We start from the raw sequence: 140412 nt of genomic DNA, 5'->3' as shown, positions 1-140412 counted from the left end.
CTCGGGGACAGAAAGCAAAGCTGCATCAGATGAGAATCTGCTGACTCTTTTGAAGGAGCAGGAGGAAAGGAAGAAGTGCGTGATATGTCAGGACTTCACCAAGACGGTGGTGCTGCTGCCATGCAGACACCTGTGTCTGTGTCGAGAGTGCACCAACATCCTCCTGAGGCAGCCGATCTACCAACAGAACTGCCCACTCTGTCGCCACATGATCCTCAACACCATGGATGTTTATCTATGAGAGACGGAGAGAAGCGGTTCGATACGCGTCTGACTATCAGTATCTCAGCTCTTCAGATCAGTTGCCACTGAAATAAAGCATGAATGACTGTATTTAATGTGATGCCTTGGTGGGGGGAGGGAGGGGGGGGGGGGTGTTGATGTTTTCAGCATAAGGCCAGAATGAGACCAAAAATAGCAAACTCTTCTCAGCACTGACTTATGCAACAAGCCTGAAATCCGCTCACTACCCTAAAATAACTGTGATCTAAAGCGTGGAACAAAAGTTGCAGTAAAACAAACAAAAAAAAATGGTGTGCACAGTGGGAAATCTTGGTAATTAATAATAATAATTATTCCAGTTCTGACTGTTTTGAGGTTTATTGAACTAGATTTAGACAATAAAGTAGATATTGCTGTTAAAACATAAGCTGAAATATGTGGCCTGTGCTCTTTAAAAAGCACCATCAGTGTCCATACTATACAAAAACTGTTTACCTTCAGTAAGTTTTCAACACTATTTTTGCAGCTAACATGCAAGAAATCCATTAGCTGCCTCAATAATTTTACCATCATGTAGAAATTATTCAGTTAGGCAGGCTGATGGGTTTAAAATTGGTACTAAATTATTTTACCACTGGCCATATTGAGTGTTTTTTTCCTCACAAGTTTGCCACTCTTTGCCTTATCATTTTTTGTGGTTTTTTTCTGTTTAGTCTGTACAGTTAGTGTGGCGTCAGCAAAAGACTGCGGTCTGCTTCGGATATGAGATGTCCGTGTTTATTACAGTGTTGCCACGTTGATGCTGAAATGTTTACTGCCGCTGATGTCTTAAAAGATTGTGCTTCTAGTGGGCCAAACTGTGAAAGAGAAAAGGAGGAAACATTACATTCTGCTTTACCATAGATTATTCTTCACATGCTGTATGTACGAATGCTCTTCAACTATGTTTAAACCTCCTCCTGTGAACAATGACCACTTTTGATTTCTGCTGCATTTCAGTTTTTTTTTTTGTGAGGTTTTTCTTTCTTTCTTTTTTTTTCGTTTTTTTTTTTTTTGGTATTGGGGGATGATTTGGGGATTTTCCAGTCAGGCTGCATTCCTCTTAGTTCTATTGATAGGGCTTTTTCCAGTCTTCCAGTAGAGGTGTGTTACAGTCACCACTGATAGATAATCTATAAATGGTTTTCCCTTTCTTTTGACATTGTAATAAAAACAGATCTCTGCCATTTAAAAGGACCATAAACTAATAAGGTTTTATTCTATAGATTGTATTTCTTTCTCTGTTTGCTGTTTAAGCTGGGGTGTTGGTATTGATCGGTGTTTGAAGTTCACAGGGCACCACTGATTGAATTATTATTGACGAGTCAGATTAGTGAGAAGGTTAAAGTGCCACCTGTCATTTGGGTCCACTTGGTTTTCAAAAAGCTTTTTTTAATTCCTTCAAATAATTTAATGATTTCATGAAAGATGACTTTTATGCATAGTTGGTGCGTCTGCAGTTATGCAAAGCTGATGTTCTTCTGTTCCCGGCAGAGGTATCAGGAACGAACGTGGCCTGAATGTCAGCGGTTGCTTTGAGTGATTTCTAGAGAATGTAGTTTTTGTACACTGTTCCTCTCAGGTACCATACTACCCCCCCCCCCCCCCCCCATAAAGAAACTGATGGCATTACTTCATAAAGATGATGATGATGGACTCAAAAGTTACTCACAGAGCCATGACCTGTAGCTCCCTGCAGGATGTTTGACCTATGTGACCAATCTGAGGGTGTGAATGTATTTTTGTTTTCTTTTTTTAAAGATGTAATTGTGTTTGGAATAAAACAACAATCCGACTTTCCTGGAATCTTCTCTATCATCCCACTACTCATTTATATACAGCATATGAAGTAGAAAGTCTTTAAGAAAAAGAAGACACAAAACAAAACTATATTTTCAGAAGAAAACACTCATTTTTTACAGTTTTTTGTAGATCCAAGAAAAAAAAGGCTAGCAACCTGCAATCCAGTCTCACCAAATGGAAAAAAAAGTATGATTATATCTTGCTGTGTTATTCATTGTACATGGCCTGTATCACGACCATGACAAACACAGGGAAGGAGATACTGTGTGCAATGTTGTACTGCTAGTCTAAATTTAGAAAAAGGGAGTGTGTACACTGGCAAGCAGAACACTAAGTGTAAACAGGAAACTCACTTTAAATATCCTACAGAGTCCGGGGGCCTCAAACCACCTGATGTTGGCATGTAGTAAAGGTGCAAAACTGTGATGGAAACTGATCAGAAAACCCCAAATTTTTTTAAATTAAAATAAAAAAAAAATCCACAGAGGCAGCTTTTCCCTTTTTCATTATACATGAGTTTCACACCTCCAGCGGAGATCTCACACTGATCAGGAAAATGGACAAAACGTGCCAAATACTTGACAGATGCAGCAAAACGCCACAAAGCTGAGAATAAATAAAGAGCTGCAGTTAAACTTTCATTAAAATTCATTAAAGTAAAACAGAACCACTGAAAATATTGTCCAGAGGAGTGGAGGCCGCTCTGAGAGAAACAACAAGAGAGTGCAAGAGATGGAAGATCCTGTGGGGATCAAAACTCTATATGCTTTTTAGAAGGTTTTTTTTTTTTTTTTTCCTGAGTAAAATTTCTACCGAACCAAATATAAAAGATACTGAAGGCTACTGCAGGAAAGATTCAGGCTTACATTTGTGAAGAATGTTAATCAAAATGGGATTCAGGCAGAAAAACCCTGAAATTGTTGTTGCAGTGTAAACAAACATCACAGCAAACTGACCTGCAAACAGAGCAGAGCTCGACATGCCTGCTTCAATCAACATCAGAACCTCTCAAGAGCAATTTTATGACAGTCCACCAATGACATATTGAGGGGAATGGCTGAATGTGGAGGTCCAGACTCCTTCCTCGTCCCCCTAGTGGGATTTTCAGCCTTTGGTAGGATGCTGACTGACTGTGGTGTCATCCAGCTTAGCCCTGAGAAAACACAATAAAAGCAGGAAGAGCCTCAGATGACTGCTTTTTTTCTCCCGTAACCACATTTTGACGTGTCGCAGTGGAAGAAGCACAGGTGTGATTAATGCAATTACTGGTGACTGAATCCATTTAGCTCTCAGGGTGCTGGTGTTGTTCACCGAGGCTCTTTATCGCCACTGTGTTCCTCAGATCTCTACAGGAAGAGTCGCAGTGGTGTTAAAATGGCTTCGTGAGAAGAAACACACTGGAATCACGCTTTGTAGTCTCTGATCTCTGTCACCTGGAAGATCAGAGGTTTCTTTAACTCAGCACCAGAGTCCAGAGATACGTCGCTCCGTTTACATCTCCTGCCTGCGTGTCAGATAAAGTGAAGGGTTCGAGGAGGCGTGACCCCCCTCGGTGGTCAACTGGGACCTCTTCCATAAACGAAGGGCTATTTATCAGAGCGCTGTGGCTTTCAGCTTCAGAGGCTTCATCCTCGTTCCCAATGTTCAGGCTAAAAATATCCCCTGATGCATAACAGACATCTGCTCAGATAAAAAACCAACGCACTCAGAGATATCAATAGAAACACATCCAGTCTGAATGTGTTTGTTTTTCATTAGGTAGCAGAGATATTTGTTTTGTTTTTATCTCAGTGACATTTGCTTCTGACTGGCCAGGAGTGAAAAACGTAGATACGAGCGAGCGAGCGTGTAACCTCGTCTCTCAGTCAGAGATCAGAAACAAGCTGCTTTTTGCCTCCTGACCTGCGAGTGCCGCCCCGCTGCTGTTTACGTGTCGGTTACAAAATTAGGCCGGCGTTAAGAGAGGAGAGGAAGTCTGGTGTCAGAAGAGAAGCAGGATGGAATAAACTAAAGAGAGGGTTTTTTTTTTTCTTTTTACTCCGGGGATCTGACTTCTTGGTTTTGACCCTTGTTGGTCGTGACGGGGAGCAGTGTGGGAAAATGTCAGCCTCGGGTGTGCTCAGGCACTCAGGCGCTCATTTTTCCTCTTCATGACCAATGTTTTCATCTTCAGTCTGACCCTTTCAATTCTCTATTGCATGCTGTGATTTTAGAGTTTCAACCAAAAGCGATCTGGTCTGAAAAACTGCCAACGATGGTGAAATTACACCGCAAACTGTGTGGAGTCAAACTTGACCTCTTCTTGACCTCTTTTTGCTATTGCTTTGCAATACTTCTGCTGAGATGGACGAACAACACTTGTAGTAACATTGGTCAGTCTGAAAAAAAAAAACCCCATCACAATACATCTATAATGATCATACCCGAACCCTTATGTCTATTGTTTGAGTTTTTTCTTCTGTCATACGTTCATTTTTTCCAAAAGCAATGTGTGCTGATACTGAGGTTGTTTCTGTGCTTTTCAATGCATTTCTATGTGTATTTTGATCATTGCACTTTGGATTTTCATGCATCGATCTACAGTATATTTATGCAACCCTTTCCGGGCAGGTAGTCGTGTAAGTTAAACTTCAGTTCAAACAACTTCACTCCTCCTGGGTAACTTCCTGCATGCTCCAGTTTATACACACAAACCAGCACCAATTACTGCTGTTCAAATGTCAAAGAGAATCAATACTACAAATCAATTTGGGAGATATTTTTAAAATGTTACAGCTATGAAAGTGGATAATACATTAAAGGTGAATGAGAAATGCACCATAAAAATCATGCATAACAAAGAAGTGCACAGAGAAATCCGACTAATAAAATAAAATGTGAAGATGCCCGATCTATTGGCTCTCAACCTTATAACTGATAATGATAGAAAAAACCGGCAACTGTTTTGTTATTCTGTTCATTTTTTTGTCAGTGATTCAAAAAAGGCCAACAAACTTCAACAAGTTTCCTTTTGAAACTGTGAAAAAGGTCAAGTCAAAAAAAAAAAAAATGTAAATCTGAATTTTCAGTTCATGAACACCAGAGATATTTTCTTAGTCAGAGAGAAAAAGAAAAGACTGGCAGCTCATTAACACTGACCTCAGTCCAACATCGACCAAATGTAGGAGATTTGCTTTCATTGATCTCGATAATCCTGACCGTAGTGAACGATGGCGGTGTGGAGGGATTAAAGCTGCTGACTCCTGAAGCAGGAAGCTGGGTGCCGGCCGTCAGGTCAGAGGCCTCCGCCACGCTTAAACCTTCACCCTCACACTGAGAGACATGAGAAGCAGTTTAACGTGCCATTGTTTCAAGACAACAAAAGAAGAGTTGGGGTTAAAAGAGCAGTGAAAACAGACGGATGCACTGTTGTTGATTTGATGACTCAAAGTAAAAAAAAAAAAACAAAAAAACAAATAACGAGTTGAGAGAAAAGTCACAATAACGATGACACAGACACAAAGAAATCCGCGGTCCAAACCTGCTGCTAAATACTTGCAGTGAATCCTGATGGAGTGAATTTAAGCTGCCAATTTCAGTCTTAACCACAGCAGACACTTTCTACCAAGAGCCTGCTTTTCTTTTCAGGTTTGTTATTTTGATTATTTGTACTTCAGACATCACTCCCTCTTATCGGTTCTTTGCCTTGAATGAGCAGCACCTACAGGTATCCTCTGGGCAAACTTATGCATTGTGCTAAAAAGCTGAAAACACTAAATAAAACTTGCAAGCGCTGGATTTTAGCGCATTGTCATCGATCGCTTTTATGCATCCAAACAGCACGCCCATTGTCTGTGTTTCAATAGTGTCGTTTTATTGCTTTCTTTGTATTTCTCCAGCTACCTTCAGAATGGAGCTCTGAAATTGATTTTCTTTTTCTACTCAGACTGGTTGAGCAGAAAGATGTCAGAACACAGTAATCCTCCAATAAGAAGCAGATTTATTCCTCAAAGAAATGGCTGCTGAGAGCAGCATCGTATTTCTCTCAGATTTGTTGTACTGACTGATGGAAATGACGGTTTTCCACAAAGCACACTAGATAAAACATATAAAAGTCAGCACAAATATCTGCCTCTTTTAACCCCTTTATCATATAACTGAATATATTTGTCTGCCACCTGCAGCTCTGGAGCCACATGTGGCTCTTTAGTTCCCCTGTAGTGGCTCCATGAAGCTTTCACATCGTGAAACGTGAAGAAACATTTAAGTTGTTTGTAGTATAGCTACAATCCATTGTACTATTCAAAATGATTATCTAAAAAAAATAAATAAATAGAAATAGTTAAAACCACAAGAAATGGGGAAAAAATGAGAGAATTGCTTCAAAAACCGGACCTTTCTAGAATTTGTAAAAGAACAAAATTAAATCTAATCACTGATTCACACATCCTTGGTGAATGAAGTTTGCATGTTTTTTCTTCCAGCTGCTGAATCAAGTTCCTACCTGCTGACATGTAACTTAATTTAGAATTCACTGGTTTGCAAAGAGGAGTCTTAATGATGCACTGTGTTTTCATGCATTTATAATGAAGAGAGGAGGGTGCAGAGTGGATCACTGAAGTCCTCTTATCGATCAGTCTGATGTTCGTCTCTGAGCTCCTTCACGGGCACGGTTTTATTTCATGAGAGCAAAATTGCTAATATGGATCTAACTGTTTGATTTCTGTCCATTAAAACATGTAGCGACCAGTAGATTATCATCGTTTTTCCATTTTACTTCTGTTAATGATTTGCTAAAAGCAACTTTTCAGCGTAAAATTTGGAAACAAACGCATAATTCATGTTTTAATCTTGAAAAATGCAAATTCTGTTTGAAAAAAATAAATGTGACTGCATGGAAAGTATCTGCTGGAAGAATCTGCAAACTAATAAAATACTCAATAATGTCCTGCTTAACGTCCACATGCACTGTTCACCAGTGTCAGAGAAACAGGATGCTGAAGTGAAGCTGCTCAGAGGCTCAGAGGTTCTTCTCTGGATCATCAGCTGGACTGTGATCCAACACTGACCCCTGCTGGAGGAAAACACGCACTTCATCTGGAGTGAAGCCCACAGCTCAGCAAGGAACTGAGGACTGATCGAATCAAATAAACTGCTGTGTTCATGATGCACTGACATTCAACTCCTCCTGCTTTTCTCTGATTTGGAAACCTAAATCTGAAGGTATAACAAAGAGTCCGGACAGATGAACTCTAGACGAGGATTAAATAGAGAGGATCGTATTTAATGAGACTGGAGATGAGGGCGTTTAACTGAGCTAAACAGGCAGAGTGCTTGTTTACACACACACACACAGTCTTGTATTTCTATCCTTGTGGGGACCGTCCATTGACTCCCATTCATGTCTAGCCCCTAACCCTGACCCTTACCCTAACCCTAACCCACACCACAACAAAGCCTAACCCTAAAGAAATGTTTTTGCACTTTTACTTTTTTCAGTAACAACAACATGGTCAAGAAAACACTGTTTCTCCTACTTAGGACCGGAAAAAGGTCCCCACAAGGCATGTCGTTCCACATTTTGCTATCCTTGTGGGGACATTTGGCCCCGACAAGGATAGAAATACAAGAACACACACACACACACACACACACACACACGCACACACACACAGCTGGGTATTCCTATCCTTGTGGGGACCTACCATTGACTCCCATTCATATCTAACCTCTAACTCTAATCCTATGCTGCAAAGTGGGTTATAAAGCATTGTGATCATTTATGTGTGTTTATAGCTACTTATGATGTGTTATACCGGGTACATAATTAAAATGTAATTTAGCTTGATTGTTACATTTACTTTCACATACCTAACAATTATTTACATATTTACATCATGAATATCCTGCTGTGTGTGTGTGTGTGTGTGCGTATAGCCAGCCTTTTCAGTTTTTATATTCATATTCTTGTGTCACCTTTAGACATTTTGCTTGTTTGCATCTCTTCCTATGAATAATTTATGCTGCGAAAGCGACAAATGGTTTTCAAGTGTAGCCTAAAACTAAATGAAAAAGAAATGAGTGTGTATCGGAGGAGCTGGTGTGGATCTGAGCTATTCGTCTCTCTGTCTCCATCTGGAAAAGTTTTCTTCTGTTTGTAAATCCTATCCTCGCTGGGTTGCTTTTGTTTGTGTATTTGTGACATATGAAAGAACTGTGGGATTGTCTGTTGTATTATTTCTAGAAACTTGGAAAGCTTGATGTTCTATGATTACATTTCATTACTGCTCTTATTTATTTTGTGATCTAATGTTTGTCTTTCTAAATAATTATGTTAAATCACACCGACATGGGATTTATTTGTTTCTTTTTTTTTTTTTTTTTTGGTAATGTTTGACCCTGAAAGTGACGCCTTCATAGGAATAACTTGACATTTGTGCCACTGTGTATCTTCGTCCTTCACTGAGGTTTTGGAAAGAAACGATTAATCAAATGAAAATGACAGCAAATGAAGAATGATCTGCAACCACTTTACGCTGATGTTGAAAGTGTATTTATATTTAGTTTACTGTATGAAGTTTGTGCTTTTGGGTATTTTGTTTAACATGACTAAGAATTTTGAGATTAATTCACCAAAGTTCATTAAAACCAAGCATAAAGGTATTTTATTTTTAAAGGCGTATTTATATTGAGCAGAATTGAGGTTCATGTTTGGCTCAGCCCTCTGTAGCTTTAAACCTGTCAAAATATATGGAGTCTGCCCTCCTTCACCAAAATAACTAGCATGGTCAGTCCCAAAATGTGGGTTTTCACAAATATTTTCCTTCCACATGTGACAAAAGACCAGCTTCTGAAGTAAAACTGGCAGCTTGCAGGATGACTGGATGGGAAACTTTGAGTCAAACGTTCAAAACAGACAAATTTTCGTTCAATAAACATCCTTAAAGGCTATGAAATTCACTGAACGTAATTATCACGACACAGTTATTCATAAGGTATAATAAGGAAATACAGTAGCAGGATGTTCATTGGCTTTTCACAGTGATCTTGTCTCACACCCTGTTTGCATCTGCAGTTTAATCCAGATGTCAGAGTCTCTCTTTAAACCTCTCTCTCTCCATGCAGACCCTCAGTATTTCAGGGAGTGAAGTCACCGTCTGCTCGGCCATCAGCTGGCAGCCTTAAACAGAGATTTACAGGCCGTGAACTAATGGAAATACGTGATCGCTGCCAGTGGGGGATTGATTAACTCCTTACATCTCTCATCCCACCCTGAAGGGAATAGTTATGGGGATATATTTGGAAGCTAATGATGTGTTGGAATCTCAGTGAAAGCGGGGAAAATAACATTTTCTTATGTCTGAAGTGGTTTGCTTGACAGTCAGAGCTCTGCTCGTGTCAGAATTCAAATGTCTGCCTCAAGCAAATAAGGCAAAAGACAACGTCCCACTAAATCCAGAGGAATATCTTCGACCCTTCAGCACCGACGGGAAAAAGAAGGGGAGAGATTCACATCGGCCGGCTTGGGAGAGCAGCTGTCAGGGTACTGCAGCGTTTGGTGAAGTCGTTAGGCAGAAATAAACACAGTGAATCCAGTGGAAAAGAATATTTTCCAGGTATTTACATTCAGAGTTTCCAGCTTTCAGGAAATAAAAACAGAATGCTTTCATTAAAGTGAAAGAAAGTCAGACAATCAGGCAGAGATGGAGAGTGACTGAAAACTCTAGGTCATAAGGTCATCTATGTATTTTACGATATGATATTGTTTTTACAATATTGCATTTATGTTACGGGAATGGGGTAGGGGTTAAATAAGACACTGTTCTTCAACCTACTCCTGTTCTTTACTTCATGGTATGTACTTGCTTTTTCTTTTTTTTCTTTCATAATCTGTATAAGACAAATGTATTTACTTTTAATGCTTACCATGAAAAATAAGAACAAAATAAACGAAACGAAACGAAAACCTTTCCCGAGGTGTTGATCTTAATCAGAGTGTCTTTGTTTCCATGCTGCTGTGTGCAAACAGGAATTCATATTTTAGTCTCCTCAGGTTTGAGGTGTTTAGTCTCAACAAGCAAATAAGCCATTTCTAAACCTCATCTCCCAGCTTCAGCCTTCAAAATGAACTCATAAACTATAGTTTTTCTATATTTACCAATATAATTCATTTCAATTCATGTAATTAAAAAACAATAATTAAAAAAAAACTGACATTTTGTTTATTCTGTTTTTTAAAAAATCTGTTCCAACATGAAGATTTTGGTCGTTTGCTGATTTCTCCTTTACATGTGAAATAAACAACTAAGAAAGCATTTTTGGTGATAACATAAGGTAATAAACTCTATATTTTCTAAGTGTTTTGAGGATTCACTGAGGGCTGTAGTCAGAAACTGAACTGCAGTAACAGGCTCTGTGCACGTGACACAGTAAGATGTGATTATTCTATCATGAAACATTCTTGTACCAAAGTCTCACATGTATTTCATTGACGTGAAAGATAAGAATCCTTCTGAATTTCTGTTTATTCAGTTTTGTGACAGATATGAAGAGGTCCTACAGAGAGGCTGCAGACTTGGTTTATGGCCATTTCGTCTACTCCCAGTTCGTCTACTCTGAAATTCCCATTTCGTCTACTACCTTTTTGGCAAACATTCCCATTTTGTCTACTTTTGTCTACTTCAACATTGGACCATCAAAATAACATTAATTATGAGAGTTATTTAAGAAACAGCGCATTTATTATGAAAAATGCTACAACACCTATTTATTTCCCTAACCCTAACGCTAACCCTTGAAGTTTAGTATTTAAAAGGGTAAGAATGTAAGTATTACAGCAAAACCTGTGGAAAAGTAGTGAAACGTGTGAAAAATACACAAAGGACGAAAGTAGACGAAATGGGAATATATGTCAAACACAGAGTAGACGAAATAGGAAGTAGACGAAATGGGATGTTACCACAGACTTCTGGCTTTGGTGGAATTTTCAGGACAGTTGGGAAGATCTGGACAAGTTTCCAGTGAATTTGTATATAAATGTCAATATTTGAAGAACCACAGGACTATAATCCCTAAATCCACAAATCATTGACACTGAGTTTTTCACTGATTCTTCAGCATTAATGCTGTGTTAGTAAAATAAATTCTATTTGTTTTGTTGACCATATTCAGGTGCTGCATTGATTTTTTCCTCTGTAGCAAAGTCGACAATTGTCAGTTGTTGTTTTCTAAGTTTGTTTGTCCAACAAATTTAACTAAAATCATAGCAACGACTGGCACCGTTGAAGATCATATGACTTCAAGCCTGCAGCGTGGAATTTCTATATCGTCTTCATGTTCTTCCTGTGTTTGGGGGGCATATTCAAATCTAATACCCCTTTCCCACTGGTCAAAAAACCCGTTTAAACCCGCTAACAATCGGCTCCTCATGGCAGTGGGAAAGGGTTTAATCGGCATTTCGGCCGGAGTCGTTCGACCCTGCAATCGACCCGGGAATTTTACCGGGTCAGTTTGTGTCGGCTTTTAGTGGGAGGGACACATCCGGGAACTTACGTGATGACGTCGAGGCAGCGCGGCTACGTTAGCGCGCTAGTTGTTGTTTCTGGACACAGCGGGAGATATCCTTCATCAAGATGACCCAGCATTGGCAAGATAGCGAGACGAGAGAGCTTCTCTTGATCCGTGGGGAAGGGAAGAGTCGTCTACAGGTAATGGGGACTGTGTTTACTTTAGTTTTGCGCCGTCGCACAGATGATGTCATCAACGTGGGACACCATCAGCGCGGGAAAACGCAGCGACACAGCTTGCCAGCAGGCGGCAAGACCCGGGTCTGCAGGCAGTGGGAAAGGAGTCTAACAGAAGCATTTTAAGGAAATAAGTGACTTTAAAATATCAGTGATAGCAGATCATCTGAAATAGATTTACATTCTTGATACCCCAGTCTTAAAAAAAGTGTGAAAGAACTTTATGTAGTTACTCTGCAATATAAACACTCAGTATGGTTCCTTTTGGGAATTACAGAAAGCAAGGCATGCTGGGAAAGCCTTTATCTGCCCGTGACCCCGTCCTATTGGAAACATCTGCCCCCCTGGTTTTCAACCCCAGTCCAACAGAGAAAAAGGTTGTAAACGTTGAGGAGTTCTACAGATTTATTCATGTTTGCTGTTCGCTGAAACGCTGCACAGTGAGAATATCGAAGCGGTCTGGGTTTGCGGCCCGGAGCAAACGACCCGGCCAATGTCACGACATCTGCTACAGGAACTAAATGTCACAGAAGGCTAAAGGCTGCTAGTTAGGAACAGGCGTTCGGCGTTAATCCCTCACACCTCGACCGCGACGCTACGCGCTGTTCAAGCCCGCCGCATTTCCTCTTCGCCACGCAGAACCTCTCCATCCAGGAAACTAAACAGGCTACAGAAATAGCTCTGTCCTCCTCAGGGGGGATCAGACTTTCTTTTCTCCATGAGCGCACGTCATGCAAACACGGCAGAGTTTTTCCAGTCCGAGTACACCAGGAAGCCGCTGAAGGTGCTGTCCGTCTTGGTGCTGGCGTAGAAGCCGTTGTACTCGGACAGCGCCATCTGGACCCACACCTGGTCTCCAGGCACCAGGTGGAGCATGGAGCCGCCCGACAGCGACGCCGGTTTGGGCCAGTTCCCGTAGAACTGGAAGTACGAGGCCACGGCGTGGCCGTTCTTCATCAGGTCGAACTGCAGGCTGGCCCGGTACACCGTGGCGTGCACGGCGAAGTAGTAGACCCCCGGGACCTTGCAGGTGAAGCGGCCCGTCTCGGTGTTGTAGTCCGCCTGCTCGTTGATCACGGCGGTGTCGAAGCGGACGGCGTCGCCCACGGACAGCGGCAGAGTGAGGCCCTGCTGGGACAGCTTGACGCTGAAGGCCGACTTCGGAGCCACGGCGCACTCCCCCGACGGGCCCCGCTCCCCCTTCTCCCCCCGGTCCCCCCGGTCTCCGGTGAAGCCTCGCGCTCCGGTCTCACCTGGAGGGGGGTGAGACACAAACATGAGTGTCAACCGTCCTTCCAGGGACCGCTCTAATGATCGGTGTAACTGGAGTACCTGCTTCTCCTCGCTCGCCCTTCTCTCCTTTCTCCCCGGGGGCGGCGTCCCTCCCGTCCCGGCCGTCCCTCCCCGGCTGACCGGGACTGCCGTGACCTCCGGGAGCGCCGGGGATCCCTGGGTGGCCCGTGCACAGACTGGGGGGGATCTTATTGTCTTCCAGCTGGGTGGAGACTTGGATGAGGAGGAAGAGGAGGAAGAGGAGGAGGGAGGGCAGCAGAGGTGGAAGTCTGGGCGAGGCCATTGCAGTGTCAGGGCTGAAGGGGGGTCCAACACACAAAAAACCATGAAGAGTGTGTGTAGGCGTTCCAGCGACGCCATCGGGCCAGCAGCCGATGGGAACATATTGAAACATATAAACAGAAGAGCAACAGAAATCCCTCTGTGGATAAAACATCATGAGAACGAGGAGGAGGAGAAGGATGACATCGTCTTAAAATTTTTTCTAACCTCCGCTCATGTAAACACTGAAGAGTGTTTTTACAAGATTCGAGATCTTACATAATAATTCTCTTAATAAACACACAGTCGGACAAAAGTTACCTTTTAGTTTTCAGAGAAAGGAATCTATCAAGTGCTTTTTCTTTCAAGGTTTCTCTTGACGCTCCTCGAGTTAATGTGAGAGAAGTGAACCTGTTAGATTATATAATGCTGAAATGTGCTGGCATCTGCCAGGAGCACACTTCATTACATGTTCCTCATTCAAGTTAGACAGAGTCTTTGCTGTTTTTTAGTTTATACAGTAAAATGGAAAGTGCTGTAAGGAAACACAGAATGTAGAAATGCATCAAATATAAAGTTGAAGATCACTGAAACTTAAGAAATAGGAAAACTAAAGACCTTTCCCATGAATCTCATTGGGGCTGAAGTGAGGCACTGACAGAAAAACAGAATAAAACATTAATGAATCTAACAAGCATGTGTTTTGACTGTAAAAGGAAGCAAGAGTGCACAGGGAGAACATGCAAACCTCACACCAGAAGGTCCTCTTGCAACCCCCCCACCCCCCAAAAGACACTTTAAAATGAAGATGAAAAAAAAAGATTTAGTAAAAATGTTTTAGCTGCTCTATAAAACTACTGACAGATATTGCCTGGAAAATATTGACACTAAGAAGAATTCAACATTTTCAGCCAATAAAAATCTTTTAATGTTCCACTGCAGGTTCATTTAATGTGTTTTTTGGAATTATTTGCAGGCACAATAAATTGGTAATGAAGTTACTCAGAGACATGTATAATATCCAAGACATGTTAAAATCATTTGTAAATAAATCAGTCAGCCTCTACAAGTATTGAAAAACAGATGTTGATTCTGTGAGTCTGAATTCCAGCTGCAGGATTCAGAGCCGGCTGTATTCGATCATCTGTGCTTCATCATGAAGCACAGTAACAGTCCAGTCATGAGAAAACAACAGCAGGTGAGACTGAACAGTGTTTATCGCAGCATCTATCCAGCTGACGAGCTTTAATATATATCAAGTGGACTACTGGGAAAACTATTTACTATCATCAATCATTTATTATCACCTCTCCTTGATCTGTTTCCTTCATAAATTCTTTGCTTGGAATGAAGGAGAGGAAAACTAATGAACTCAGGATAAAATCACTTAAATTGAAAGCTGCTCAGAATCCCAAAAATGTTTGCAAAATATTCTTCAGAGGATATTTTGTGTGTGTGTGTGTGTGTGTTTGAGAGTTGCTTCAGGGACAGCAGGTCAAAGGTCAAACAGTTAGTAGAAGATCTTCAGCTCATACAGGACAGAGGTTTTAGTGCTTCAGTGGTTTTGCGGTTCGTCCTTCTGCCTCATAGCGATAAAATCTGGCTCTGGTTTACTCCCACAGTGCAGAAGCATGCAATCAAGGCAAACTGATGGTTTTAAATTGGCCGTAGCAGTGAATATGAGTGTGTGAGCTTGTCCTTCTCTGTGTTTATGTTCCCTGCTTTCTCCCATATTCAGCTGAGATTAACTCCAGCTCCATTTGACACTGAGAGTAATCAAGCATGTAAAAGTCATTGAAATTATCTGATCATCTGATTTGCTGAAGTTCTGTGAGACAATATTTCCCCTGCGTTGATTACTCACATCTGCTCATCAAAATATGAATGCTTTTGCTGTCTGGACATGTGTTTTTTATAAAAAAGGAGAGATACCAGTCAGTCGACTCAGAAAAGGCTCATCCTCAGCTGACCCACCCGGCCAGCGCTGCAGTCATCACTGTATTAAACCTTCTGCCATCAGTCCTCAGGAAAACGTCGAGACTCTGACTGTATGTGTGTTACATCTTCTCATGGGGTTACTCTTTATATGTTTTCCAGTGGGTTTCTGGGCCTGTTAAGAAGAGATATGAGCTTGTCTCGCTGTCGTCCTGCTGGGAATCCAGTCTGGGAGCGGGACAGCAGGCGTCGCGGCACCATAAACTGATCTGATGGATTCAGCAGGACATGCATGTCTAACGGCAGCCCCCTTAATGAAAACCCACTGTTTGTCCTGTGTGATAAGGATGGGAAATGTTAGTCTTTGTCATCTGTTAACTGGAATTGAGTTTATAAACCACAACAGCTGCAGGAAGAAAAGAGAAAAAAGCCTGAGGAAAAATGAGGAAAACAAAAAGGAGGGAGGGTTGAAGAAGTGCATGTCAGCATTCCTGGCAGGATCGGAGAGCAGACAGGAGGACAAACGCTGAGAGTCCGAGCAGCTGTCTGCCACCGATCCTCAGTAGCGCCGGCGTGATTGGAAACATGAGCGTTTTCAAAACCTGCACAAAAGAGCAATCCTGAAGTTTATAGGAGACTAATGTGAGCACAAAACACTTCCAGCTTCTATTAATAGATATTTTGTGCATTTTGGGTGTGTATTTCACAAAAACTTGTTACTCTGTCATACGGCGAAGGCCAAAACTTCACATTTTAACAACAAAACACAACGTGATGAAAGACTGGAAACTCATTTGATTTAGTCAAGTGATTGAAACTCAGTTTTCCCTCCTGGGAGGTGGTGATTGTTTGGAAGCAGTCGGAGAGCTTTGGCATGCCGCCTGAAGACCAGCTGGAGTGAAGCAGATCCACGTCTACTGTAACTCAACATCAGACCTGCCCGTTTATGTAACCTCTCACTTCTCCACGGGGCTTATTCTGGGACTGGAAAACTAACGGTACAAACTCAGCTCAGTTTTTCATATCGCCAGAGAGAAGCTTTGTTTATGTAAATGTTGTCTTGTTTTCTTTATACATGCAGATTCAATGTCTGATTTCTCAAAAACATTTCATATGATGCATTTAGTTACTGTGTGCCGAACTTTTAACACTGGTAAAGAATAAGTTATACTGCTCTACATTGTATCAGTGATCCTGAACAATAACACATTATAACATATTATCTACTTTCTATTAATACTTTTAGTCTTATATCCATAGTAATGAAGCACCTTTGGGTGTATTTGTCATTACTGGATGTTGGAGTTTCCAAACACATCTCCTCTTCTTCACCTGTGTGCAGAGCAGCTGCTGAATCTCCTCTTTGAAAGTTTAAACCAACAAAAAGAAACCAAGCCTTACCAGTTGATGTGAGGTCTCCGAGAGCTGCCTCTGATGTTTGTGCGTGTCGAAAAAAAAAGGGGGAAGAAAATCCCTGAGAGCTGTCCGACCCGACGACAAAGTCCAGCAGGGAAAAACTGAAAGGAACCAGTAATGAAATCCAATTAGAGAGCGGGGTGGGTGTGAGCGAGAGGAGGAACTAGGAGGGTGGGGGAGACAGAGGAAAGTATGTGATGCAAATCCAAGAAAAATACAGCAGAAATACAACAACAAGGGGGGAAAAAAGGCATGACAAGATCAGTGTGCAGAGAGCGGGAAGAAAGGAGAAGGGAGGGAGAAGGATGGAGGAATGTGTGAGACATTGCATAAGAGAGGAAAGTCATCAAACTGCAAAGTTCGCAGGGCTGCGGTTTAACAAGGCAATGAGCCGTGCTCCAGCTTTATTAGAAACCACTGCTAATGAAGACATACGCTCCTCACAAAGAGCAGAAACACACACACTTTCATCTCTCCGTTCTGTGATTTTCCTTATCAGCCTCCACGATTAAGTAATTTTCTCCCTCCAGATATCATCTCCCCGCTGATATCAACCTTCAACTCAAGCAAGACTCTGACTGTAATCCTCTCTCCCTCTGTAATCCCTCAGTGGTGGCGTTAAGTTGATAAGGCAAGAGGTCTTAATATCTATTTGGCAAGCAGTCCAGGACTTGAGCTGGTTGCGTTTTGCTGCTCTTCTTGAGTTCAGGCCAAAGAAAACCGTTTTCAGTGTTGTCAGAGGAGCAGCTGCCAAAACTGGAGATGGCAGAGGTTGAAATCACACTAAACAAGAGCTCGTTTGTGTGGGAAACAAAGAAAATGAGCGGCGGTGTTTTACCAGCTGCGAGACATCTCAAGCCTGTTTATATTTTGTCATCATTTACTTATTTTTTGAGCACACCCGGTGGTGCCGAAGAGGCTCGGGAAGTCAGGAAGCTCACTGGTTCAGATCACAGGACTCCACTGTGAAGTCCACAGAAGGAGCTGCAGGAGGCCCGTGCTGTCAGTCAGGAGAAAAAAGCAGACTGGACTGAGGTGCAGTGATGGAGGTGAGGCTGCAGGTTGACACCTTTCAGCAGGAGCACTGAAAACATTGTGGGCTCACGCTGAGCGGAGAGCAAAGGACCTGCAGCTCACCGGCAGGCTGAGAGCTGAAAGTCACACATACCAGGAGGAGATGGAAGAGGAGATGGCTGTCCTTCTACAAACCGCAGCACAGACAGACTAAAGTCATGGAGACAGCGGAGGTGGCTGCATGAGGAAACTCTGTCAGGGTGGAAAAGACTCTGTCACTATTGAGGAGAAGAAAAGCTGATCCACCCGAGGCACCACTTTATTCCATAATTGTTCCATATTGATTTTTTTATTCAGTCTCTTGTTTGTTTTATTGTTATATTGTTCTTTTTTGTTTATATTTACATTAAATATTTATTAAATAAAGCATTAATGCATTTTACTGGGTTTTGTAAAAAAAGAAAGATATGTTGCTTTAAAACTGATACATTGTTGCCAACTCTTCACTCAGGCAAGTTCTATGATGTCATCATCTAGATTGCATAAATATTCATTTGCATGTGTAGGATAAATTGGATGATGACATCATTTAAACTGATACACTGTTGCCAACTCCTCAGTCAGGAATGTTTAAGACGGCGTTATAAAGAAAGAAGGAACCTTATTGGTGCAAAGTGCATCACATGACATGACAGAGATACAGCCGTAGCGCCCCGATCATTCAAAGCCAGCTTCTAAATGGCAGTACAGACATCTATTGACATGCAACTGTTGTGTCTGTTACAACGTAGAAATCTACAGTTAAATCAAATCTCATGGCGTCTTGTCTCATATAATCACACAGCAACATTTGAATATGTCATGAAGCAGGTGAACCCAAAAGCAGACTGGAGCTGATGAGGGCAAAAACAGCTCTTTATTCAGGCTAACAGATCAGACAGGGATAATCCAAGGGCACTGGAGTTCAGAAGAGAGTTCGAAAAACCAGAAACAGGTAGCAGGCAAGCACAGAAGGCGCTATACTCCAAGGAACAGGTAACAGAGCTCACCAAAACTGTGCAGACAAACTGGGGAAATCAACCTAAATACACAGGGCAGGGCAAACGAGAAGGGACATGATTGGTTAACAGGGCAGGAACATGAGGCGAGGCAGAAGGCAACAGGTGAAGGACATCAGACTAACGACACAGGGAACCAGGGAGGGTCAGGGACAGCAGGAGGATGGGAGATGCAGACAGGGTGTCAAATTAAGCACACTCTTTCACTTGAGGTTTCATTTCCTTAAGATTTTATCATCTCCTAGCAGATGCTCTGAAACAGAACAGCTGGATTCACTCTGCAGACAGGTGAACTCTGTTCACTTATCAGGAAACGTCTGAACGCTCTCGGTCTCACTAGACTTGATTTAGAGGCATCAGAGTAAAGAGGACTGGATATTTTTGCATGCCACACTTTCCAGTCTTCTTATCTGTTAAAAAAAGAAAGAAAAGAAATCCATGCATCATTTTCTTTCCACTTCAATGCAACACTGGAGTCAAAAGAGTCACAAGTAACTGTCACACAATTATTCAACAGATCTTCACGTCATGGTTTCTTCCTTAAATGGATTGATTAAAAGACTTAAAAAATAAATAAAGTAGGGAGCCTCCACTCACTGAGGTGCAGTATTTCCGATGGAGGACAATTTTAAAATTTTTATTGACTCACTTCCTACATCTGGTTTGCAGATGGGGTTTTACTCTGATTTTTCAAAACCTGTAAAGCTTTTTGTGATGCTTTTTATTCTATAAAACCTGCTATATAATTAAAGTTTGACTTGATTTGAATTAAATTGTAAACCTTTTACTTGAAACCTACTGAAATCATTGAACTTTCATAACTCGGGTCAGAAATCGACCGTCTGTGGCTCATAGGTACGAAGTTTGAGAACAAAGAGCGAGACGGCTGTGAGGGAACACATGGGTCTGCTTAGCGTTTTAACGCCGTAATGTTTTATTGGGATGCGGTGGAGAAGAAGGGTCAGCAGCTTTCAAACATCAGCACAAACTCCTGTATGGAGGGAGATTTCCAGCAGGCTCCTGTGGAGACTGTGAAGTTAAGCCATGTATTTAATTAGCAGCGCTAGAATCAGCACTTTCTGGGTCTGCTGCTCTGGTTTCCTGTAAAACCTCGTAAACATGACTTACTGTTAATTCAAACCACAACTCCACCATCTGATTTCATTTCCAGGGGGAGAAAATAAAACGGCTAATGGGGAATCAACTAATCTCATTAGCTATTTTATTACGGGGTGAAATCTGGGTTTTCTAAACAATCCTGCATTTTACATGAGATCTAAATCCAGGTTAAAGCTGAGTAAACCGTGACTACGTTGCGGTTAACGGGAGGCTGCGCGGCGGTGAAGTGGTTAACCTGTCTGGGCTGACTTGTGGAATTTCCAAATAACTCAGCATGAGGAAGAGAAGAAGACACAGCAAAGAGTAAAGGAGACATGTTTATTATTTAAACTATCACTTAAATAAAAAAGTGCATAGAAAATAAACATGATTAGAAACTTTTCTTTTTACACTTATGTACAACTTTGTTTCCTAATTATACATTCAACCAAGTAGTTTGTGGTTTGTTTTCACGGTGGTGGTTTTCCTTCATTTTGTCGAAGCGTACTGAAAGAACACTGTTGAATGGGAGTAAAATGACTGTTGTGAATACCATTATTACAGAGAGCGGGAGAAGATATCGATAAGACAAAGGTATATTCAAGGCAAAAAGAAAACGAGCCTGTTCATGATCGTCCTGTCTCCGTGACACCACATTCCGTCCAAGGCTGATAACGTCTATACACAAGAAACAATTAGAAAGTTACAAATACATGTTAAGTACTTGTCCCACCTCTCCAGAACCTCTGACTTGTAAAAAGAACAATTCAGGGTGGATGTTGCACAAAATAAATAAATTAAATGTTTTCAACATCAGCATTATCTCAGCATTTTTGACTTTCTATAAAAACAGTACATGATACCAAAAGCTTCGGAGGAGAGAGAGAGGTGGTCAGGGAGACGCCAGAGCTTTTCCAAAATGAAAGCAAAGAAGAAAAAAAAAAAGAAAAGAATAAAACGTCATTTTGGTGAGATCTTTAAACTCCTGATCCATCTCCACAAACCCATCTCTTAACATTACCACATCAAGTAAGCTGTCTAAAAAGTCCCTGGTATTAAAACATACAAAACAAAAACAAAAAGAAAAAAAAAAATCACAACAACCAGAAAAAGAAAAAAAAAATTTAACAAACAAAAAAGAAAAAAACAGACAAACAGATATAAACTATATGGCTGACCTCAAGAAGTTCACAACCACATGAATACAGTTACATTTCTCATCACATAAAAACCGCTCCTTTCTAGAAAGAAAAACCGAAGTGGAGCTGCAGTGCTCCTCGCTGGAGGAGAAACACTCACAGGCACAGCAAAACTGGTACTGGATATCAATATACAAAAGAATGATGCACGTTAGTTTTATCTTGATAGTACTGTAACACAAAACCATTATAGAGTACATTGAAACATTGCTATTAACCATTATAAATCTGCTGTTTTGCTACTGTAACTAAGTTTGACTGTCCATTCCATATATTGTATAGATACTAAAGTACAAGAAATTACTATGCATGTTTCCGTATATTATTGGTATTTATACTATAATTACAGATAATGACGGAGAGAGGCCACTGGTGTGGCGTGGGAGAAATGAAGTCCGAAGTAACGACGGAGACGATTTCCTTATTGTGTATATACGCTGCTGAGAACAGTGACGAAAGTGAGTTATTGTTCATCGAACCCTCCGGTCAACCCTGAAAACACAGAAGTGGATCTGGCGAAGCGAGAGTCGTGGACAGAGCCCTTTGGCGTCGGCGAGCGTCTCGCCACCGGCGCTAACGTGAGAAACCGCTGTCCTGTCCCGCCCTGCCGAAAACGAAGCTGCTGCCGCCGCTGCTCGGTATCTACACGGCTTCCACGTCCACCGGGGTTCAGTCTGACGCGAGAACGACGGACGCGTCGGCGTCGCCGCAGGTCTGGCGACGGTGGAGGAAGAGGATACATTCATAGTTGACCTTTAGCAGCAGAACTCAGGCGCACCGCCGGGAAGGGGAGGGCCGCAGGTGTGGGCCCTGCCTTCACTTCGAAACAAAACAAAACAAAACAAAAAAGGAGTCAAGTGCACTTTTACCAGAGCCTCAAACGCCACTGTCAGGAGTCTGAGGGCCGATCCGTGCTGACCGGTTCATGTATCAGACGCACAATCGCAAGAAAAAACAAAAACAACAAAACGACGACGACCTCGGAGACTTTCTGTGCTTGTGGTTTCAGCATTGGAGTTGCATTGTCTGTCTGGAGAAAGAGCGGAGTTTTTCCTATGTCTGTTCAGTGCCTGCGTCACAGCTAAAGTGCAAACCGTCGTTTTGTGGGTCACGTTTCAGTTTTGGGTGCGGGAGGAACGGCTAACCGCCTTCAGGTGTTGGCGTGACCCGGAGGCCACGTTGAAATAAATTAAAAAAGAGACAGAGCGGGGAGACTCGGGTGGCGTCGTCTGAACAGTCTGCTTCAACGGGCTCATTCACAACTAAGGCAAAATACCAGGAGACTGAACCAAAGAGAGGATTTCCAAATGCTGGCGAGCGTCGGTCTGCTTTCACCAGGACGGGCTCCGCGGAGATATGACGTTGGCAGAAATAACAAAAAGGCACCTCTTTGTCGACCAAGTCTACAGAGGGACACGAAACGTCGGACTGACGGCACTCCTGTTGGGCTTCGAACGCGCTCAGCGGGCGGGCCCGTCGGCCAGCGGCCGCTCGGTAACCGGAATCGAACTCGCGCCGCTCGACTCGACCGCGGTGTGTGATGTGTTGTGGAGACGATAAGGCTGGAGAGAGGAGATATCTGTTCCGGGTCAACAATCTGAACTCTCTCAAGTGCATAAGAATAATAATAATAGTTCACATGACCGCCGGACTGCCAGTTCACAACTGCAACAACGAAAACAAACAAACAAAACAAACAATTAAACAAACCGACTCCGGCCAGCTCTGCCCAAACGGCCCGGGGATTAGATAAAGAGCTACTGGTGGACTGAAATGAAAGGGGACCAAGCCACAGACCAGCGTCAGTCTTTGGAATCAAAGAAAACATTCAGGCTACAAATAAAAACAAAACAAGAACAAAAAAAAAAAAAAAAAAAACTTTGAAAAGGCAGCGGAATACAAAACATAGAGACCGAGCATTAGTGTTTGTAAACCTCTATTTTCTACAAAAATGACAATAAAATAAATACGATTTTTTTTAAAAATATAAATACCATCATTAAGTGCTATTCACTAGTGAGTGCTTTGAACGTTTTTTTTTGTAGAAAAATATACATTATTTACATTTGTTATTTTTTGTTTTTTTTTAAAGCGAGCATCATAATTCCCTGTCCATGATAAAAAGACAGATAACAGACAAGACTTTAGAAGACTTGATACAAATAAAAAAAAACAAAACTCTTTTCCATCAGGCCAAGAAGAAAACAAGCTGTGAGAAGAATTTGCTTCACAGGAAAGAAGTTTGGTTGTCTTTTTTTTTTCTCTGCTGTAATTTGGAACACGATTTAAAAAAAAAAAAATCCAAGCTTATACGATTACCAAAAACAAGTTTGATAAGAACAACAACAGCATGCACGAGCGTGCAAACATGTCTGTCTGTAAAACTCATGTCTGTGTGAACACAGCTGTAAGAAAAAAGAGAGAAAGAAAAAAAAAAAAAAAAGAATTATAAATACGTCTACTCAAGCACATCAGTAGGATTCTGTGGTCCCTGGGCTGTCAGTCCACCAGAACCTCTAGCTGCCTCGCTCTCTCAGGCCAGAGGCGTCACCCCATCCACGACGCGCAGCTTCAGTACATCGAATGGCCTCGGCTTCGGATACCGGCCGGTTTCCACTAACTGTCTCTCTCCCCCCTCGCCTGTTTTCCCCTGTGGCCGCTGCGCCCCCTGCTGGTTCCACCCCTCACCTCCTATTTACAGGGTCCGATGTACGCCCGGCGCCCGGTTCGGGTGGGGGGGGGGGGGGGGGGGGGGGGGGGGGAGTTCCTGTAAATCACAACAGCTCTGAAGGCATCGGGGCACATTCGAACAGGGAAATGTGCATTAATTAATAGCTGACATTGAGATTTTTAAAAAACAGAAGAAGAAAGAAACCCTAACAAGTTTTTCTAATTTTTTTTTTTTGTTCTAGTAAAATTACAGTTAAAAATCCCTTCAACAAATTGCACTTTGGTGTAAAATGGAACCGAGTTCTTTGTTTTATATGTTCACATCTCAACAATAGTGGAACACAACACATTTCTAAAAAAATTAAGGATAATGGGCCCATGTTATAAAAAAAAAAAAAAAAAAAAAATGAGGGGGGTATTTAGAATCTGAATAAATAAAAGGTAATATTGCGATGCCTTGATTTCTTTACTCACCCCGGAAGGTGAAACTTTCCATGCCAAATGTAAATGAGACAAAAGGAGGCACAATACGTTGGAAACTCTATAAATGGCCCGTCCTCCAAACACGGCCGTTCCTGCATATACGACGTGTCTTTCATGGGCTGACCGCGTGGGACTGCCCGCTGCCTCTGGACGCCCCGCCGTCCTCCTCGGGCGGTCAGTTGAGGAACTTGCGGCACTTCTTGGCGCCGCAGTTGCAGGGCAGCTTGTTGCTGGCGTCCTCGATGGGGAACTTGTAGTCGTAGGTGAGCTCCTCGCCGCAGTAGATGCGCCGCGACGCGAAGATGACGATGTGCTTCTGGCCGTCCACGGTGATGACGCGCGAGTAGCAGTTGGGCTCACAGGAGTGGTTGATGAAGCGGGCGGCGTTGCCGTGCACCGTGGCGTCCACCACCTCGTAGTCGTCGATGCGAAACATGTAGCAGCCGATCCCCTTTGAGGGCAACGGAGGAGTTTCAGTTTCATTCCCACAGCGCGGCTTAGCTAATCGGACGGGACGCAGTTTGAAACCTCACCTTTCCGTCGTAGTATTTCTCCCGTTTGTCCGTGAGAACAGACCGGATGACGTTTCCAGAGTATTCGATCACCATCTCCCCGGCCTCGATGGTTTTCTTGCAGAACAGACCTCGACCATGGATCGGAGATCTGCAGAGGGACACAGGGACGGTTTTGAGTAAATGTGAGTTAGTCTAATAACGGAAAGCTGTAACAGTCCACGGGCAGAGCTGATCAGACCTGTAGACTCCAACCGTCTCTTTGGAAGAAGCCTTGAGCTGCTTGAATCTCACAGCGAGCGGCAGCTCCATGGACGCACGCCTGCGATGGCAGCACGGAAAACAGACATTGAGGACTTTTCTTCAAGTTTATTCTCAAATCCAGTTCCTGGAGATGAAAGATTTGAAAGAGCAGCAGCGCACCTCGCTGTCCGGAGCTGGCCCTCCTCGTCCTCATCTTCCTGCGGTCTGTACTCGGGGGGTTGGCGATGTTTCGAGGCCAAGAAATTAAACACGTCAAACACAGACCTCCTGGTCAAGCAACAGAACAGACAGAAGATTAAATCATTAAAGTCTGATCGGTTACTCTGTTCAAGCTGAACACGATACGGTTATTTTATGACCACATGAGCGTCGCTTCACTTCCCACCTGTGGTGGATTTCTGCCCGGGCCGAGCCGTGGGGGTTGATGGGAGGCTCGTCTGTTTCCTCCGGCTTGTGGAAGCGGAAGCGGTAGCTCCGGCAGTGTCTGGAGCCGTAGAGCTGCTCCAGCAGGAAGACCACCGCCTCGTGCACGACTCCCAGCATCCTCAGTCCGTTCACACCTGAGAAAAACAGACGCAGACATCCACAAAATGTCAATACTCTCACACCCCAGTATGATATGCATTACGGTACAGCAATACAGCAAGTTAAGCTCTTGCTATAAAAAATTTAGTGATAGTTGGATAACGCCGTACCTTCAAAGGAGAGCTCCTTCAGTCGTGCGTTGGATCGAGCTTCCTGCACCTTATCAGTCAGAGACTTCCAGGCCTCTGCAGAGAGAGAGTCAGTATTTAAACACAGTTTTAAATGCTAGTTTCGAATATTTATGTTCATGTTAAAAGTTTAATAATCTGAAATACATGTGGGATGTCCTCTACGTAAGTGTGTGACATAAGTATTAAAAACTATTTTGAAGCTTATAGTTTAAAAGATAATCAATCACATTCTGTTAAAAGAAAATTAAATCCGATTTGTTTGTAACATGAGGATGTCAGGCTGTGAGGCTTCCCTCTCACCTTCGATACTCTCACAGCGGATGTGGAAGCCGTCTTCACTGCAGATTTCAAAGATGATGCCCTTTTTGGGCTTGCTATCCAGAGCCGAGTCCCTGCTGTTCCCATCCTGGTCAGGTGCTGATGCCACAGGAAGAGATCCTGTTCCTCCGGTGGCAGATGTTCTGTCTTTTCCCACTAATTTACCTGGTAAAACCGACCCTTCAGAGGTCTTCTTTTTACCAAGCACGCTAGAAAAGATGTAAAAACAAGCATTAGAAAGTGATCTTATGATTAGTCTGAAAAAAGGTGACTATCGCTGTCACTTCATACCTTTTGTTGGAGGCCTTTTCTTGAGGTTTGCCCATGTCCATTGGTTCAGGGGAGCTCAGCTCTTTCAAACTGATTGGAAAAAAAAAACAATTGTGAGGTTTATAATGAGAAAGCTACTTAGTAACAAAAGGTTTCTGAATTACTTGAACTGAGATATTTAGTTTTATATAGCGAGAGGACAACTCTAAACTGGACTAATCTGGAAGTGCACCTTTCAATAGGCGTTTAAAGTTTAAACAGCTTCTTGGCTAAAAAGGAAACGATGTCCCACCTTGGGTTTGAGGACGGGTGCAGCCCTGCAGGGTTGCTGTGATGCTCGTCTACTTGAGAGGGCTTCAGCTTCTTCCCATTGCTCACATCTGAACTCTGCCTGCTCCTCTTCGCTTTGTGTTTGCCTTTCTCTGTTCCTGGCGCAGATGTGGCGGAGCTCGGTGGTCTGTGCTCCGACGAACGGGAAACGGGATTTGTTCTGCTGCTCTGGGAGTGTGCAGAGGTTGGTGTTTGGGTGAACACTCCAACAACACGTCCTTTGGCAGGGTTCAGAGGGGTAGACGGGCTGGGAGCTAAAGCGACTGTGTTAGTTGGACCGGAGTCCACCGTCTGGACTCTGTTAACAGAATGAGACTGCTGCTGCAAGTGGACGTTGCCGCCGTCCGTCTCCGCTTGCTGGTTCACGGCCATGCTGATGGTCTGCTGGGACGGCAGCACGCAGATGCTGCTGGCGATGGAAGTCTGAACGGGCGAGCTGAGCTGTGACATCAGGGGAGCCGCCCCCGCCGGCTGGAGGACGACGGGCTGGTCGGACAGGCCCAGGCCATGCGGGCTCGCTTTAAAAAGGAGGTTGCTAATCGGCCCCGTGATCTCAGTGGAGCTGAGGACGGGAGTGGAGAGAGAGACTGATCCCGGTGCAAGTAGGCCAGCAGCACCACTAGGGGGCACAGACACAACATTCAACACAGACTGACTGGGGTTGAGGCCAGACACTGTGCAAGGCAGCAGATGGGTCGAAGAATCATGACCTATGAGGCCAGGCTGGGCCGGACCGGGAATCCTCTGCTGAAGGAGAGTCGTGGGATCCAGGTACATTACCCCTCCCGGCTTCCTCTTTATGATATTCGGAACTTTGCGTTGGGAGGAGGAGATGGTGCTTAACTCAACCAGACTGCCGGGTTGGCCGGGGATGCTTGCAGTGATCTGAGGTGAAGACAGGTTGATGAGGGTCATGTTGGGAGGGGCCACTTCAGATGGGGCCAGAGTGGGCTGGCTCCGGGAGCGGGCCAGCCTTTTGTTTTTTCTCGGCAGCAGCCGAGAGATGGGCCTCTTCTTGCCGTGGGCGGAAGCAAGGACGGTCGGGGAGGAAGTGAGGGAGGAAGGAGTAGAAACGATGGCGACACTGGGACCCAGCTCGTGCGGCCGCCCGGCCTCGGAAACAAGAATCTGTGGCTGGTCGTGGGACTGAGTGGGCAGACCAATAAGAAGCCCTGAAGTGGTGCTGGGGATTCCTGTCTGGAAGCCTGCTTGGGCGGGCCCGGTGAAAGTGTGAATCTGAGTGGGGTGAGGCATGGTGCCCAGGACTTTACCTCCGGCAGGAAATATGGACTGGGCTGATGATATACCGGTATTCAGCCCGGTGGTGAGCGTCATGGAGCTGAGCACCGCAGGAGAGCTGGTGTCCATGACTCCTGCCGCATTGATTTTTTGAGTGACGCCATTAGGGACAGTTTGAAGAACGTACAGCGGCTGGAACTGCTGGTTGACAACGATGAGCTTGTCCGGACCTGGTTTGATGACCGCTGGGCTGGAAACTTGAGTCTGGGACGTTCCGGAGACCGGTACCGGACTGGGGCAGCCCGAAGCGGCGGCCGATGCCGGGATGAACTTCTGACCTTGCAGAGGCAGAGAGGGAGAACTCGGCAAACCAGGAGTACCAGAACTCCTGGGAACGTCTTGGCTGGCTGCAGGTTCGACCACCTGGCCGATAGCGGGGCTGGGAATAAACTGCTCTGGAGTCATGTGACCTTCTGTGACCTGCGAGTCTCTGTTTCCCAGAGCTGGCGCCTCGTGCTGGTTCTCTGACGGCGACACGCCGGGACCCGCTTGTTTCTTCTCCCCACTCTTCTCTCCACTGATGGTCTCCGGGTCCGAGTTCATTCCCAGCATGCTTCGGTCGGAGGTATTTGAGATGAGACTGCCGGCATTGTGGTTTTGATTTGTGTTGACGGTCGGGCTGCGGGTGGTGAGGACCGAGAGGTCGGAGGGCAGCTCCAGAGGAAGATACGGCTCCTCCACAGAGATGGAGCTGTTCACGCTGCTCTCCACGACCCCTCCGCTTTCAGCACTGGGCAGCGGTTGGGAGAAGTCATCAAACAGAATGTCTTTACGCCTGTTGACGTCCACCCCAACGTAGCCCTCGTCCAGCAGCAGCTCCGAGGAGGACGGCTCAGACTGCTGGCCCAGAGCCGGCAGCGACATGGAAGGTGTGTTCAGGACGAACTCCATGATGTCCGACGGCAAAATATTCCCACAGTCGTCACTGTTGTTGTTGTCAGAGTCCGATTTGAGCAGGTCTGTGCTGAGGGACAGCTGGGCCTCCAGAGGATCCTGACCTTGACTCTGCTGCTGCGATTTGACTCCGCCTCCAACTGTAAGGCAGTTTTCCTTTTGGTTCTTCCGGCTTTCTCGCGTGTTTCCGCTCACTGCTCCACTGTTGCCGTCGGTCTCCTTACTCACTTCATGGGAGTCCGATTTCTCAGTGTGCCTTTCTCTGCCCCTCCTTTTGGGGGTGCTCTTGTGTGGAGTCGATGAGGAGGTGGCCGTGGTGGTCGTGGTGCTGGTGGTGCAGATACTGGTGTCGCTCTCTGAGCCGTCGTCCACGCCGTCCAGCTGACCGATATGTTGCTTGCTTATGGTCCTGTTGAAGACAGCAGAGTCAGAGGTAAATATTTCAAATATTTGAAAAGGACTAAAACATGTGGAAACTCAGGTACGTGATCAGCAACACTTTTAAGTTGTTCATGCTTTATTTTCTATTTACATTTACTCCTCTTATACAGTACATATTTCTTCATGGCCTATAGATTTGTTATACTTGAAATAAGGCAATAAAACAAAAATGAAATCAACAAAGAGTGTTTTTAACTACTAGCAGCTGTAAATGTGACTGATCCCTTTAGCGATAACTCTTTTCCCTCATCCCACTGACAGGCACCATCTTTCTTTATACTTTCTCCAGATCTTTTGAAAAAATGTGAATAAGACCACAGCCAGCAGTAGAATTTTTCACCATATTGCCACCTCCCCATGCCAAAGCATTAATGCTCCTGTCAAGGGCACAGCTGCGAACTACAGTTGATGTGGACTGAATGCATCATGATCTGACGATTGAAAATGGTTTCATGATAATTAAATTATAGAACCGAATATAATGTGTTTTTAAAAGGAGCAATTAATTTCCCCCGGGCTATTAAAAATAAAGACACTAAATATATTTGAGTTAAAACCTTTGACTGTACTTACAAGGCACTCAACATGTCCTCTTCAGTTTTCTCTTGAGACCTCTGCTGCTGCTGCTCTTCGTCTTTCAGGAAGCGCTGGAGTTGGGATCCACGTCCCAGGCACTGGTCTAACCCTTCTATGGATGGCAGGCCCTCACTGGGGTTGATTATTGTTCTGGTGAAGTTGTAATAGTAAGGGTCTTTCCCCCTGTGTTTCATTCCGCTGTCGTCATCTTCACCGCTGTCCCCCGACGAAGACGACGTGCTCATGTCGTCGGCCCCGTCTACTTGGCCCTCGGCTGACTTTTTGCGGCCGCCAGTCCTCCTCTTAACCAACGCCCCTGTTCCATCCCCGCTGCCGTAGAAAGGGAGATCCTCTTCGCCGTATGAGCGGACCCCGTAGAAGGGCGTGAGGCCAAAAAACATGTTGGAGCGAGCGCGGGCGCTGCGCCGAGGGTAGCGCCGCTTGGCTGACCCCGATCCGTCACTGTCGTCCTCGTGATGTTTATCCTCCATACTTCTGTCGTGCTCGTCCTCGGGGCCGTCGCCCTCGTCCTCGGTGCCGTGGGCGAGGTGGCCGCGGCGGTCTCGGAGATCGCCGCACGAGTGCGGTTTGCGTGGACGATGGTCGTCTGGCTGAGTCTGAGTGTCTGATTCAGAACTGTCGCTGCTGCTGGCAGAGGGCGAGGAGAAGAGGGCCGGGTGGGCGGGGCGACGGGACCCCTGGCTGACAGGGGGGATAGGGGACGCGGTGGTCGTAGGACCGGCTGAGGAAGGAAGACCACCGACGGCGCTGGTCCCGTTGGGATCCGTCTTGATGTCGGTCTTGAGTGGATTTGCTGAGAGGGATTTAACTGGCTGTTTTTTCTCCCTGGAGGACAGCGGCAGCTGGTTGGTTGTCTGTTTGGTGTGCAGCTGAGCGGAGGCCTTCAGTCCTTTCTCCGGGGCTAAACCAGCCTGCTGTAAACTGTCCAGACTGGAGCTGTTCTTCCTCGCTGAGCAGGGAACGTTCTCTCTGCTCTTTGACGATGACCTGTCCCCTCCCTGGTTTTCGTGTTTCTCCCCCTGAGCTTTCCCGTGAGCTTTGATGCTGTTTCCAAGCACTGGGGCTTTGCTATTGCTGCTGTTGTGAGAGCTGGGGCTTGTGGCGTGCGTGTTAATGCCGCCAGTAGCCTTTGTGTTGTTGTTGAGACGAGGGATTTTGTTGCTGCTGTTGCTGTTTTGAAGGGTCTTTTCTCTGTCGCGGTCTTTGGAAACATCTCTGCTGCCTGCCGTCTTCACTTTGGGGTGTTTGTCTTTGGCAGCTGAGGCTGACGTTGAAGAAGAGAGTTGAACGGAGCCCCTTTTTCCAACATCGTTGTCCCCCGATGTCCTCAACGACCACATGGACTTTGGAGCTGCTGCTGCTGTGGCTGCACCTGACGAGTAATCATTTGATTTCCGTGTATTGGACTTATGAAATGGCGGCTGCGGCGAGCCCGATTTCCCGACGATAGAGTCTTTATGAAGTGACGATGGTATTAAACTTCCTGTCCCGCTACTACTCTCCTTCCCTGAGCTGGGCTTGTCCTTGCACTGCATCGTGTTGGAGGTGGGAGCGGACCGGTGGTGAGGCAGCACACTGGCACTTGCAGAAACATCATGCTGGTCTTTGCTTCCATGCTTCCCTTGCTTCTCCGTCTGCTTGCTGCCGCCACTCCTCTGATGGCCTGTGAGGACGGCGGTTCCGACGGGGGGAGAGGACTGGCCTGAGCCAGCGGGCGTCAGCCTTGAACTCTTGCTCTCACCTCCGGTATGCTTCGACTGATTGCTAGGGTTGCTATCTTTCCCTGAGCCGGCGTCTTTGTTTCTGTCTGTGCTTCTGTAACTGGAATCTCTTGAAGGAGGTCGACCCTTGTCAGAATCTCTGCTAGACAGTTTGTCTTTACTATGGCCTGAGTCTTTTCCCATTTCCCTGCTATATTGCCGATGCCTCTCAGAGTCCCTTAGTCCAGTATCTCTACTGACTGACCTAGATTTGTCCGTATCCCTATAGCTGGGATCTCTAGAGGATGATTTACTCTTATCTGTTTCCCTTGTGCTCGACTCTCTGCTTGCGTGCCTCCTTTTGTCGGAGTCTCTGTTTGCTTGTCTCCCCTTCTCCGAATCTCTCAGCGGATCTCTGCTGAGAGTTCTTCCCCTCTCGGATTCTTTCAAACCCGAGTCTTTACTCAGTGATCTCCTCTTGTCTGGCTCTTTGGCTGATACATCGCCCTTGTCAGAGTCTTTTTCTCTTGTTGATCTATTCTTGTCAGAATCCTTAGAAGCTTGGTCTCGACTTGACATTCTCCCCTTGTCGGCTTCTCTTAACCCTTGCTCTCTAGAAAATTGCTGCCTATTTCTATCTGCGGAGAACAGTCGACTCTTTTCATCGTCTCTCTGCGCTGCACACTTTGCCGAGTCCTTGCTTGGATGTCTGGACTTCTCGGGGTCTCTGGCGGGGGAGGGGATGAGAGGTGGCGGGGAGGTGAGGGGCCGTGACAAAATGTGAGGCAGGGAGGTCACTCCTCTCGGTCGGTTGAGCTGGTGGGTCGGAGGAGAAAGAGAAGGGGAGCTGTGACGGCGGGAGTCGATATTCCGCATGCCGGAGTTTACGAGCGAGTCGCCGACCGTCACAATCTCATGGCTTTGGGGCTGAGAGGTACCTCCTGGAAAAGACAGGGAAATGGAATGCAGGTTAATATAACACCACAAAACGTTTTTAACAAAAGGAAAAACTATGGGTGCACACCGGTACCTGTTGATGGCATGGGCTTGGGGCCCAGAGAGCGCTGACACGGCGGGTAGCTGGGGTGCCGGTTCCTGGTGTAAACCCTGAGCTTGGGGGTGTTGGCGGGTGAAAGGGTGTCGGAGCGTCTCGGTGATTCAAATGGATCAGGAAAGTCTAAACAGGAAAAAGGGTGATCTTAAGCGTCATTCATTAGTGGCGGTTCTGACTGCAGCTGTGAGGCCAGCGCGTTACCTGTTAGGGGAGGTGGACTGTGTGCTATCGTGCGATTCTCCTCAGGAGCCAGCATGTTCTTCATTTCAGATTCTGCCACAGGAGGGTGACAGACGAGGATCCTGCATGTGTACACGCAGCGCTTGCGAGCATCCAGCGTACTCCAGTAGACCCTTGAGCACCTGGAGAGAAACGAGTTAGCTCAGACTGACTTAGCTTACTTGGCAATTTCATGTTCTTCAGGACAAAGGGAAAAATATCTTACTGGTATCCCACAGGAAAGAGTTTGCGTTTGCAATCTGAGAGTTCAGTCAGGATTCCCAGACAGTCGATGGTCATGGACCCTGGAGAAGCGACGTTTGAGTCAACATTCAAATGATGCTGGGAGTTGATTAAAGACACCTGATCACCAACTTACCGATCATCATGTGAACATTTTCAGGTTCAAGTCCTGCCAGCCACTTCCTCCTGAGACTAATCCCCTCCAGGTCAACAAGAATCCTGCGGGTCACCTCGAAACCCGACACCACCTGAAGAAAAAGTACGCAAAGGAAAAACTATTAACTCCAAGTGACTCTTTCTGAAAGGGCTGACTGCATGAGATACTTGCACGATTTTTAAAAAATGAACTAAAGTCTCAAGCTCCTGGGCATATTTTGCCCTAAGGTGCTGTCTAAATGTATTAATGACTATTTAATTATACAGCAAAAAAAAATAGTCATTACTTCTCCTTTGATCAGGTCCCGGTGCTTTGGGCAGTAGACTTTCTTGTCCTCCAGGAAGACGCAGTGGCATTGGCGAGCACACATGAAGTGGTAGTTACTGGTGCAAGAAGTAAGGCAGCAGCCAACTGTGGCTCCTTGCTTTTGACACTTCTCGCAGCGCTGAACGGAAAACAACAGATTTTAGGTGTCTGGGTGAGAGAACTGTACATAGGAAAAAAAAAAAAAAGCGAGCAGCGCTGGGTCTCACCAGCTGTTTTCCCCTGAGAACAGCCATGTGAACATTTTTCAAAGAGCCGTCATCGTCTTCAAACACCTCAGCAGACCACAGCGCGCAGTTCACATGGGCCCACTCATTCTGACCGATGTACAAGAGCCTGCCGCCCTCCTGCAGCAGGAACAGAGGTGTTGTAAGTCGCACACATTCATCTTCACGGGTGTTAAAGTTGAGAACCGTCATTGACTCACATTAGTGTTCTCGTCTCCGTATTTGAGACACAGAACACACTGCCTGTTGTCGGTGACGCCTGGTGGAAGAGGGAGCTCAGGGCTGTCTTCACGATCTGAGGAGAAAACATCAAACCCAACTTTGAGTTTTGCTATCAAACAAACCTACAACACCGGCTAGATGTAGAAGAGAAAAAGGCTATTTAAGTGAAAATGCAAGTGGTGCATTTTACCAGGTAGGAGTGGGGGCGGTGGGGGTAAAGTAGGAGGCAAAGGTGGAGGTGTAGCTGGAGAATCGGGTTCACCGGGTGTCTTGGGGCGGGGCGCTGGGATGATCTTCTTCATGAGGTGGGGGTGCTCGGCACGGGAAAGCTCCTGTCTCTCCTGCCACTGAGCGTAGTTGTGATCCAGGGACGGAGGCAGCACGGCGTTGGGGAGGAGCCCACTGCTGGGAGACGGCGGCACACAAACACAGGCGCTGTTAATCGACGACCTTTTAGCAGCAACTGTGTTTGGGTGAAATGTTAAGCTGCGGTTGTCACGCGGCGAAAGCCCCAGTGCGGACAGCAGAGCAATACCGAAGCACTTGGAACCGCACAAATCATTAAGAGGGTTTTAGAGCTTTAATGAAGTCAAACGACTTGAAACGACTCTGCCATCAAAGCAGATACAGGCGGCATCGTAATGACCGGTGTTTTCCTAAAGCCAGTTCGGGAATATGAATAATGAAGTATCAACATGAGGACGCCATTGATTTAGTCCAATAAATTAAAGCGAGAAATGGACCAACAACAGTTGTGAAGGTGGTATTAACATCTTTAATATCTTTAAAAATCTTTTAAAATCTTTAGCTAGAGAGTGTGTTAAAAGAGAAAATGTAAGAGAGGTCCGCCAAGCTCTATCATACAGGTGATAGGCGGCAGCATTGGAAAAAAGATCAGAGCTGTATGTTTGCAGTGACTCCAGAAATCAATAACCACATCTAAACAATCTCGCTAAGTAAGTTATTTACTTGAATGAGCAGTTTTACAGCCGAGAGGGCGCATTGTGTACGGACCAAAATAGTTAGTTTGGTCAACATTCAAATCTACATTTTGCACTTGGAAGCTCAAACCTGTGGCATTTGGCGTATTCATGCACTGAACCGTGCTCCATCCCAACACTCACACCCAAAAACTGCATGTGTGAAAGCCCTGAATAACCAAGAATAGACATCTAAGCATAGATCAATCCAGTGCATGGATCACTGGTTTCCTCCGCTGGAATGCTGATACATAATGCAATAAATTAAACTGACAGGTCAGCCGCAAATAGGCCACAAATATGGATCAAAGGACCTCAAAGTGAAACGTGACGCTTGTGGTTTGAACCCCACAAAAGCCCGGAGTGGAGGCAGAATAAACGGTCTGGGAAAGCTGACAGCTAATTATAAATACTCAGGGTGAGCGGTGAACGAGTGAAAGTGGGAGAGAGTGTGAACGAGCGCGTATCGGCAAAACTCCAGTCGGGAATCTATCAATACTCAACGCTCAATACCCAAAGTCAAGCAGTGCAACAGTTGTGGGAAAAGTGAGTTTTAAATTGTTGACTGTTTTGGAAATGGGACTGGATTCTCCTGGAGTTTAGGTGGCATTTCACAATGTTTTATTCACTCATGCAAAGCAGAGGGCCGTACATGAGCACAGTCTAAAAATACTTGAGTTCCCCTCTGGGCCACAGCTAACTGAGAATGAACTGGGGAATAAGGAAAACTGGGATGAAATTAAATCCAAATTTGATCTTTATATGTTTCCTTATGCAGGAAAGAAGAGCGTGCAGCTAAAGTCCCCTGTCGGACCAACATGGGACAGCGCTCCTTCGCCACATTTACAGAAAGTTGTAATAAAAACAAAGAATTGAAAAGAATGACACATGAAACTGTTAGGAAAGATAAAAATATTTAACTGTGACATTTCCTACATGAAATTCTTAAATGTCTTCTATCATCTGATATATTGTTGACTTCACCCTGACATTATTTGCATTTCACACATTCTTTGAACCTTTTTCCAGAATTGATGAGGATTTATTAATACCAAGGGAGAAACTTCACACAGACCTGATTAGCTATCAGGTAATCAGTACTGATCAAGACTGCAGACATTTCAATATTCACACTGTTCTGAGTTACTTTACAGATTGTTTTAATATTTTTTCCCCCCGTTGTGATCACCGCAGCATAACGTCACACTTCCCTGGCAATTCTGTTTAACAGTCAAAGACTGACAATTATTTGTCTGGCGTTTCCACTATACATCATGAGGACAGCCAGCCCACACGTTTTATAAATATTAATTCACTGCCTTCTGGTTGCTTCCTATAGAAAGATGATGATACAGCTTCTTCAGGGGAAGCCACATCTTAAGTCTTCTTTTCAATAATTATAGAGCAGTAGTTCTTGAAAAGTGCAGTTCCCCGGGGTTTTTGGACAAGCTCGCATTACAGGAGTATTAAAGCCAAATTTTCTCCTCTGTAATTATAAACATAACTTGCACTGCAAGTTTAGAAATTAATGGAACATCACACACTTCATAATAATATTAGGACTGACAAAACCGCCTGCTGGCAGGATCTGATTCAGTTCTGACGTCCAGGTTTCAGGATTATGCTTTCGAACATTAAAAAAACCAACAACAGAAAGAAAATCATGACATATTCTATTATTACAGCTCTTATGTAACTTTAATGCGTTTCTCAGATCACACACTGGACACTATGTAATCATATCACCTCATGTATTTGCAATAGACACTCACTTGGCAGAAACTTTTTGCCTTTCCCAGAACCTGGAGTCTTTCACTTTGAACCACGGGAAGATTCGGTCCATTTGCTGCAACAAGAAGAAGAAGAAGAAGAAGAGGAAGAAAAAAATCGATGAAGTTTCCACTTTGGTTCATTCAAAAACTCGCAGAGTTCAATGTGAGCTTCAGTGTTGTCATCATTGTGAACAAAATTAAATTTGAGTTGCACTGAGCGTCTCCAGTGGTTCTGTTGATTTCTGATTCTTACCCGGATGAAGAAGGACTTCACCATGCTGTTGGCCTTCCTGCTTTCCGGCTGTCCTCCATCGCCGTTGATGGCTGTCTGGATGATTCGCACGATGTCGTCACTGAACTCCAGCTGGGGGATAAATTATCAAGACAAACGACAAACACATGCAGGGAGAGATTGTTAAAGCTGTGAAGTGCTGATGGACGGGAACCATACTGATGCTGTCAGAACAGGATTATCAGGGATTCAAAACACTTCACTAATATGTCCGCTTTTAATGATTCATTCAAAGTTTGAGTCGTCAAATACTCAGGAATTTAAATGTATTCACTGTGTCTATAATGCATATAAAAGAGCAGCGACCCTTGGGTTTGGATGTCCTTTAGGTATAAATATATACTGTTGACATATTACACAAATATGCAAGATATTGCATGAGGCATAAACATGAATTATGCATGGGGGTTTGTTCCCATGAATTCTGAGTAAAGCCACAGAGAATAAGAATAAGAATAAGAATAAGAACAGGAATAAGAGTAGATAAGTGGAGGAAAACAGAATTTATGATAATAGTATTTGGAAGATTGATTAAAACGTGTGTTCATGTCAGTGAGCCTCTGGATTCTCAGGATATTTGACATTAACTACATTGCAACATTATGATCATAAAATATTAAAAGGTGAGAAAGGTGTTCAGCTGCCTCACAGTGCTTCTTTGTTTTTAAAGCCTCTTTTTTCTTTTCTTTTTTTTCGCCGATATGTGTTCAAGTACAATTTTGAAAGACTTCTAAGAAGGGCTACAGGTGCTCATCTCATTATCTTCCCTGTGTTTTTATGCGAGTACACATCCCTCAAATGGACTCAGGCTGCTGGACCCAACAGACCAATCATGCTGAGTTTGATGGATTACTTTCAGTTCATCACGTTGAATCCTGGGATTTACATCAACAATCGCTACTTACCTGGATCAAATAACAGGACACACTTTTTCATGTTTGTCCACCTATTAACTATTTTCAAAATGGCTCGTTTAGATGGATAACGACCATGTTTTCAAAAATACCCGTACTGACACATTGTCCGGTTTCACAGTAAGCAGCAGCGATACTCCAAAAATACTGACCAGTGAGTTGTACCGGCCTTGGTCCATCTTCTTCTCAACAGACTCCAGGTCCGGAGGGGAGTCGCTGGGGGGCGTGGGAGGGACTTCGGTCAGGACAGGAGGATCTGGGCCCTCTGGGGAACGACGGGATGGAAGACTCTCCTCCGTCTCTGGATTAAGCTCTGGAGGCTTCACCGCCTGTGGCAGAACAAGCAGGTGAGGCTTTGTCCACCGGGTGAGAGACAAGCTGAGGGTGCAACTCAAATGCATTTAATCCATGGTCTACCAAAAACAGACTGCTTTATGTCTCTGTCAAATACATAGAATCTTTATCGTGCCAACGGACCTGTCTGTAGCGTAACAGGTGCGTGGACGTGCGGGAGTTGAGCAGTGCAGTGAGAACATGGCGAATGCAGCTCTGAAGCTTCCTCTCCAGGGCCGTCCTCCACTCGGCCGGATGGCGCTCGGTACATTTGGTACACATGTAGGCAACGCTCTCTGGCAGCTTTGACAGCAGCTCGTACATTTCATCTGAGGAGTGCGGAAATGACAGCGCATTATTGCTCCCATTATTATGATTGTTGTCTTTCGGCGACTCATCGGCGCGACAGCGCAACGCACGATGATCAGTCAATCATCTGAGCAGACGGTGACAGACGACAGATGAAGGGCGGTAAACTAAACTCGCGAAGAACATCCGGCTTCTTCTTTGAAGCCTCGTCTTCGTAGCACTCACCTGTGAGATTTTCACACTTGGCATGAACCCAGTGGTTGCAGCGGCCGCACTCCATCATCTTGCTGTCGTAGTCGTCGTCATCATAGCACTTGTTACACAGTGGGCAGAAGTTCCCTGAGAGCAAAGGCGACGAAGAGATCAGGTTTCCATCGCACAGCACCGCTTCGTGAGACTCTGGAACTGATGTGCGTCTCGCTCACCTTTAGCAAAAAGTTTGGCACAGTCGTGACACATGGAGAAGTCATGTGACCATTGGGCGTCCCAGGACTTCCCGGGTTTTGTGGCTCCACAACTCTTACAGCGCACACACTTGGTGCAAACCTGAGAGAGAGGGGAAAAAAAAAAAAAAAAAAAAAAAAGGACACAGAGAAGATTGTAACGACATGGCGAAAAACTCTTGAGCAGTTGTTTGAAGAAGTGAAATGGCGTGGAAGTGACGCTGCGGCAGAAAGTCAAATGTTTTTATAGATCCCGCCTGTGAAAGGGCGCGTGGATGCAGGTCGCACCATTTCAAGAGGCTCGGAAATGTGTGAACAAAAGGAGGTGGGAGAGGGAAAACGTGTGAGCATAATGTACCGGTGCGGCTGTGAACGTTACATAAAGGTGAGAGGGTGAAAGTGTGTTATGGGGAAACGGGGATGCAAATTCCTACCCAGACTCGCTTCTTCTTGGTGGGTCTGGTGGGGTGATTGGGACCCAGGCACTCCGGGTGATAGCTGTTGCGGCACTTATCGCACTCTAGCAGCTGCTGCTGCTGCAGTTACAGAGACCAGGCGTTATTGTGTTAATCCCAAAAAACTGTCCAAGCAAACCAAGTACAGTTTTACTTAAATAAACCAGCTGTACACGCCGTCGGCCACAACAATATGACCACCTGCATGAAATGTGTCTTAAAAACAGCCCTGAGCCGTAGAGGCACAAACTCAGCACATGAGTGGCAGAAACCCAAGGGAATCACACCCTCCACCAATACCTCCCGTTGCCACGTCTTCCCCTGTTCAGCCATGCACCCACTCATTTCCCTGGTGCAGGAGAAAACGGGATTCACCAGAACCAAGCCTCCTTCTTTTGAATTAATTGAGATGGGCATAAAATCCCAGTTCATTCAAAAGACGATCAGAGTATCTTATGGATATTACTGAGATTTAACTACGCTGCTCACTTTGGTTTATGGCTGGGCACAGATTTCAGTGGTGGATGAACGTCATTATCAAGGTGATGAAGCACTGAATGAGTTTCATCTTCCAGCCCCTTAAATGGAAAGGGAAGCTTTTTTTTTTTTTTTTTTTAACAGTCTTGGGTAAACACAATTAGCCATGGTAACATTTTCAGAACACACTTAATACGCTGCACTACCTTCTTCTTATAGCTCGGCTGCCATTCATAAAATCCAACAATAAAATGTCATGGACAACTTAACAACTGCTTCACGAGACTTCCATTTTAATACCTGTCCAGTAATTACACATTGCATAGAGTTAAAGGTGCCGTAAGTAAAGGTTTTATGATCCACGGCACAAGAAGTCTCTCATATAATATATATCTACCTCAGTCTGACCAGGCACAAGTCTCGCCAGGAGCTACAGTTTCAGGCTTTTAAGTCCCTCTCCATTGTGAAATCAGAGTGCCAGAGACACGGGGGTGTCGAGGCAGCTTCTTTTGTCGGAGATAAAAGCCAATCAAAGTAATTGCACTGAGCTCTTTGGGGGAGATTCTTTTTTTTTTTGTTGTTGTTGTAGAACTACTTGTAACTAAACCGTTTCCTCAGCTTCCACTGCTTCTGCCACTGAGTGACCAACAACCAACAGGTTGATGCTGCTGAAACACCTGCAGACACTTGATCGTGTCGTTTTGTCCAAATGTATTCATACAGAGTTCTAAAAAAAATGACACAAATTGAAGACACCAAGCATACTGTACCCAGAGCGGGAGATAAAAAAATAAAAGTATGGCATGAGTCCAAATAGCTGATTAAATGCATTCTTCTGGCAAGACAAGCAAGATTTCTTTCTAGTGAAGATTCCCAGCCCTAGCGTTCCGTCAGCTTAAACAAAGATCCTTTAATGTACAGCATAAAAACACAGCAAATCACAGGGAATGTCTTACTTTAGTTTTCTGATGCTGGCGCCCACAGGCCTGGCAGTATCTGCATCTTCGACAACACCAGTTTTCAAACTGCTCCTGGAGAGGGCGCTCCGACTCCCCCAGGCAAAAGAGATGAAACGGTTCACAGCATACCTGACAGAAGACAAACTGCACACAAAGAGCGAGGAGAAACAGCAGGGAGGGGAGGAAGATGACAGGATATACGTTCATTTGTTGCTTTGACAAAAGGAAAGTGGAAAACAAAAGTTTTTCTTTTTTTTTTTTATTAACAAGGTAACAATATATTTTCACCTCCACATTTCCACTGCTTGCACATAAGAAGCAGAGCACCCTGGGCGTGACAGGCACAGACGTGAGCAGACTGAGGCCGCCGGCCTCCCACACCTTCTCCACATCATGGTCCCTTTTGAAATCCACTCTGATACGATGCACTCCGTCGCAGGGCGCTCTGGACTTCACCTGGCCCCTAGTCGAGGGAGTGCTTAGCCAGTTTAAAGTACTGCTGCTGGGGAGTTTAGTGGTCAGCGGCTTCTCGCGTTCATCAGACGGGGGAAGTGAAAAACACAGGGGGATAATGAAAACCAAGTCAGTTCGGTGGAGCATGAAAAGTTAAAAAGGAAGGCAAATCTTTAAGCAGTGGATCTCTTACCTTGTCTTTTGGTCTTTGCTTCGGAGACAGAGGAAGAGAGCGAGATGTTGGCTTCTTCAGCTGCTTTGAGTCAACTTAAAAAAAAAAAGGGAAAGGGACATAATGTAAACTGTGCGTTGGTGTAAAATAAATCCTTTACAGACATAAGACCGGCCTCTTACCAGTGTCTGACACTGCTGCGGTGGAGCTCTGCTGTAGAGATGAGTGGTGCTGGGGTTTTCTCTTGGGGTCACTCACGGTAATCTTGGGTGAGGAGTCCTTTTTTGACGGCGCCAGGCTGGAAGCTGGCCGCTGCTGCTGCTGCTGTTGTGACGTCTGGTGAGGCTGCGTGGACTGGGAGGGGGAATTCTGGCCTGACGACGATGCGGAGGAGGATGACGAGGAGGAAGACGAGGAGGACGAGGAGGTGGAGGAGGACGAGGTGGACGAGGAGGCTGGTGTCGACTGCTGTGGCTTGTGCGCTTTTTTAGTGGCGGCGCTGCTCGTGCCTGAGAGCTGTTTGGGGTCCGGCGACTCGGCGGGAGACGGAGCCTGGGCGGGAACCGTGCCGGGGGCCTGAGGGGCTTCGGGTGAGGCCGGGGACGATGCGAGCGTTGGAGAAGATTGCTTCGAGAGCGGCTGCTGCTTTGACTTTTCTTCTACCAGTTTTAAAGGAGGAGTTTCACTCTTTTTACGGGCAGGCTCCTCCTTAGGTGGAGCTGGAGAAGATTTGGGGCCAGACTCTGAGTTTGGTCCTTTAGAGAAATTGGTGCTTTCCCTTCTCTCATACAGCCTGTTCTTTTTCTTATCCTTCTTCGATTTCCCTTGCTTTTGAATGAACATCTTTGAGGGCATCCATTGCAAGTTCTGACACTTTCTCATCCTGCGGATAAGACACACGTAAATAGAGGCAATTATTAGTTCCTTACTGTGAAATACTTCGAGTGTAAGTACAATGGTAAGCAGTTCATTAGATGTGACTCACTTGCAGCATTGCTTCTTAATGTTTCGTCCTCCAAACTTGGGTTTGTCGAGACAGTTGGTACACTCGCCACAATCCTCTGGGACCTGGCAGCCTGAGCACTGACCACAGCGCCGTGACCGACGCCCCTTCTTGGGAGGAGCTTCCTGAACAGCCTTCTGCCGTGTCTCCCGCGGCTTTAAGGGCGGCGACTGAGGCTCTGCCTCTTCCGAGCCTGCTACTGATGACTTGTCTGTAAAAAAAGATCCACAATATTTTGGTGTCATCGTTACTGGCGCAGAGGAGAAAAGAGCGTTTGACTCAGCAGGGTTTAATCTTGTAATCCCCTAAATAGAAAATTTACTCCGATGATTGACAAACTAACCTTCTGAGACAATGATTGAACAGATGTAAATCTGTTATCATGGCTTGTTTGTGAAATAATCAAATTAGCATAATGTACACTGAGTGTTTTTATTCAATCATTATCAATACATAAGCATCTGTTAACAATATAGAGGCTCTGAATACTGAATACTGTCTCTGTGAACTATCATCCAAAAGAAAGATATTTATTTTAGATACATTTCAAGGCAAACAAACAAAAAACCTGAATAGTCAACCATGAGAAATGCTAACTGAGAATGTATTCCAAGCATAAAATTTGCACATGTCCCTTTTTTGTTAAGAGCATGTGCGCTACTCCGTTTACAGCTCAAAGCAGCTTTTGAATGAGTTTCAGTACGTAGCAACACTAAAACCACAGGAATGAAGTTAAGTCAAAAACCAAGTGAGGTTGCCGTCAACCTGTTGAACAGTAAAAGTGTTGTGAGTTGTAAGTGTGTGCGTGCGTGCATGCGTACGTGCATGTCTGCTTGCGTGTTGGAAGAGAAGTTAAGGCGACCGAGACTGGGCGTCTTTGAGTAAATTGTTATTTTATGCCATTCATTAAATTCTGCAGTCAGTCCCATAGACAGGAAACCCATAAGCAAGTCAAATGAGCAGGAAGATGAGTATTCCTCACCATCGTTTCCCATGGAAGATAGGATTTTCTCTCTCTCCTCCCAAGGCAAGGCACTAAGTGTGGGCATGTCATCAGGGAACACTGCCCGATTACGGCCGAGAGCCACAGCTGCACGACGGCATACATGCTTGATGCGCGGACCACGGACTGATGCTTCTGACGAGTCGCTTTCTTGACCCTGCTCGCAGACAGATAACCCCCCAAAAAAACCACAAAAATATTTAAGAAACATCTCGGTGACAACAAATACAGAGGCAAACATGAAGCACTACAATTCTGTTCGTGATCACAATGCAGATGGTGAAGTGGAAAAAGAGGAAGATAGCAATGGGTTGTCAATGTGAAGTGACTTTCAATACACAATTTATCTTTAGATTAACTGCACAACAGAAAATCTTCAGTTGAAGAGACAATACTTTCCAAAGCAGAGTCAGTGCTGCTTTCTGCATAATGTATGAAGCGAACAGAATTCCCCTTAAGTAACACCCTCTGTGGGACTTTCCTCTTATCAAATTTCAGTCTGAGTACAAACACAGCTTTCTATTTATAGCAAACATTCACAGCTTCACGTCAAATTCACTTGCTTGTGGCTATATGATGAGAATGAGAGAACCAGGAGCTTTTTTTTTTTTTTATGTTCAGACTTCACATCTTTAAAGCTAAGACATGAATGGGAACGACTGACCTGAACCTTGGTCTGATCGGCAGGCTTCATCTTATTCTTCTTAATCTCGTAGAGCTGAGCTTTAGCCTTCTTCAGCAGCCCGACGACCCGCTTATCAGTCACAGGATGTTTCTCTGCTTGTGACAACATTGATCCGAGAGAGGAGACAGGTAGCTGTTGTCTACCTGGCTGCCCGGGAAGGCCTGCTGTCTGCTGAGTGGGAGTACTTCGTCTTTCTTTTTCCCCATCCTCTGTTTCCGCACCTTTCTCAGAGGGTCGGACTTTCTTAGGCAGACGCCCCTTAGCAATGGACCCGGGAACCGTGGAATGAAGCCCACGTGGGTCTGGAGAAGCAGTGTCAGAAACCATGTCAGCTGATGTTGATTTTTTCCTCCCTGGAGTCTTTTTGGAAGCGAGAGACGAGAGAGCACTTTCTGTATCTCTCCCATCCACAGTAAACAAGCTTGAAGGTGCAGTGGGAGAGCCGTCTGGTGTAGAAACCTTGCTTCTTTTCTCCAAGTCTTTCCTCCCTTCCCTCTTATTTTCCTTCTCCTTCTCTCGGTTTTTCTCAGGATCCCTTTCTTTTTCCTTGGGAGCAGGTTCCTGGGGAGCTGACTGGCTTTTTTCTTTCCCTCCTTTCCCGGATCCTCGCCCCGTGTCCTGCGCACCGGAGGGAAAAAGAGGGAAGAGCGGCGAAGAAGCGGATGATGAAGATGACAAAGGAGGTGGATTACCAGCAGCCCCTTTTCTACTATCAGGTGTTCCTTGTGAGGGCAGACCCCGAGATACAGTTGAAAAGGTGCTGAAAGGAGCAGGCGTTAAGGCACTAGTGGCTAGTGGACTTGTAGAAACCCCGGGCAAGGAGCTGGGGTTACTACTGGACACAGAGCCTGTCAGCCCAGACATCTCAGAGGCGCCTTTCCCCACAGACATCTGACCTCCTCCTACTTGGCTGCTGCGTCTGGTCATTGAGTGGGATGGAGACCGTGGATTTCCTCTCAGCCCCGCGGGGACCAGCCGTTTTTTGCGACGCGAGGCTCTGCTGGAGCTTGAGGATGTCTGGTGTGGCGACAGAGAACCAACACTGCTCCCAGAAGACGACTGTAAAGTAACAGACTCAAATATGCGGGAGTGAGCCTCGCTGGGCGTAAAGCGTGGCGCTCGGAGCAATGGGCTGCGCTTCTGGAGTGGCGTGTCAAAACGGGACGATGGTGGATGTTGGTGATGGGTGTGAGGGTGAAGAGGGGCGAACAGACGAGTCCCTGTTCCCGTTCCGCTGCCGGGCGCGGGAAATGAGCCCGGAGCAGCTCCCCCTGCTCCGCTGACGCCTTGGGGCAGCAACCCCACATCTTCGGGCGTGAGAGGGGGAGGGCGGAAATTGTCAAATATGGGCTTGCGGATGAGACCCTCCTTGGCATACTTAGCAGAGGAGAAGTACTGGTGCCTCGGGTGGGACAGCGACGTCCAGCGGAAGGTGGGCTCTCTCAAAATTGAGCGACTTCGTTTATCTGACAAGCCGGACAGCACTGAGGGTCCAGGCAGGAACGGCGGGATGGGGTGAGGCATCCAGGAGGACTGGGGGTGGTGTTCACTGACGGCAGCTGCACTGGAGGAACCCGACTGGGGAAGCTGTGGTGGGGTGAGGAGAGGGGGAGGTGGAGGTGAGGACGAGGACGAGGCTGTGGATGAAGCTTGCTGGGAGTTTACATGTGTAGAGGAAGGCATCAGCACCCCCGTAGGAGGGCTGATGATTGGCTTCTTGGGCCCGGTGGGAAGAGCCTCTCTCACATTCTGCTTCTGACTTCCACGACCGACTCCCTGCCCTCGCCGGCCTCGCCGACTCCTCTCTGCCAAAACATGCTCTGGCTCCGGTTCAGATGGAGGCGAGGGAGGCCGTGAGCTGTGTAATAGGGTGGTCTCCCTCTCTCCCTGTGAGGACGGAGGAGAGTGATCCTCTGGCTCTGACAGAGCCTGTGTGCCCTCAGAGGCCTGGGAGTCACATGATGAGTCATCCAAACTCGGGGTGCTGGACCTGGAAGACTCCGCAGACGAGAGCTGCGAGGAATGTTGCGACATAGCACTTGAGCCGCACGATGGCGCGCTGCTGCTAAATCGCCCGTTGGCTGCGTTGTTGCTGTTGCTGTTGAGCAGATTGGCGGCCGTCGATGGAACAGAGGGGGCAGGGGCGGGAGATGGCGGCGGGGGCAGCAAGTCGACTGGAGGGGTGGTACCAGTACTAGCGACAGCAGTTGTAGTGGAAACAACGGGAGAGGGGGACGAGGACGTGGTGGAGGCGGGCTGAGCAGACGTGGAAACCGTTGAGGGAGTCGTTTCGAACCGTGCCATCTTGGTGTGGGGTGGCGGAGTTCCAAAACTGCCCTCATCTTCGATGAAGCGCTTGGGGGTTTTGATGATGCGAAGGGAAACGGTGCTGACCACGGGCATGATGAACTGCCGGATGTTCTTCAGCGGGGTCTTCCTGATACCAGCTTCAATGGAGGCTGCCCCGCTGCCTCCAATGGAGCCAGCCTCCTTCTCCATTCGCTTCTGCGCTCCTTTCTTTGCTCGCTGCAGCAGCTGCTTAGCTATGGTTGCATCAGTGCGTTTAGAGGGGGGGACGATTCTGACCGGTTTTCTATGCCGTGGGCTTTTTCTCAGGCCCACAGTCCTGCCTTGCTTGGAGGGAGATGGGGAAGAAGGTGGATTGGATGAGTCCTGGTCCTCAGCACCATCCACAGTCCTCAGCATGGGCTGCTGAGGCGTGTGTGGTTCTGTGCTTTTGTCCCCACCTCTAACTCTGAAGGCCTTGTGTTTCCCTTCCCCACATTCAACGGAGGTAGAGAGCTGCGCAGCTGCGGCGGCGGCTGCTTCAGCTTTCAGCCGCTCGGCTGAGGGCGGTCGTCCGCGTCTGCGTCTGGGTAGACCCGGCAACGTCTTGAGGTGTGACTTGAGAGGGGCGAGTTTAGTCTCTGTCAGCCGCTTCAGGTTGGTAACTTTGGGTTTGGGAAGCTTTGCCTCAGTGTCATGTGGCTGGGCGGAGCCCACCGGCAGCCTCTTGGTGCCCTTTCGGTCCTGATCCTCCTCTGTGTCCATACCCGACTCCAGCCCGGCTTGCCGACCGTCGTCTCCCGCTGCATGGCTGCTGGCACTCCAAGCTTTTTTACTGCTTGAAGATGGTGGCCGGCCTCTTCTCTTTTCCCCACTGCCAGGCGGCCTTCCGGGTAGCCTTTTCACCTTCTCTGCTGGCCTTTCAGAACCCTCGGGTTTTTCTTGTGTGGGGGATGGAAGGGACGACGGGGAAATTAAACTTGCAGCAGCTTTCTGGGCAGTGAGCATCCGTGGGGGGCGGCCTCTGGGCTTTTTCTCCTGTGCAGGTGGGCCTGCGGATGATACAACAAGCAAAATTAGGGCAATAAAATAACACAACGAGCCAAATACAGCTTTCCTTTTAAAGCTGCCTGAATATTGCCCTGATATAATTTACCCGATGAAGCTGTTGAAGGGCTCTGTATTCGCTTCTGCTCAGCCACAGCTCCAAATCCACCGAATGCCTCTTCCTACAAAAACAGGAAAAAAAACATAAATCACAAAATGTAGGTTCAATATGCTTGTGGCGTTAAGTATAAGAACACACAAGTGCTGGTTAACAGGAAGTATTTATAGAATCCATTATGATACATAATTGTCAGATGGCTTGGATGCACAACACTTGAGTCATTGTTGAAATCAGACTGAAGCGAGGACTGCTGCTTCAAAGCTGTAATGGCGTGCTCAATATCACTTTCGCCTCTGGTATACTCTGGTGCTCTCTGGTATGACAAACTGGAAAAGGTTCAAACCACAACAGACCATTTCAATTTGTAACATCTGAATTTTAAGGGGTGACTAATGCATCCTGCATTCTGAAGGAGCAGAGAAATGCTAAGGTGGTTGGTCATGTGGAAAAAGACCGGAAATCTATATTTACTTGTGTGTGTCCCTGTTAAGATACAACAATCATTATACATCAACCTAAATTCCCTAAGCTACGCTCAGAGTGAAATGTTTCGGCTCAGAAACAGAGTGTGCTCACAATGCTTTAGCTTCTCCTTGAAATGCATCTGTGAACTCTAGCTATTCACTTTGATAGATGAAGAAAATGTGTAAGGAACTGAACAGGAAGTCACATGAACAAAATGCAAACAAGTCCTGTGCCTTCGTAGAGCTCTGAGATGTGTGATGGAAAAATCACTAGGATGATTAAGATCTTCAGGATCCTCTGTGTGCCACTACTTCTTGCAATCAATGTGTTTAAGAGTGGAGGTGAGCATGTCATTTCATCATGGGTATTTATAGCAATGTGTGGGGATGCAGTCGAAGTCTTGTTGGCCCAGTTTGTAGGGCAGCTGCAATGCACACTACTGCACACAAACTAATTTGCACCAGCTAAAAGGTAAGATACACACACACACACACACACTCACTCTCTCTGAACAACCGATTTTTGAATATGCCTGACACAAACACACACACTAGGATCTAATTAAAAAAATATATAAAAAGCAATAATGTGTGCTGTAACACTGTCTTTCATCTGTTCTACATATAAACAAACAACAATAACAGACAGTCAGTGCTGCTGCTTATCCTGGCAGGCAGTATTAATCCCAGCATCCCACATTGTGTAGCACATTCCGGCGTCTAGTTTCTTTTATGTGCTTCACTGTCCACTCTCATTCTTCTTTCAGTCTCCTCACACCAATACCAGCATCCTCTCTCCTCGCTGAGCAAAGATGCTGCTGGGTTGGTGCAGTTGCAGAGCAGAGGGGGGCGGAGTACCAACGCACGCCACTGACTCGCTGTGATAGTGTGAGTAGCAGTCAATGACATCACGCAGCACGCGCTGTTAGGGGCAAGTGCACAGAGCAGACAGCACAGGAGCGTGTAGCCACACACACACAAACACAACACACACACACGCGTATCGACGCGTTCTTTCAGCGGCATAAACGCCCCACACGTGCACGTGTTAAGAGATGAATGTAAGAAAATGAAATGAACAGAACACATGTGCATGAACCGCACATCAGGATGTAAACAAGCAGCAGGACATGCAAGTGAAGATGCGGGGGAGGGGAGCACAGGCAACACAAGCAGAGCAAAATGAGGAGAGAGGGAGGGTTGTGGGAGGCAGGAGAAGAGGTGAGGGGGGGGGGGAAAGGGAGAGAGACAAGGAAGCAGCATCTTGACCACATGCACCAACAACAACAGAGGGAGCACAGACGTCTCTGGGGAGCACCGAGGATAAAAGGGGTTTGGGTTTTCAACATGCTCATGCAGAAGCTTGCCAAATCCCAATCTAAACAGGCCTCCCACACACGACAAGGCTCCCCTTTCCTCCCCCTTATTCCTGCTCTCTGCCATGCTCCCAAACACATATTCAGTCACTCACTCATTGCTTGCTCACCCGCTCGCTCGCTCGCTCGCTTCCCGCCCACTGGCTGCCAAGCACTGAGCAGCAGCGTGTGAAACACAAGGCTCACCATGAGCTCAATAGTAGGGCAGGCACAGGGAGGTAACTTCAAGAGGTAAACAAACACCGTAGTAGATTACCAAGGTAAGGTTACTGACTACCCTGCTTTGCAAAATGCACAAAATAAATCAAAAGTTACCACCAAGACCTGAGATTTCCTTTTTTTCCTCGCTTTTAAAATCAGGTGTCAGTAGCAACCAAGATCACCCTTTTTGCTGCTTTTATCTTCTTCTGAGCAGTTTTATTTCCTCCTGGTCCAGCACCTATCATTGAAGTGATTGGCACATGCATGACAGGATATAAATCACAAAAGAATCGAGAAGGAAGAAAGCAATCTGAGTCAAAGCGGAAACAACCTTGTTATTTTCAGGAGATGTGCGGGGGACTGTCCCTGACAGTCATTAGACGGATGAGAATTTGGTTTGTAGAAATTTCTCTGTATCATTCTGACACCACCTGTGCTCTCTGGGACTTTTACAGTCTTTCAAGTTGCATTTAGGAGAAATCAGACTGACATCAGACAAATGATGGATGTTTCTCAGGCTTGAGATAAACTCCAAAAAGTTAGCCCTGACGAAGCAGTTGTTGATCCCATTCACAACTTTATTGTGGGTTGGTTACTTGACGACTGATTATGTAATCCTAACTTAAGTTTAGATCAGTTGTGTTAGCCCTGATGAGCAGCATGACGCGCAGCTGAAGACTGAAAGAAGTTACAACAGTAGAAAAGTAAAAGCAGAAACTGATCACAAAAAAAGTACCATAACTAATCAACCAATGATCTCTCTATGCAACTAATTATCAAAAACCTACTTAAATAGTCCAGCAACATCATGATTCAATAAATACAGCAATACAAGAGGCAAGAGTGTGAAGGGAGGCAGGTAGAACAGAGCAATCCCAACATGTCAAGGTGAGTAGAAGTCAGCGCAAAATCCTGTCAGCTTTACCGGTAATAACCTTCCTCTAATTGTTTCCCTGTCTTTTCCCCAAGAGGACCCCAGAATGTGTATAGCAAAGACTGAAAACACCCTCTTCAACCTCAGCATCAGAAATATCTCTATTGCTAAGTGAGTTTGCATAAACAAGGAATTTGTCTCAGATTTATTGTAATTGGTTAATTTTACTGACAGAAAAATTCAAACAGTTTTGCGGTAAAATGCCTAACTGTGAAGAGGTGCAATGGTTGTTTCAAAGCAACGCTCAAACTAATCAGGGAAGTGTGTGATGAGTTGATGTACAAGACCCTGTAACTGTCCACTCGTCAGAGCTCCACAGCCCTGCATTCCCACTGAGTCTGAGAAGAAAATGCAGCTCATCACAATGACTTAACGTTACTGAAGGTAAAAGCTTCAGGAGGCTCACTGAATACATTGAGTCTGAATACACGACGCCTAATTTTGAGTTAAATGTTTCCTTGTTAGACAAGTCAACTGGTGTTAATCTAAATACCCGTTTGATGGGCAGGGAAATTATTCACCAGGAACGTCTCTAAGACTAACCTCTTATTATGCAATTAGCGAACGTATCCATTATGCTTTTGAATAGGCTTTACCTGTGCTAGTTTATTGTAATGCTGTGTCTATATGAGAAGAATTACAACTAGAAGTATTGCTGTTCACATACTGAACAGTCCTCTGCAACACAATAGAAGCTGTTGTGACTCATACAATTTTGGATGATTTATAATAAACTTTCTGGCATTTCTTTGACAATAATTTGCATGAGTCAGCATTGTAAGAAACTGTATCCAAACCTGCAGTGCAGACCTTTTACATCAGTCTCCTGCAAGTATGAATAAATACAAAAGTGTTGAAACACAGAAACATGAATCGGACTACTTTTTTATCCACTGCAGATGTGTTTCAGTAACAGAGCAGATAGACTTTTTTTTTTTAATTATGATTGCATGCATACTGTTATTGGTACATAATTGGCCTCTGCGGATTAAGGTTGAAAAAAAATTAGAATTAGATAGAAATTAGCATGCTGATAGGATGACTCAATTCATTTTTAGTTACTAGAACTTGGCACTCTGAGAGCGCAGACCTCTGCCACAGCTCAAATCAGTCACCAACAACAATAAGAAAACCATATATTATATAAAAAAAAACATTTTATTTCTCCCCAACACAAACAATGTATGGGAGAAAGCTGTTTGTTGCATGTTCATATCTCAGTGTGTGTCGCCTCACAGTGACTGACACTCCGGAATCCCCCTATTTTTGTCTGGTCTGGATCCTGGTATCCAGAATACTTCCGTGATCTGGATCAGCAGCTGATATCTCTTATGCCGGCCGGACACTGTGCGATTTTAGAAATCTGACTGTCGGGGAAATGCTCCAACTGCACGACAGGGTTTGTCACTCGTACTCTATTTGACCCTACGACATGTGCACTCATACTGTACGACTGCTGTCAGTCAAGATTATTGACAACCACGGCGTCAGTCGGCGTGTGACGGCACGACGTGCTCGAGTGTGAACAACGAAAAACAAAGGTTCCGAGATCCTATGACAACCACAGCGTGCATGACAGCAAGATGGCGAGCAGGCAGCAAGTTTTTGCAGTTGTGTGCGCTGTCTTCTGTGCTGAAACTAAAAAAAAGAAAAAAAAGAAAAGGATTTGGGTACGTGAATGGTTGAGGAGACGAGGTCGTTATGGGATGTCCATCCTTCATCAGGAGCTTGAGGTAACGTTAATGTAAACTATACATTGTTTACTGTAGCTATGATAGTTTCACGTTAGCATTAGCATTATCGTGACGTAACACCACTCACACTGTGCAAAGCTACGGCGAAAATTTCTGACACGCCAGAAGTTTGATCGGGAGGTCGCAGCATTAGGGTTAGAAAGTAGCAGCAATTAATCCTTCCTCGTGATTGTTTTCACACTGTACGGCTTACGACCTCCTGACCAGACATCCCGACGCTACGATGTTTCCACGATGACGCAGCGTGGTCTGCAATGGCAAAATCACGGTGAAATCCCCTCGAAATCGCACAGTGTCTGCCCGGCATTAGAGTCATTGAAGAACTTATACTGTAATTTTTTTGCTAAGCCCCCTTGTCATTTATTGTTGAGTTATGCCCAAGTATATGAAAGACTGCCCTATCGCTCAATGATAAAGAATCTTTTAAAAAATTCCTGGATCCAGACAGTGATCCGGATCATCACCAAAATTTAATGGATTCTAAAGTTAGGCCAAGGCCCATCTTTCCACAAAGTTTCATTGCAATCCGTCCATAACTTTTTCCGTAATGTTGCTAACAAACCAACCAACCAACCAACAAACCAACAGACCAACCAACAAACCAACAAACCAACAAACCAACAAACCAACAAACCAACAAACCAACAAACCAACAAACCGACGTGATCACATAACCTCCTTGGCGGAGGTAATTATAATTCCAGGAACTGTGGCCCAGCGTCTGGAGTACAATGAGAGAAGGGGCAACAGCTACCATACAAGTGTACCATACAACTATTCAAAGATTTTACCTTCAGCTTATAGGGGAAAAAAAAAAAAACTTCTGCAACATATGTTTGAGTTAATAACTTGATAACTCAGCAACTTAAAGCAAGCTATGCAGATTGTTTTATCCCGATTCAGAAGAGACATTAGCCAGGTGCACTGCCCACAGTGTGTGCCCAGTTCACTCTCCACAGGAGAGTGCAGGGATGTTAAGCACCCGACGGGAAAACTCTGTACACTGTGAAATAAACAGTTTAAGCTTTAGGCAAGAGGTTTAGCAGTATTGTAAATAATTCAGTGACGAAGGTATGAAACTATGTAGAGGCTTATACGCTATAGCTTCATGCTAATGCTCAGAGGAGAAAGACACTTTGGAAAAAGCAGTGAACAGCGAAGTTCATACATTTGTGCCAAATATAACTTACTTTTTCGGAAATAAATCATATACAACACCTCAAAAAACTAGTAATATAATGAGCAATACACACAAAAGCTAAGGTACGCAACTCCAAAAGTGTAAAGTACATCACCATAACAAACACGTCTCACTAGCGACCAAGGGTACTTGGGCTGAGGTGATCACGAAACTCGGACAACATTAGAAAGTTTGGGATCGGGATTTAAGGAAATCTAGTCAGCCAAGAGGTTAGGGAAGCGAGCTCATACGCAGGGAGTTTTCTCACTCGTCACAGCTGTAGGTTCTGTGAATTGCCAACGTAGTCAACTCGTCGTTTCGTGTCCACAGGATCTGTCAATTCCCAACATTGCGCTCAATGTCTATGTGAAGTGAAATGCGATGAGGTGCATGCTGGGTGCGTCGCCCCGGAGCTGCGATCAGCTCATTTGTATTAAGTCAAATTCTGAATTTGGACCGTAAAACATTCAGAAAACGTCTAAACTAAATATAGTGAAACAAAACTGAGAACAGATTCAGCAATTGTACCGCTTATCTTTGCTTTAAAGGTTTTTTTAAATACTTTTTGCTTAGCTGTTTCAGTAATAAGAGAAAGCTTGTGACTGAGCCACTGTGAAGTTCTGACTTGAACTCCGGGAACAGACAACCATGGCGTGACACATTCGTCCAATCAGACTGCAGCTACGTAACTCTGACCTGTGCTACATGCTGAAGAGTTTGGGAGCTCACACACCTGCCATGTTACATACTAAACATAATTACACACATTAACAATACGCTGGAAAGAGTGTGCACGGCACACAATAGCTGCGCACTGCCCTCTCCTGATCAAGAGCGCTGCAGTTGAAGGAAAGCCTCATGTTGTCTGGACACAAGCAAGTGGCGAGCAAGTGACACGCCCACCATCATTTCAGATGCGGTCCCATTGTGGGCATGTACCAAAATGAACATAAATGAAATAGCAACCATTTGACTCTCTATTTCTGACCATTTGTTAAAATTGGCGAATTAATCGAAAAGTCAGTCAAAAGATTAATCGCTAGAAAATTAGTCGTTATTGCCAGCACTGGTAGGTTCCTGAGAAACAGCCTTAAGCTCTAACTGCTCAGGTTGCACCAGGAAGGGCATCCAGCGTGAAACTTGTGCCAAATCAAACATGCAGATCAAATGATCGACTGTGGTGACCCCAGAAGCAGTCAAAATGCACCAACACATTAGCAGGAGTACAAGGCAGTTATAAAAACTGAGGTTCAGTGTCTTTCCCATGAAAGGACATTTCAACACATGGACAGAGTAACACAGGAGATCCAAACAACAATGTTTGGGTCGAGGCTAACTGGAAGTCAACTCGTCTACCCAACTGAGGTATCCCAGTAAGCTCTTTCATATATGTGTGTACACATGAAACAGGCCGTCTTCACAGATCCTGCCATGCTGGACGCTACCCGTTCTCTACTGGAACCAAACTGAAGAAATGAATCTTTGGATAAAGAGATGGCCTTCACTTTATCATGGACCCTGTCAAATGTAAATAAGGCACAACAAGAAAATCTGTACTGTTTTGGTTACATTCTGCAAACCTGGACAAAAGTGCCACTAAAATCTCACACACTGCCTTTAAATTACTCATGTTACCATAAGAAAACAGTTAAACAAGTAGCAAAAATGGCAGGAATGTGACTCAGACCTGGAGGAACTATGCTAAATGAGAGTACATGTTTAGTGAGTCACCTTGATGTGAGTGGACACTGCTTAAGAAACCCTACTTCCAAACTGGAGTGGGGAAAAAAAAAATATTTTCTTAACATATTCCAGGAAGCTTCATCCTTGGATTTACTGTAGAGACACTATTCCTCATCCCTTCCTGGAATGTGAAGTGGAGATGAGCTCATACTCCGGTGTGCCCCTCCGATGACACATCTGCTCAGAAAGGCCACAAGTGAATTACAGTGTCACCGTTTTATGACCTGCGTCAAGCCAAAGCAAAAGGTGGGCATTTGTTTTTTTCCAAGTGCCCAAACACTAAGTGCAACTGTTTCACATTTGCTCGACAGCACACGAACCAAAACAAACAGTTTCCCGGGTGGGATACCTTGTGTTCCTGCGCCTCACATGTGAGGAGACGGAGGCAGTCAGTTGACAAAAACAGAGTAATTGGTGCATGTACACGTTATGTCTCTTACTTTGACACAAACGTACAAAGAAACAGTCACACAGCCTGGCAGGGATCCACGAGCAGGCACACCCCCCCTACGCAACCAACAGGCAATGTGAATGGAAGTTTTAATCAAAATAAAACAAAGAAGACACGCCTACTCATGATTGCAATAAAGGACATAAAGTCTGAGGGACACACACACACACACACACACACACACACACACACACACACACACACACACACACACACACACACACAAAGAGTAAGAAAGACGACACAATTGCCGCCTTTCTCCCAGTCAGGCAACTCCTAAAGCAGAGGTGAAAGCTCCTTGCCCGCCTGCTGTAGCAGAATAAAGCCATGGATGGGAGGGTCTGTGACTAATTCTCCACCCAGCGTTGTCCCATTCGGAGGAGGGGGGTCGCCCCGCACCCTTTGATATCCCTGCCTGCACTCTTTCAGCCGCCCGCACTTTGTGAGAGCTAGAATAAAAGCAGACACAAAGCTTCCTGCTCCAATCCACACGCTGTCTCGGGGATGGGTAAGCGGGTGTTGGGGGGTGAGGAAGGGGGGGTCTTCCATTTAAATAGGCCAAACACCTGCTGGACTGAAGCCTCTTCCGCTCAAACACACCATTTCTCTCAAACCAGTGAGGCAAAGAGACATTTAGGTTGATACGTCTATTCAGCTGCATTTTTGTATGAATGATTAAACATCGCTAATAATATGTGAGCCAAATGGATGCAACAGAAGGACATATATAATGGACCGAGCAGAAAAAAAAGCTAAATGAGCCCAAGTCTTTTTTGTGGACAGCAAGACTGGATGGGAGGTAGTGGGGTTGTGGAGGTCACACACTGACACAAAGTCAACATGGACTGCACTCAGCACTAAAACAAGAAGCAACAATTTGGCCGGATCAAGAAAATGTATTCCCTCCACACATACAAAAGATAATAAATGCCTTGATTTGGACAGCAACGGCCAACAAGCACCCTTTTGAGCCACCCCAATAGGCTTAGTAATCCATTCCAAAGTGGCAGCTGTCAGAAGAAAAGTTGCTCTGCCTCTCAGACAGCGTTGTGTGCGTCTGAAGTGGATTTGGGGTTTTCTGCCTGGATGGAGGAAGGAGGGGCGGCCGAGTGTCCGGCTGGCGCTCTGTTCAGGGTCGCCCTGTGAGCTCAGCAGGCTGCTGTGAGCCTGAACAATCCTGCCCCGGTCTGGTAAGATGAGCACTACGCTGCTCCTCAATGAAATCGCCAAGCTATGTCCACAACTTCCACTGGCTTCAGGCTCCGTGGGGATTTAATGGTGCGGTCTGTTTCCACACATCTCAGAAACCACGATCGCCTAATTCTCTAAAGCATTGTCTGAAGTGGTCATTGGTCTGTGAGGATCATGTTTCACATAAAGTTGTTTCCCAGTAATATCTGTGATATAGAAGCTGTAGTACAATTTTATGATCTGGCCTGGGTGTAGAAATAACAAGCACTGTTATCCCATGATAAATGATTCAGAGTAGCAGCAACTTGAAAAAAAAATATTTGAAAACAGACAAAGTAAAATCAGTGCTTCCCTTGAAAATTCCAAAACACTGATTCATTACAAATGTATTTCTAAATCAATTTAATAAGCATGCTTTGTCTGCGTCTATTGTGTAATTCAAGTTCCACAAGGATTTAATGGTCCGCACATGCAGTATACTGCCATAATCACCATCAGTCTTAAAGAAAGAGGCTCGGAGGAACCGCTGGAGGCAATTTCCTCATAAATATGTTATCTGAGAATACATGCTTCTCCCGAGTATGCTGAAACTACTCAAAAGGTAAAAGTCTAACATGAAGTACTGCACAGTGCGGCGCTGAACATCCGAAACCCTTATCAAAATCTCTGAAACACGATTCGAAATCGCCGCAAAAACGACGGCAAAAACCTACACAAACTTCACAGTATCAGGTGGCGAAAAGTAAATCGTGTGTGTACAAATACTGCGGCGTGCTTTCCCACATCAGTCCGCGGTGTGTGCTGGGACTACTGGAGCTGCTGGTAAACATCCCCACACAGTGTACTCCCACTGCAATGAACGCATGCTGCTCATCATGAAGGAGGAAGATGGTAGTTCGCTAAGGCGAACACACCCCCACATCACACGGTCCGTCAAGAAGGGGCTCGTTGTTATTGTAGCCTGCCCTGCATGCGCACTGTCACTACCAACTCTTATTTCTGGTGACAAAACGCTGCGGAATCGAACCCCAAACCCCGCCGATGGACTCTGAGGAGTACTTCTGCGCTGAATGGGGAGATTTCCAGTGCACGCAGGTCTACCAGACCTCACCTCCGAGCATTATAAACACGATATTATTTTTGGTACTAGCTACGTACTGACTGTAGAGAAGGGGAAAACATGTCCACCTCCCATTTTCCTATGCATCAGCAATAGCCCCGATGGCTAGCGTGGCGTAGTGCGTAGCATGGTAGCTGTCCTAGCTTAACAGTAAAACAGCAATGGAGAGGGTTTAGTTTGGCGTGTGAGCTCAGTCAACTTTAGCTCCTGCGATTTATAAAGCCTGCTGCGCAGCGATATGCAGGCCGGAGGTAAACACGGCGACCTCCGGAGCAAAACTGCAACTTTAGCGGCGCTTACGACACGAGAATAATGGTGTAGTTGTAGCTGTGAGATGTAGACAGCTAGCCTGCGAGCTAACCTGGCGAGCACACACGTCAGTGCAAACAGCCAGCCCGGGGGCTCGCAGGGCAAATACTGAGCTATTTATCCCCCCCAAAGGTGATCTACGAGAAATGTGACGCAGGTACAGCGGATCAGGAGCAGCTCCATCTCGGAGACGGTGCAGGCAGACAGACGCTAAGTTCACGTTAGCTCGTCACAGACCACAATTGTGTACTCTCGCCTCCTTCAAGTTGACATGTCTTGTTTCCAAACACATTACAGGCTACCTTCAAGGTCCCGTACAGATACACCGCAACGAGACGGGGAAGGCACCGGGGCAGCGTTTAGATAGGAGCGTGCGGTGGGTAAAATACACGTTAAAGCTAATATGTGATGGTAACTTTTACTGTTAATGTGTGTGAATGTGAAGGCAACACGTCCAGCTCTGAAGGCTTCACATCAAGCTAAAAGCCAAGTGGCTAACTGGTAAAGCAGCAGTTACGGGTTACTTACACACTGTGTATTAACCACCAATTACACCGGTGCCCGTAATGTGCATTAACGGTGATGTGGGCTGTGATTAGAACAGAAAACACCGGGAATTCTCTGCTGTGGTCGGGGCTAGCAGGACCAGCGTTAGCACCACTTCATCCAAACTGTGTGGATGGTAGCATGTCCCCACTCCACTGACGAGCCGGAGAAAACTTTCTCTCCATCAGGGACCGCAAATCTGGCCACTATTGTGCTCCCCGAGAGCAAAGTTGATGTTACAACACGTTACAGACGAGTTTAAGGCCACGGAGCCAACTCAAAGTTAACTGAGCATCCTGGCAATGACAAGTTTGCCCGCTGCCAGACTGCGAGCGTCCAGCGGGGGAAAAGACGAGCACCGCTCGGGCTCAGCTGCCGCTAGCTCCCCGTCTCCAGCGGCCCCCCGCGGCTCTGTCAGCGGATGCTCCCGGGGCTGTCCGGTGCTTACCTCCGCGCTGCTCGAGTCGCTCGATTCCCCCAAAACATCCCGAAATTTCTGCAGGTTGCTCCCGATAACTGAAGAGACCTGTAGTGCAGCATCAAACCCGGGTCCGAGCGCCGCCGCGTTAGGCTGGGCTCCCGAGACACTCCGCAGAGAGGCAGTAACCCTAATTCGGCCCGCTCTCCTCCCGGTGCCGGAGTTGCTGCTCCCTCCGGGCCGAGCGGGGAACCGCCACCGACAGCTGTGCGCCATTTTACACTCTCTGCCTGTCTGCCCTGCGATCAGAGATACCTCGGTGGGCGGAACCCTAACCCAGCACTCCACATAAACAACCCCTATCACAGCGCTGCGCTCTCACTGGCCGACAAGTCGTTATGCATGTTGCGGGGCGGGACTGAAGAAACCCCGACAATGCATTTTCTCAGCGGCCCCATTCAAGCTCTGCATGGCTGAATCCTAATCAGGTTCAGGGGCTTTGCCCGGGAAAGGGGCCGAGGGTTTGAATCGCGGGCAGAAAACAGCCAGACTGACAGCTTGCGCGGAAAGCGAGAGGATTTTATGGGCTGTAGCTAAACTCAAGGATCACACAAGACACACAAGACTGAGAGCGACCGGCAGGGCAGCAGTCACCTGCACGCTGAAGGGGGCATTAAAGCTGCCTGTGCATGCGGAGCCATGCAGAGAGCGTTACAGAGATCAGAGACCACGGCCAACTGTCAAATGTTTACACAAAGAGAATTACCGAGCTTCAGTCTGGAATTGGAAGAGAAGCTGGAGTCAAATTACAAGCTTTAAGAGGCTCAATGACAGTGGAATGGGTCAGTTCAAGAAAGTGGTCCCTCAAAAGAAAAGGGCTTGTAAAGAAGCTAAAAACACTTGTTTTAGTGGGAGAGTAAACTGAGGGGACATAGTGGTGTATCGCCTCCAATGGGATTGCACACCTTGCTTTTGGAGTTTACATGTTCTCCTGACTCTGTGCATGCCAGGCCCTTCTCCAGGTACTGTGGTTTCCTCCTGAGGGGCCATGGTGGAGGTCTGCTGCACCAGTGTCATTGTTTCATCACTGTGTTCGGCTGTGAAGACTGTTGGGCTGTACTCCACTTTTCAATCGGCTCAGCCTCCCCATGCAAAACCATGTTGGATCAAGCAGGATAAAAAAACGGATGAATGAAATAGAATTTTCTAAAATATATAAGGACTTTTTAGACTCTGATTATATATATTTTTTTTTATTAGCTGCACTCCAGAACATTTAGAAACTTCAACATAACACAGGTTAAATTTAAAACATGGTCTCGATCTAGTTCTTTTGCTCTGCTTAAAAACCTTCCCTTGTCCCCTTGAATGTGTCACAGCCTGAGTTTAATGGGTTGAAACCTGTGGGTGGGATTTCAGCTGTGTGTGTGTGGATGCTTTGCATGTTTTCCAGGCGTTTCCTCCCACATTGACAAAACATGTAACACAGGTCAACTGGTGATTCAAAACTGAACATATTGGTGAAGATGGGCTTAAGTGGTTGTCTGTTCTTTTTTTTTCTTATATTACAGTGAATTAGAGATATCCTCAAGAAGAACATGCTCCACCTTGTCATGAAACACCAGATAAAGTCAAGGTGATGGATGGAAATCTACACATCCTCCCTCACCCAATATTCTATGCAATACGCAAATGCCCTTCCGAAAAGGCAGCCACGAAAACAAATGATTGTTTTCTACATCAGTGGAATAAATTTGATATGAGCTTCAGATGTCCACTTCATAGTTGTAAAAATTGCCTCACCTTGCACCTGCCATCCACTGATTATCTCTCAGTAATATGGCGGTAAAGGTACATCTGAAATATTGTAATACAAGCCGAAGCTTGTATTTATCACAACTCAAATCAAATTGTCAAACATTTTCAAATATGAATTTCATTTGCAGAGATTCAAAGTCAAAACTTCCTGTTTAAGCTGCTTAAGTAAAACATTCTTTATCTTAAAATTTTTGAACATTTCAGCGAAACCAAAGTTTTGGGTTTTTTTTACATTCTTAAGCCACTTTTAATATTACATTAAAATGTTGCAATCTCTCTCTTTTATATGAGTGTAAGAAAACCAGTCAATTCACTTTTCAATGATCCTGATTTTGTTTAGACGTGCTGGACAGCGCTGCAGTTTTTCACATTACTCCAAAAAAAAAAAAAGCCAAGTAGCGCACATTAGTTTATTTCTTAATCATACTGTACATCCAAAATAATAATTTTATAATCACAGTTAAAACAAAAAAAAATATTGCATTATAACTTAAACCATGAAATCATTCAGGCGGTAAATATTCTGAATAAGAGCATGCCAACTAACACAGAGTCGTCTTCTCCATTCCTCACACAAACTCCACTTTGTATCAAAACCTTTTCGTCTGAAATGTTTCTTAAAAACATGAAATCTCCTTGGGGTCCTCTCTCTCCGTCACACACAGCTCCATTTAGTCCTCAAAGAAAACATATTTCATCATCGTGAAACAAATCGGATTCCCACCCGCTGACATTTACTGCAAGGCTCTTGGTTTTAGGCACCGATTCTATTGATCGACTGCTTACCCACACATCAATTCACTACTCTTGCACGCACACAGGCACGCACAAAAAGAAAGAAAAAGAAAAAATCAGTAGAAAAACGCGAGCTCAGGAATACATGAACTGTGATCAGGTGAGCGTTAATTGAATGGTTGAAAGCTGTTCAGCACACTGCCAGTCAAAAATGATTCAACCCCCATGTTTGTCTAATGGGAAATAATTGCAGTCATGATTAAGACCATAAAACAGGATTACATGGAAAAACAGGTGTGACTTTCAGCTATAAAAAAAAAGAGAAATCAGCACATCTATACATATCTTTACACAGTCATATTCAGCATGTGACGATGGACTCATTCAGCTCAGGATTTCGCTGGACTGCACATTTATTTCCCACGTCAGATTTTGTTTTTAGCTTCGCTACTACAAATACTTCAGGAGAAATATGACATTTCACTGATCAGCGACTATGTTTCTCATCAACATACAGCATTGTGCAAACATTTAAAGCATAACTGGTTCCAGATTTACACTGCAGGAGCACGCATCAATTCCAATCACACACCCAGTGTCATTAAGTGCTACCTCGGGGACTGAAAGACAAATCAGGAGTCTTGGAGGGAATGATATGGTCCCCACAGATTCCTGATCTCAACATCTTGGAGTCTGATCGGGATTGAGAGAAGATTATGAGCCAGACTACATTCACAGAAGATCTGTGCTTTAGAGAACTTTCTTGAAGAACACCTTAAAAAGGTTTACACATAAGAACGGAAGCTGTTTTTGAGACAGTTTAGTAAATGGGGTGGATGCACTAAATACTGATTCCTCCTCCTGTTCCAGTGAGTTCAGTGATTGAAAATAACTGTTGCACAGTATTAAGTAGCTGTAAGAAAGCTGCAAGTGTCCAGGTTAATTTAGTCAAAGTTACTTAAATGCCAAAGACGTCCGTAAACTGTGTTCTACTTTTGTTTTTTTATCTGTTGTGTGTGCATCGATCAGCTGGTGCTTGCTTTTTATCTCTCTTAAATGTCCTCAAGAGGATCTCTGCAACTTTTACCCATAAAAAAAATAGTCTGCTGCCATGTAAAAGCAGCTGTTCTTTCTTCTGTAGCTCCTAAGTAAACTGATTCAAAAGCCTTTTAATTTCCACAGATGGAACACTTTCATGCCACACAATCATTTGTTTTCTTTTTGAGCTGCCCTCCTTCCTCTGCGTCCCTGAGATGCCACATCACTGTCAATTACCATTTGTCTATCACAGCTGTGAACAGCTCCCACATGTCCTCTCCACACAAACCGTCTATCAATGCCACGCTTAATAACTGAGCAATTTAACATGCACTCTGACATTTTTAGGTAGATGGTTTCATTTTGCCATGGTTCAAATTAGTGTAATTGCCATTAAGCAACTGAAATATTTTAATTTATTTCATCCAACAAATTTTAAAAAGAAGTTCTCACAATTTAAGAAAATCACCACAGCTTCATTAAAGATAGGAGCTTCCACATCCGACAAACTACTCTTGACATACTCAAATAACATCAAAGTGAACAAGATTTTAAATGCCTTTAAGTAAATCTGTTCACTTTAAATCAAATAAAAGTCACAAACCTGTAATCATTTTAACCTGTGCCACACTTTTAAGTGCTATTTATATTTACAATGAACATACTGGTTGTAAATGAAGCGACATAAAGGGTGTTAAAGAACTTTTGAAAGGCAGTGTGCAATGTATTGTTTGAGGGTGAATTAAAAGCTAAAATATGAATGAACTTCATCCATGTCCTGACTTGTGAGCTCCTAAAAAATACTCACCTCGCTGTATAAAACGTGGTGAGAGCCAACAGATCAGTCAAGGTTTCATACAGTACATTCACGTGCTGAACAACTGATCTGTGAGGGCTCAGTCCTGGTGATTAATGGCTGATCAATGTGGAACCAGAGTCGGCATCATCCCGTCGGTGCTTACAGCAGGGCATCATGGGAGAAGAGCGGCTGCCGTCCATGGGCGCTGACGGTGATGCCAGCAGGTGGGCTACAGTTTGCCTGGACTGATGTCACGGAGGAGGTCCAAGAAGCACGGAGGCTGAAGGAAGAGGCTAATTAATGAGCGGATCGTTGGATCCACAGAGGTAAGCACAGCATGGATCAGCGGTAAAGCAGAGGAGCGTGTCGACCAGAAAAAAAAAAAAAAAAAAGGGAAAAGAAAGAAAGGGGAAAAACGATGACGTGAGATGAGTCATTGTTCGTCACAGTGAGAGATTGAAACTAGCCACTGGGTCCCAGCTGCAGCCGCTCCTGCTTATGCTTATCAAGCCACTGCAAGATCTGCTGTTTGAGTTCCTCGTTCGGCCTTATCTGGTCCATGGTGAGAGGACTGCGGTTGAAAGGGTCGGTCTGGTCACTGCAAAGAGGACACAGACTTCAGAAATCAACTCATACGATTCACAAATATATATCTCACATGCACTGATAGAACTCACGTATGTCTATTTTATACATAAACACCACCTGCTGTCTACTTAGATTTCAGATTCTATGATAAGTTTATCATAAGTTTAAGCAATGCTAATATAACTTTTAATTTGCTGAAATAAGACAATTTGTCACTACTATTTAATGAATACCTGTCTAAAAACTGACCGTTTAATATCTGAAAATCTTCTGATCGTTTTTCAGAACAAGTGTAACCCATTAACCCAAATATTACTTTGGTATCGTTTTCATTAAAATGTAGTTTTTGCAGTTTTTTCAGTCTGTTTATTCAGTTTGGTTTGGCTTTACTCTGCTTCCCTTTTGCTTTACAGACAATCGCTTTCAGTAAAGCCACTCAAAAGTGAAACTAAAAGGTAGCTCAGAGGTAGCTAAGAAGATAGAAAAAAAAAAAATCAGAATTCCATCATTTTAGGAAAACTAAAGTACTTTATTGTGTGGTGAATTTATAGCTACGCTGCTGCACACAGTATTCTATATTCTATAACACTTGTTAACATATCTAATTCCATTGTTTCCCACATGAAAACTCTCTCCGTTTGAATCAATTCCGAGGCCTTTGTTGTTGCGAATGTACCTGAGAAGATGCCTTGCTATAGTCGAGCGGTCCACCGTCACATTGGAAGAAGGGAGCAGAACAGGATCCATCATCAGAGTGGACATGATGGGGTCCAGGAATTCATCCGGAGCATCTGCGTATGTCTCCTCTTCCTGCTGCTGCCGGTCTGCGTGGGACTGAAACACAACAGCAGCATTCTGTGTGAGTTTCTCCGGCAGCGTTCAAGAGTGGACACTGCATATATTTATGAGATTTGTTAAAAAATTTAAGCTGCACTCCTGTGTTTTCAGTGGGGAACCCACTTTGGGTCAAATGGTACCTTTATTTTATCAGCAAGGAGGCCAAAAGCCACGATCATGTCCCCGGGCTTGTTGATCTTCTTCAGTACTCGAACAGTCTGAGAGAAGAGAGTAGGAGAATACGACCGACCATCCTTCGGGACTGTAGCGCAGAAATTCTCCTCATCACTGCCAAACAGAAAAACAAACATATTTTCAGTCGTACTCAGCAATGTGTCACTGTGCTGCGTCTCCGGAGCATATATCACCAAATAAAAGAAGAAAACTAAACACAGAGACAAGGCAAACATGAATAGGAACAGCTAAATGCTGCTTTTTTTAACACGCCTTTTTAATGTTTGTACTTCTTTCATCGACCGACTTTGTGAAAGCAGAAAGTTTTCAACGTACCCAAGGTTCAGGTAGATTGTGCAGATGTCCGAAACAAGCTGCTGGGGCTTGAAGTCGAATTCGCTGAAGTCTTTGACTTTAAGAGCGCCCATCTTGGGACCCACCAGGTGCTGCAGGAAGTAGTTCAGCATGGAGATGATCCTTTCAGCCAGGAACGGGTGCACGAAGATGCCCTTGATTTCTGAGAGAGTCAAGGGAGGAAAAAAAAGTGAAGAAAAAAAACCCCCCACAACTTTTGAATGTCTGCTTCACAGCGACGGAATCAATCGCTCCTTACCTGAGGTGAGGAAGGCCAGTGTGCCGATGGTCTCGTTGGACATGATGTTGTGGAAGCGCCCCAGCTGTCCAAACATCTGCAGGCTTGACTCCTTCTCTCGACGGGCATCAGGGGCCAAGCCCTCCCACTCCCCCCGATCCCGCTCCAGCTGCAGGACTTTAATTTTACTCAGGTACTGTCAGAGGAAAAGAAAAACAGTTTGAGTTTAATTTAATTCAAGTTGGATAATGTGGTTGACAAAATGAACAGATAAAAATACATGCAAAACTCTGAAGTTTGACATTCCTGCAAAAGAAAAAAATTGAATTTTTATCGTAACTGAAGAATTGTTTATCAAGCTTTTCCCTTTCAAAGCAGGTCAATACAACCGTTCAATATAAATTGGACCAGTGATTTGGGTTTGTTTCTACCATGGATGCTCTTCCAGCTGTAATCAGGATACAATACGTTCTCCATTCTCAGGGTGAAGACTGGACCCAGCAGGCAACCAACAGGGACTAATATTTACCAGTAACGAAATGAATTAATCAGATCAGAGTCTGGATGATCAATAGCTACATCACTCATAGTGACAGGATGGATTGTTTCAGTTTGGTGATCATGTTAATGGTTGAGAAGCTGAAGAACACAAAATACAAGACAGTCTCACCTGAATGGCCTCGTCCAGGAGAAAGATGGCATCATTCATGAGTAGGTTGAGGAACCGGAGGAACAGTGGCGGGTTCATGGCCTCCAGGTTCTCAGATGCATAGTTTGCCAAACACTGTATTGAGACATGTCAAACAACAGGAATCACATCAGGTACCTCTGCTGAAGAGCACTTATACAAACACCTGTGAGTGAACTATTCTCCTGATAAGCCCTCCACATTAAATTATCTATTAACTTTTAACGGCTGAAAATAGTTTATGTCTGTACCAGTAGAGTATGTCTTCAGTTAATTAAAACAAATCAGTTAGTTTTTCTCTTGCCTTATATTTTCTCTAAAACATTTTCCAGTACGACTAGAGTTATAAATGACTTGGAGCCAGAGGCTGTGGGTGTTTATTTGCCAACAGTATCATCCAACTAATGCAATACCAACATTTCTATTTTGCCATATTTGCACTCCTCAGTAGGGAACAACTTTTTAGGTGACGTGTTTTCACGGAGGTCTAAAACAAGTAAAACCAGAATAACCAAACAGCAGGTTTCAAAGTCTACAAAACATACAAATATTTGTTGTTTTTGTTTACCTTGATGCTCTCCCTATAGCTGTCTTTGCCCCACATGTACTTGAGGATTGGATACATGGGCCGTCTGTAGTTGAACTTCTGTTCAAACTGATGAGGATCACCTGAGGAGGAAAGGAAAAAGATCAACAATGATCACCTGATTTCTTTCTTCAAGGTTTTACTGGATGCGGCTTCTGTCCTTTTCTTGTAGTGCTGGACACACACGGGCGAACACACATCCAACAAAGGCTGCACCGTTTGCTTGACACCAAAAAGAACCCGAATGAATCCCAGAACTCACTCTTTTTCATACAGACAATGAAGCACGACATGCTGCCTTAAGATAGTCTTGAGGACAGGTACGGTATGAAAGGGTTAACTTGGCTCTGAGGAGTAGGCTTCTTTCACCTGTGAACTCGATATCCACAAACACAGTGATGAGGGCCTCGGCCAGCTGAGGAGCGTGTCTGTAGGAGCAGAAGACTCTTTCTCTCTGGAAAACGATTGGCTGAGCAGCGCCAGGAGCCAGCGGCTCCATGTGAGGCATCACCGCCTCCAAAACCTCGGCAAGCTTTGCTCTTAAATGAGGGTTCTTCATTCTATTGCACAGAAAAGACGAATATTACATTATTATTCTAATTATTATTAGAAATAATTACTTCACCCGGGACAGAACAGATGAAATGACGTACCTTTCCACGTTACCCATGAAGACAGTAATGAAGTGAAGAATCTGCTCCAGATTTTCTGCTGAAGTCTCCAAGACGTCGTCAGCAAATCGACGGAGGAAGATGAAAAAATCTCCCAGGTTTTCTGCAAAAAACTCTGACAAGGAGACAGCAGACTTTAGGCATGACTATCATTTTAAGGAATGCTCAGTATTAATGACTGACTGCACTGCGAGTGACTCAGCGCTGCTAAATCACAGTAACAGCTGTTGTAATTTCAGTAGAATATTGTGCAGAGAAACGTGGAAATGAAATGATTCCTGCTGCGAGGCGACAACATGCAGTGTTTTATAAACTAACAACTCACTGCAAATGTGACTATAATACGTTAAGAACTATTACAAGGCAGTCAGAAAGGAAAACTAGTTTGCTGCACTAGTTTGCAGAGTGGGAAAATGAGTTTGAGCCTCAGTATGTTTGTATCGGTCAGTGAAGGCAAAAATTGCACAAAATTATCTTGCCTTCAAATTAATCATAGAGAAATTTGATGCAACTAAAGCTGGAGGAAAACCAGTAAACTAAAATCTTGTGGTTCTCAGTGTGCACCATGTGTCTTGGGGGTTAGTCTCAAGTCCTTTTTTGCCCAGATTTTCCTCGCCTGTCTCTGTAGTTTGCACCATCACAACACTCACTAAGCTCTCTCCACACACTGTGTGACCGCAGAACTCACATCTACCTAACGTGGTGGCATGTAGGGCAGAGTGGTGCCATCGGATTGACTGATACATTGACATGTAGAGCATGAATGCACAGTGTATTTAAAAAAAGAAAAGAAAAAAAATCACAGTTCAGTCAGCCTTTGCAGTGTGTATTTTCCACATGTGGATCACAGCTATGATGAATTTGCATTACATTGTGCAGGTGCAATTTCCCCAAGACCCTGAATTGGATGAAGCAATATAGGAGATGGATGTGTGACTGTACAGATTTATTTGTTGTGGATGATTGTGCCTACCTGGTACATAGCAGAGCATAGTATTCTGTAGAGAAGGGAGGGGAAAAGTGAGCGGTACATGCTCGGGTCCCTGGTTTCCCACTCCAAGCTGAACGAGCAGAGCAGCAGTGGAAGCTTGGAGGTTAAGGCAGCATTGCAGCATGGCGGGCTGCGTGGTGGCAGCTTTGGTTGACAGATAAACAATCATCAGGCGCTCAAACTGCTCCAGGAGCTGCTCCGACATCGGGTTGCCCGTCCGCTGGGCCTCCTGCCATGTCACCTGGAGCCGGTGGAGGGACTGGTTCATCTTCACCATCTGCTCATGGAGTCTAGTTGCAACGAACACGGGTGCATGGGCATATAGAGAGAAAGAGAACATGTGTTAAAGGAGACATATGGGGAAACAGGAGGATTTGTTTCCATTAACAGAAGCTATTTGTGCTTGTTTATGCAGACCTGTGGAAGCCCAGATGCAAGGTGAGCTGCGTGAGGATGAGATTTTCAGTCAGGAGGCTGTAAGACTGTGCAGATTCAACTGGCTGCTGAGGGGGCACTGGGATCAGGCAGGTTTCCTTGTCAAGACCTGGAAAAGGAAGCAAGTGACTGTGTATACTCTTCAGGCCTTTTCTCTGCAAATCCAGTTGTATGAATCAAACAGTAAAATTAAAACAGATATCGAAGATGCTACAGTAAGACTGATCATAAAAGCTGGGAACTAAACATTCAGCGACCTTTTCATTGTCTGTCTCAAAAATACTGACCTCTTGCGTGCACGTTGCGATTGCGCCTCTCCTCTTCACTCAGCTCTTTGAGTGCACAGTATGTGGGGTTGAAGGTGAGCAGCTTGGGTGAGCGCGGCCTGCAGAAGGGCTGGCACAGCTTCAGCAGAGCCGCACCCAGGTTCAGGAAAAACGCGTCGGAGGCGTACATCTGGAAAAAGATCTCGGGCATCTGATTGGCCCAGATCTTCGTGCGGCCGGCGTTGGCCTGCAGACAACTGCCCAACCACTGCAGCAGCAGGTGGCGAGTCTCAGCAGACCGCTGCAGCAGGTTCTTCAAGATCTGGTGCAGCTTTTCTTGAAACTGGCCCATGAACTGCAGCACAACAAGAGTATACGTCATTCATTCCTCTGTAATAGTCTGTATTTGATTCCTCTGATCACATCAAAGATTACCTGGTGGATGTTGGCCTCCTGAACTTTTGTCTCTTGGGCGCTGGAGCGAGACGGGTTCAGGAAGTAGCCGTGTCCCTCCACCACCCCCGGGGTTTTCAGCAAGCAGGAAATATTAAGAACTGTCCCCAGTAAACTTTTTTGATACTGTAAACCATTGGCTGGATCTTTGGGGTGAATGTGCTCCACCAATACCTAGAAGAACAGGAAGAGCCGAGACCCTCGTTGAGATGCGATGTGAAGACAGCATATGGTGAACTTATCATTAGGAGCACACAAGTGCTGTGTTGTTGGCAGAAAGTGTGCGACTATAATTTTGGCTAAAATTATGCCTGCTGACCTTGGCAATGTCTTTATGGTGACTGAAATAGAGGAGAACGTCCAGGTAGGAGTAAAGCAGAGGCTGGCACAGGTCCAGGTCTTTGATGCGTCCCTGGAAGATATCGAACACCGGTACGATCACCTCCTCAAAGGTCCGCACCTCCTGGTCAGAGAGCAGGCCAGTGATGACCTCCTCCACAAATTCCACCACCTCCTCAGGTTCTGAAAAGCAGTGAAGAGAAGAAAATTGAACAGTGCAAAACAGTTTCTCCAGTTTCGATTAAAGTAAACGCAATAATTTCTTTTTCACTCGTTTCATTTTTTTTTTTTTTTTTTTTTAGGAAAAGTGAAAAGTATTTTGGCATCAGTCCCTGACAAAGTTCCTTATTAAATCTAAAGCCTGTAAATTAGAAATAAATGATTGTTCAACTAAATTCTGGCAGTGTGAGTCCTGTGGTAATGGGAAGGGTGTAATAACTTTATATTAAAAAAAAAAAAAAAAAAAAAACCCATAAGGACCAATGAAGAGAAGCAAGCACAAGAAAAGAAGCAAGTCTAAACAGGACCTACGCGCTCCACTGAAAGCCTCCAGCAGCAGGTCGAGAAGCTGTTCGTACACATTCTGGCTGATGTAGATCTCCGGAGTGAGGAGGACTGTTCGAGTGTTGGACACTGTGAGATTTTTGCAGCGAACAGCAAACGAAAGTAGCTTCTCTGGTACCTTCGTCACCTAGTTGCACAGATTAGAACAAAGCCACTGAATTATAGAAGAATATGGGATATTTTTATGTTTCAATTACTGTGCATAGTCGATTAACAGCTGAAAATAGTGGCACTGCAGAGCCAAAACTACAACCATGGAAGGAAAAAAGACACTGACCTCTTCCTTTGCCCTTTGGTAGCACGCAAAGAGGTAAGGGATGGCGCATTTCTCGCCAGCATCCCGGTCAGCGGAGAGGTTCACAGCACTGCATGAGGTCATGTAGATGAGCTGGTTTCCTGGCTCGAGCAGCAGCAGCCGGTTAAACAATGCCTGGAGGACACAGAGCAGCATCGCAGACACAAATCAGCCCACCCTTTAAATAATGCAATCTTGTTTTCATTAAATTCCACACATCTTTGCATTTATCTCTTTGAAAATGTGTGACTACTCAGAACATCTGTTAATGGTGGACATTTCACAACCAGTTGCTCCAAACCTGCGCAGGTTTATTGAGAAAAGAAAAACAAGACAAGCAGAAAACAAAAGAGCAGTGACGCAAAAAACTGGTTGACATTTGACCTGCTCTATGTTGTCCATGTCCAGCCAGTCCTGTCCGTCCAGATCCGCAGCCATCTCCTCCAGGTAAACACAGCGAGGCGGGATGCCATTACCTCCTCTCAGACTGGGGTCGCCTAAGAATTACAGTTCATTTTTTTAATTTTACTACAACTCGGGGCTTAAACAACAAGCATATGTACACTGGATTAATCAAAATCCCAGCAGTGGAATAATTCAGGCTCCACATTTTCACTCCAGACTGAAGCGGACAAGAAATTCACAGAGGAGCTCCATGGGAACACAGAGGGGCCTTTAGCCTACATTTCCTGTTCGTCATGACTCATCCTTAAGCAGTCTCAGTGGTGGAGAGACCTCGCCAAATCACAACGAGACTTCACAGTGGTGAAGGTCTTTATATTGTCGAAAAAGGGTGATGAGTCATTTGTTGCTCACTGGAAACTTCAAATTTGACTTTCAAGATGTGGAGCGTCATCTGACAATCCCCTCAAGAACAGGAAAGTCTGCTGCTATTTAGTGCAAACACTGCTCCTCATCAAGCACCTGCCTGCGACTCTCACATCAAAGCAGGATCCTCCGGGGCAAATATGATGTGCTTGAGGTGAATTAACCGACTTCCGTTTGCAGCTGCTTCTCAACCCAGACGGGCCTCTCTGTGGTCAAATTGAGATTGAAACTATGAACACAAACTGCTACAGAAAGTAGAGGCACGACAAAGTTAACTACACAAACTTGCAATAAATTGCCGAAAGATTGCAGAGTTGTGCAAATAGTGCCAGGTTTCAGAGTTGCATTCCCATAAAACTAAATGAGATGAAATCTGTTGCAAACTATATATTTTTATGTTTTTTTTTTTTGGCCTATTTCATCCAGCCTGGAGTGTTGGAGTCAGCACAAGCATTAAACATTCAGAAGACATCTTCGACCAGTACAGGTTGTCCTTCCATCACATAACTATGATAATATTTATTCGTCTTCTGTACAAGTCAACATAATAAATATGACCTTTTAGAGGAAACCAAAGTACATTGAGGCAAAGGAAGAGCATGTAAAGTCCACACCAAAAGCTCCTACCAACCAGTAGATTCATTGCTGAGCACAAACTCAAAAATCTCTATGGGTAAATGAAAACACTACAAAGCATCAGGTAAACATTTAATATAATCACCTCCACAAAGGTAGAGCTTATGACAGTGATATTGTACAGGATACTATTATTTAAAGATCGTTCTTGCTAAAGTTGCTTGTGCATGTACACTGTAGCTATTTGCAAAGATGAAAGAAGAAATAAGAGATTTTCAGGAGACAATTCGGCCCCTGCTAATCCCGGATGTCAAAATCCTGAAATCAGTCTGAAACAATGTGAGTAAGAGATGCCTGAAACAGCCTGAATCCACAGAAACTGGAAACTAAGTGGGAGAGTAAGCGCTGTTTTAAAAGCAAAGAGAAGTCAAATAAAATACTGTCCGAACAGATTTCAATCTGCCTTTTTCTTCACGTTGGTAAACCACAACATATATACAGAATTATGGTCGAGCAACAGCAAAACAATGCAGGTTTTACGCTGTAGAAAGTAAACCATTGTGTGAATGGTCATATTGTGAAGGTATATAACAGACGAGCAGTCCAATGTGCCATTTGCATGGACTCTTACCAGACCATAGTGACAGTTACACTACCTCCTTTGTTCCGACTATAATTTCAGTCGGATAAGGCTGACCTAATAGACAGAAGTGTTTACAAGCTTGCACTCACTGTTGTCCAGAGTGATGAGGAAAATGCGCTGGATCATGTGATTGACATTGAGCTGTTCGCAGAGCTCCTGCCGGGACCGGAAAGAGCGGCTGATCTCTGCCACAGAGTCATCGTTTTCATCAACGCTGTCTGACACGGAGTTCTCCGACTCCGACTGGCTCTCTCCTGAGTCCTCCACTGTGGCAGCACACACACAGAGGTTAAAGATGTTGGACAAAAAGGACATCTCTGTAACACTGTCTTGACAGATGCATGCAAAACGTTTTTGGGCAAACACTGGGGAGGTGTTTTTTTTTTTTTTTTTTTTTTAATGAAAATACATGTTTCCAATAACCAATATGACTGAACTTTTGGGTGATAGAACTGCTGGTGCATCATTCACCTGTCTGAAATCACAGCTTACATGAAGGATTACCAGCAGGAAAACTCACCTGCAGCCTAGTTGGGAAATTGCTGCAAGTTTGTTTAGCTTTGAGGTTTTGTAGCATAACAACTTGCAGAGATTTAAGGAAGAATAACTTAAAAAATGTCAGCAAGTTCTGAAAGCATATGTCATGTAAGAAGTGAATCAAGTGAAAATGAAAGAAATAACTTCTTTAGCTGGACTGTGATCCAACTAGAAACACAAGTCCAAGCTGTAGAAATGTCCTCGCTGTTCCCCGACTTTAACATCAGTGAAAATCTGTGGGAAGATCTTATGCATGCAGTGAAAGGGAGGCGGCCTAAGAATATCACAGAATGTGCTGTGATCTGTAAGCAGGAGTGACTGAAAATCCCTAAATCAAGAAGAGGAAGACAACATTGCAAGCTGTCACGTCTTTCAAAGAGAAGGTCCACAGGGGCTGACGGCAGAGAGCCCAAGATTTTGCACATGCTACAATTAATGTAGCTGCATTTTTATCAATTCAAAAGATACACAAAATACACAGATTTAGGTGAAGGCCCAATATACCTGTGATTACCTATTACACAGCATGAATTTACGTACAAGCATTTTGTAATGACTTGCAATTTCACTCCAATGTTTGCTTTTTTGTAAACTTGGTTTTATAAAATGTGACACAATGTAATGAGCTGGATCCTGGAGGGTCTCAGATCTGTTTCTTATTTAGGTGCACCTGTTCCAAGAAACTTGACTGAAATGATGGCGGCAACATACAAATTAGATTCAGGTGTTTTTTTTTGATCAGGTCAACTTTGAAAATATGCAGGTGAGCTTCCCTCCAGAAACATGACTCGCTGCCTCTGATGAAACGATTGCTGATAAATCTGAGTGAGTGTACTCACATGGCGCTTCAGCCGACTGCTGTTGTGGTTTCTGGCCTGATGCGAACTGCTTGGCATCAGCCAGTGAGCTGAAGAGGGCAGCGAAGGGGTTGCAGGAGATGTTCTGGTTGTTGTTGCCCTGGTCAGTCATCTCATTGGGGCACAACACTCACTCCATTCAAAATCCCAGCCTCAAGAAGCCACTTGCAATATGTGAGGGGTCGAATGGAGAAATATCTGGAACAATCATAAAAGATTTTATTTAAAACCCGGATGCTTATGAAAGTTCCTAAACATTTATTGATATTTCTTGAAGGACACAAACTCAGACAACATATTTTAAAGGAGAAAACCACAAATATTCCACAAATATATAGTAATCAATTACCGACACACCGGTGTTTTACAATAAATCAATAGCATGAAAAGATTGCATAGAATCATGAGAGACTAAAAGCGGTTGAGCTTCACTTGGATCTGATGAAGAGTTCAGGAACAAGATCTTTCAGAATTGGGGAAAGAATTCTGTACATTATGAAATAAATCAGGAGTCAGAAATTTTGTCTCTGGTACACTTCAATCTTAACCATAGTAAAGCCTGAATGTCTGCCTTTTACAGTGTGCCACGTTCCACATGTGTAAGGAACAGACATGTTTGGGGTGGGCAGTGGCGCCCTGCAATGTCAAACAGCTTCTCTTTGCTGTTTACTCATGTTTAGCGCCTCTGGGGTCTTATCACATCTAAATGCAGAGAAATATCAGGATGAGATTCTGCAGTCTTTCAACAGCCCATTCCTCTACAGTCTGTGAAAAAAACCCACCATGTAAGAAGACAACACAACATTGCAGACCTCAAGGATTTGGTAGTAGAGCTGCTGAAACACTCTGCCAGTAGTTCTCACCGCAACCTCATTGAACACTTGTGGGATCAGCTGGTTGTGGTTCATTGTAGAGTGACCCACAAAACCTTGTTGGCTAACTTGCCACAAATACATGCTGAAGAACAGGATGTCTCTCAATAAAATGCATGAGCAGGGTGGTGTCCTCCATGAGGAGGAGGTACCAGGCTGCTGTGGCTGTATATAGTTCCCCCACACATCACCGAGGCTCCTGTTTGTTAAATTGTCAATATGTGTGGTTTCTTCAGACTTTCAATTATCAAATCAAAAAACACCAAACAAAAGTGAACTGCATGGAAAAGCTGCCTGGCACTGGCGAAAAAGATTTAGATTTTTCTGTTTTTCAAAAGGCACAATCCAAACGCTCAGCTCTGGTACCAACAAAAACAGGGGAAAAAATGGCAAGATATATTACTACACCCCAGAAATAATGTAAAAACAGAAATCTTCAAGAGGTTAACAAAACATATCATAATAAAGCAAAACAAACCATGTCTTTTTGTATGTACCGCATATGAATGAAAACCACCACCTGAAGTAAAAAAGAAAAATATTATCGGAAATAAATATGTTTATTTAGTCCTGTGCAGGCAAACAGCAGCCGCTCTGAACCAAAATCTATCCCATCTCTGGAACAAATTCATCAAGAATTTCTTGCAATTACTTACTGAAAAATCAGCAACTGTAAAACCTCTTATATTGCTTCACTAGAGTTTATTTCATATGTTAATCCGTCATTATTTTTGCATAACATTAAGTTAAAAAATGTACCTTCACTAAAAGAAATGTTTAAACAAAACAAAAAACAAAAAAAAAATGGATTTCTCTTATTATCATGAATTCTTGTTAAATACAACAGAGATATCCACCTCCTTTGGTCTCTTCACAAATTCAGCTTGTTTAAATGCATGTTAAATATGAATAAATATTTGCCCTTGTTTAAAAGATATGAGCAGATTATACATACTTCATATCATTGGTGGCCTCGAGGTTAAAGAAGCAATGTTTCAGAGCAGAGGTCTGCTGGTTCAAATCCCATCAATAACAGTTCAGTGGTCATCACTAAATAAGTACTTTGACCCCAAATGGATCCAATTGCACAAGTAACATCTGGTGTAAAACCACTGCCAAATCAAATATACTGATCACGTGACCTGTTGTGGTGAGCAGCACATCACACACACCTACACGTCATTAAAATAAAACAACCAACTGCTGGCTAAAAACAGCCTTTTAATACATAGTCTGTAATGTATTCAGTTAGCTTGACTCAAAGCCAAACAACTAGCCAAAGATTGAAATAGTAATTTCTTACAGCCCAACTGATGACGGCTGATCAGACATACTTTGCAAATTCAAAGAGTATCAAGCCACATCAGGCTAAAGCTGGCAGTGCACAGATAATTCTGAACAATTCAAATGCATAAATCAATGTGGTTTATGTCAGCAGAAGAAGTGCAAAGATACTTCAGGTTCATTAGGAAAATGTGGTGGAGCAGTTCAGATGATGGCTGCCACAGTTGTGTAATTAATGAATAACACTGCATATACACTGAGAGTCCACTCCATTAGGTACTACAGCACAATGTGAAACAAATCATAAAAGCACTCCGCCATGAATTATACTTTTATGAGGCAATTTTTCAGGTTTTGTCGAGCCTGTCCAAAAGGTAATAAATCTACTTTACGGTTATCATTAAAGTTACACGCAGGGTGGTTTTAAACTGGAATACATGTGTTAAAACGTGTTCTAAATATTCGGATCCATTCCAGCTCAACCTAAACAATTAACACATCCATAGATTAATGCCTGTAGGAACTAAATATGACAGCAACTGTAAACACTGAGTGGATGGCAGAACTGTGGTATTAGTTCCCATTAGATAGCATGAGTGAACTTCATAAGGTGGCTGATGCGTGTCTGCTGTAAACCACGTGTACTAACAACGCTTTTAACCTGAACTACAATCCTGGGGTACTGTTATTTGTAAACTTTTACTTGGACAACACAATTTGACGGAGGATGTTGCGTTAGGTGGAGCATGTGAGCATTTTATCAGATTATGACAGGACGTGTTGCTGCCACCTCACAGCAACGAGTCCCGTTACTTTACAGCAGCTACATTTAACACCTGGACACCTTTACACTGTCACATCGCCGAGTAACCGGGTTATTGAGCGGTTACATGTCCAGAGAGGTGACGCCGCTCAGCTAACCAGCTAACCGGCTAACCAGCCCCACAGCAGCGCTGGATAGCTGATTAGCTAGTGTATGGAGCAGCAAGCTAAACTGTCATGGGGTCACTACGACTCAATTTCAGCACGGATTTCATCATCCAGGTGCACATATTTCATTCGTTATCGGTCTAAATAGCGTACTGAAAGAGAAAGGAGTGCTGTCGTACCTGTATGACGGACAGAAGTTCGTGTTTTGATGGGTTAATGTTGAAGTCTAGCAGCAGCAGTTCCTCAGTAAATAGAAGCTGAGACGTCATCAGTGTGCGACGCTGCGCTTCTGGGCTGCTGAGTAACTCAGAATGCTTCAGTTTTATTAAAACACTTTTCAGACTGCAACAGGAGAAGACAATATAACTTTTTATCAAGTTTTACGATACTTAAGAATAACCTAATCAATAGCCACTGTAAAATACAGTATTACTTCACACATTTCAATGATTGATTCAATTTATTTCTACTCATGAACTTATCTTTAAATATATTATTATTATTATTATTATTATTATTATTATTATTATTATTATTATTATTATTATTATTATTATTATTATTATTATTATCAGCAGCAGCAGCAGTATTGCTATGAAAAGCAGTGAGAAAGTCCAGGGACCGAGACTATTTGGACTTTGAGGGCTTCCTGTGTGGAGTTTACATGTTCTCCCTTTTCATGTATTGGTTTGACCACGTCATCCAAATCAAGGTCGATGGAGCTAATGCAAGACTTTGGGCAAAAGAAAGGTGTATCCTTGACAGTCGTAGGACATGCATTTCACAATAATTGATTGTTTTAGCCTGCTGCACTTGTCCCTTTGTGGGATATATCACTGCAACCATTTTTTAATAAATGGTGAAATGTACAACTTTTAATGCTGTTTATGATGTTTATGATTAAATTTAGTGATAACTGTGATTTAAAAGTCACATGTCCTCCCAAACAAGGTGAATGTTTGATTTCTGTATTGAATGGCCCATTTTTTCCACAAATAAACTATTTCAGGACTTGAAGCAATCAGATGATAGTAATTATCAGATAGATACCGAGCTGTTTACAGATTACAGATATGAGGTGTCAAGAGAAGTCAAAATGTAATGTAAATACTGCCAAAAAAACAACGCAACAACCCCCCCCCCCCCCAAAAAAAAAAAAAAAAAAAAAAAAAACTACTGACAGGTACCAGCAGGGAATCGCAGAGTTTTTAGGCTCTTTGATTATGAGCGGGATACAAAGTATGACGTCATCTTGTTCTGAATTAACCTCCAAACGCAACCTGCAGTATCGGTGGAGCGTCAGCAGGAGGCAGCACCAGACCTGGCCTGAAAGCCCATAGATTTATGTGAAAGCCTGTCACAGGTGGAGCTGTTTGATCCGCTTCACTTTCCTTCGGTCAGGTTATGGGGCTAAAGAACAAACGGTTTCGAGAGCAAAGGGCAAAATCATACACCAAATCAACAAATGGATAAAAGTATGAGTGGATTCCATATGTTATTTTTTTTCTGACTGCAACTGAATGTTTGTAATCACAGAGGTGCAGAATAGATTTAGAATGTTCACTGGTGAAGCTCCCGACAAACAATTTATCCATCCATTGATCTTCTTTACAATACCACTTTGTTCAAACTAAAACTATGGGTTGCTGGAACTGATTGCAACTAACCTCTGAAACCGTCTTATTTATGCCTGCAGTCCACCAAAAAACATTACCTCAGGCATGTCTTTAGATTGTGAAAATCTAGAACATCCCATAAAAAAGGCCAAGCACACAAAAAGAGAGCAAGCAAACTCCACACAGTTCCAGTAAGCAGGTAAAAAAAAAAAAAAAAGGGGACGGGGAGAGAGAGAAATCTGTCAGTAACTGATAACCAAGTGAGCATTTATGAAGGAGTAATAACAAAAGAACACAGACTGGTCTGTGTTGAAATGTCTTGAAATTCATTGTACTGTCAAATACCCTTTGACCCCCAAAACAAAGTGAGGAACCTCCTCCTGGTAAAATATGTGAAATACTTGTAGAACCTTGTGAGTGCCGCATTGTTCAGTGGACCATGTGATACCCTGATTTTGTGCACTAGAAAACTTTTTATTGACAAAATGTTACAACTTTTTTCTTCTTACAAAATCTCCTTTCCCCAAGACATCTGGGTGATGTGATTTGGGGACTGTCTTGGAAAAACAGATTTTTATGGGTACGTTTTGACTACTTCATGTTTACGTTGTTTAGCATTCATGCAGTGTTTGTTTCATTGCAGCCCTATGCAGAGCAGGAGCAGACTCTTATTTTCATTTTTCTTTGAGATCATTTCTGAGTTTTATTCCCTGCTTGGGACACACAGCCTCAAGCTTTCCAGCCACCTTTCAAATCTTGTTTGAAGTAAGTGGCTTATGGTTTGTGGCTTAGTTTGTTGTTTTAATTCCAACAGTATATTTCTCCTGTTTTCCTGATGACAGTAAAGGCAACATTCAAGTGAGTTTCAAACCAGAAATAGTCACAAACACCTCAAAGGATTGTTGTACGTTTTATGAAACTGGTCAGTCATATACGAAGCTGAGGAAATAACAGAATATGACACCGAGTAGTTTTGATCATAAACACTGAATCACAGAAAGTACGAGTGTTTCTGGTGTACAAACACTGAGCGGACCAAGCTAACCTTCAATGAACACATTTGGTTTTCAACAAAACCAAAAACGACTGAAATCATATTAACAAAAAGAACAACAGTGTGATGTTACACAAAGACAAGCAGTGTTTCTCATACAACCAACATGTTTTACATACTTAGCTTTCAAATAACATAAAACAAATTAAAAAAAAAAGGCAAAACTAACATCTTCACACAGCTTCAAAGATAAATTCATGATGAGTGAAAACTCAGCTAGTTCAATTATTTTCTGACCTCTTTGATCCATGAACTTAAATAATCTGAACAAATACTTTCTGCCGATCTAGAACTAAATCATATATAAAGTCTCAGACATAGAGACGTTCACAATAATACAAAATAAGGCACAATATTTACAGTGTGATGCAAAGTTTGAAGGTATTTCTGCAAAAACATTAGTGTTCAAGACACAGTAACACCATTCAGAGATGAATGAGGCTCAGCCTCTTGGTGAATGAAATGTTTCTCTAAGTGCCTGCTCGACAAGTCTTTGTTTGTAGTGGCTCTGTTCTTTTCACTGGATTAAAGTGTCTATTTTTTATGGCTCCTCTTGTGATCTCCCTCTGACCTCTACGCACTCTCAGCAGTGAAACCGAGTGTGCTTCACTTCCCGTACTGCACCCCTTTGCTCCGCCTCAGCCAGTCCTTCCAGGGGGACTGAGGTTTCTCCTGGCTGATGTCTGAACTCCAGGAGGACGGCGTCCGGCTGGGCCTGCGGAAGAACGACAGGCCGTTGGAGGTGGGTTTCCTGGGCGGCGGCTCTGACTGCTGCTGCTGCTGCTGAGACTTGAGCTGCTGGTTTATGATGATCTGGATGTCGTCCTGAGAAATGGAGAAGAGGGGAAAAAAAAAAAGAAAATTACACAAAATCAGAGAAACAGGGGCCCAATATGCTGTCTCATATTGGGGAAATACTGCAAACATTATTCAAACAGACTAGAATCACATGGATTTTTATGATGTGACCCACATTGAGTCCTGCTGGCGTTTCACCCTCAACCACTTTCTGTTTCACAGGCTGCTAATCAGCTAATGCATCTAATAAAACATACTTCTTCATCTTCATAAATCCTTCCATGCACTAATCCTCCGATCCCTCGCTGACTTACTCAGATGAGTCGAGCTGTAGTGCAGGGACCACACACTCAATTTGATCTGCATAATAACCTAGAAATACCAGCAGTTCCATAGTTTTTCTTCAGTGTTAGTGCAAAGAATAAAAGTATATCCTGATTTTATGTATTTCTTGAGGAAAAAAGGCAGTGTTAAAACTATAGCCAGCACAGCATTTCTCTTTAAACTAATATCGGAGAAAGAGACCTGTTGTGTCCGAGAAGGCACGATTCCTGCGATTTATCTGAGTATGGCTTTGATCCTGCCATTAGTAATAATATAGCTCGATTTCACTGCTATTGAAGGCAGTGAAGCCACTTGCCACGCACCTGCCACGCCTCCAGCTCCTGTGACAGCTCCAGTTTGCGTTGAATGGCGTCCAGCAGCTGGTTATTCAGACACATCATGTCGTTTTTACACCTGACCAGCTCTGCCTCCATCAGGGTTTTCCTACCAAGACACAGTCACATTTTCTCAGGGACGTCAAACAAAACAGAGTTCTATCAGAATGTTTGAACTCGTCGCTGATAAAAACTGAACTCTCCCTTCTGGAGAAGCTATCAACAGTACGAGAAGAAATCACACCTGTCTCTCAGTGTTGAAACAGATTATCGCAGAAGAACGATTTGTTTCAAAGCGTTCCAGATTATATTTTGGGACAGAAAATTCTCTGAAAAACAATGTACTTTGGATGCATTGTTTCTAAATCTAAGTTGATAAGAGACTAACTTGGCTATGGCTTCGTCTCGGTCTCTGATGGCCTGCTGGGACACGTCAGCATGATCCTGCATGTTCTGCAGCTTCAGCATCAGCTCAGTGTTTTCCTGCTGCAGCTGAACGTTCTGCAATAAAGAACAAAAAAGAACAACAAGGTAAGTGAGGAGTTCGTCTGAACGCCTCAGTGTAAATGGCGCTAAGATGGACAGAAACAAGGTCAGTGGTGCCATCAGTGAAACCTTGATAAGATGGTCAGACACAGGCGCTGAGGCTCATCACCTGTTCGCTCATCAGTGTTACCTGATCTCTCAGCTCCTGTGCGGCGCTCAGATTCCCACAGCGATCACCCGCGCCGTGGACTAAACCCAGATTCAGGTCCTGGGACAGACACATTAACAGAGAGATCGGGTGTCAGTCCTTCATGCGCACCAAAAGGACTTTCTGCGGCGCTGGCCGATTTGCACCGTCGCTCGGAGGGCGGTAGAGGTGGGGCTGGATATTCGGTTACAGTGACAAAAGAATGTTACAGCAGGAGGGAAGACTAATACCAGGAAGCACAAATGGACAATTGTATACACCTGCTGCTGGCGAATACAGGTGCAGCAAGAAGAGTATCAACAGTATTGAATGCACACACACACACACACACACACACACACACACACACACACACACACACACACACACACAGTCTCGTATTTCTATCCTTGTGGGGACCTTCCATTGACTCCCATTCATGTCTAGCCCCTAACCCTGACCCTTACCCTAACCCTAACCCACACCACAACAAAGCCTAACCCTAAAGAAATGTTTTTGCACTTTTACTTTTTTCAGTAACAACAACATGGTCAAGAAAACACTGTTTCTCCTACTTAGGACCGGAAAAAGGTCCCCACAAGGCACGTCGTTCCACGTTTTGCTATCCTTGTGGGGACATTTGGCCCCGACAAGGATAGAAATACGAGAACACACACACACACACACACACACACACACACATACACACACATACACACATACACATACACATACACATACACATACACATACACATACACATACACATACACATACACATACACACACACACACACACACACACACACACACACACACACACACACACACACACACACACACAGGTAGTCAGCCTGAGGGCGATGCCTCAAAGCACCTCTAGAGGGCAGACATGCTCACTGCTCTGAGAGCAGAAGACATCAGGAAGGATGAAAGAACATCTTTCAAAAAATTTGATTGAAGATTGAAGTTCTTAATCTCAGAAACGAATGTCTTTTTTTTTTTTTCAAAAGTGTAATTGTAACTCTTTCTTAGAAAAAAAAAAGTGTGAATACTGAGGGGGGAGAAATCTGAATTGAGATTAAGAAAAAAAAGGTTTTAAAAACTTTTTTCATTGATCCTATTCTTTAAATTATGTCTCCATCCTGATTATACATTCCCAACTTACATAAAGGAGTTTTTCAGCTGAGAAAAGAATTTCACTAAAGTGAAACTGCAGTGAAAGGATTTCTAATTGGGCAAAAAAAAAAAAAAAAAAAAGCACAAGGTAAAGAAAAAATACTAAAATGTAAAGAAACTTTTTTAAAGAAGTATATGTCCTTTGGATTCAATCAACCAACCAAATAACCAAACCAACATCTTTCATACATCAAACTGCAGCACAAAGTGCTTTACATGTCAGAACACATGAAGAAATTCTCTTATTCACACTGTGGTCCAAAAGTGCTGTTCCACAGTTGATCCATTGCTAGCTAGGCATTTGTTGAAAGCACATTTTGCTGTATATGTAACACAAACACTCCTTCCATCCTTAAAATGACGAGAGCAACAGCAGAAAGTTAAGTATAGCACAGCTGAGAACTGTCCTTCAGCTGAGCGATGAAGTGTTTGTACTTTATCTTTCACTGGACTGAACAGACAGCACTGTCTCTCAGCAGCGGTGAAAGTCTTCGGCTTGAAATAGATCTCAACAAATTTCCAAGCTGGGAAATCTTTTATACTTCACTGTGTGAAATATATAGTTCAGACAGTTTATTGTCACAAGAGCTCGTCACTTTTCCCATCCTACTTTGATTTCAAGCCGCAAGGTCGGCCTTTTGTTGGGCTTCCTGTCCTGCCCTGCTTCTGTTGTCGTGCTCTGCCACAGCTCACCTGGGGGCTGGATGCCTGAGACAGCGTCTGGGCGACTCCCCTCAGCCGGAGCAGCATGGCCTGCAGGTCCTCCGGTTGACACTCGAGCTTTGACCCCGCGGAGACGTTTAAGTCCTGGGTCAGAGGGAGGAGCAGCTGGAGGATGGAACCCATTTCCTGAGTGATCTGAGGAGAAAATAAATAGAAACTTCTGCTTATTATGTCTTTCAAACACAAGTGTGAATGTTTGTGCAACTGTCCACTTCAGGGTCTCTACAAGATTGAAATATTAACCCTGAAACACAATTAGCAGTGCTTGGATGTTGCTATTGTATTTGACCGACATTGTTTTCTCAGAAAAGTAAACCAGTCAAGACTCAAACAGAAGTTTTCATTCTTCCTTTGTCTCCTGCGTGACACACATTCTCTTCACACACTCCACGTCTCATGTGACATCAGGTATTTACTGAAAGGGAGGAGCAGGCGTGTCGTCAGCGTTATATTGAACTTACTGGAGTCAAACTCATCACCCGGCAACGCCTGAACGCCAGCGCGCCTTCAGATCTGACGCGTGTTACATTTTCACATGTTACACGTTTTTGGTGATTTTTCTGGCAAAAGGAGAAAAGCTCTCAAGTTTCTCTCAGCGCTGAACACTCGTACAACACGAGTTCTGTAAGCTCTGAAACGCTCTCACAGTGTGGCTGTGACAAACAGGAAATGCAGAGAATGACTCATGAGTGCAGATACACATCGCTTTGTCTTACGGCAACACAACAATAACAGCACGCGCCGCGCGCACACACTCCTCTCCCGTGCTTCATTCAGACATACATTGTCTTACCCAGGCTTTATCTCATTTGAGTTCACTCTGAAAAATCGGCCTCTTTTCCTCGCTGAATGTTTCCCGGCGTCAAACACAAGTCACACTGTCACACAGTACTTGCACAAAATGTTCTGTCATCGTGAGCCTCTCTGCAGAGTGACAAGACTTCCAAAAACTCAACATACTGAGGATTTTTCCTCTAATCGTGTCAGCGTTAAAGTCCTCCAGGAGCCACTTTGTTTAATATTCTTGTTTTGAGTCAACATGTGAGCGCATTTCAGTTGCACCGAGGATCAATACAGGAGGGTTATCAATAGACCGAGCTCAAAAGGCGACGCTGACAACACCAGATGAAGGCAGACCAGAAACGGTTCCAGTCTGTCAGGATTCAAATCAGTTCAAAGCTTCTCGGCCTTGAGGGCAATGACGTTATGAATTAGTTTTACTTTAATTGTAACTTTTGTTACAGAAAGACATTTCTTAGCATTTACACTAAATAATCAGTGCAGCTTCAGTTAACTGGTATTATACATCTATCTCTAAACTACTGGTTTAGTACTTTTTCAGTTTTTAAGAAACTAACATGTTATCTTATGAGAATGATGCAAAAACCAAACTAAATTAAGTCCTGTTTATCACTTTAAAACACTGTGTACCATGAAACACAGAGATAGTGAGGACAGCCAAGATACTTCATGATTGCCAGATGTAAGCGTCTCACATTGCTGGCATATTTTTCACATCCACCTGATATAAAAATAGAGCTGCTTCTTTACTGTACAGGATTTTTATTGACAGACTTACCGGCAACAATCACAGTGATCGTCTTTTTACTTCCTTCAGTTTCTCATTAGTCTTCTGCATGAACAATTACTGGTTGTGTTCCAACAGTCTTGATTTGATTTTCAGATATTCATGTCCGATATGCTTTATACCACTGAGTAAATGTTACAACTTGAAAGTTGAAAAACATCATATTCGTCCCTAACAGCTGCGTGTGGTCTAACTGTGCCATCAGGCTGTTTCGGGGTCGCACCTCTTCTTTGCTGACTCCCAGCTCTGCCGTCTGCAGGCTGCTCTCCAGCTCGGACAGCAGCGAGGCGTTTCCGCGGCTCCTGGCCTCCTGCAGGGACACCTCCTCCTGGAGCTCCTCCACCTGAGCCTGCAGCTGCTGGGAACGGCCCCGAGCCACCTCCACCTCCTGCCATGCCTCGGCCAGCTGAAAACACACACACACACACACACGCATGTATGTTACCAACGCAGAGCCTGTAGGCACGAACGTGACAATCAAACACACACAAAAGATCATACGATAATCCCCGAGTCTTAACTGCGCATGTCAGAGCTCAAGCAGAAATCCCGACGCGCCAGATTCCAGACAAACATGAAACCAAATGAACACGAGTGGAATCCAGAGACGCCGGTGAAATCCACAATGACAGAGACAGGGCGATGGTTGCATAATGTTTTCCACAATTCCACCGAAACCCGCACGGCAGGCAGGGTGCACAAAATCCCTTTTTGTTCCTGAGGCTCTTTCATGCTGCTGCTTTGTGTCGCTCTCTGCCACAGTTGAAGACCAATCAGTGAATATTTCCTTTGAGGGAAGGCTGACAGTGCCCCCTCTGTGTGTGTGTGTGTGCATGTGTGCGTGTGTGTGTGTGTGTGTGTGTGTGTGTGTGTGTGTGTACCTGCTGGCTGTGCTGCTGGCTGAGTTGGTCGTGCAGAGCCAAGCGTGCCTGCAAAGAGGCCAAACTCGACCTCAGCTCGGCGTTCTCTTGACTGACACTTTCCAAGCGCTGCTCCAGCACCTGCTCCTTCTGCGTGAGACGCAACACCTGCAAACACAAACAACACACATCTGAGAGGCGCCAAATAGGTGGGAGAGAAAGTCTCACTTTCACTCCTCAAAGCAAAGCACGAGCAGATATGAAATACTGAAGCTTCCCACGTTGAGTTAGAAATGTTTTGCTTATAATTTACAAGTAGAAAGAGTCCAGCGCTGTTTGTCAGCTGACTGTTTTTTCCACATTGACAACAATAACAAGAATTTAGACCATCAGTGCTGCTCAAAGGTGTATTTTCCCCTCATTTGTGGAGCCACACGAACCATGATTTTACTGAATTCCTCAATATATAACAGAGATTGCATTTTGAGCTGTCTTCTATTAGAGTTCGTATAAGCTGAAGCCGATTCACACTGATTTGGAACAAAAAAACAGAAAAACACAAACTCCAACAAAAATGCATTTACACACACAGTCACATAATAAACAATGTTTTATAAAAATTGTGGGAAAAATGAGGAACAACATAAACTGATAGGAAAAGGGAGAACATGTAAACTGACACCAAAGACTCAAGCGTGGAACTGAACATTGGCCTTTGGTGTAAATTAATGCTAATCAGTCTTCCAGCAAGCTGTTCTGCTATGTGTCTATCAGAGAGGCAAACACTTCCAGGATTCTAGCAGAACAGGATGTCTCAAAGTTATCCCTTCATCGCATAAGTTACCATATATGCTAACTTCTGCGTTGCTTTTATGGTTTGTTGAAAAGAACAATTGCTGCTAAATACTTATGAAAAACTTCTTGTATGAATATAGTTTTGATAAAGTTTTCAAACATGCACAAAATGCTTTCAGTCAGTGATTTTCGTCATTTGGTTTCGTGGTGTTTCCATGTGTGGCACAGTCCTCACCTGCTCCCTCATGGCACTGATCAGCTCGTCGTCCTGCTGCCGGCTGTGGCTTCCCTTCTGCTGGAGCTCTTGTTTCAAAGCCTGCAGTTCGCTGGACATGGCTCTCTCCACCTCCATCGCCTCCAAACACACATCAGAGACACACCGTTAGATTCTCAGATGGAGTAAATGAAACGAGGTCCTTCAATGTCTTACTTTTTTTTCAACCCAGGAGGAGGAAAGATAAAAATCACTCAGCGAAGTCATAAATGTGTATCAGTCAACCTGAAACTCCCAACGCAAAGCCCGCCTGAGGCGGGGGGCTTTCAAAAAGTAGAAACCACAATCCTGAAGCCAAAGATAACTAAACATACAAGGGAGATATTTGTGGGGGAAAGTCCAGTAATCTACACCCAGATGGGAAGAAGCTGGGGATTAGGTGATGAAAATTAAATGCATTTGGTACCATTTCTGCTGCGGGCGCTGCAGCACTAAAGGAAAACAATACCTTTTATTTTCTCTACTCTTTGTACTCTTTTTCTCTACGTTTGTGCTCGTCTTGAAAACTACAGGTCAGCTTCTCTGAGAAGGTATAGCTGCAAAGTAACATGAAGGATGATATCAGTGCATCATTAAAATCATTTATCTATTCACACATCTGTTCCATGACCCTTTATGAAGCTTAGGGTCATAAAAAGCAGGGGTCAACCCTATCTGAACAGGAACATCAAGGACACGTCACCGGACCGTCACAGGGCAAGCAGGGAGACAATGACACACACTCATTCACCGATACACCAACAAATCTCATGCACTTGTTTATGGACTGAAGCAGGTGACCTATATACCCAGTGAAAACACACACAGGGAAATCATGCAAATTGCACATTAATGTTCTCAAACCTGGGAGATGACAGTGCTGACCACTGCACCATTAAAAGCCTCTGTTACGCTGTCAGTCAACAAGTGTCAAAACACGGAAAAAGGAACACTTCGATTCATTTGAACAGTTGTATGTGGTGGACAACACATTTGATACTTTAAGCCACTTTAATATCGATATGCTTCAAGACAAACATGTCTTAATGTTTTCTTGAGTTACACCTGTGATGAGGAGGCAGCAGATATCGGAGGCTGAATGCACCGGTGAGTAACTATTTTGACAAATGTGTCTCCATCATATCCCTCTCATGAGCGAGCAGTCCCAAATCCTGCTGGTACTTTTCAGATAACAGGTGACAGCACCAGAAAAGCCAAGAAATGAAGCGACGAAGCACTTATCTGAAAAAACAGATGAAGGCATAAACAAAGGAGGATTTGTAAAAATCAATCCAACAGAAAGACAGAAAAAAAACTTGTCAACCACCTATAAAGTTCGTAGACGCTGTAATAAGTGGGAAACAACAGTCTTTTGTTGGGGATTCCACTTGAAACAAAACTTCCCTCTCAGACAAAGCTGCTCAGAAACATCAAAACCCTCTGCGGTCTCTGTGCCAGCTCCCCCCTTCCCTCCCCTCTCATGTCCTGGTTTGGGACCCTTGCCTCTCCTTACTCAGCAGTTTGGCGGGCCGCTGTCAGGTCCCATCACAGCCACATAATGCGGGATGAAGGGCAGATGGAGCAGAGGGCATCTTGGTATTGTGGATGAGACCATCTTGCCAGATTAGACCGCGGCGTGGCAGCGGGTGAAGTGAGACGTCGGCAAGGCGAGGCTGGAGTGGACAGCTTGAGAGTACGTGTCTGGAAGGGTGTAGGGAGGAAGCGAGGCAGGCGCGAGGGCTAAACTTAGAGAGACGCGTGTGTGTCTGTGCCTGTGTTTGATGAGAGTGAAGCCGGCATTGATGGACAAAAACAAAAACATAGCATGCAGACGCACTGTGAGGAGGTGGGGGGAGGTGGGGGGAGGGGGGGGGGGGGGCTGTGGAGATGAATATTACTGATGCCTCGTCTCATCAACAAAGGGCCTCTTCCACAATGGAGGCAGCGACCCACCAAGAACGCCGACAAGACGAGTGGAAAAAGGGATGCCGTCTCCGGGAGAGACACGAAGCCTGAGATGATATCCCCCCCCGCCCCCCCACCGCCTCACCAAACACTGAGGTATCCGACAGCTGACTCCCCCAGCTACAGCCGGGTCCCTCGGGGCTGGAGGGGGGCACAGAAAGCATGGCTTTCCCTCGGGATGAGGGGATGTTTGAGTATGAAGGGCAACTTCAAAGGAGCAAATGAAAGATTTATATCTCTCTGCCATGTATATTGTCTTTTCCTTTTTGTCTGAGGGCTTGGTGATGCTGGCAGAAGGAGCAGAGGTCACGAGGGGGCTCGTCAGGCTTCTTCTTTTACAATAACGGAAATCCACAGCAAGAGATTTGTCACAGCTGTCCAATAACACAGCCAATGTAAGAGACTGTGTTACGCCCGGTGGTGCACAGGGGCTGATGAGGCAATGTGTCCAGTATCTGACACAAAAAAGGCACTTGTTGATGGAAAAACAACATAGAAATAATTAAACACAGCTTTCAGGATATATTTGTATGTGGTTATTGCTGTTATGGTTGTACCCAACTGCTTTGCCGTTGGTCTGCAAGTAGAAATTCATGTTTATTCTATTAATATTTTACCAAATCGTCGTACACTGACACTCTATTCGGATTAAAAAGTCTCACTGGTTAGAATATGCACGACAGCAGATCAGAAGAAAACATCTACTTTACACACAGTCAAAACATTCAACATTTATCTAAGCTTTCAATCTCCAGAATGAATAACAAAAATACAGCTAAGTTCTGGTGATACGACACCTAAAAACACCTAAGTCTTAATATTATTATAGAGGGAGTTATTTCACCAGAGGTTATTTTATGTGTGGTGGACAGGTTAGTCTTCTTTTTTCTTAACTTACAGTAAAGACATGCATGTTCAAGTATCTTTCTTCCTGTGAAATAAGCAAGACATTACTACAGAGGGAAAATCAGAAATACTTTCTTATAATTCACATTCACCTGTCACTAATTTACACAACTAGTTACCAATTACCAAAAGCAGCTCATTTTGAATCGAGCTGCTTAGTTTTTTCATGAAACGATAAAATGTCTGATCAATATATTTTCTACGTTCCACTAGAAATCAGATGTGGGTCTATGAAGTTAACAGAAATCCTGCACTTTCATTCTTTTTCTTTTAACTTTTCATAACTGTTCCCAACCTTTCTGACAATCTAAGATAATATTAAGCCTCATATCAGAACATTAATATGACACATGAGTATTATCCAGTGTCTTCAAGTCAACTAGCAGCTGAGCAAAATTTAACTTTTGAACTTTTTACATTAAAAGAACAAAACAGAAGTATAAAAAGGATTGATGTGCATGTGCTACCAGCTAACCAGATATCTGTGATCCGGATATATAAGACTGCAAAAGTTGTTTATCCACATGGCACCTCAATCCGGGGTTTTTCACTCTAACAGGGTGGAGTTTCCTGGAAACAAACAACCCTGCAAATGAAAATATCAGGCAGAGCTGCACACTTCACTATGGAAGCTTATTATATGAACAAAATGCCAACATTACAAGCATATCACTCGGTTCAGTGCTGCACTGCATAAGCATAGCAAACAAAGAAAACTGTATTAAATTGGAGAAATTAAAAACAATTCAGACTATGAAAGCACAAGTAGATTTCACCAATTAAAAAACAAGTAGCGGGACATCATTAAAAGTGTAGATTGTGCTTGTATTGTACCACAATAGTACAAAACGTTTGTGTTTTATGGTCATTTATTAATTACAATTAAAAAAAATGGATATTTAAGTGGCCACAATTAATCTGCTGTGTTGTTGTGCTTGTTGATGCTGGTTGTCAGTAATGTCAGCGAAGTTAAAATAAACATAAACCACATCAGCTCAAAATGTGAAAGGTTTCACTTAAGTTACCTTGAAAAAAAATCTAATACTCGGAGTTATGGGGGAGGAGTTGCTGTTTTTTTTTTTTTTTTTTAGATTTGAGTAAATGACCCTGTAGGAAAAATATGCAGAAAGTTGTCCACATTTCTAGCTTATCACATGATAATCAGGCTCCTGTTAGAGTCTGGCATTTTTTATCCATTAGGCGTCTTTTTAAGTCAGGCTAAATCACAAATATGTCATTATCTCTGCTTGGATTATATCAAGCAGAAGTTATGGAGAAGCTAAAGATGATAAAGCACCAAAGAATTTCTATAGGATTAATAAAGTATTTCTATTGTAATCTATTCCATATCTGCTGTAAATAACCTCCGAAGTTCTCGGTTTCTCAGAATCATATTCCATGTATTTCCTTGTAAGCGACTGTCTGGAAATTAGCTCAATGAACGTAATGAATTATCCATTCAAAGTGCTTGATTGCAGTTTCACTCCAGTCCTCTCGGCGTGACAAAAGATGTAATATAAACAGATGAAAAACAGCCTGAGCTCACTCGCCACTCCCTCAGATTCTACCAACCAGTTTCTGTCAAAGCGTTGCCTCTCAAGCGTGTGACTATCTGGAAAACTCCACCATTGTTTTTGTGCAGTGGCTTCCTCTTATGCAATCGCAGGATGGAGATTCACAGCAGATCTTTCCTTTCTCATATCAAAGCCGGGTGTTGCTGATAAATTCCTCCCTCTCTCTCAGGTTCCTGCAGCGCTGTCCCGAACAGATTCCTGTCATGCTCCACTTACGTTACAACTATAATATCAAGTTTCAGTCTCGGTGAAACCTGCAGCAGCATTTGAATAAAGACATTTAACCCAGGAGAAAGTCAGAGCCAACAGACACGAGATTAAAACTATTTTTTTAGAGTATTTATAGCCTTAATTTTTTTGTCATTACACCAATGCAAGACAAATATTCTGTTCAATAATAATAAATTACAAAAGAAGCATATGTAACATGGTTAGCCATTAGTTATTTTCTTGTTCCATCCTTTTTCTTCTTGAATTAGTCAACAGTTTAAAGTATAACTATATTCAGAAGGATCATGCAGTCAGGGGCCATCCAAGGACTGTCTGTAACCTCCTGAACACAACATGTCCAAGTCTGCAGCACACAGACAACATTATCAAGCAAACACACTCCCAAAGCTTTGCAATAAGTAATGAAAATCTTCTCTGCGTCTGTCCTGTCGTCTTCTCTCTTAATGTCCAATAAATCCACCTCTAAGGCTGGATCTGTTGGACGTTTCCAACCTGCTAGAAGGAAGTTTTTGTTTTGTTTTTTCTGTACTTTATTTCAATTCTAAGTGTGATGAAATCCACTTTTTACAACTGTCACGATGTATATCAAATTTAAATGACATAAATCAACTTCAGTACTCTTCATTTCTTCCAAGAGTGAAAATCTATTGGTTTTCTTACTATGTTGGAAAGTCTGAAAACTTCTAAGTAGCATTCTTATCAACTATTTGTGACATTTTCTTCCTATAAAACAACTTTTCTGGGCTGTAGAAGATCAATAAAGACACACAGAATAAATACCATCAGCTTCTGTTCATGCCGCATTAGCCTGTCCTCCCATTCACTTCCACATAATAACAGGAAAACAGCCACAACTCACCCCTCCAGTCCGCGGCGCAACAGTAGGAGCAGCCCCCTTCACCACGTCTGGCAAGAATGTATCAGACATGAAGCGTCGCTACTCTCTTTCTCCAAAACTTTCACGGATTTATGTCAACATTTACAACCACACGAAGTCCAGAGTCAAGCCCTGCCTGATGCTGAGTGGCAAAATGAAACATTTCCGCCTCTTCCCACTGCAGAAACGGCATTTTTTTCCCCTTCTTTTTATCTAAATTGTCTTTTTCCTGGACTTCTAGAGAGCTGGCTGCTCTCAAGAAGTCCTTCAACACGGCTGCAGGAGGGGGGGAGGGGGGGTTGCATTCACAGTTCCTGTTTCTGAAGACTTTGACTCATGATGGGGGGTATACTGATGTTTGGATTTATTTTTAACTATGCAAGCTGAAGTCAGCTCTTCTCTGCTAAACACACACACACACACACACACACACACACACACACACACACACACACACACACACACACGAGTGTGTGTGATCAGCCGTGTGGAATCAGGTGCGTCACAGCTGTAATGTTTAGCAAAACAGTCCCGACGTTCTCAGGCTGGAAAAACACTCAAGGTTGTCCCGACATGTGACCCAATCAGGTTCTCCGTCCGAACTGATAAGAGACTGTAAAATATGTCACTGGTCTCATTTTCACTGCCAGCGTTCGCGTTTTCCTGAGGCCTAAACGCCGAGGATCATAAATATATTTATGAGTTATAAAGAACTGCGCTGCCGTCATCTAAGTCCGGGCTCATTACATCATTTCAGTATCAAAGGTTACTGAATAAACCGGTGATTAAGACGTTCATGTATTTGTAGGTTAATGATCATTCTGATAACAAATTCATCTGCTGACATCATGTAAAATTTTCCAATGTCATGTAACATCGCTTTAAAAGAACTAAAAAAAAATGAAATTTCATTTGGTTCTCAAAGTGTTGGTGTTTTCAAAGAGCTTCTAGAGCTCAGAGAAACGCCTCTTCCCACAGGTTTTTTTAAGGCCTGATTTTTAAGAGGAAATCCTGATTTAAAATAAAAAAAAAAAACTTAACCATGACTGACATAATATATTGGTAGATCCTTGTAAAAATGTATACGAATGTGAAAAAGACGAGGAAATTTAGGCTTTTAAGGAAAATGACTGCTTTGTGAGAGACATGCATGTGTGAGTGTGGAAGGGCTTCGCTCAGTGAAGGAATTCATCCTCCCACACCCTGAAAGCTTAAACTGAGCTGATATACAAGGTTTTTTTTTCCCACTCTTCACATGCTTGAATCCTTTTCTACCAACAGTGGAACATGGCTGGGAGAGCGGAACTAAAATCTTTTATAACCTGAGCGGTTTCATCTAAAAATCACGTTGTGGCATCAACTAAGACTCTCTCTATTGTTTACATATCGTTTCCATCCTCCTCCTCCTCACTGTCATGAATCATTAGCTTGAGGACAACAAAACTGACTCAGCCCCCAAACTTCATATTTGTGTCTCCATCTGAGATTAAACTCTCACTCTTTTGGTTTTTTTTTGTTTGTTTTTTTGTGTTTTTTTAACCAAGCAGGCATTTCTAAAGACAGGCCCGCTGTTCTGGCCTTGCTGTGAGCCTGCAGAGCCGGACGGTACGGCCTTGCTCCACACCAGATCAGCTGCGTCACACCGATATACCCAGCTGTGGCGCACAGAACATCAGGTTTCACCATGTGGATTCGGTGACAGCCCGCCTTATCTGGTGGGAGTCAGACCGTCTGCAGGTGTCTGTTTCACCTTGACTCAGTTCGCCGCTTTGTGGCATGTTTTTTAACCATCAGACCGCGAGAAAGAAAACAGAAACACAAACTGGAAACCGTTCAACTTCACACCGCGGGACTCACAGTGCTGAGCTCCTCCCGCAGCCGCTGAGTCTGCTCGCCGTGCTCCAGCTGGGCTCGATCCTTGTCCCTCTCCGCCTCGCCGAGCGCCCGGGTGAGCCGCTCCACCTGGGCGCTCAGCTCCCTGGTGTCCCGCTCCAGGTCGCCCACCTGGCTCTCCCACTGGGACTGGGAGCCCTCCAGCTTCACTCGGAGCTCATGCCGGCCCTGCTCCAGCTCCTGAACAGAGGAGGGAGTCGGGGGATGACAGAGGGAATCAATCACACACACAGGCTCATATTTTTGCATTGACTTTGACACAATCATTAATAAAAATATTCCTGTGGGCATCTTAAGTTGCAATGGGAATGTGCTAAAACAATATCCAGTGTGCAGAACATCAACCTGAAATTCTTCAGGGCATCCTTGTATCTCACTCCTTGCATTTATGACTCCTTATATAAGCCCCTAAACTTCAGACTGTGTCAGATGTGTTCGTTCCTCAAGCTTATCTGACTTCGTAGATTACTTTGCCCCTCTGTCCTCCCTGAGATTTATGTGATGGTCACACCCGATAACACCCAACGGTGAGCGGTCTGAGGGACGTCAGCACTCACCCCGAGAGAGAAAAAAGGCCATTATTTAACCTGCCACAGCCGCTCAGGTGGTTTTATGAATGTGCAGAAGGCGACAGAGAGGGCAAACGTGAGGACACTAGACTCTGTGTTTCCCTTCACAGCTGGACTGAGCAGCCATGCGTGTTTTATCCTGGAAGGTCATGTCCGAGTACAAAGGGTTATCTGTGAATCAGATTCCTGCAGCTTGTTTTAGAAGTTACATGCCTTCATCTCATGGAGCGTTTGACTTCTGCAGGATGTCTAACATGTGAACATCCTGTAGCTCCTTGGAAATTTAATTGGTTTGTTAAAAAAAAAAAATACTTGCCAGTCAATTACATAACACATAACATGTGTTTGGAAAGAAAATTCAGCAAAAAAACCTGCTGATCAACCTGTGAGAAGTTTAGAAATGTAAATCTGAGTCTGAATCAGGTAGCGAATGAGAGGTACTTCTTATCAACATTTAATGTAGACTGACGTACACATTAAAACATGAATGACACAGAGTCCTGCACACAGAGAACTGTTTCACAATGATAATGCCTGTTATCTAAGTCAGGCCATGCTAGATAAAAAGAATAGAGTCATATAATTAGATTTCAAAACACTTATCTTTTTCTAGCGTGTTCATTATTGAGCTTACTGAACCACATTATGTCATTTTCACTGAGTTCTCTCCTGAACAGTAATGAGATGGAGAACAGACTTTTCCCCAAGGGGTTTAGTTCAGTACAGCTTGCCTAAATTCTACTCAGTTACCTTAAAAAGCAAAACATCACTCTCTTATAGCTTCAGTTACTTTTCTAATGCATTTATTTGCACTGACAATAACGGGTATTACAATCATTTTACTTGTGTGAATAATCTCTATTGTCTTTAAAAATCCTAATAAGACATTTTGGTTCGTAAACAAATAGATATAAAGCACTAATGAACTGTGAGACGACTTAGAAATACTTTAAATGTAGCAAAGTGGTTCACTAACAACACGTATTAAGCAAAATGTTATTTAAAAACGTCTCTGACAGTAATGTACTTCCAATCAGTGTCAAGACTGTGCAGCTGACACGTGTTCATATCATTATCCTACAGTTAACACAGTTAATAAATATAGAATTTAAATAATCAAGGTCAATTTAACAAGAATAAACAGTAACATCTGCTCGAACAAACTGAAACCCAACGAAACAAAGTGAAGCAAACTTAACAATGTTTTAAAACGAGTTGAGCTCGGTCTCATCCTCTCTCGCCCCACACCTCACAGGTCGTCTGTTCCCACTAAGAGCCGGTTTCCCGGGTGGAACCCGGCGCTCCCCGGCGCTCCCCAGCCCGCTCTTACCTCCAGCTTGTCCTCGTACTCTTCATGGAGTTTCTCGCTGCGCTCCTTCAGCTGCCGGTTCTCCAGGAGCAACGCGTTTCCCAGCTGCGCTGCCAAAATAACCTCTTCCTCCTTTTGTTTCAGAGCAGCCACAAGTTCAGCGGGGTCCCGGTAATCTGCGATTTCCTCCGCGCCGTAGTCAAAGTAGAAGTCCGCCTCCTCCAGGTCCATCTTCTTGGACTTGAAGCGCCACTCGTCCAGTCGCTCCATCGTGCGTCGGTTCCGTTTATCCGCGCAGACAGTGTGCCATCGGTTGATGCTGGGCTGTGTGTGCGTGAGTGAGTGTGAGTGTGTGTGTGGGGGGGGACACCTGAGCCCAGCAGTTGAAGGTGTGTGAGAGCTCTCCTCCTCCCTCTGTCACCAGCAGATGACTGGTCTGTGTCCTGTGGGAGTTGTCTTCAGTCACCTCAGTAACCAGTCTCCACCCAGCAAACAGCACACACACACTCACACACACTCACACACACACACCTGAGCACTTCACCTGCAGACACCTGAGAGGCGCTGTCTCATGCAACTTCAAACAAAGTGCTCTGGAGTCACTCTAGAAATTAGGATTACAATCAGATCATCTTATGTAAAACAGAATGTCTTTGAAAAGTTTTCTCAACTTATCCAGGAACAAAAACTGAAATATAGAAATAACCCTTAAATGCACCATAGCTTCAGGAAAATGACTGCTTAATACATTAACTGTGTTGAAAATGTGTACAAATGTAAATATGTTTCTAAAATCTTTATATTTATAAAATATTATAATTTCATCTTTAAAAAAAATCATATCAAATACAGTATCTCTCGTTTCTCTTTAAATAATATTTTCTTATAAACTGATATTCACTTTTTTACAGACTTACAAACTTTAAAAACTAAAACCTCCTTTTTTTTTCCCTGACGGCCCATCAGGTCGTGCCTCCACTTTGTGTGAAGGACCTGAGTTTGAATCTAAATGACGCCCGGCAGAGCCAAAGGAAAAACAAATCAATGCAAAGCTGTGGTCAGCGCTGTAAACTGAGAAGCAGCTGGACGGATTCTCTCTACAAGTTAAAATCCTCAATCAACAGGGAGTATAACAATAATCAAAGGTCACAACATAGAACACAGGCAAATAAATACCACACAAATATGGGGGAAAAAAAGGATAGAGAAATCATTATATGTCAAAGTTATAATTAAGCCTAATGGAAAGAGAGGTGTGGACAGTAAATCATGGTGGTCATTAGAAGCTCAGACTATCTGACTGAAGATGACAATGTCTGGATAAACAGCTGCAGTGTCTGAGGACACAGACGATGAGTGGGTAATGAGCTGGAGCTGAGTGAGATGAAACAATGTACCCGGAATGTCTTGGGTATTATATGCTGGCATGCACATTTTAAAGTTTGAAATCATACACTGAAAGAGTGAACCCAAGTAAAATCCTACACACACTTTATCCAGACTGGCTTCTGAAGCACATCCGAGCCCAACAGGGCCGCGCACTCAGTGCAAAATGTACATTTAAAGTTTTCTTTTTGTGTAGGTTCTGAAAAAAAAAGCTTAGCTCTGCATTCAAATATCAAAAATTGGTTTTAGTTCTTCTCCATTAATCCTGAAGCCCCTTGAGAGAGGCATGAAGAAGGACGTCTGCTGGAAAGTGACACATATAGAACAAAATGTTTCAACTCTCATGAATAATCGATAACAATTTTCACTCCTTGCAGTCAGTGTTTCTTAGATCCATCTTATGCAGCAGTTTTATTATTACAGTGAATGATTTCTTTTTCTCTATACAGAAGACGTTCAAAAAGTCCTCCGTGCAGGGTTTCTGTCTGAAGAGGAGGCGTGTCTGCTCCCTCTGTCCAGACGCTCTTCACGGGTCAAAGGTCAGCCTCCACAGGTTTTCATGGAGCAGGGGGTGGGTGGGGGGGGGGGGGGGGGGGGGGGGGGGCAGAGTCAGCCCAATAAAAGAGCGAGCATCCTGACGCATGGCGAGGCTTTTGTGGTCGGGGAGGCCGGGGCTTCTGTACATATGGCATCAGAGAGGAAGCACTGTATGTCAGGCCCCATCACGCCTCGGCGCCATTGTCCCCATTGTTCCTGCTCAGTTTATGGGTGGCAAGTGTGACGAGGTGGCTCGCACACAGCAGGGTCACGTGTTCAAACCAAGCTAATAAATCAGCCCGTATTCAAGCCTGCCCGCATGGGTGCGCGTGCATGTGCAGTCAGACGTAAGAGGCAGAGGCGCTCTTATTAAATATTGAGTAAAAGATTGAAATCTTACAGTAAATATGATGCATTTTACTGAGTAAGGACAAAAAGTGGAAGTCCCTCCTTTAAATTCAAGGGTTTCTGCAGGAAGACTTGCTGCAGATGGTGAGATAAAATTGATTTGATGCTGCTCAAGCAACACCAACAACCATAAAATCTATATATACAAACCATAAAACCCACCGCTCCCCGACAACAATAATTCTGTAAATAACACTGTCCATCTACTCAAACAGTTCTGCTGAGGCATCAGCTGCATCAGCAAGACGTGAGCTGAAGCTAAATCATGCTCAGTGTTAAAGGAGCATAAATATGATCAGTAATGATCAGAACTGAGTCGAGGAAGCGCGAATGACATCAAGATTGGTTCAATCAACCCAGCAGAGTTCATGTACAGACGGGTAATTTAAATACTCAAGATAATGCAGTTTACAATGTGATCCACTTAAGACCATAAATAAACTTCGGCTTCACTTCCATCCATCTTCTCTAATGCTTCATCCAGCTCAGGGTCGCAGTGCTGAAGGGAGGAGACGCCCAGGACAGGCCAGCAGTCCATCACAGACCAAACACAGAGACAACCACACAATCAGGGGCAACTTTGAGTCACTACTTAGTCTCAAATGCATGTTTTTTTTTTTGACTGCGTGAGAAAGTCAGATTCACTGAAGAAAATCCATGTATGCAAAGAGAGAAGATGCAAACTCCATAAAGAAAGCCTGGACCTGAACCAGGAATATTTGATAGAAAAAAGAAACCACGACTACATCACTGTGCAGCCTCTCAACAGCACTTTCACCTCTCAATGTCCTTGTTAGTTAGTTCATATATTTTAGAATGTGAGCACCATTATGCGGCTTTTGTGTGTGAAATATAGGCTTGATGTTAAGAATACTGACTGTTTTTAAGCTTTAGGTTTGAAGTCAGTTCTTTGACTGACAGTATTTGCTGGGATAAAGTCAGACGCTTATCATGAATTTTATTTTTTTTAATCTTTTTCTAATGTTGGTAAGTTTTTCATGGGTATAATCCACATTCTCAGCTCATTACATGAATGTATTAACCCTAACCCTAACCCTAACCCTGTACAAATGCATTCAATTTTAAAAGAATACAAACAGGTTCTCCAATAGTACAAAATTTATTATTAAACAGAACTTCTTAAAACACAGAATTTTTATATGGTCATCTGTATTTCAGAATCTTTTTTTCCTCCATTCAGGTCTCAAATGTAAAAATGTTATCTTATGAAAGTACATTAAATAAAGACATTTTGTTGCATTTATCCTGGGACTGTCCATCGTTTTCATCTCACTTCATCATTTTTCTTCCAGGGTTTATAACTGGACTGTCTATTTCTGCATAAAATGATTTCAAATGATTCTTTGCCTTCCCTGTCACACATTCAAACAATCCTGCACAGGAGCTTGGTGGTAAAAGTGAGAAAACAGAAAACTTCCATTCTACCACGCTTCAAAAACCGATGACCTGAACTCATTACAGTTGCTCATTTCAAGCAACAAAATCCCCGAACTGTTGAGCTGCTGTAATCTTCCAACAGATGAGAATTTGACCAAATACCTTCCTCATTACCCCGGTAACTGTCCTCCTCACTCCTAGACATTTACAGACGCTTGTTAAAAGAGGAGGGGATGCTGCACAATAGTACACATGGCCTTTTTCCAACTTCTTTTCTTGAGCTGATATTTTCTACGGAATCATAAAAGGTCTCAATTTCAAGAACTGATATGTTGTTTATGTTCTGCGGGGTACAAAATTCAAGTAAATATGATTGCCAAATCACTGCATTATGTTTTAATTTATTCAAGGCAGTGTATAAAAGTTTTAGGAAATCATGTCGTAAAGGAGGAAGAAAAATAAAAAAAGGAACATGCCAGACTTCCATGTAGAAATATCTCAGTTGTGTGTGTCAAAATAAGTGGACTGCAGTATAGATTCACAAAGAAGAAGCCATTTGGGTCTGATCAGCAGTCTTTTTGTGTGGAGATTGCAAAGTCATGCATTTGAGGTCTCTGATGTTCATAAGCATGAAATTGATAGTCATTAAAAAAAGACACAAGATGGATGGATGTGCTTGTGCCAGTTGTTTTGCTATATTGTGGATAATACTCATGCTTTTTTGTGTCCAGTTAGTTACCCGTTGCTTCTACATTACTTCTCATAGTAAGTCTATATTTATGTCCCTTGAAGAGTGTTTTTAATGTGAATATTATTTAAAAAATAAAGTTGGGTGTTGTGTTTGATGTTTTAACTCTTACATTATACCTATGAATCATTAAAGCAACACTAAGGAACTTTCAGTTTTTGTTGATTTTGGCGGCGCCAGTGGACAAAAGCAGTAGTGTTTGCCTGAAGGAATACTACAGTTCCCATGAGGCTTAGCGCGTGGCGCCGTAAAATGCTGCTCCCGATGGCGTGTTGTCGGACTGAACTCGCCTACATTTGTTTCCAGTGGCTGTGTGAAGGACGGATAGCGACGAGGTCATGAATTTAATGGTGGCTAAACAATGTTATATCATGAAGTGACGCATGCCGTAAAGCAGTTCGCACATTTGGAGTTTTTTTAGTGTGCAGGGTTCCTACCACCCTCCTCACAGCTGCTTAGTCCGAGTGAAAGCAATGCTGACGCCCTCAGGCCATGACAGAGGGGTCATTCAACGAGTTGTAAGTCGAAGTATCATCACAAAAGATATTAACATGTTTTATTAAGGTTGAAAAGTTCCTTAGTGTCGCTTTAAGCAGAGTCTTTATGGTGTTGAAGGCAACACACTGTACTCAGAGGGAACATCTGCTTGGACACCAGTCCAGGACAGATCTCTGGTGACCCCTCCTGGACACTGCTGAAAGTGTCACTTTGCATTTTGGTTGACTCCTCGAAATAAATGTAACAAGTCACAAACCAAAATGAACCAAATGTAGAATATTAGATACTTAAAACTAAAATTATCTTGTGTTTGAGTCTGAGTTCAACTGTCTTAACGATACTGATATCTGCAGTTCAGGATGTAGTTGGTTTTACAGGATCAATTTGTTTGACTTTGATCACTTGGTTGTCAATAATTACAGAGGGATTGCCTATCAGTCTTAAAGGTCAGTGGGTGTGACCGCTGGCCAGACTGTCAGTGGGTGTGACCGCTGAATGGAGCGGAAGTGAGGCGGGTTGTGTGCCCTCCGGCCAGCAGGGGGCGCTGTGCGGCTCACCTGTAAACACGGAAGCAAGCAGCAGCCAAACTCAAACCGAAAACACGCTTCAAGTCTGCAGCTGTTTGTTGCCGCAGTGAGTGGATCCACCGTCTACCTCCACTGTGACGATGGAGAGGAGCGCGGGGACGATATTAGCTCTTAAATCTCTCGGGTAAACAACATTTAAGTGCTTTGCAAGTCCGCTGATCGCTGCCATCGGCGTTTTTATGAGTCACCCGTTTGACGCAGCAGCTGCTGTAAAAGTTCCAACCGGCTGTGATTTATAAAGGATAAACCAGTCATTCTGGGTGTAATTGTGTGTTTTTTTTCCGGCTATATTTCATGATGTGTGACGCATGTCAGGTAACCGTCTCGTCTCGCGCCTCCTCCACGCTCAGGTACCGGGGCTCGTGCCTCTCGCGGTGCCGCTGTGACGAGCTGCCGTGTCCGCTGCTCAGCTGGCTGCGTGCGGAGCTCCGGAGCGCTTGTCCGGAGATCGGAGGTGAGGCCACAGGGGACACCTGATATTATATCATAACAGTTAAAAAAAAAACAAAAAAACATTTGTCCTGTTCTTATTCAGTTGGCTTTGTTTAAATGTGTCGATTCTTGATGATTTTATCATAAGTGTGATTAGTCACTCAAGTAACATTGATCTTCATAAATATAAAGTAGCACCTGAGTAACGCACACCTAAAAGTAAAGTGATCTGAAGACTTTACTTTATGATCTTTTCAGGTTTCAGGCTTTGCTAAAGCACATCAAAAGACAAGAACAAACTACACTCGATGATATGCTCACACAGAACAATAGGAGACAAACAAGCAATAAACACAAGAGAGCTTCACGATAAGAACATTGGATCATCAATCAAAAACTTTCGTTGGTATAAACAAGATAAGAAAATACAGAGTTTAGAAGATGACAATAAAAAATGAGGTACAGTGTGCCATCAGTCAAAGGAACAAAAGTCCTAAGATATGCAGTAAAATGTGCAAAGATATCATTTTGATATAGATTCTCTTAGTTACCAATTACATTGCTGTATTTATTTACTAAATATCTCTACTTATACTCACATGTTTTGGTTTTTAAAGTCATCTAGATTCACATGCAGCTCACAACAATAGTTGACTTGTTTACCCTTTTCTCAGCCTCCACTTCAACAGGTGACGTCCTGTTGGTGGGAGAGTTGAGAAATTTACTGTCGAGCTTGTCATCTCCTCTCGCCGCACTCACATCTGATGTGCTTGGACCGTCCGCACTCAGCAAAGTCACCGGTGAGATATAACAATCAACTGAGCGCTGTGATAGTTAGGACTCTTTGTTCTCTGTATTACCTTGATACAACATGGTTGTCCAATCCCGCAGACTTCCTTGTATCAGAGCTGCAAGCGGCTCGCATCCTCAGGCACAAAGAGCTGAATCCTGAAGAGTCGCAGCCAGCAGAACAGTGTGAAAGGGAACAGCGAGTGAAGGACCTGAGCCATGAAGATGGTGAATTTGAAGATGATGACGGATCTGATAAGAGGAAGGCTGAGATGCAGGCAGAGTGGGTATTGCTGCTGCACGCCCTCGACATGGATACCTCCTCTCCGTTTGAAGATGTGCTGAGTGAGGTATGATTGGTAATCTAGAAGGTTTGCATACTGTCATTGCATTGAATTTAGTAGTGGATTTAGGAAGTATTTCACTTTATTGGGAGTTCTGAAGGATTTCTTAAACCTGTTTTTATAAAGGTGGAGGCAAGGCTTTCTAAGCTATCTGGAGCCATGACAGAGCCTCTTCTGAAGTCCACCCTCAGCGCGGAGCAGTGGGTAAGTCCACATGGGTGGTATCTGTTCATACAACATCAGGAATCAGGATTCCATCTAATGTGTTTTACTCTGTTTTTCAGGAGCAAGTGAAAAAGATGAATGAAATGCTGTCAGAAGACTATCGGTGTCGCAGACAAATGATGATCAAACGCTTTCAGGTCACACTGGAGTCCTTTGCGTGGGGAGAAAAACAGACGGTAAGCATGTTTAAATCACGCACCTTTATTACTGTTTAACAGCAGGGCCATCAGAAAGGATTGTTTGACATTCGTTTATCATTTTTTTCATGACTGTTCGGGTATGAGTAGGTCAGATGTGTACATGCCGCTTTTACTTAAAAAATATGCTACTGATCTGTACAACACAGTCATCCCACGCCACTTTTACAGAGGGAAACTCAACAATTCCACATGAACAACCACAGACAATGTGGAAAGTTGAAGTGAAATCCAACATCTCAGTTCACTTTGTAATTTCCAGGAGCGCAGAGCAGCGCTGGACTCGGTTCCTCCTCTTGCGTCCCTCGCTGGCTCATCTCAGGTGTCTCTCTCTCATCTGCTGGCTGCCAGAAAGGATCAGTCCTTCATTGATCCCGTCAAAGCTGGAACGAGCACCCCAGTCTACAAAGTATGACCATCAACTGCATTTCTTTGCCTTGTTGTTTCTGACTTCCACATAAAATTAATGTTCTGGTTTTTATTTTGTCCCACTAGATGTTGATGGGCAGCGTACCGGACAGAGGAGGACGACCTGGGGAGATCGAGCCACCGATGCCGAGGTGGGAGGAGAGGAAAGCCAAAGGAAACAAGTGGGGCGGAGGAGGCGGACATCGACATAAATTCACGAAGAAGAAGAAGGGAAAAAGAGATTAACAGATCTTAGTTTTGAGTTTTTTAGCCTCACTAGAGAAGTGATCATGATTCTTTGAAGTTTTTGGAATGTGGCCTATGATGAAGTTCTCTCTTTTAAATCTGGTAATAATTTTTTGTTGGAGCAGATGTACATATTTGACAGTTTAAAATTGGAAATGCTGTCTTAAGAGCAGATATTTTTGTATCAGATTTTGGTTCATCTGAATAAACCAGGCAAGGAATTATTTATTAAGAATTTTATGTATTGTTTTTCCACATTTATAAATCACATTCTCCAAGAATAAACATTTCAAACACAGAAACCAAGTCATTTTGTCCAAGTATTATACACATTTACATTTGTATTCAAAACACTGAATATTGTAAGGTTGTTCATTAGAAGAGGACACCAGAAAGCAAATGTAGGGTATATGCAGAGGTGGAAAAAGTACAAAAAAATTGTAATTGAGTAAAAGTATCTTTACTTTGCTTAAATCCTACTCAAAGTAAAAGTATCCATCTGAAACTTTACTCGAGTAAAAGTACAAAAGTACATCATTTACAATGTAATTTGAGTAAAAGTTACTTAGTTACACGAACACGAATAGGTCTAAGTTTGGCCAAGGGTTTTTGAGGTTTTCCTCTCTAGAAGTTGTAGCTTCTTCGGACCCTTTCTCCTCCATGATCTCCAAATTGACTGCAACATCCACTGTACTGGAGGCTCAATACTGTGACTGGTATTTTCGTTTGCAATTGCAGAGTGCACGTCGGTCAGAATGCTCTTAAAGGGATACTGAAACATTTTGGCAAATTGGCCCATTTAGCGCAATTCCTTAGTCATTTTGAACAGCATACTTACTTTTTTTGTGAAGGCAAGCTGTTGTTTATTCAGAGGCGAGTCAGGGAAGGTTTTCGGGACGGACATAATGGAAGTGGATGGTATTTTTGGTTCCCCTTGTCAAACTCATCAAATACACAATCCAACAACGGCAAAACACTTTGGTGGACACGTTATAATCCGCACATTCACTACGCTGTGAAATATTAATGCAAAATTACGAGATTAGTTGTTTATGCGAAGATTGCTAAGACGGAACTACTTACTAAACATGGCATCTGGGCGTAGTGATTTCAAGAGAAAAAGTAGTTCCCAGTATTTGCTACAGTGTCGTAACGCTACAATATTTGTTGGTGTTCCACAGCGTAGTGAATGTGCGGATTATAACGTGTCCAACAAAGTGTTTTGGGGTTGTTGGATGGTGTATTTGATGAGTAATAATAAAAAGTATAAAAAAGTATAATAAAAATAAATAAATAATAATAAAATAATATAAAAGTATAATATACAATAGTGTTCTATAAGATATCTATGGAAATAGCATTTGTAGCAAGTGTTACATGATAAAAGACACTTACCCATTAGCAGACATTCATTGATACATTTTCCCAATTTTTAAAACAATTGAATTCTTACATTTAAAATAAAAATCTTAATTTAATTGAGAAATAAACATATGTACCAACTTCTGCGGTGAATCCAGTATTCATAGGAACAGCTAAAATAAAGGTGTAATTATAGACAGAATGCTGTAAAATCGAATGAAGCAGAAGGTGAGATATTTTTTTAAATTGACGGAATCGTGCCTGCTGTTTACATCACACCGGAAGTTAGCCGGAGGACAAATGATGTAACACTCAGAAGGTTCCGGATTATTCTAAGGTCGAAATCGTCGAGATCAGCCGTCAGTTACACGGTAATAGTATTTCTCTGTAAAAACTCCAGAAGCGACGTCTTTTATTGAAAATGCCCAGAGGAAGCAGAAGCAGGACGTCCAGGATGGCTCCCCCAGCCAGGTAACATCTAAAGATTTAGATTTATAACTCAAAATAGGTTGAAACGCAGAGAATGGTGTGCGCGATAGCTTTAAGCTAACGTTTAGATAACCTCACTGAGCTGGCGATGATCTGTTGTGTTCTGTAACTACTTCAGTTTCTTTCTTTTGTTTAAGTATATCTTCTCTGTTTTATTCCTGGGGTGTTATATTTGTTCAGAAGTAACAGGAACGTGTGTTTAGGTCGGGTTTAATCGTCACGTGGCTATTTCCATGTTCCTAGCTCTGTTATTAATCCAACACTAAAATTATCTGTTCGCTTAAACGTACAGTAACATCAAGAAAACGAGGAGTATATGACACTTTGCTTAGGGATAATGTTATGTTGTTATTGTCAAAGTTCTCCTAACGCACGTGATTACTTAACGGTCGTTTCATCCATCATGACAGTGCCCCGATGCAAAAACAGAACAAAACAGTCACACAAAGTTGAAAACTATAATAAAAATATTAGTCATATCTTACTACCTCCAGATGTCTGTGTGAGGCATGCTTTGCCATCATCATAAAAATATTTATAAAAGAAATGACAATTGGAAGAATTTTGTGTATTTCTGCAGATCAGGGCACTGTCTGTATCACCAGGCTCCACACCTCATTATTAAAGACACACAACAACTTCCACTGACCTCAAACGACACTGTTTACCACAGTGTCACATACAGAATGTACTCAGACATACAATGTTGCTATTACTATAATTTCCGATACTTTAAAAAATTGTTGTTCAAGCCTCCCAATGCAGGTGCATTTTCATCTATGTACAGGAAAGGAGATAAATGTAGGTTCTAAAGTCTGTATTATACTGTAATAATAAGCACCTTCTCTTTACAGCCGGGCACCTCCTCCTCCTCCTCCCCCCATGGCTCGAGCTGCACCCCCTCCCTCCCACGCCCCGGTTCCAATGCAGGCTCCTCCGTCTGCTGTGGGTGCCCCGGCGGCAGCACCCAGGCAGCCGGGCCTGTTTGCCCAGATGGCCGCTACAGCCGCCGGCGTAGGCATCGGATCTGCGGTGGGCCACACCATCGGCCATGCGATGACCGGAGGGTTCGGTGGAGGACATTCAGAGCCTGCCAAGCCTGATGTCACATACCAGGTAAACTGAAGTTCAGCCAGCCACAAGCCAGGAATAGTGCTAAGGAAGATTAGTGTGTCTGAATCTTACAGACCGATGCGTAAATTGGAAAGAGTAAACTTTTTTTGTGTAATCAAAGCATGTGGGAGTGCTATCACTTCTAATTAATAAATGTAATATGTATGACCTTATGTGGACTAATGATATGTTTGGTGCATCCTCTACGACAGTGTTTTTCAACATTTTTGGAGCCAGGGTACATTTTTTTCACTGAAAAAAAATCACAGGGCAACTGAAAATGTTAAAAACTGAAACTCTGTACCTATATTAAGAAGATGAAATCAGTCTCGTCAAAGTGTCTTGAATCAAACACAAAGAGAAAAGTAATTGAGACATTTCATGTAATAGTATATATATTAATAAAGTAGTGATAGTCATACTCACTCAATGTGAATCTAATTCATCTTTGTGGTTTTTTCCAACTTTACAAAAGTTGCCTGGTTCTTTTTGTGTTTATGCAGGTGAAAAAAAATTAAAAAACAGTGTTAATTTCAGTTCTGTATTTTCTTCACTCCTCTTCAGCATAACATTTTCTAATCATATTCTCCTGTCAGAGTACAAATCTGTGTACTGTTAGGAAAAAGGACCAAAAGTCATTTCCAGCTGACGTAGCAGCCGGAGTAACGGCCAATGTCCAACAAGTTGTTGTCTCTTGCTAAGTCGCTCCCCTCCACGCTTCACTCACACGAGGAGTGTTTTATTTTGTAAACCAGTCAAAAATCATATTCATGACCTGGCAATTGACACAGCCATTAGCCTTGGGAAGCTTTACATGCATAAGGAAATGTTCATGAAAACAAAAACTTCCAAAAATGTCTCTATTTTCCAATAAGAAATGTCACTATTTTGCATTCCTGCAACATATGGGCCACAAGCATTCTCTCATGACGATTCTGTGTATCTCATTTCTGCATGTCTCATTCACACTTAAAGCATGATTCTGCCTTTACATGATCAGCCTGCCAGTCACAAGACAGCACAGACACTCGACAGTAGCATATTTGCAGACAAAAATCAATTCGTTTTCAGAAAATGTTTTTAGATCAATTAGCTTAAATTGACTCATTTTCAAAGGCACAATAGTTGAAAAACACTGCTCTGATACGTCCTGTCTTGAGTGAATTATTCATTAACTGTGACCCAGTCTGTTTGAAGTAGATGTAAAAGATAACCAGCTGAAGCCTGCTGAGGTTTTTAAGTCTGTTGTAGTCTGATAAGCTAAATGCACTGATACTGAACATTTCAAAGATATGCTTCTCCTTCATTGTGACCTATATATAAATGCTCCCTTCACATGAGCACGTCCACAGTAGATGTTGATTTATTTTACTGATTGAATGTGCTTCAATGAACATGTCAGTCTAAACCGTTTTCCTTATATATTCATAATGTTTTGATTAACCACTGTATGAGGCCTTGTGATTTATTTAAACTTTGGAAGGACTGGTCATCCATTTTCCACAGATGTTTTTAATGGCGTGTTTATTGTAGATGAAACATCCTGCCATTTGTTCTGTGTATCCCAGGAGCCGTATCAAGCCCAGCCCATGTACCAGCAGCAGCCACAGCCCATGTACCAGCAGCAGCCACAGTCTATGTACCAGCAGGAGATGCCTCAGCAGCAGCAGGCCTGCTCCTACGAGCTCAAGCAGTTCATCGAATGCGCACAAAACCAGAGCGACCTGAAGCTCTGCGAGGGCTTCAGTGATGTGCTCAAACAGTGCAAGTTTGCTAACGGTGAGCGAAAAGATGCCCTTCAGTATATCATCTCTACAGTCTTTTTATTGCCTCTTTAAAGCTGAGTCCAGGTTTGATGTTGTAATAAAGATGTGAATAAATGCCACCTGAATCCTCAGCATGCTGCCAAACGAGCTGTTCCATCAGTGAGCAGCTGCTTTCTTCGTTTTTTGAGCTCTTGCAATATTCAAACTGACCACAAGGAGGCGCACTTCCAATGCCTTCCTGACTGCTTCACTTTATTTTTTGTCCAGAAGGATTTTTAGTAAATCTGCCACCTGAGATCATCTAGATGTGTCAAACTTTCTGTCCTTCACAGGTCTTTCGTGAGATGGAGAGAAAAACCTGCAGAGAGATGACCGCACATCTTCTGGATACCAAGAGGGCGTCATTCAACAGAAATCAAAACAATAAACACGAGTTATTTTGAGAGTCGCACATCAGATAGCATAAATTATTTCTGCAGAGCTTTGTAAACATAGTCTTATAAATAATGTTTATATATTTTGGCATGGCTTGTTTTGAGTTGATTGTCAGTTGTAGTGTCTGTGATTTCAGTTTAAGACTCCTCCCGTTAGCTCAGGATTTCTGGTGCAATAAACACAATTTTCCATCTTCTGGATTCCAAGATGACAACATTCTGCTTGGAACTAGTCTGAAACTAATAAAGCACTTGGATCGTAAACAGACTGATTCCATTATTGGAGCATTTAGTTTCACCTGAATGTTCTGATCCGCCCGTCCTTCCTCTACACCAGGGGTGTGTGACCAGATCTCTGGTCCTGCGTGTTCCAGGTGTCTCCCCACTGTGACTGATTGCAATGACAGGCGCAGAACTCCATTGAAGACAAGCCGAAGCCTGAGCATGTCTGCTGTTCATCGATGTTCATGCAGAGAAGACAAGTAAACTCAGTTGAATCACTGATCGCCCCCCTTCTTGAGTAAATGTTCGAATTGTCCTCCAAAAATACATTCTCAGGGGACATTGCTTCAACTTCTAGAGTTGCGTAGGCTGGAACTGAGAGACGGGACATCCTGGACAGGTCACCGGTTCACCACCAGGCCAATAGGTCACCCACTAACCTCAAAAGCATGCACAGGGGGTTCCTGGAAGGGGGCAAATGTCATCCTTGATGTGGGAGGAACCAGCTGTAGACACAGGGTAGAACATGCAAACTCCACACACATAAAAAAAAAAAAAAGCCACTAAAGCATGGAGCTGCTCCACAGCTTCTCTCATCAGGGACCATCAGCTCCACCACGTGGCGCAGCAGCACCTGTCCTGTCACTCAGTCCGATGCTCATGTTGAGTAATGCTGGATCCCTGTAAGCGCAGCCCCCTCCTCCCTCCTCTCTCTCCCTCTCTCTCTCTCTCTCTCTCTGCGGACACGATGTGCTGCTGCCGCTCTGCTCTGCTGCAGAAGCAGCTTTTTATTTTTGGCATCTGACATTAGAGCTCACCCTCCGCAACATGGCAGGAGCAGCGGCGGCTCCACTGCGCCTCTGACCTCCTGCCTGAAAGCACCGAGCGCCTCCTCTCCCCGGCATGGACCCGCGGTGAGTGACCTTCCGCCTTTTATTCAGCTTAATTCACTCCCCGGGAGCCCGGGCAAGGTCAAACAGAGATCACACGGTCACATGCCGTGTTCGATAGTTTCCAGCAGAATTCAAGAGACAGTGAACATGTTACATCTTTTTATTGCCAACATCAGAGCCAAAGGAAGCTCAATGAATGCATTTAAACTGGTAATAAAAGATGTTCAACGTGAGAAGAAACCCCATTATGGCGTTTCTATTTAATAAAAGTGTCTAGGAAGCAAAACGGAATCAAAATGATTAATATTTATTGATATTTATTAGATATTTCGGACTGGATGTTTGTTGAAAATGGAACAACATAGAAGGTACACACCACTGAGTATATCTTGCAATGTAATATTTGCATTACATTACATCAAATAAATGAATATTTCATGTAATTTGTATCTGGTAGTCCTCTGTGCATAAGGAAATCAATCAAATATGAAGTTAATTGTTGCACTGACAGAGAGTGAAAGATGAAACAAATGGTGTTTCTGTTAAAGGAGGCGTACACTGTCACCATGCTCTTTAATTCAGCCACTCATGTCTCCATGGTTGGCACAGCTCCAGGCAGGTATTATGTGCTTGCCATCAGTTTACTATCACTGGTTTGAAGAGCTCACCAAATATAGCCAAGTGAGCTATGTTTTACTGAGAGAACATGAGATCATCCCTGCAGAAAGGATTGTTTACCTGTTAACTTTACTGGAATGTACAGTAGTAAAACAAGAGTTTTAATCACAACATGATTTAATTCACTAAAAGCATGGAAGCTCTCGAAGTGTTTTGGCACAGCTTGAATTACTCTGAATGTTTGCATCAGTTTATCGTTCTGATTTGTCATCATGATGTCTGTACGGGGTGACACAGCAACCCATCAAAGGGTTGGAAGTTATAGCTTTAAAAAATGCCTCCAAAGTCAAAAACGTGTGCAAATGAAAAATTTAAAAATGCTATATTGCAACCAGTGTGCACATATGTTTCTGTGATTGAAGTGGATATAAAAATACGTAGTGGCGGCCTATAAACATTTTACATAGAAATTATTTTATTTTCTGTTGTGATTGTATATTTACGCCCTTGACCTTTTCTCAATTCACTCTCTATGTTGTGTAACTGCCAGCTGATGCATGTGTGGAGCAAGATAAATTCCAAGAGCGTGAAAACTTACTGATAAGGATCCAATTCCAGCCGTGCAACAAAGCCTTCACAAGACTTGATAAGCAAACAACGCCTGAAGCCACGACAAACGCTTTCAATATGATGAAACGTCATGAATCTGCAGGAGAAGCAGCGAGGTCGGTGTCATTCAAACTGTCTTCTGTCCGCAGCCTGTAGCGAGCTGTAAGAAGAGAGCAGTTGTGTACATTCGGCAGTGAACCGGCGTCGCTCCATCATGACGAAAGAGGAGGACATCCCAGACTGGGTGGGAGCCAAGGAGTTCTACGACAAATATGAGCCCAAGGAGATCCTGGGAAGGTTTGTCCTCAACACACCCATCATTTAAAAAAACTAGAAAAGTAAAAAGCCCGCAGAGACTGAAAGACAAACTAAACCTGAGTCACATTAAAATCAAGAAGACAGCAGAAACTTTAAAGCTTTACTGAACACATACTTTTATTTTAAAAACATTATTTGAGCCTGGATATCCACACAACTTTAGTATGTGGAGCCTGTTTGAACACTGTGAGCATTTTCAGGCTGAATTCAGGCCTCAGTTGGAGCAGCTGTCACTTTGAGAGAAAACGCAGCTGAATGGCTTGAATGAGCGCCGTCCCGGAGCCAGCTCGTTGCCATTCCCCTCCAGCCGCCAAACCAGGGGGCCGTTACGTAAGTCTCAGTGTCCGAGGAGGCTGTGCTCGTTAACTTCAACTTCACAAAGGTTTAGTCACGCTCGTGGTCGTGGATTACGTAATACTTTTCACCAATGCGGGTCAAGGGGTCGGCGGATGCGGACAATGAGCTCCTGCAGCCGGTATTCTCCACACGTTTCAGTCGCCAGCACAAAAAGAGCCACAAGTCAGCTCAGTTTCTGTGCACCGTTCCACCCCAGCCACAGCCTGGAGGGATTTAACCGGAAACTTTCACTCTAGCGACCGCATGGTGGTGTAGTGGTTCGCACTGCTTCATTATGGCCAGAATTTCTCCAGTTCGAGTCCATTTGGAAGGATTTCTCTGTGCAGTTTCATGTTGTGTGTATTTTGGTTTCCTCAGAAGTTGCTTGTTGGTGTGGATAAGTGGTTGTGTGTATAGTTGTGTTTTGTTTTAGTGTGTTCAATCAGTGATGGACAGACAGACAGTCCGGGGTGGTGTCTGTCTTTTCCCACAGTGAGCTGGGATCTTCTCCAGCCTCCACCGACCGGAACAGGATCAAACAGCATTGAAAGATGGTTGAATATTTACACTGACAAGAAGGCTTTTACTCAATGAACAATCATCACTCTGAAGTACAGATTCCACAGAAATGCTGCTCATATTTTATATTTATTTTACCCAACAGTACAGCCATAGGGACAGCAGAATATTCACTGTTCACCTTAAAAACAAAACAGCCGTTTTGCTCCTCTGAAACCACAAAACAGACTTAACCTTCATATTGAGAAAAAAAACATCTATTAACACAAAATCAAACTCCAGCAATTTTCTTTTTTGTTCAGGTTTACCCAAAGTGAACTTATTGAGGTCAGAAACTGAACATTATTGTAATGAAGAGAGAAGGGACGGGGCGCAGTAACACAGGATATGATGCCTAGAATCAATAATATTCAGACATTTCATTTGAGTTTCACATTTGTCACTTCAGAGTGAATTATAGCAAACAAAATGCTTTTCAAATTTTTTGTTTTATATATTTGTAAATATTTTCCATTTTGTCTTGTAGATTTGCTGTTTATGCTTTCTTTATGTCTAAATTCATTATGTAGAGCACATAACAGTCTATCATCTAACAGTGGAGTAGAGGTTAATAATACTGTGAGAATATAAGTTTGATCTTGAGAGAAGTCTGGGACCACTGTGCAGTTTGCAAATTCTCCTTGTGCATTCCTGGGTTTGCTTTTTTGTGGTTTGCTGATGGTTTAAAACAGTTAATTCTCTTGGTGTTTACGCTGTGATGGACTGCTGACCTCCACGGTGTGTCTTGTCTTCACACATATTCAGCTGGGATCGGATCCAGCACCTTTATTTTGCTACAACCCTGACAGGCACGTTATTCTGTTGATATCAAGCTGACACGATTGGATTAAAGCAGCCGCTTCACCTCACTTTGACTTACCAAGCTGCTTTATTGAAATATGTAAGGAGAGTTTGCAGAATGCAAAACAAATCATCTGATAGTTTTATCCCATCCGTGACAAGTCTGCTGTGCGTCCCTCAGGGGAGTGAGCAGCGTCGTGCGCCGCTGCGTGGACAAGCGCACGTCTCAGGAGTACGCGGTGAAGATCATCGACATCACCCCCTCCGACAAGATGTCTCCGCAGGAGATCCAGGAGATCAGGGAGGCCACGGTGAAGGAGATCGACATCCTCAAGAAAGTCTGCGGCCAGGACAACATCAGTAAGATCGCTCGCTGTGTGGAATTCACACATGATGCGTCTCAGCTGATCCATTCATTCAGTGACTCTACTCTCTAGTCCAGCTCAAAGACTGCTATGAATCCAAAGCCTTCTACTTCCTGGTCTTTGACCTGTAAGTAAAAGCGTCATGAGAAAAAAATTCAAAAATTACTTTTCTCCTAAACTATAAGCACAAATTTTATTTCCTTTCCCCAGGATGAAGAGGGGTGAACTTTTTGACTACCTGACAGAGAAAGTTACTCTGAGTGAGAAGGAAACCAGGTCAGAGGTCACAATGAAGACAAAAATGGTGAGTTTTATTGACGTTCAGACTCTGACTAGTGTGTGTTTGTGTGTGTTTCAGGAAAATCATGCGCGCTCTGCTGGAGGTGGTGCAGTTTCTCCATGCGCAGAACATCGTCCACCGGGACCTGAAGCCGGAGAACATCCTCCTAGATGACGACATGAACATCAAACTTACAGACTTTGGCTTTGCTGTGCAGATTCAGCCGGGCCAGAAGCTCAAAGGTCAGCCGAGACTCAGACAGTCACAGCTCAAGTGATGTGAATCAACCACTTTCTCTGAAAATAAATAGAAGCCATCTTAAGACATCTGAGTGTAACTGAAAGCTCAGCATGAGTCCAGCTCGCCTTGGACACTTGGTATGTTACGCTGATGATATGCGAGTCTCCTTCACTATTAAAGTTCCTGTATTTACACCCTGCGGAGCTGCGCTGAGCCCAGCAGCTGTCGGTGGTCAGCCGAGGGTCCGATTGCGCAACACGCTGGGCGTGCTCTTACAAAAGGTTAAGAAACAGGACACTGATCTATTTGCTGCAGTCTCAGACTGTCGCTGCACATTGACCTTTCAGACTTCCCAGAAAGCTTGGGATCATTAGCAGGAACTGCCAAGTCCAATGGCACAAGAAGCCTTCCGTTTAGTTCGGCTGGTGAAAATGTAAATATGGATCACATCCAGTCAGCAGGAGATGTACGTTTTCAATTCAACAAGGAAGCTTCAAACTGTCATCGGGATAAATATTCTCTTTGGTTTTCACAAATGCAAGTAAATTATATTAACATCGTTGAGAACTGGTTGATATTAAACGTTAATGTATTTCAGTGCATTCAAGTAAGTTACTTAAATCATAATATCTTCTCAGATTGTTTTCTATAACACAGCCGATACAAACAAACTCAACACGACACCTGTTAATGGACCTTTATTAAAAGTCAGAGCAAAACACTGACATTGGACTTATTTGACCTGACTCTGGTGGAAGGGCAGGGTACACACCCTGGACAGACCCACACCCCACACACACTTAGACACACACACTTATAGTTTAGAGCTGGATTCATCTAGAAGCCAGGTCTCCTGGGCTGCTTGATGTGGAAAAACGTCCCATGGAGATCCCTGAATGCAGGGTGATATCCTTGCCCCTCCGCACAACTGAATCCTCAGAACAGAGTTCTGTAACTGTAAAGTAACAAATAAACAAGGAAATGCTCTGTATCTTTAGTAACTGATTGTTTTTCGCGCGTGTGTGTGTAATGCAGAGGTCTGCGGTACGCCGGGTTATCTCGCCCCGGAGATCATTGAGTGCTCGATGGACGGAGGACATGCAGGATACAATACAGCTGTGGACATGTGAGGAAATCAATCTAATCTATCTGAACATCATGCAAACAAGCTCAGTTGTTTTCTTTTTACAATGCTTTCTGGGAAATTCATTACTAAATTGACTCATCAGTGGTGTTTTAAAAAAAATAATTTACTTCCATGAAATGTCCTCGTTTGAAATAGATACACCATTATAGGGTACGTTTAAAAAAAAAAACTATTTATATATAAATATTTGTTGATAAAAGGCAAGAATTTTCTGTTAAAATTGTAACCATTGCATTAGATTTGCTCATAGTGAGTGTATACAGTGAAAAACCATCTGTCTGGCTGCTCCTGTTTGCAGATGGAGTTCAGGGGTCATCATGTACACGCTGCTGGCCGGCTCGCCGCCCTTCTGGCACCGCAAACAGATGCTGATGCTGCGCATGATCTTGTCGGGAAAATACGACTTCTCCTCCCCGGAGTGGGAGGACCGCTCAGACACCGTGAAAGACTTGGTGGGTTTGATGAAGACGGTTCAGGGTTTTAGTGCAGGAGAGGAGATTTTAGCAGAGAGGATAGAACGCTAACCACTACACTGATCATCTTGAACTCTCTGATAACCAGCATGTGTTTTGAGTTTCCACTGAAGTGTCTGTACCACTTATTAATGAAACATTTGGTGTGATTCTTTCAGATCTCTCGGATGCTGGTGGTGGATCCAAAGCAGCGTTTCACAGCCAGGGACGTTCTCAACCACTCCTTCTTCTCGCAGTACGTGGTGGACGAGGTGCGACAGTTCTCTCCGTACAGGCGCTTCAAGGTGAGCTCAACCCCACATGATCTTTTTTTGTTAAAAACCTGATTTCCCCTTCAACGTGCTCATTTGACCGTCCGACTCGACGATCCTTCTCAGGAGTAGTCACAAACAACGGAATCCTTTCCACTCCGCTTTATGGAGTTAAACCGTGTTATTTACGTTCTCCCAGGTCATCTGCATGACTGTGCTCGCCACGATGCGAATCTACTGCAACTACCGCCGCGCCAAGCCCGTCACCAAAGAGGTGATCAAGAGCGACCCATACGCCGTGAAGCCCATCCGCAAGCTCATCGACGCCTGCGCCTTCAAGATCTACGGCCACTGGGTGAAGAAGGGCCAGACTCAGAACAGAGCCGCGCTGTTTGAGAACACGCCCAAAGCCATCCTCCTGTCCATCGCGGCCGAGGCCGACGAGCCCACGCACAACGTCTGGTAACAAACCCCGAAGGACCCACGAGGAACACTTTCTCTTTACATCGTTTGGTAGAAAATATGAACTACGAATCACCTAGGCTTATTTGGATTGTGATTTTTGGACAGAAGTGGGACTGATTTACCTCAAGAACTGCCTTTAAATGTGGCAACAAGGAATCTTCAGTCACTGATGTGTTTTTAACTTTGCTGTTTGAATTGTCTCTACGGTGAATCAGGTGAAAACTGATTTGTTTTTGTGACTGCAATAACTTATTTTTATTTTTCAATTTCTCTCAGAGATCAACCATGTTCATCCTGTTTGTAATATAGGTTTAAAATTTAGAGCACTGTGTAACTTTTCCTCCTGAGGAAAAGTGTCTGATCTATGAAACCCAGGCTGTGCGACATGTGGAAACCCAGTCGAGTTTAAAGAAGGCTGAAACTGTAAACCTGCATACTTGAAATGCATTGACAGTCTAACTGTGTGAATATTTGCCCATGAAGCAGGAATGTGCTGACCAGGGGACGTTGAAAACATGAGCACTTTGTCGTATGTTAGAGAAGTATTTATTAAAACCGATTCAATTTGAAGCATGTTCAAACATTTTTCTGAGCTGCTGAGTTTCTTCAAGGCTTGACCTTCAGTTGAAAAGAGAGTCAGACAAGACATTTTTAAAGCATTTTTATTATTTCAGAAAAGACACAATTCCATTTGAACGAGTCAGAACAATCTTATGTTAAATTGCAGAATACTGTGTTGGTAAAAAGAAATTGAAAACATTAAGACACTGATAATAATTACCTGGACGGGAGTTTTCCCTCAGTCCGTTCAAGTCTTCCCTGCAAAATTCAAACAAAAGAAAACAGTCAATATAAACTCACAATGGATATCCTATTGAACACTTGTACTCGATCCTGTGCAGCTGGACAAGACCATCGGAGGTGCTCGTCTGCTCATTTAGCGGGAAGGAGGCTTTTCTTTTGCATGGTGTCTGACTGCATCCAGCACAGATCAGCTGGAGCAGAATTCGGCCATGCCTCAAGAAGGAAACCGTTGTGCTCAGTGTAAGAATCACGCTGTTTGGGAACAGAGGGGAGGGTAAACCTACCAATATCAGGCTGGTCTTCAGAGTCTGCAGGTCACTCAGACCATCATCTGCGTCTGAGATTCCACAGATATTTACATAAGCTGGCAAATACAGACCAGACATAAGTTAAAATGAAGAGCAACAACTTTTTTCATGCATTTATGATTACATATTTCAGACACCGAAAATTACAGCTGTAAGCATGAGCTAATGACATGTATTCACTCTGACAAAAGAATGAGGCACATCAAAAGCACTCATATCCTTTAAATGGGTCAGTGTGTGAAATCTATCATTTAGCATGGTGTCTGACTGTGTTTACTATGTCAAGAGTAAAACAGAATTCAGCCATGCATTCACATTTCTGTTCAGAATTTTCCTCCTCTCGAGAAGTTAGTACCGCTCTCTCGTTACTAGTGAATTCCACATAATTTCAATCTACGTGTTAGGACGTAGAAATTCTTATTTATATTGAAAACTATGACAATATATCCAACTTTAGAATAAAACCTGTTTTACTGATAAAACGTGTGCTGTGCAGCAGTTGTTTTACCTTACATCTGAAGGTCATGGTATTTCAGGAAAGGGCTTCCTCCAGTGAAATCCTGTACAACAAACACAAAAAATGGTATGCACTTTAGGCTTTAGTGAAGATTAGCCACTAATGTGTGTTCCTATAAAAATAAGAAATACAGACCACTAACAGTCACATCTACATCTACCGACAGACTAATTTTGTAAAACGTTTTCCAGTCAAGTCTAAGACTGTCCTTTAAATTTAATAGCAGTATCTTTCAGAATGAAGTGTATCGCTTCCTCCACACGGAGACGATCCACGTGTGTACCAGGCGCTCCACCCCAAAGGAAAAAACGCGTTATTCTGGATCTTCAGGGGACGGATTACCTGTAGCTTTAACATTCCCAGGTCCAGATTGAGCAATCGTTCATTCCACTATCCCACATGAAGGCGAATAATTGCACAAATACTCAGCTAAGACAGAAGATCACCTCCCTCCACCTCTGTAGCATGCATGGTTAGCATCGCCCGGTTAGCACATGTCTTCTTCTACGGTTTATTTGAGAACGAGCATCAGCGCCCCCTGCCGCGAGGCACGTGAAAGAAACAGTGAGGGCAAGTGGTGTTTTACAGGGGAAAAAATGGACAAACAAAAACTCCCATAATTTTCGACACACAAGCCAGTTTCATTAAATTCAATTATTCGTTTCAATATTAGGGTGATTTTGAACTTAGTGATAAATGAAATTAAAAGTGACAAACATTAAATACAATTTAAAACATATAATTTCAGAAATTATGCCATAAATTCTTATGCCTGTTGGTCCACTTTTTGCAGGCCTCACAATGACAGCACAACGTTTCTCACCCTAGTCCTACACCCTCTAAAATGAATCAGGCAAATCAACCTTTTAAACATCTCAATAATAGTGTATCATGATTTACCAGTGATACAAGTCGGGTGTGTGTGTCTCATTTGAAATATTTTGTCAGTCTTTGCTGTTGCACTCTTGGATGGTATTTGGTTTGAGTTGAAGGAAAAACGTCACAGAAGTTCTGAATTCTCAAAATGAGAACATTTAATAGGGCAAATGAAAAAAAAAAACCCTAAATCAATCAAACTCTTTCCCAAAAAAACATCCCCTGCAGAGGGGGAAAAATGAGATATTACTCCAGCAAAATGGCTTTCAGTATTGTCATCTCTCATGTGCCACACACCACTTTACACACCTCTTCCTGCAGCTCTCATCACAGCCTTACTAAATACAGTGACTACTCTCACACCAACAAACAATGCTGGTAGGAGGAAATGTGGTGGTCACACAAAGGAAAACACCAAATAGATCTGAAAACAGAATATACACCATAAGGAGAATCCACATACACCCGGTGTGACCTTTTAAAACTGTAAACAGTGATGGAACATATTCTGCATCCTGCTTCAGATGTTTTGAAATGTGCACCTTATTTTAGCCTTAACAGTCTAGCCTTAACATCTGTGAACACTGTACTCTATAACCCCGTGACTTGTGCAAGCACAAGTGTAATATTTTCTTTATCAGTCCTGGGGGCTATCTGTCCTGTTGAACTGCTATCAGTTTGTGTGATTTGTTCATTGAATGGTTCACTTGGCTACATGGTCAAAGCTTTTCACTTGGAGATACACTGTTTGAGCAGGTGTCCTCAAGGACTGTTGCTCCACCCAGGTAAACATTCAGCCATCATTTAGTTTGCAAGTGTGTGAGTCTCATGATCTGTTGGAGAGCTGTTGCCTTCACTATTTGCACGTCATTATAGTTGATTGTATATTCACTTACCTCATCACTCCAGCCTTTTCTTCACAAGGCACCAAAAATATGTCTCTTCGTTGCTCCAAGTGGTTGTTTCTTTGGTGGTTGTTGTTCTCTAGGAATGACTTTTTCTCTTTTTTCTTTTGAAAGATTTCTCAAAAGTCAGATTTTCCAAGATAACGATATGCAACATTTCCAATAATGTTTGACCACAGTCATTGATTATGGTCTTTAAAATCAAAAAGCTCACAAAAGATGGGTTTATGAGAATCAAAAGTGATTGTATAAAATTTTCAGTTTGCATTTCCACACATCCCACCTTTTCTGTGATTGTATTTACATACAATGCCTTTGTTACACATGAGTTATCTCAGTCCTCAGTTTGTTTCAGCATGAGAGAATGAAAAGCGCTTCCATCTAGTGCAATGGAAGCCAAGATTCCAGTTTTCTTTCACTCTGAAGTTAAAAAAACCCCTCAATTTCCTATTTCTAAATTAAAATGACGACTTTTGTTGAAACTGCAGTTTTTCATTAGATGTTGCAGCATGATGACACTTGGGTACTGAAAATGGCCGAGCAGCATACATCATCAACAAAGATGAAATAAAAGTGTATCATAAATAGGTATGTGTTGATGGATGCTAATGAATGTTGATGGAGATATTTACAGGGGCACATGGAAATACAGGCTGAGGCCGTTTCCTGGAAGAGGTCCCAGTATTGTGCCTGAAAATTTGCTGGTGCGTGTTGAGGTGTGTAAACATCTCTGGAGCAGCAGCCTGTAACTAATTTCCATGTATGGCTGCTGTGATCCTCAGTGAGAAACCCTGAAAAAACCTTTAACTTAAAGTGAAAGCAGACATATGTTTATGAAGTGTTTTTTTTTCTAATATTTTACATGGCAATCCTCAACAACTGGCTGGAACCCACCGGCACTAGCAACTTGTGGGAAATTAAAAAAAAGATTTTTAGTTTTTTTCTTGTAACTTTGGTTTGATTTCTTTTATTTGCAAACAAGGGTTATACACTTAAGGCATTTGCCGAGGTTTTTTATTACTACTTTCAATCCTATTCTGATGGTAATTGAACTAATTAATCTTAATAGTAATCTAGCACTGGAGCCAATCCCAGTTTATTATGGGTCAGGGAAAGATACAAGTCACCAGTTCATCACCTGACAAACAGAGAAAGTCAAACACGCTCACCAATTAAACTCACATGTATGGAACAGGAAAAAAATGCGTGAGGGTGAATTTCCATCGGTTCCTCGTGCTTGTGTCGCTCTTTGTGATAAAGGAGTCCAGCGGGTCACCTTGAGGCGGCGCAGGGGGGCGGAGCTCCGGTACTGTACCCTCCCGCTGCCCCCGACTGTACCCACCGCTGCTGCTCTCTGGGGGCGGGGAGAACGCGCTCCAGGTCGCGTGAGTTCCACTCTGCTGATTGGTGTTTTCATGGCAACGGGGCCGGTGGTGGTGGGCGGGGCTTGCGCTGCCTCGCTCTGATTGGTCCGCCATTCAGCGCCGCTCTTCCTCGTCGGCGAGTCCGTCCGCAACGGCTCTCCTTTATGCTGAAGCGACCCATCGTGCCTTATCAACGCCGGATTCTCCAGTAAGAACGAGTTTGATGCTTTACCTTAATCTCTTCGCAGGATCATAGTCCGCCTCGGTACTCGGGTTGTTAGCGGCGGCGAGCAGCCGAGCGGCGCTCAGAGCGAGTCGCACCGGGCAGGTAACGCGCTCAGCCGCTCCGCTCTCCTCCGCGCTCAGTCACGTTTTGATCCCGGTCGCCTGCTGCTCAGCTGTGATCTTTTTACAGTAAACGCACAGAAGCTGCATGCTTTATTGACTTTCACGGTTGGGATATGTCGTGCGGTGTATGTTATTTATTTTTTTTCTATAGTAGGCTCGATGTTGTGCAGTGTGCATGGGGCGATGATGCAATCCGACCAGAGGGTGTCCATCCCCGGCCTCTCATAGTTTCTTTAGGCTTGTTTATATAACGCATTGTTGGCAGTGACTTGTACTTATTGCACTTAATCTATGTTGATGGAGAAACCTTTGCACATGGATATTTCGGTGAATAGAGCTTTTTTTTCTGCCTCACTGGATAATAGACATCCACTGCATGCAGGTCTTGAGTTCAGTCAGGCAGCTGCACATTAAACCAACAAATGCAGCACATGATCCTGCTAATGACCACTAGATCTGGCCTCAGATGGCTCCCCAGAGTGGCCACTTTATGTCACTCATTACTCTTTCCCCTGCACATGTGCCAAGTGTGACTTGTTAATGCTGTCCAACACCACTACTGATGCCCTAATCCTGCCTGTTTTTCTTTCCCTTAGCAAGATGGCCAGTCTTTCACAGACAAAGGAGCTGTTCAGGAGAGCAGAGGCAGTTTGTTTTGACGTGGACAGCACGGTCATCAAAGAAGAAGGCATCGATGAACTTGCCAAATTCTGTGGAGTGGGAGATGCAGTCACTGAGATGTATGCCGCCTGCTTTTTCCATCACATTAAATCAAACCCTGTGTTTTTTTTGTCATAGTCATCTGCAAAAAGTTAATGTCACAGAACTGGTTGCAGATATTAAACCAACATGTATCATGTTCACATTGCAGGACTCGCAAAGCAATGGGAGGCTCAATGACGTTTAAAAAGGCCCTGACTGAGCGCCTTTCCATCATCCGATGTTCCAGGGAACAAGTCAACAAGCTGATAACAGACCATCCTCCACAGCTCACTCCAGGTGTCAGGTGAGCATGTGAACGATTTCACTCCAAAATCTCACAACAAAAGATGACTGTTGGTGTACTAATATCAGTATCAGGCGATTGTGTTTTTATAACAGAAATAAATGGCTTTAGGTCAATTATAGACATGCCTTTGTTGATTTAAGCAATTATAAAACTAGAAGTGTCACTAATGCACAAATAAACTATCAAAACAGGCTGAGGAGAATGGGATTTTCTCCTGCTGCAGGTTCATCTTCATATAAAATAATTTCCCTCTGGGATTATCATTTCTATTCTGTTTCAGGGAGCCACAATTAAACATCATATTTCATCATAAACACACGATTAAAAACACAGTGACTGATTGCTGAAAATGACAAAGCTGATATAGACTGTACTGTAAAAGCATCCTAAAAAAGTGTGAATCCAAAAAGTGATCAGAAAGAGAAGGTGGTTCAGAATAAAAAAATATCCTGGTCACTTACTTATTTTCTTATATGACAAATACTTTTCTCAAATTTCGCATTAATCTTTACTTCTTTAGTGCAGATAAATTCTTGTAAACACCAGTTTATGCTGGTGTCTCTGCTTCCTCCTGCAGCCCTGAGCGCCTCTTTTACTCTGATAGACACAGATTTATTTTAACATGTTTCATGTTGTGTGTGTCAAACTGTCATTCACGTGTTGATAAATATCCGTCTTGTCTTCTTCCAGGGAGCTGGTGGATCGTCTGCATGAGCGCAACATCAAGGTGTTCCTCATTTCGGGGGGCTTCCGTTGTATTGTTGAGCACGTGGCCACTCAGCTAAACATTCCTCTGCACCACGTCTACGCCAACAGGCTCAAGTTCTACTTCAATGGTAAGAGCCCCATGCCAAGGGTTTATCTTATTCTCACGCGTGTGTCTATTTTTAAAGTGTGTGCCAACTCGATAAGGTCTGATGAAGATCTGGAAGGCTTTCTCTTGTAAATCTTAGAGTCAAGACACCTTGAACTTTCTTCTGTCTCTCCAACTTTGACGACTTCTGTGAGAAACTGGAGATTTGACAGAAATTTAATCGTTGTAATACAAGCCTTTTAAAAGTAACATTTTAAAACTTTCAGAAGTCATTCTGCACATCACAGATGTTTCACCTTTCTTCTAGTTTTCCTCACTGAAAAACAAGATCTTCAATCAATTTGAAACATTTTGAGTGATATGAGTATCGGACAGCTCAGAAAATCAGTAAAACAATGGAGTTTGATCATTAAACGCAGTCCAAAGTGATCTTGCTGAAGGAAATTGAAGACACGATGGGTGTGTTGCAGGAGAGTACGCCGGTTTCGATGAGAGTCAGCCCACAGCCGAGAGCGGCGGGAAAGGAAAAGTGATCAGCTTGCTGAAGGAACAGTACGGCTTCAAGACCGTGGTGATGATCGGAGACGGAGCCACCGACCTGGAGGCCTGCCCCCCCGCTGTGAGTGACCACATCTGCTCACAACTGTCACCTTTAGAGCTTCATACATAGAAACCTGAATGGAAACATTTTACAGATTTATGAAAGAAAAACTGAAATATTTCACAACTTTTGTTGCATTCTTGATCAATATAAGTATTAATGCTGAAATATTTATGTGTGTAGTAAGATCATAAGTTTATTTGGGTTTATTCTAAACTGAGATTTCTTGTTTTCAGAGCGCGTTCATCGGGTTTGGTGGGAATGTTGTCCGGCCGCAGGTGAAGGAGAGGAGCTCGTGGTACGTGACGAGTTTCGGGGAGCTTTTGAAGGAACTGGAGAAGATCTAAAACGTGTCAACGGATCCCTGTTATTACTAATTTAACATATTGTATTTGCACCCAATGTGTGCCTCAGATGGTTTTATCCAGTTTCTCTTATATTTCAATAGATTTTTATATTGAACAAACGTTTACACTAATGAGACCAATTTTACCTTAAGAGGGACGTTGGTTGGTTTTTATACTAAAACATACTAAAAAAAAAAAACCTAAGTGGAGGTTAAGAAGATTAGTGTTTTTGCACCTTGCTTCCATTAGGTAGGCTAATACAATCCTACATTTGATGGTATGTGCAATGAGCGATAGAAGTATTATCTGTGTTCTGTAAGCAGACATGTCTGAGTGTGACTCATGTAAATAACACCATTAAAATAAAAACAAGACAACATGACGAGAATGTTGCTGAAACCATTTTTTTTTTTTATTGTGTCGGCGTTTCTTGCTCTCTACATTTTTTTCGCCCCACTGAACCAGAACACCAGATAAACACGTTTCCTTTAATGATAAAACCTCTGTTACGGTCCGCTTCATCAGACAGATTCGCCCGGCGGGATAGATATGACTCCTGCTTTTACATCTTTGTACACGACTGTTGGGCCCCGTTGAAACACGTTGGATAAAAACATTTTGAAAACCAGGCATGCCGTCTTCACGAGAGAAACGTGGAAACCAGAGTTACAAACACAGCACCATGAATGCGACGTTAAAACGTTGACCATGTCGGGGGGGGGGGGGGGGGGGGCTGGGAAACATCCAGGAGGAGCAACTCAGTGGAGTGTTTTTCGCTAAATGACCTTTTTTGGTTTATTGTGGACATCGAGTATAAAATCTAGAATTTTACACCTTCTAACGTTTGTTATCCGGCAGCAGAAGTACAGCTTTCACAACTCCACAGATGTGTTATCGTTAATAAGCTGTGGCGCACGTTACGTCCAGCGCCACTTTTCTAACACACTTCATGTATTCACACGAGTTTACATTAAATAAATAAATGGCTACTGCACTGAGCAGTGAGCTTCAGCAGTACGCTTTTTCTTCTCCTCCTATGTTCCCGCACATTTACGCCACACAGCTGCTTCTTTTGCGTTCAAGTAACTTTCGTCTGCTCCTAAACTGAGGAGCTTTCTTCATGGACAAAGTGGTAACATGGCACGAGACGTCGGGCAGAACAACTGTCAGGAGGACTGAATCGGTCAATTGTACTCATCCTTCTCCACAACCAAATTAGAACCAAAAAAAAAAGTGTCATGAAATGCAGGAAGGGCCTTGATATGGTTCAGTAACTGGAGATAAACGGCAGGTACTGTGGCCTTTTCTGACCTACTGACATCTTGGAGTAATAAAGCAAACACAAGTGAAGACAGGATGTTTGGCGGCAGCGACACGAGGTTGATTCCCACATGGCGATGCTCTGGGTGGGGTGTAACATTCATAAAAAAAAAACAAAAAGAGGGTGCCACTCTGTCTCAGCTTCCAGCTGGTCTCCTGCTTCTCTTCACTGCAGCGGCGAAGCCTTTGTGGGGATCATGATCCTGGAGTCCATGTGCTGAATGAGAGGAACTGCAAGGAGATTCAGAGTGGAGTCAGTTCCAACGCCTTCCAGGTCTCACCACGTGCCGCTGAGCAAGCTCGGCCAGTTTCTAAACAAACTAACCCAGATCTGCTGACTCTCGGGGGGGATTAGTGCCAGATCTGTCTGTTAATGTATACTGTCTGAATAACTGGACGGACCGGCCAGGCTACAGAACCGTTTACAACTAATAAATCTAATAAACATTGCAGATAGGCTCACTCAACCTCATCAATACTGGAAGTGGTTTTGGAAAACTCACCTGTGTAATACACCACTTCCTCCCAGCCGTCATGGTTCCAGATGGCATTCCTCGTGTCTTCTCGAGACTGGAGGTCTTTGTAAGCTGCAGGGAACAAATGAAAGCCTCTAAATGACGACAGCACTAAAAGTTCGACAAGTTCAACAAGTTATTCTTAGATGATCAATAAAAATATCTACATGTAAATGCTGAGGTGACATTGTTCAAGGGTTGAACAATTTTACAAGAAACGTCATTCAAATTCTCAAAAACTGAAAGTGTGTTTGACTATTTTCTGGGAAGTATTTAGAAATGATAGTTGTTGTCTGGAGGTGAAAACACTGAGCCTGTGTGGAGAAGGTCAAGGTTCAAACCCCACTGACCACAAAACCCCCGTTCGGACTGGCATTCAGCGTCAGCCCTCTGCCAAGTCTGTGACGTTCCCTCGGACGGGAGCAGCCAAAGGTCACTGACCAGCATCACCGAGACAAAGTTTAAAGTGTTTGGAATCATCTAAACCTGGAGGATTCTCCGTCTGGTTCTCTGCTGTCCGACAGTCTGCTGTTTGGAGGTGGGCAGGCTGCTGCGGGGTTTTTCTTTCTGTGATCGCGGCCATCTGGTGAGGCCCCGGCAGTGAGCCGGAACAATACGGCTGCCCGCTGGTTAACAAAACAACAAGCTCCAAGGGCTGGAATGCTCGCTGGAGCGGACGGGACCTGCGAAGTTTTGAGGCCATCATCTGTGGCTCCTGCACCACTAGTGCAGTTATTAATGTGTGTTTTTGTTTGAATTGTTTCTCAAGCTGAAGTAAAAGTTGAGCAGTATTTCATTTACAGCGGACAACATAAAGCAAGAGATTACACGTACCCCAGAGGTGATGGACCATGTAGAGGTTCCCGATCTGTGAGAAGAATCCTCCCACTGCTTCTCGGTTGTGCTGGCGGTATCGAATGGCCCTGGCCCTGCAGACAAGAGCAGCTTCGGTCAACAAACCGCCGGAGACTTCACCATGGCAGACCGGACCAGCAGTAGATATTAAACCAGCGTTCAGAGCGGCACTTCAGCCCGCCTCCTGGAGTTACTCTGGGGTGTATTTATTTCACTCGCCGGGATTCAGTCCGGTTTGTTGGAGCGAAGCCACCGAGAGACACCGCGAAGCCCCGATCGCCATCGACTGAATCACGTCCAACTGGACGACGTAACGACTTGGATAAGCGAGCGTATGTTTATGAATCCCGCCGCCGGCCAAGTTTGCATAAAGCCATTGAATTGGTGTGTTTTAAATTCACTATTTTCTCTCTAAAGCAAACATAAGAGTTGACGTCGTGATTAGTCTGGACGCAGAACTGCGACACCTCATTTCTGCTCGTCTGTAACACAAAGTGTAAGCTTCCAACTCCTAAAATGGATATTAAAAAAAAAATTTTTTTCTTTGTTTTGAAACGCTACAGAGGATTGGTGAAGCGCTGGGTGGCTTAATAAGTGTGAAGGCGACGTGACCTGATCCTGGTGCGGCGTTTCAATCGAAGGTTTACCGCTCTTTCAGGAAGGAGAAACACCCAGATTTGTTTGAAGTTCAATTTAAAATTGTGCAATATTTGGAAGAAGAAAAGAAATAACTAGAGACATAAAAGTTTTCACACTTTCCATCAGCGTGGAGGAGCTGCTGCAGTAAATATTTCAGATTTGCTTCTACACCTCATTCAAATGGCTCCACTATCATCAGGTTCCTGTTTGGAGCAGAAGAACCAGATGGTGGGGTTTTTTTTTTTTTTTTATATATATTTCTATGGCTTCTATTAGGTGATAGAAGTTTCAGATGTATTTTACAAGTCTACAGAGGTTTGGTTGAAATGAGCATAAAATTAAACGTAATAAAAGAGGTTTTCCTCCTGGACTTATGGCTCCATCAAACAGGATTATTTAAAATCACCTTTCAGTTGTTTTAGGAAGGAAAAACACACAAAACGTCAGTGTTAAATATTATTCAATAGTCTGAGGTTACATAGTGTGGAAAGGGTTCAAGCATGAAAAATTATGTTATTTTTTTAAATCACTAAATCAGCATTTGGGGAGACCACCCTTCAAAGCAGCGCCGGCTGAACCTGAACACAAGTTGTTAAAAAAAATGCCTTGAAAAACAAAGCACACATTTTCTTTGGATGCAAGTCTGGTTCAGATCTTTAGGATTTTATTAAGACCCAAGGTCTGTGGGGGGGAACATACGCTCACTTACAGGAATCATTTAAACTGAAGGTAGTTCTGAGCACTGGTTTTATGTTCGGGGTTCAATTTCTTTGAGCAGAAAACAATTTGAAGCCAATCAGACCCTTTCAAACACTTCAGCACAGCAGGAGATCCTAAAACTGGGAAGGTTTTTAGAAAGAAAACAACTTAAAACGCCACAAACACTCATGACTGGGTCAGAGGTGGCCACAAGTTACATTCAAGTCTGAGCACAGACAAAAAGCAATTAATGCCACAAAAGCTGTTATGCCAGTGTTTTCAATGTGTCCATGTCCAAACACATATCATGTATCACTACATCCCATTCACACATATCCGTTATCTTTGTCTATTATATAAGCAGACGTTCCTATACTAATTATTTTTAATGAGTTGACAATGCAACAGAAATTCTTTAATTTCCATATAAATATTGACTCAATCAGACACATCTGAACAGGTTTGGCCACACAAAGTCTGGTTAAAATGAGAGTGGAGTTTATTTAAAGAGCCATGGATGAGTCAATAGTTTGCATTTACATTTAAGATTTGAAATTTGGCAGGTTTAAGCAAAAGCACAAGAAGAAACTAACTTAACAAGCAGCTATTAAAGTGTTTCGCATGTGTTCTGCTCTAAATCACCACATTCGCAGGACTGGGTCAAAGAAAGTAACAAAGCGTCAGTTTCTGGTGTCACTTCAAACCATGTAAACGGCTTGTCTGTGTGTGTGTGTGTGGCATCTCATCCGTGACTGCTGTGCTGCATGACACCTCATATCCATGCATCACTCAAAAAATAGTTTTAATTAACATTTTAAAATTGGGTAATTTATCTGAAGAGCTAATATAATATTTACACTGGAAGGATCTCTCACAGCCTGAACATGTTGCAAAATCCAAAAAAACTGGTCAGACGAGCACAGACGGATTTATTTTAATCTATCTTTATGGATTTATGTGTTTCGTCATCTGATCGATGTTGCTCTGTTGGTTTGGGTCGATCCTCAACAGCTCAGATTACTATTAACATGAGCACATTATTTCTCATGAATCTGAGCCTTGGCAGGAGAGCATGGCGGCGTAGCTTCAAACACAGAGGTTCTCCCCGAGGAATCGCTCTTATTAATGACACCGTGACGAGCGAAACTTCGACTGCTCTGTAACTACATCTGGGTGAAACAGAACGAATTCGGGCTGCTTACCAGTAATTACCCCACTCGATCATGGTTCCTGGCTGCAGGAGAGAAAACAAAATATTCTTTTATTACATTTAAACACGGACAACCGCAACCTTCCCAGACGTTAACGCAAATAAATGACAAGAATGTAACACAGGTGTTTCGTCAGAGTACAGATAAGCTGCAATAACAACTCCACCCAGAGGCTTCTTCAATCATCCTCCGCTGCTTTAGACAACACGCACCCTGCCGCTTCCAGGATCTAATCTCAGCCTGCGATGAGGGATGACAGGGTTCATCCATCACATCAGCAGGAACACTGACACAGAGGCGGTTTGACCTCTCAGATTAGAAAGAACGACTTAATCTGTAGGAGATGAGATGGCTTTATTCCGACTGTACGCGTTTGATTTAACGGTGGGAGACCACTTCCTGAGATGGAACAACTGTTTATGGAGAAGCTAAGAGCAGAATATTTATCACCATCTGAGCTGATGAAGATCATCTGAAATGTCAGAAAGAACATCTGTCTGAATTTGAAATTTGTGCAGCTTTGTTCCTTTTAACAGAAACTGATGAAGAGTTTCGTCCTGAAGTCCAAACAGCTGATCGGCTCTGTGGGTCGTTCTCATTGAAAAGCATGCACTAACATGTTCCGGCCCTTGAATTAATTGCATCTGAGCTGCCGTCATCATCATAATCACATTGTTGCTAAGATTAAACCTCACAGTGCCGGTGTACAGTGGATCAGCTTGTGCCGTTCCACCGTTTCAGGACTTCGAGCTGCTCACAAGGAGGCTTTGTGTTTATAAAAACAGGAGCAAGCTGTGTTGAGGAATCAAAGAAGTGTATTTTTCTCAACTCTAAAAACCAATCTCATTCAAGGCTGTGTGATCAATAAGGAAGAACAAAACATCACATTTCACTGCAGTCTGTTTCATATTCACACAGGTGTCTCAATCGTGTTCGACTGAAAGTAAACAAACTAAATTTAAGACTTCATATCCTCCATTATGCAGCAAACAAACATTTCTATATCATAATCTAAGTACGTCAAAGCACGTCTGGGATTGCTATAACTTCAACTGCAGAGCACTGATGATCGATTAAAAACTGAGTCAAAGCAGCAGAATGAGTTCCTCTGTCAGCCACAATACCGATAAGAAACAAAAGCTTCCCACGTTAGACGTGTTTTTCCTGTGTTGACTTTAAACAAAGCAGAGCAGACTGTGATTTGAGACCTTACAAGAGAAAGGTCTTTGAATCAAACCAAACTTTCCAAGGACACATCCTAAAAATCAGCTTTTCCTTCAAATGACCACATAAAATACACTTTATATAGATGCCTTCAGGTGAAGTCAATATTATATCTAATTTGGATTTATTGTAGTAAAATTTACAACCTTTTAAATTATGTTGGTCAACTCATCAGCTTAACCGATATTTCCTACTCAAGTGCTATTATTCATTCTATTTTACATTTTTTAATACATAGAATTACAACAGGATATCTGAAACCTATGAACACCTGAGACAACATCTGCAGAAACTACGATTCTACATTTAAAGCTGTATTCGATGTGACTTCAGCTTCTCTCACATGCATTTCTTCAGGTAACAAAGAATTTTAATTAGCATAGGATTTCAAAAAGAAAAGAATGATGCGATTTATATGTTTGATGTGTCAGGTCTTGAAGGGTTAAACTAGCTCTGACACTCACCCTGAGCTGATAGGACCTGAGCTCATAGATGTTGGGTCCCTCTCGTGGGACTGGCTCGTTCCAGAAGCTGAACTCCAGCAGAAGCTGATTTCTGCGGGACAGCAGCATCTTACCTCGCTCCTTCCTGTAGGCGGTGAAATCCTGGAGACGCAGATCAATGAGCTTTACTTCAACGTAAACCGTGCACGCTCTGATTAGCCTGCGGCTGAAGCCACGAGCGAGAGTCACTCTGATGAGATGCACATGCTGGAGTGTTTACCTTGTTCTGCCTGAGCTTGTTCATCACCTCTGTGAGTGCCGGGTATCCACCTCTGTAGCGCCACAGATGAACTGGAAGGACAACACAGCATCACATCAGCTGAAGCACAGAGCTCCAAGAAACTGATGCTGCCATGCAGGTTTCTATAAATTCAGCATCAAGTCTGTCTGAGCTGAAATGAAGAAACTGTATGCGTAAAGTGACTCATGTCTGCGTACGATGACATAGCAATCATACCGGCCTGGTCTTGCTCTCCATACCAGGTGTTCCAGGTCCCCACCAGCTCACAGGGGTAGTATTTATCAGCATGGATGGAGGGCAAAACATCCTCACTGTGATGAACGACAAGTCAAATTCAACCAGATATTAGCACTTGATAAAAAAAAAAAAAAATCACTGGAGGACTTGACACTGCAGTTTATAGTCACAAGTTCTGCCTGCAGGTGGATTATCTCTAGTGGCTGTGGGAGTGCTGCTCGTGGCATTGGTGTGTGTCGGACTGAGGTCATGCCAGCAAGTCATCCACCATACAGGAATAGACCTCTGAATTATTTTTACACATTTGTCTTGGTCTTTCTGCTCCCCCCACTGCAACAACGTCTGCCAAAAGCTCATGCCACCATGCTCTCTTTGTAATACGAGACGGCACTCACCAGAGTTTGTTGTAAGAATCCAGGCACTCTGGCTTGACATTATGGACTGAAAAGAAAGCTTGTGTTTGTGAAAACAATCTAAGCACAACTTTAAAGGGCACGCGGATGATTCTTAAGGACACTCACACTGAATTTTGTAGAGGTTGCTCTCCTCATTTTTGGTCAACAGATTGGAGTGTGCATCTTTTCTGGGATCAACTTTCCTCACAAAGAGCGACTTAAACCAGCTGTCCTCTCGGTTTCTGCTGCTGGATGCTGTAAACCCCCTGAAAGCACAGCAAAAACACAGGAAATCATCAGTAGGGAGCACGGAGAACACCAACACGGGCTCCCCAATCCGTATCAGCTACAAACGCTTTGAAAGCTAAGGTGACACTTTGATGAGTCAGTAACTAACTGCATGTAATGCACAGATAAGCGCGGTCTGCGTGACCCAAAGCATCCCCAGGACCTGCATCACGCACAAACTTCTGCATCACATTTTTGCATCGCAGCTAAACAAAGTCAAATATTGACCTTGAGCGTTTGTGAGGCTCCCTGACAAACGATGACAGAAACCTGTCTTATTTTCTCCTTCACCGGCAGCCAGACGGGGCGTCAATGTGAAACGAGCCGCGATAAACAAACACACGGTGCAGCTTGTGGTGACTTACAGCTGAAGGCCACAGAGGACCGACTCGTTAGCAAATCACAGGCTAGCTCGGACGGGCTCATCGCACAACCACAACACACAAGTGGCGGAAAACAACACGCAGCAGCGGGCACGAGACGCCACAATGGTGACGACCGCACGTGCAGACTGATGGACGGCTCACCTGCACCACACCATCAGCTGCCCGGCGGAGTGGGCCCCGCTTTTAGCCCGACCCAGTCCACCGCGGACTCTCTGAAGGACTCCAGTCGCCATCTTCAACTGAGCTACAGCCCCGCGGAGCAGAGGGTGTACCGGCAGAGGAACGGCAGGGGGCGACCGAGCGCCGCACGGCCGCAGGGAGCGACGCGGCGGGGCGGCGAGAAGAAGAGCTCACTGCAATCACATCATGAAGGTGGGGAGGTGTCTAAACATTCTTATATACCTATATAGAAAAAAAGAAAGAAAGAAAACAGATATAATATCACGACATGGCTCCACTGAGTTCACTCACTGCAACTTTTCTTTGGAAATAAGAACAGGAAGAAAGAAACATGCACCATGCAGAAAACTACTCTAGTATTTTATGGGAGAAAATATACTTCCACAATGTGGTAGAGTATGGGATAGTATAGTATTATATACAGCAGTACTGTGTAATTTTGTACTGATTCAAAGAGTCTGCTTGGATGCTTTATGTGGTCCATGGCCTCTCTTTGCTGATGTGCCTTGACGCTGGTTTAGATTGTATGCCACCAGGCCATTTGGACCAAGGAGGAGGGAACTAACTTCATCATAACAAATATTTGCAAAGGCGTAATCATCTGAGAGACACAGAACAACCAAAAACACATAAACAGTTGTAAAACATTTACATTTGTGATCTGACAGTGTGAGAGTCCAAAGGTAATATAACGTGTGTGTGTGTGTGTGTGTGTGTGTGTGTGTGTGTGTGTGTGTATGTGTGTGTGATATCAGCTGAGAGCAGAAAGGGAGGGACCGACCTTTTTGTTACCTCAGCTTCCATAAAGCTGATATGGACAAATGGAATCAAACAAAGCTTCTAAAGCACCAATAAAGACAAAGAAAAATAAAACCATAAACCAAAATATAAAAACAAAAACTTCCACAGCTAACAAATGAGATTCTCATCTCTGCACTGATCACAAGAGGCCCAAAAGAAAGATAAAGATCCAGAATGACTAAAAGAAAATATGGTATAAACTCATAGTATAAACTCTCAGAGAATTGTGGATCATATCCAGCAACAATGATCTTCTTGGAAAGAAGTTAGTCCACTGCAAAAAAAAAAAAAAAAAAAAAAAAAAAAAAAAAAAAGATAAGCTCTTTGAACCTGAACTGATGTTCATTTATTATCTGTATCAACACACTTACAGATTTCTATTAAGATGAATTATACACAATAATTTATCAAGCTTTGTGAAGAAGCAAAGCACTTAAACATTCAAACATGTTTCATAACATACAAAAAGGGTAGAAACTGAGTATGTTTAATAAGTTTCGCCAAAATGTAACATATTATTTGGACGGATGAGGGCGCTATAATCTACCCTATGTGTGTCAACAGTTATTTCAAATGTGCTCCTGAGAGTGGGACTGCTGTGTTCAGCATGGAAAGGACAAATTTTTACATGCACACAGAAGTAAAACCTTCCACAATGTGAAATCGTTGTTGTTGACAACCCACAGCTCCAAAAAAAAAAAAAAGAAAAGAAAAGAAAAGAAATAAATAAAGAAAACCCTCTGTCTTTGTCTCTCTGTTTCTCATCACTTTTCCGGCATTCAGTTGAACAAAAAAAAGAGTCCTCAGACAGAACATTGAACTGACATCTTTCGTCATTAAATGTCAAATCCCAGACAGGACACCGAACAGGTTCAGCTGTCTTTACATGTGTCTGCTTGCAGTGCTTCCAGTCTGCAGGCCTGTGTGTGGCAGGTCCCACAGCTGTGACCTACTTCAACACAGGAAAAGGTCTCCAACCTAAAGCTAGACAAAAGAGAGGGAGAGAGATTAGACATTGACCCTGGTGGAGAATACTGTCCTTTAATTCTTAAGTACTTAACTTAAAAAATAATATGCTGTAGATAAAGTATGAGCTGAAGTTATTTGTGCTGCAAGGCCTGCAGGAAGAGCACGTCACGGCGGGATCCGGTTGCACCGGGTGATGGAGAAGGTGACAGAGGTCACGGCCACGGAGGAATTCAGCACAGTTGAGAATGATTTATTATTTGACAGGGTGACAATGAAGAAAATGGGGACCATATTGCTGGAGCTCGCTTGGCTTCAGGAGAAACACTACTTACCACCAGTGGAATTCAGAAAGAATGGGGGGATTTGTCTGGAGTTCAAAGACATGAATCAAGAGGGAGTGTTTGCACCGTGAAACATTTTTGAATAACACAAAAAGCAAAATGTGCACATGTCTGGGAATTCAGGGTATGATCAGATCCAGTTCAAATCTGATCTTTCTCAGTTCAGAAACTGGTCCAGGAGGTTGATTTGGGAACTGGAAGTGTTTATTTATTTTGACCTCGGTTAAAGGTTTTACCAGTTTAACCAATGTCAAACGTTTCAGTGCACAATCTAAATGTGTGATAAATTAAAATGGATACAGCCAAAAACATCCAGGGGTGCTTCAGAGGACTTCTTAAAACGTCTACATTAATCTGAACGGCTTGATCAGCATATTTAACAGATTTAGGTGGACATGGAGAGTTACACCAAGGGCATGTTTTATTAATGGAAGGAGTGAGATCAGCTTTTAAACAAAGAACTTCAGTTTCACTCCTCTGGCTGTGCATGTATACAGTCAGTGCCTCATTAGTGTTCGCAGCACAGTAAAAAGGATTTTGTGAGAATCTCAATTTGTTTCTCAGTGTTGAGTTGAAGTCTTCAATCATTCTGCGCTGCTTTATATGATATCAGTCTCTGCTTACATGTGTCAGGTATGGCAAACCAGAATTTCCATTTTTTTTAATTGATTGAGAACATCAACTTTCAAATATCCTGATTTTGTTGAATCTTCTCTCAGATTCACGATGGACTCTCGAGCCCTTCTTTTATACGCTCCACTTGACAGTATAATACCTCTAAACCACCGTGAGGCCGTCACTGGTGTGAGCCCTGAGATCTTTTCATGACTTTATGGGCTGACAAACCTTGCCGTTGTATGGTCCACTTAAGGGCTTTGTGCGGCTCATTTACCAGCTCATGTGGCATGATTTCATCTGCAGCTCTTGCTTTTTCATGTCGGCTTAAAAGTTAAACATTCAAGTCAATTTTTCAAACTAGGAAAGAACCCAATGTCCCCCCCCATAAAAAGGAAAAAAACAAAAAAAAAAAACAGAACAACTCAAGGTGACCATTCATTTTCTGTCAACACCTTGTCACTCGAAAAGACATTTGTAGCCTGGTCTCAGTTCAGCGACTTTCAGACCATGTCATATTTAGGTGGTGGCTCTGAAAGAGGATGTTTCCATGATCAAAAATCACTTTTTTAAGGTTGAAAAGTGTGTCTTGGCACTTTTTAACATCCTGCTGACTTTGGACAAGAGAAAAGATGGATATGGTTTTACCATTAAGCCCCGGGAAAAGAGAACATGACACTTGGATATTCACATTATAAATTCAGGGTTTATAAATGCCGGTAGTTTTATATCATTGGCTTTGTATTATTTATTGTCGTGAAAGAAATATATGTTTCTTTTTGCTTTTTGCAAAACACGGAATTTCGATTCAACTGTTAGTCTTGCAAGTGCAGCAGAAATTGACAGTAAAACTCATTTTGACCTTAAACCGTCAGGAAAAAAAAATGTTTCACATGCGAGCGCATTTTAATCTTTTCCATTGTTTGAGGCCTTTAGTGAGATCCACGAAACTCTAATGACTCACATTATATTTACAACTTCAAGAATAGGTTTCTTCAAATCAGCACATCATCATAGGATTACAGTGGTGCAGTGGTGAGCGCTTAGTACTTTGTGTAGCACTGTGTGTGTGTGTGTGTGTGTGTGTGTGTGTGTGTGTGTGTGTGTGTGTGTGTGTGTGTGTGTGTGTGTGTGTGTGTGTTTGTTAGCTGATACCAGCTCCAGCCCCATATGACTCCAAGTGGAATAAAGTGGGTATAGACGATGTATGAAGACATCATGACAGCTGCAAAAACAGCTGACAGGAATCCTTCGCTAATGTACCGTAAAACAAAGAACACTAACATTCACAGACTTTGGAAATTTAAATATGAGCATTGAAGAGCCCCACACGGCTTAATCCTGAACCTTCCCTCATATTCATCATGTTCAGACTGGATCTTCTGCAAATTGAAAATCTGTAAACCAAATTATCTGGCTGTCTTTGCCGTTTCCCTCTCTCTGCTCATATTATCTTTGGCTTAGTAACAAGCATACTTGCTGGTAAAAGCTTTCCAAGAAATAGCGTTGGACTTGTGAGAAAATAGTTTGGGAGTTTTTTCTTCTTCTTCACATCCTTGTCTTTTTTGGGTACTGCAGTGAGTAAATACAGCTCCACTGCACACAGTGGCACTAAAACGTTTATAGAGTCTGCTGTGACCACATTTAAATCCAAGAATAACTTTGTGCTTATCGTCACATAATATAATATAGATAAGAAGGTTATTAATGCCAGCACTAACTGGCCTGATGATGGTTGACAAATGTCCAGTGGCTCAGCTTAGAGTCAAACAAAGCTCCACAGTGGTGTGGTGGCCTGCTTCAGGCTGGCGTTGGCCTTTCTGTTCATGTTCTCACTGTGCATGTGTGCTTTTCTTTCCAGGTGCTCCAGTTTCCTGCCGCAGTCCAAAAACATCCATTTAAGGATAATTGATGATTCAAAATTACCTGTAAGTCCAAACCTGAGACAGAGTTTGGGAATATCTGTCTCTGTATATTTGCCTGTGATGGACTGGGCTCCAGCATAAAGTAAACCCTGGTATAAAAATGACAAGAACCACCTCCCAAAAAAAACTCACAACTTAAATTCGAATTTTTGTTTCAAAGACTTCAGAAATTCATCATTTGTCAAGCTGTTGTTCTGAGAATAATCTTCAACACCAGACAGACAGGGAAAAATGAGAAGACGCAGACTCGCCTCCTGCTCGGCTGCACCGTGTGGATCTCCAGCTGGAAGAGCCGAGCAGGAAGGACGAGCAACAGGTGGTGACTTATAAACAGCTTGTATGCCTAAGCAGCCATATAGCATTTCAACAATAACAATAAATCCTGTTCTGATTCCAATTTATGGCCACACAGTTGCTCTCTGTCCTCAATTTGTGAATTCTGAGTGAAAAATACCCCAATAAAACCAACATGGTAAGCTGACGGCGTGCGCATGAAGGGAACATGTTTTATATGGATTGCAAACACTAATGAAAGGAAACTTCCAAGAAGATGTCGAGTAATTTCTGAACAGACTGCACACTCAGACGTTGTTCTTCAGTAGCGTGACTGATTTCGATCCTAACTCTGATTCTGGTGCCTTTCATGAAGCTGTGGAGAGCGAGCAAACTAGAAATGCACCTGAGGGAGTAAACAGTTCCCTCATAAAGAGGAAAGTCAAATACACGTCTCTCATCCTGTTTGTGTCTTCGTTCAGGTCTGGATTTTAAAAGCCATGTTTGCTTGAATTTCTACACGCCGTGAGACGCCGTGCAATTACCCGAAAGGCGGACTCTGTTATTTACACGACTGATAACTAAGGAAAAGAGTCATTACTCTTTAAAGCAATTTGAAAACTCCGACACCGCCGCCGAGCGCGGAAACA

At 43.6% G+C, this 140412-nt stretch overlaps 10 protein-coding genes, 1 long non-coding RNA gene and 2 other non-coding genes across 14 annotated transcripts in view; 5 read left to right on the top strand and 8 right to left on the bottom strand.

Annotated features, from left to right (window-relative positions):
* Positions 1-2058, top strand: part of rnf26 (ring finger protein 26) — a 3614-nt gene extending 1556 nt beyond the window's left edge. The window contains exon 1 of the mRNA XM_030109372.1: positions 1-2058. This exon is cut by the window's left edge and continues 1556 nt beyond it. Within this exon, the coding sequence (XP_029965232.1) occupies positions 1-241 (241 nt within the window). The 3' untranslated portion in view covers positions 242-2058.
* Positions 2059-12043: 9985 nt separating this feature from the next.
* Positions 12044-16873, bottom strand: LOC115400192 (complement C1q tumor necrosis factor-related protein 5-like). Its single transcript, XM_030107908.1, has 3 exons — positions 16677-16873; positions 13119-13375; positions 12044-13039 (listed from the first exon to the last, which is right to left on the bottom strand). Exons 2-3 carry the CDS (start codon positions 13360-13362, stop codon positions 12516-12518), a joined length of 768 nt encoding a protein of 255 aa, XP_029963768.1. The 5' UTR covers positions 13363-13375; positions 16677-16873; the 3' UTR covers positions 12044-12515.
* A 7515-nt stretch (positions 16874-24388) lies between these two features.
* On the bottom strand, positions 24389-59741 carry kmt2a (lysine (K)-specific methyltransferase 2A). Its single transcript, XM_030107893.1, is given in 35 exon segments — positions 24389-24664; positions 24747-24876; positions 24967-25047; positions 25149-25256; positions 25375-25549; positions 25685-25759; positions 26006-26232; positions 26315-26383; positions 26586-29225; positions 29831-32495; positions 32585-32731; positions 32810-32970; positions 33054-33132; positions 33207-33318; positions 33514-33672; positions 33761-33898; positions 33979-34073; positions 34191-34405; positions 36753-36826; positions 37006-37116; positions 38111-38287; positions 38436-38620; positions 38826-38939; positions 39026-39146; positions 39478-39579; positions 40932-41078; positions 41223-41459; positions 41581-41654; positions 41742-42442; positions 42545-42773; positions 43545-43722; positions 44230-47588; positions 47693-47765; positions 59422-59700; positions 59703-59741. Coding segments are annotated over 35 exon segments (13752 nt in total).
* A 1864-nt stretch (positions 59742-61605) lies between these two features.
* On the bottom strand, positions 61606-78046 carry ube4a (ubiquitination factor E4A (UFD2 homolog, yeast)). Its single transcript, XM_030107894.1, has 20 exons — positions 77967-78046; positions 74684-74899; positions 73397-73573; positions 71645-71757; positions 71243-71395; positions 70933-71092; positions 70382-70584; positions 70045-70236; positions 69631-69964; positions 69326-69452; positions 68891-69198; positions 67900-68032; positions 67616-67806; positions 67229-67329; positions 66643-66756; positions 65994-66168; positions 65717-65897; positions 65347-65494; positions 65046-65203; positions 61606-64379 (listed from the first exon to the last, which is right to left on the bottom strand). The coding sequence occupies exons 2-20, from the start codon at positions 74811-74813 to the stop codon at positions 64244-64246; spliced, it is 3234 nt and encodes a 1077-aa protein (XP_029963754.1). The 5' UTR covers positions 74814-74899; positions 77967-78046; the 3' UTR covers positions 61606-64243.
* Positions 78047-80127: 2081 nt separating this feature from the next.
* Positions 80128-97666, bottom strand: LOC115400187 (BICD family-like cargo adapter 1). The gene is made up of 10 exons (XM_030107899.1): positions 97331-97666; positions 95396-95611; positions 87968-88087; positions 86959-87105; positions 86301-86483; positions 84460-84624; positions 82591-82668; positions 82303-82415; positions 81903-82023; positions 80128-81282 (listed from the first exon to the last, which is right to left on the bottom strand). The coding sequence occupies exons 1-10, from the start codon at positions 97577-97579 to the stop codon at positions 81064-81066; spliced, it is 1611 nt and encodes a 536-aa protein (XP_029963759.1). The 5' UTR covers positions 97580-97666; the 3' UTR covers positions 80128-81063.
* Positions 97667-102842: 5176 nt separating this feature from the next.
* LOC115400190 (protein FAM98B-like) lies at positions 102843-105802 on the top strand. Its single transcript, XM_030107906.1, has 8 exons — positions 102843-102995; positions 103222-103325; positions 103978-104103; positions 104195-104442; positions 104563-104640; positions 104721-104837; positions 105121-105267; positions 105354-105802. Exons 1-8 carry the CDS (start codon positions 102952-102954, stop codon positions 105510-105512), a joined length of 1023 nt encoding a protein of 340 aa, XP_029963766.1. The 5' UTR covers positions 102843-102951; the 3' UTR covers positions 105513-105802.
* Positions 105803-107200: 1398 nt separating this feature from the next.
* LOC115400194 (coiled-coil-helix-coiled-coil-helix domain-containing protein 2-like) lies at positions 107201-110935 on the top strand. Its single transcript, XM_030107911.1, has 4 exons — positions 107201-107345; positions 108218-108479; positions 110045-110255; positions 110575-110935. The coding sequence occupies exons 1-4, from the start codon at positions 107296-107298 to the stop codon at positions 110583-110585; spliced, it is 534 nt and encodes a 177-aa protein (XP_029963771.1). The 5' UTR covers positions 107201-107295; the 3' UTR covers positions 110586-110935.
* Positions 110936-111650: 715 nt separating this feature from the next.
* Positions 111651-118770, top strand: LOC115400189 (phosphorylase b kinase gamma catalytic chain, skeletal muscle/heart isoform-like). The gene is made up of 10 exons (XM_030107904.1): positions 111651-111812; positions 113168-113315; positions 115213-115391; positions 115469-115523; positions 115607-115672; positions 115755-115918; positions 116952-117042; positions 117362-117515; positions 117695-117820; positions 117987-118770. The coding sequence occupies exons 2-10, from the start codon at positions 113233-113235 to the stop codon at positions 118251-118253; spliced, it is 1185 nt and encodes a 394-aa protein (XP_029963764.1). The 5' UTR covers positions 111651-111812; positions 113168-113232; the 3' UTR covers positions 118254-118770.
* A 181-nt stretch (positions 118771-118951) lies between these two features.
* Positions 118952-120367, bottom strand: LOC115400195 (uncharacterized). The gene is made up of 4 exons (XR_003932774.1): positions 120224-120367; positions 119873-119924; positions 119341-119420; positions 118952-119071 (listed from the first exon to the last, which is right to left on the bottom strand). It is a non-coding gene; the product is annotated as an uncharacterized LOC115400195 (long non-coding RNA).
* LOC115401256 (small nucleolar RNA SNORA15) lies at positions 119133-119269 on the bottom strand. Its single transcript, XR_003932887.1, has one exon. It is a non-coding gene; the product is annotated as a small nucleolar RNA SNORA15 (small nucleolar RNA).
* On the bottom strand, positions 119533-119673 carry LOC115401255 (small nucleolar RNA SNORA15). Its single transcript, XR_003932886.1, has one exon. It is a non-coding gene; the product is annotated as a small nucleolar RNA SNORA15 (small nucleolar RNA).
* A 2785-nt stretch (positions 120368-123152) lies between the features above and the next one.
* LOC115400193 (phosphoserine phosphatase-like) lies at positions 123153-137419 on the top strand. 2 transcript variants are annotated; one of them, XM_030107910.1, is made up of 8 exons: positions 123153-123234; positions 123971-124114; positions 124246-124380; positions 125074-125219; positions 125668-125816; positions 126035-126148; positions 136122-136133; positions 137409-137419. In XM_030107910.1, exons 1-6 carry the CDS (start codon positions 123191-123193, stop codon positions 126143-126145), a joined length of 729 nt encoding a protein of 242 aa, XP_029963770.1. In that variant the 5' UTR covers positions 123153-123190; the 3' UTR covers positions 126146-126148; positions 136122-136133; positions 137409-137419. The 2 variants fall into 2 exon arrangements, with proteins under 2 accessions (XP_029963770.1, XP_029963769.1); XM_030107909.1 differs by lacking the exons at positions 136122-136133; positions 137409-137419 and having other exon boundaries at positions 126035-126512.
* On the bottom strand, positions 126536-134919 carry LOC115400191 (protein NipSnap homolog 2-like). Its single transcript, XM_030107907.1, has 10 exons — positions 134800-134919; positions 134111-134250; positions 133985-134030; positions 133569-133663; positions 133332-133402; positions 133073-133213; positions 131376-131407; positions 128815-128909; positions 127969-128052; positions 126536-127696 (listed from the first exon to the last, which is right to left on the bottom strand). Exons 1-10 carry the CDS (start codon positions 134889-134891, stop codon positions 127632-127634), a joined length of 861 nt encoding a protein of 286 aa, XP_029963767.1. The 5' UTR covers positions 134892-134919; the 3' UTR covers positions 126536-127631.
* Positions 137420-140412: the final 2993 nt, after the last annotated feature.

Source organism: Salarias fasciatus, chromosome 14 (assembly GCF_902148845.1).
Source record: "Salarias fasciatus chromosome 14, fSalaFa1.1, whole genome shotgun sequence".
NCBI lineage: Eukaryota > Metazoa > Chordata > Actinopteri > Blenniiformes > Blenniidae > Salarias > Salarias fasciatus.
The sequence above is the reverse complement of the archived record's forward strand: the minus strand, read 5'-3'. Positions and strand labels throughout refer to the sequence as shown.

Excerpts from the sequence above, each read along its gene's own strand:
- LOC115400192 (XM_030107908.1), bottom strand. The coding sequence starts at position 13,362 with ATGGCCTCGCCCAGACTTCCACCTCTGCTGCCCTCCCTCCTCCTCTTC. Across the intron at positions 13,040-13,118 it reads GGGCGAGCGAGGAGAAGCAG|GTGAGACCGGAGCGCGAGGC; the intron begins GTACTCCAGTTA and ends ACCCCCCTCCAG.
- ube4a (XM_030107894.1), bottom strand. The coding sequence starts at position 74,813 with ATGACTGACCAGGGCAACAACAACCAGAACATCTCCTGCAACCCCTTC. Across the intron at positions 71,758-73,396 it reads CCTCATCACTCTGGACAACA|GCGACCCCAGTCTGAGAGGA; the intron begins GTGAGTGCAAGC and ends TGTAATTCTTAG. Across the intron at positions 66,757-67,228 it reads GCTATAGGGAGAGCATCAAG|TGTTTGGCAAACTATGCATC; the intron begins GTAAACAAAAAC and ends GTCTCAATACAG.
- LOC115400187 (XM_030107899.1), bottom strand. The coding sequence starts at position 97,579 with ATGGAGCGACTGGACGAGTGGCGCTTCAAGTCCAAGAAGATGGACCTG. Across the intron at positions 95,612-97,330 it reads AGTACGAGGACAAGCTGGAG|GAGCTGGAGCAGGGCCGGCA; the intron begins GTAAGAGCGGGC and ends TCCTCTGTTCAG. Across the intron at positions 88,088-95,395 it reads TGCGGGAGGAGCTCAGCACT|GCGATGGAGGTGGAGAGAGC; the intron begins GTGAGTCCCGCG and ends GTGTGTTTGGAG.
- LOC115400190 (XM_030107906.1), top strand. The coding sequence starts at position 102,952 with ATGGAGAGGAGCGCGGGGACGATATTAGCTCTTAAATCTCTCGG. Across the intron at positions 103,326-103,977 it reads CGCTTGTCCGGAGATCGGAG|CCTCCACTTCAACAGGTGAC; the intron begins GTGAGGCCACAG and ends CCCTTTTCTCAG. Across the intron at positions 104,104-104,194 it reads CGCACTCAGCAAAGTCACCG|ACTTCCTTGTATCAGAGCTG; the intron begins GTGAGATATAAC and ends CCAATCCCGCAG.
- LOC115400194 (XM_030107911.1), top strand. The coding sequence starts at position 107,296 with ATGCCCAGAGGAAGCAGAAGCAGGACGTCCAGGATGGCTCCCCCAGCC. Across the intron at positions 107,346-108,217 it reads AGGATGGCTCCCCCAGCCAG|CCGGGCACCTCCTCCTCCTC; the intron begins GTAACATCTAAA and ends TTCTCTTTACAG. Across the intron at positions 108,480-110,044 it reads AGCCTGATGTCACATACCAG|GAGCCGTATCAAGCCCAGCC; the intron begins GTAAACTGAAGT and ends TGTGTATCCCAG.
- LOC115400189 (XM_030107904.1), top strand. The coding sequence starts at position 113,233 with ATGACGAAAGAGGAGGACATCCCAGACTGGGTGGGAGCCAAGGAGTTC. Across the intron at positions 115,673-115,754 it reads CTGAGTGAGAAGGAAACCAG|GAAAATCATGCGCGCTCTGC; the intron begins GTCAGAGGTCAC and ends TGTGTGTTTCAG. Across the intron at positions 115,919-116,951 it reads GCCGGGCCAGAAGCTCAAAG|AGGTCTGCGGTACGCCGGGT; the intron begins GTCAGCCGAGAC and ends TGTGTAATGCAG.
- LOC115400193 (XM_030107910.1), top strand. The coding sequence starts at position 123,191 with ATGCTGAAGCGACCCATCGTGCCTTATCAACGCCGGATTCTCCA. Across the intron at positions 123,235-123,970 it reads TATCAACGCCGGATTCTCCA|CAAGATGGCCAGTCTTTCAC; the intron begins GTAAGAACGAGT and ends TCTTTCCCTTAG. Across the intron at positions 124,381-125,073 it reads CAGCTCACTCCAGGTGTCAG|GGAGCTGGTGGATCGTCTGC; the intron begins GTGAGCATGTGA and ends GTCTTCTTCCAG.
- LOC115400191 (XM_030107907.1), bottom strand. The coding sequence starts at position 134,891 with ATGGCGACTGGAGTCCTTCAGAGAGTCCGCGGTGGACTGGGTCGGGCT. Across the intron at positions 134,251-134,799 it reads CAGCTGATGGTGTGGTGCAG|GGGGTTTACAGCATCCAGCA; the intron begins GTGAGCCGTCCA and ends CTGTGCTTTCAG. Across the intron at positions 131,408-133,072 it reads TCAGGTCCTATCAGCTCAGG|CCAGGAACCATGATCGAGTG; the intron begins GTGAGTGTCAGA and ends TCTCTCCTGCAG.